The sequence below is a fragment of the Ischnura elegans genome, chromosome 10 (assembly GCF_921293095.1).
Source record: "Ischnura elegans chromosome 10, ioIscEleg1.1, whole genome shotgun sequence".
Taxonomy (NCBI): domain Eukaryota; kingdom Metazoa; phylum Arthropoda; class Insecta; order Odonata; family Coenagrionidae; genus Ischnura; species Ischnura elegans.
In genome coordinates this window covers 97,754,020-97,898,198 of record NC_060255.1, presented here as the reverse complement: position 1 = coordinate 97,898,198, position 144,179 = coordinate 97,754,020, and the positions used below count along the sequence as shown (strand labels likewise).

The 144,179-nt window shown below is 41.5% G+C and overlaps 3 protein-coding genes across 3 annotated transcripts; 2 read left to right on the top strand and 1 right to left on the bottom strand.

The window, feature by feature from the left end:
- Positions 1-72,116: 72,116 nt before the first annotated feature.
- LOC124166486 lies at positions 72,117-82,075 on the top strand. The gene is made up of 4 exons (XM_046544016.1): positions 72,117-73,102; positions 73,190-74,002; positions 81,410-81,529; positions 81,906-82,075. The coding sequence occupies exons 1-4, from the start codon at positions 72,712-72,714 to the stop codon at positions 82,073-82,075; spliced, it is 1,494 nt and encodes a 497-aa protein (XP_046399972.1). The 5' UTR covers positions 72,117-72,711.
- A 6,412-nt stretch (positions 82,076-88,487) lies between these two features.
- On the top strand, positions 88,488-90,240 carry LOC124167257 (E3 SUMO-protein ligase ZBED1-like). Its single transcript, XM_046545142.1, has 2 exons — positions 88,488-88,930; positions 89,698-90,240. Exons 1-2 carry the CDS (start codon positions 88,546-88,548, stop codon positions 89,964-89,966), a joined length of 654 nt encoding a protein of 217 aa, XP_046401098.1. The 5' UTR covers positions 88,488-88,545; the 3' UTR covers positions 89,967-90,240.
- Positions 90,241-96,144: 5,904 nt separating this feature from the next.
- LOC124167374 (regulator of nonsense transcripts 1) lies at positions 96,145-138,264 on the bottom strand. The gene is made up of 18 exons (XM_046545392.1): positions 137,914-138,264; positions 137,624-137,734; positions 136,680-136,829; positions 129,654-129,826; positions 127,182-127,394; positions 120,720-120,892; positions 120,247-120,454; positions 119,558-119,717; positions 115,908-116,194; positions 113,617-113,875; positions 111,644-111,857; positions 111,172-111,398; positions 109,401-109,634; positions 108,648-108,933; positions 108,059-108,226; positions 102,472-102,632; positions 100,114-100,323; positions 96,145-98,241 (listed from the first exon to the last, which is right to left on the bottom strand). The coding sequence occupies exons 1-18, from the start codon at positions 138,097-138,099 to the stop codon at positions 98,233-98,235; spliced, it is 3,429 nt and encodes a 1,142-aa protein (XP_046401348.1). The 5' UTR covers positions 138,100-138,264; the 3' UTR covers positions 96,145-98,232.
- Between the last annotated feature and the right edge of the window lie 5,915 nt (positions 138,265-144,179).

The following is a 144,179-nucleotide window of genomic DNA, read 5'->3' as shown; positions in this document are numbered from 1 at the left end:
TTTAATACAATATCTACGACATATGATACGAGGCAGCTTTGAAATTCCCAGTGTTTCATCATATAAATATCTGAGCAAACACGTTAAATATGAATTAGTTAAGCTGGTCGGCATAAATCGTTGCGTAAGTAACAACAGATTTCTCCGACGTCCGTCAATCGGTAAAGATGTATTCATTTCCACGTATTCAAATTATGACGAGGAAAACTTTATTCCAGCTAAAAGTCCCATTTTTAATGATTGTCGGATTTCAACAGGTATTGTTTGGTAATATTTTCTACTGCTGAATTAGTGTGAATGTGAATAATAACTCTACGCTGCTATGTCGTTGATGATTAAGTTATCATATTTAGCTGCAATCATTTACGTATACACTGATGAATTCGGGATTATGTAGGATACTTCCTTAGCATCATTAATTAAATTCTCTACTTGCATTAAGTAGGTTACATTGTATTAGAAAATGTGTTTTTTGGCAAAATGTTTAATGTTTAAGGCATCAGTGGAACTGCAGCTCATTTCATAAAACCTTTCAAGTCGAGTAAGAAGGACGTAAGCAAATCCTAACAGAATTTCTCTTTGAAATTAATGTATACACTTGCTTCATTAGAAATACAAATGCCGAGTTAGAAGCATAATAACAAATAATAATAACTTATAAGAACGATACCATACCGAAGTCGCAGGCGACAACATCATAATATTCCTATTGTATATACTAACCAGCCGAAACATAAAGTATGCGAATGCCTCCGTGTTCAAGTTATAAACGAATAAAAGACCAAGATACCGAGACAGTGATTATTTTGATCAAAATTCGTTTTATTGAGTAGCACATGAAAGCAGCTCAGTGTTACAATAACAACAAATAATCAAAATTATCGCATATCGACCAAGAGCTAGGAATAGCTCAGTGGATGAATACTATACAAAGAACAAAGTGAGACATTAAATTTCTACAGAGAGGTCTTAGACGACCTGTTAAAAACAGCAACACAAAGCAAAGAAAAAGAAAGGAAGGTAAAAGAACTAAAAATACTTATCAGAAAGCGAGAAATAGACAAATATGCCCCAAGGAATTGGCAGAGAGAAATACACGGGGAGACAATGGGGCCGGTCTCCTTGGCAACACTAAAAACACTTATTGAAAGGAAAAACATACATGGCTCAGAAGATGACACAAATCATGACACGGAAAACTTCATGAAAGAAGCTTTATATCATTTCAGAAGCCAATACAACAAATACACCCCGTGGGACGAATCTTGCGCACCCACCATAGTAAATGGCCCCAAATTAGATGAAGAAGACAAAAGAAACTACATACATCAGATTACGGAACACGACATAGACGCAATAAAAGACAAACTAAATAAGGGAAAGGCACCCGGGCCGGACGGACTACCTTATGAATTCTACATTGCTTTTTGGAACGAATTAAAACCAGCCTTATTAAGACTCTACAATGAAATTAAAGATACAGGACCCACACAAGAAATGAAACAAGCCACAATAACATTAATACCAAAAATCAAAACACCGAAACAGATACATGACTACAGGCCAATATCCTTACTAAATGCAGATTATAAAATATACACTCACATTCTCAAAGAAAAACTGGAACCTCTCATAGCCAAGACCCTACACCCAAATCAACATGCAGGTACAAGAAACAAAAACTCCATAGACGCAATTCTAACGATCAGAGATATAGTAATGACAGCACCCGGCCCAAAAGATCTTCAACCTACACTAACTGCCATCGACCTTGAGAGAGCATTCGACAATATCAGGATTGAGTGGATAATGGCAATTATGAAAAAAATGAACCTCCCACACAGATTAATACTCTCCATCAAACAAATATACCAGGACATATATGCCAAGATAAAAATTCATAACCAGCTCTCCCAAAGATTCCAAATCACGAACTCCGTCAGGCAAGGGTGCCCTCTTTCCATGACCCTGTTCGCGATTGCAAAGGACCCACTCATTAGGGACATACATGCCCAAAAAATAGGCACATACAGACGAGGGGTTCTCTATTCAACGATAGTCTATGCAGATGATATTACAGCATTCCCTAAAAATAATCAAGAACAAACTGACTTAGAACACATACTACAAAAATATGAACCAGTGGGTATAGTGGTAAATTAAAAAAATCCTACTATATGAATCTCACAAATAAAACTGTGCCACAAGAAAACACTCCTTGGAAAGAATGCGATGAGATAAAAATACTCGGCTTAATATGGAAAAAAACACAGCGGAAACAATAGCAAAAAATTGGGAAAAAGCATATAATCTCATCAAATGGAACTGCACAAATTTTAATCAGATTAACATCCCAATAACTGCCAAAATAGAGGTAATAAACACACACATGTACCCCATCCTATGGTACGTTGCGCATGTTTGGCCTCCTACCATCGAAAACGCATGCCCAACTAATTAAAACCACAAATAACCTCATTTGGAGAGGACTAATTCAGAAGGTGGAAAGGAAGCAATTATATGTAAGCCCGGAAAGAGGAGGGCTAGGCCTTCAAAATGTCGAATAAAAAGCCCGAATGATACTTTTGAAAGGCTACGCAAACACATATGTTAAAGCAGACAGGGATAGAATCAACCTGTTGGAAGCGGGAATAGAACAGGGAAAAAAACTACAATCTTTAAAACATATTAAAACGGAAATACAACAACTGAGGAGAAAAGTCAAGTATCAAACAGTACATGTAAAAAAATGGTACGAGGAAGAAATGGGGGCGGTAGGGGAAGCTCTTGGATTCCCCCCACCCAGTAAGCTGGCATGGGAAAACTTTGCTCGCCTCAGAGGCGATCATTTTTGCAGGAGTATAACATACTTGGTAATACGCAGAATCCTCCCCACGAAAGAGATGAAGGCCCGATTTGGTATGGCTGACTCCCCGAACTGTGAAAGATGTATGAATGTGGAAGATGTTGAACACACAATACTTGGATGCGATCAAAACAACAAAACCTGGAAAAGAATCTGTAGGTTATACAGGTCGTGGGATCTCTTCGGGGGAGGATCTGCAAAAGAAAAAGACCTACTAGCTCTCAACTTTAAAGTATTTCCATTAAAAAAACTAGAAATTCTAATTACCCTAATCACAAAATTCATTAAACACACAGTAGACGATAAAACAGAAGATTTCCAATGGGAAAAATACACGGAAAAAAACATGTCTAGGCCCAAATGGAAAAAACCTCAAATAACAGATTAAAAAAATTTTCACAAATTAAGGTAAACTCCACATTAACACGTTAAAATATCTTTGGTTTATCAAAAGAAAAAATTTTAATCATGTCGTGGTTTGTAATGTTGGTATTTTATCATTTGTTTGTAAACAAAAACAACCTCCGCCAATTGCGGACTGTATGTTTTCTTCTTTTTTATGCATTGTTATTGTATGTATTTTATGCTTTACGTGTTGTTCCTCGTCAAGGGACATAAAATATCTTTGACAATGTTTTAACAAAAAATTTGAGGTATCCAGCATGATGTGATCGGTGGCCTGGTGGATCGGCGCCCGGCTCACGAGCAGAACGGCCGAGTGGGCCGAGTCGGGCCGAGCAGTCGGGCCGGGTCGAGTCCCCAGGCCCCCGAGAAGTAGAGAAAAACTTTTTTTATCTTTTGGAACCTCACGAGAAAAAAAAATGAATGATGTATGTAACCTAATTGTAAATGTTTCAGAATTTATTTATGTACAAATGGTTTGTTAAATACATATATATTTTGAAAAAAAAAATACTCGGCTGGCGAAGGGAGGGGCTCGCATTCAAATCCCAACCATGCCCGAAAATTTTTTATCCTCCGCACAACCGTATTTTATTTCTAAGGTTTTTTTTATTTTTTTAAATGCGTGTTAAGAGGGTACCAGCTGTTGAATTAGAGCATTTTTTACAACAATTTCTAATTCAAATGATCGTGCGACGGGAATCCTGCGTTGTTAGCGCAGTCGGAAGAATCTTTGCGTTTCCCTTGAGGGAAAAGTTGCTGGTTAATATGATTCCTAGTGTTATATGGTTTCCTTCACAAGTTCGTAACTTGTCATCATTATTAACCTTTAGGATGAGAACTATACTAGTAATTTGTAGAAGGTTCCTTAAACCTTATAAGGTTCCATAAGTGATTTCTTAAAAGATAATAGATTAATTATAGCTAATTAAAAATAAAATTATTAGTGATATTTTGCTGCGACTATGCTCCCCAAGTGTGCCGTCTAGTTGTCATAAACTTTTCGCCATTTACTATCAAGTCCATTTTTCCAGTATTTTTTTTTAGATTAATTTTCCACTTTTTCATTTCGTAAGTGAGCAGTGACAGAAACTTTTCTGTATAAATTTTCAAGAAAAATTCCTTCGATAAAAAACGATATAAATTAAATTTAACATTATACTTTTCAACTTTAGGCCTTAATATTATCTGTTCCATGTTTTTTAAAATACAAGAATTTTGATGGAAAGGAACAGAATGAGAGTTCAACTGATCTACTAAGCAGAATCCTTGTAAAAACCTATTTAATGGTAATTCTTGTGTGCGATCCTCAGCGCTTATTTTTAAATATAGGAAAGGCTTTTCTTGAGGTATTTATAAACTAGTGTTGCCTACTCCAAGGGGACTGAGGGTGCCCAAGCTACCTCAAAAATTCCTTATGAGGAGGAGGAAAAGATGTGTTGGGCTTGTCGATTTTCCTTGGAGGGTCGAGTTTTTGAGTCGATTTTGCAGGGTTCTAATGTTGATCATATGATTCTTCTAAAAATGATTTAAAAAATCAAAACTCACTATTTTTAAATTCCCCGGGGCAAGACCCCAAGTATGAGCCCCCCAATATTTTTTATTGGACGGCATCTCTATTATCAACTATTCTTCTTGTTCTTACTTTCCATAAGCTAATTATGGCATCAACATGTATATGATAGAGCGACAAATTGGCCTTATTTACACTTTCTTGGAAGTTTGTGAGAATCAATAATGCCCTGCTAGTTTTATCCCAGATAAAATGCTTCCTCGTCTCTGACTGTTACAGTCGTGTTAAAGACGTAGGGCAAGACGAGATGCAGGACCTATCAGCTAACCAAAACTACGGCCTGGGAGCACGCGATACAGCATTAAGAGCTGAGGGAGCGGCCAAATTCTGCAAAAAATATTTTACTTCTAAATCGACAGTCTGAAATTAAGAAAAGGTTGGAATATTGGTTGAAATTGACTTTCAATTTTATAGCTGTCTGTGTTTTATAACAACTTACTAATGGAGGCATACATGGATATGGAAAAGCTGTGATATTAAGTCACTATTTAAGTTGGCTATCCTCAATGTAATCCGGACTCAAACATTTGCCATTTCAGGTGAAGGCAGGTAAGCCATTGGGTGGAATGCAATAAATGCCAATCAGATGAGATATTACTATCTTTTCAAATCTAACTACATCCCCTGTATATGGTTACCAATTCCATTTAAAGCATTCATCGTGGTGTTCACAGAAATATTTCTTGACTCCAGATAGGCATAGACAGATCTAGGGGGCACGTGGTACCCCCAGACCCTACAAAATGAAAGATTTTCAATAGTCCCATTATCATTGCATTTGTTTTGTATTACGAGGTTACCCATATCTACACTGCTCAGTTGAACTTCCTATAATTTAAATAACGGTTATCGGTTTTCATCTACTATCCATGGAGGTGATTGTAGGTCTCTTGGTATGAAAAATATATTGAATCTAAGTCTAAGAAATTAGTCGAATCACTTAATAATATTTTTACGTGTTAACTGCGTCCTATTTCCTTACAACATATGGGAAATCATATTTTTAGATTTAAGTTGTATATGATAGCATTCATTATGCGAAAACATAAACCCTATAAAACCAATTCAACTTACTAAGAAGTATTGAATAGTGTTTACAGAGTAGAAAAAATGGTTATTGAGTGCCTGATAACTAATGAATTGCACATTATTTCGAAAATTAAGGATACCTGTACTGCTTAACGTGATTTTTTGACCCTTGATTGACTTCTTGGATTTTGGATTTGGAACTTTGGATTATAACTGGATTTTTTGATTGATTTACGACCCCGGACTTATTGGATTTACGATTTTGGCTTATAATTGGCCTTGTTGCAATGGATCGACGCCCTCATGGGCCCCTCACAACAACTGAGAGGGGAAAAATTATTGGCATGGTAGAAGCTGGAATTCCAGTTGCCAAGTTGCCAATGCTATAGGATCAGACAAAGCAACGGTTTATAGATGGGTGAAAAGATACCGTGAAGGAGACGGAGATTTAAAAAATAAAAATCGCACAGGTCGTCCCAGGTGCACTGATGAGAATCAGGACGCTCAAATATGCCAATCGGTGCTGGAGAGTCCATTGACAGTCGGCGGAATGTCATCAATTGCCCGAAGACTCGATATTTCGTGTAGTTATCACACGGCTCGCCGGCGCCTTCTGGATAATGGTGTCCGGCATTACAGACCTGCCAGAAAACCGCAGCTATCCGATGAACAGAAGGCTGCACGGCTTCGATTTTCTAATTCGTACATTAACCTCGGCGAGGATTATTGGAATTTAGCCATTTAGCCATGGGTGAAACCAAGGGTATTGATAGAGGGTCATAGTCACCTTGATAATAAAAGAATAGACACTGTCTTTACAGAATTCGATTAATATGACTAAATTGTTTAATTAGCCTGTTTGAAATTAGATGGAAGCCATTTTTTCAGATGAAAAAACATTTAAAAGCAGTGAAGTTGGAAAATTTGAACTTTGGAGAGAGCGCCGTACCAGGTATATTCACAGGCAGTAGCTTATTTATTACAATAAGAACTCTTATTAAAGAATAAAATTTTACGAAATAATAATATTTTTCGAAACAGGTACAACGCCAATCACATTTTAAAAACGAAAAACTCCGGCCGTATCACCCTCAGTTTTTGAGGTGCTATTTCGGCCGCAGGCCCCGGACCATTGGTGCGAACACCGCCAAGAATGACGGGAATTGACTATGTCAATGCACTAAATGACCATCTTATGCCTTATATGAAACAGATTGTGCCTGAAGGGGAAGAGGTGGTGTTCATACAAGATAATTGCCCCATCCACAACTGCCACACAGCAAGGCGGTTTTTCAGTGAACATCCACAAATCGTTCAAGCACCTAGGCCTTCAAACTCCCCCGACTTGAACCCCATTGAAAATATATGGGGACTTATTGTTATGGAGTGGGAGTCGAGAAGGGAAAGGACCGCAGTGGCTTTGGAGGAGCATGTTCGGGAGGTGTGGCAGTCCTTAGCCCTAAGACCTCTCTTATTTGAAAGGTTAATTACATCAATGCCAACAAGACTCTCAGCAGTCATCCGGGCTGATGGAAATAGTAGTAAATACTAAAAAATTATGTAATCTCTTTTATTCCTGCCCCCTACGTTACTACGGAAATAGTAGTTTAGTTTTACGCGAATAGTGCCTACATGGTGTTTGCGCTCATAGGTAACGCCTTCTTTATACCACACTGAAAACTTCATGGTGGTTCTAAAAAATTCATTAATGGTTGCCTAAGAAGCGTTTCCTATTGCAACCACGTATAATTCACCTCGTTTTTACTTGACGGGATCACCATTAATTCTTTTTCCCATACTAGTCCTGCCCCTACCATGCGGGTAGGGTAAAATGGCTCATCATTTAAGCACAAGTAAGATAGGAAGTTTCATCTTTGCTGGGCTCTACCAAAAGAAATAAATCTGATCAGTGTCTATAAAGGAAGTTGCCTGCCTTGCGTTTATATTTATATAATTTCATTTGAAAATAATCAAAAAAATTTAAATTTGACATCACGTCGTCTCAGGGTAAACGGGTAAATATTTTCAATTCTCTACTCCAGTCAATTACGAGTATAAAATTCATTGTCCTTATATAAGGACCATTATGAAAATATTCTCAAACGCCGCGACTGCGCAACAAATCATACGGTGGATTAGAACACCGCCTCTAGATAATCGACGCTCGTTTACTCGACTGAGCATCGTAATGATTTCCCTCCTCCCGTGTCACGATGACCCGTTCGTGAGTCGTTCCCGAGCTACCACGAAGATTCATACCCAGATAGTGATCATTCAAATTTCATAGCGGCCAGAAATCGACAATGGAGCGAAAGTGGCGCCGCTCGATTTGTTGCAAAACTTTTGCAAATGATAGTACATAGTTACCGAAGCTCCGCCAGTTAGTTCGTAAGAGCAGGGCGCGTGTGGTGCGCACTTTCAACCTGTCTCGTTCACTTCCACTTCGTTTCTCGCAGCCGGCGGACTTCCTCAAGTAATGGACTCAGAAGTTGAAGACATTCTGAAGAAATGGGGATTTTCTCACCTCATCGCACTTTTCAAAGGTTAGTGTCGCATCATCTCTTTAAATCGCGACGTTTCTTGTGGTGTGGTTCTACTTACGTAAGATTGCACAGCGTACACGGAAAAAAAGATTTGATTGAAACGAACAAACGTGTTATAGGAAGTATGTTTGTTAAATATACTTATACTTTGGAGTAAATTATTAAGAACTTGATTTATTTTATCAAACGCTTTTGATAGATTTCATCGAACTTTTAGATATTTCATAATTTAGTCAATTGTTACAGTCAACCCATATTGATAGAAAAAAAGCCTGCAAATTAAGTTTTCTTGCGCATCTACGTTTGGTATTGATATTAACTACGTAATGTAATTGTGTGCATAAAGTATTCCTCTTAAACTTACAAAGGGAAACAGAAGTCACATTTTATTCATATTTCAAAACAAAGATTGATTATTTACAATAATAATATATTGCGGCGTTTTTGGAAATATTTATTATGGTAACCGATTTTGACTAGTTGTTAGAGACCGTTGTTACAACGCGGGGGGGCCACGTTCCATCCTTCCTGCAGGCGTATTTTTCTCCTCTTTTTTGTATTTCTTTTGCAGAAACTTACATTAAACACCTAATTTATGGTTTAAATTTTAGTTTAATTTGATTTAAATTTAATTATCATGTTTTAACTATTGCACTTCTTTGAAGGAGCAGAAATCGACAAAGTAGACTTTCAGCTACTAGATGAGATACTCTACAAAGATTACTGACGCCAGGCCAGTTTCTAAAAGTTTGCAAGGTGTTCCGTGCGGGACGAGCCTCCTTTGATCAAGAAGCCAAGGAAAGACTTTTAGTCCTAATTAGTTATGTTTGGTAATCGTCGTATTTTTATTTCTTGATGATCTTGAAATTGGCAATGTTTTAGGCTCTCATGGTGGACTATACAAACTAGGAGCAGTTTATCTGTGTTGTCCATGTCTCCCCCTGAATTTATGTCTAGTTTACAGTTCTGACTATGCTTTTCCATTCTGATGGCTGGAAGCCCGATAATCCTTCTTTTGATTCTTCAAGCAACCACCTTATTTCTGGTAAGTTTATTGAAAGGTTAAATTTTCTTAGTTATCAAGGTATTTTTATTGTGACAGAGCATGGAAATGTTCAAGTGTATTTTGCATTGGGATCGATTATAAGTGACAATCTTGGTTTTAATTGTCTTCTTGGATTTATAGAGAGCTTTAGTGCTACTTATATCTATCAAATATGTAAACTTACTAAATCCGAGTCCTGCTCATGCACTGATAAAAAAGGAACTATTGAGAACTGTTGAATCCTACAATGCTGATGTTGAAGTGCGTAACTGTTCTCTTACTGGAATGATGGAAAAATGTGTATGGAATAAGGTAGAAGGGTTCAACGTACTAGAAGGGGGAAGCCTCAACTTGATGCATGATATCTTAGAAGTCGTCATATTCATAGTTTTAGTTAGTTATGTTAGTCATAGTTTGTAGTCAAATATGACCTTATAAATATTTTTTCATACTTAATTTCCAAGAAATATTGCACCTTAGATCAGCTTGGCTTTAGAATTATTATTTTTTTAAATGGAGATACGGTTTCTAATAAACCTGTCCCTACTGCTGAAGAAGAACTATGTAGTGGGCCTATTAGAATATCAGCCAGTGAAATGCTCAATTTCGTTTTATATCTTGCCTCTGTGAGAGGAAATTTAGTGCCTGAAGATGACCCATCTAGGAGACTTTTCTTAATGTTACGTGATATTGTTGAAATCCTGTGTTGAACATCAATTCAAATTGAGTTAATCGATCAGTTTCATTACCTTATTGTTATTTCATTATTTTTTGAGAATTTGGAGAAAGTAATGGTGAGATATAGGTTCCCTCCATGCAAGATTTATAACATGGATGAAACAGGGCTTACAGTTGTTCATGAAACAATGAAAGTAATAGGGCCAAAAGGACAAAAGAGAATTGGTGCAGTGACATCAGGGGAAAGAGGAAAAACAACCACTGTCATTTGTTGTATGAATGCAGCTGGGGGATATATCCCACCTATTTATGCTCGGCAGCGGATGACCCCAAACCTTGAAGCCAATGGACCCACTGGAGCATTGTATGCTTGTTCTGTGAATGGCTGGACCAATGAAGAGGTTTTTTGATGTGGCTTAAGCATTATCAAAAACATGCGAAAGCAAGTAAAGATGAACCATCTCTTCTTATCCTCGATAATCATGGGAGCCACATCAGTTTAGAGGGATACAAATTCTGCCGCGAGAACAACATTGTGATGCTCTCTCTGCCTCCGCACACTTCACACCGTCTACAACCATTAGATGTTGTGTTTTATGGACCACTTAAACGTGCATTCTACAAAGAGTGTGACTTCCAAATGAAGAGTAGACCTTGTGAACCCATCACTGTGTATAATATTGCTGAGTTATTTAATAGAGCATACTCCAATGTAGCCACAATTGCAAAAGGAGTGTCTGAATTTGCTTGTACCGGCATCTATCCTATGAACCCTAACATATTCTCTGATGAAGACTTCCCATTTGATGCTAACAATCGAATTCAACCGCAGGTAAATCATCAGATTCCCATTCGGTCCAACAAACCAACAACTACAGACATTTCATTTGAAGATGTTTCACCAATTCCAGGAACAAGTGGGACTTACAAACCAACGGTAAGAAAGCAACATTCCGTTATACTGACTGAGTCACCTCAAAAAGTGGTACTTGAGGAAAAGAGAGACAGGCGTTTCTCATGTCAGTCTAAGTCTACCGCAACTGCAAAAAGAAAAGTCTCACCTTTATTTGTGACTGCCAATAAAAGACAAAAGAGGGTTAAAGATTCTTCTTCTGAGTCCAATGTGGAGCTGAGTGACCTCTGCAATGACTCCTCTGATGGTGACTGGGTGGAATTTTGTGATGTTGAAGAAGTCTACAGCAGCGTTTTACCATTGATAGGAAACCAGTTCTACAAAAGAATGACTTTATTCTTGTTACGGTATCAAATGAGAAATCAAAGAAGGAATTCGTGGCACAGGTAATGAATTTAAGAAAAAAGGGGATAGAAATAAAATTTATGCGATGCTATCGAGGCCATAAGGACATATTTGTGTTCCCAGATGTGCAGCATATTGGGGTGGTTAAAGAAGAGGAAATAGTTGGTAAATTGACCAGTATCGAGTACCTAAGATATGGGAAAATTAAATTCAGTTAGTTATTTCATAATTGATCAATATTGAGTTAAAAACAAGAGTAAATAAACATATACCTAATAGCAAAAAATGTCTTCTGTTTATTTAAGTCTCATGACCGTCATTACCCAGCATGTGGGGTAATGGTGGTCATTTCTGCATTTATAAATATCCTTTTATTTGTTGGGAATGAACTGACTTAAAGTGGTAAGAATCTCGGGAGTCAAAGGCTAATAAATATGCTTTAATTTAATTGCAAAAGCATTCAAATACGATAAAATTGAAGGAAGTTATAACCAAAGTTTCTTAAGTGACCGCCATTCCCCCGTTCTCCCCTAACGAAAACGAAAGAACCACATCTATCCAGGCTAAAAACGAAATTAAAAGTTTCGCAGAAATTACCCAAAGACAACTTAATCAGTCGCAAAGCTCCTCGTCTCTACGCCCAAAGGTAACAGGGCTAAAGGCCAATTTAAGACCGGCTCCGCAAATAATTATAATAAAACACACGAACAAGGACAAAAATGGAAAAGAAATCTCGGAGATGCTGAAGAGCACTGTAACACCGGCCGAACTAGGAGTCAACGTAAAACGAAGCCGCAATGTGGAGAAGGGAGTGCTTGTGGTGTATAGAAAAGGAGGTCCAAATTACAAAAATGCTTAACGTTGAAATACTTCAGGAGAAAGGGTTTATCGTAGAAAAAATAGAAAAAAGAAGGCCACAAGTTCTACTATACGACGTACCCAAACATCTAAATGTGGAAACCGTCATCGAGAGGATCTACACTCAAAATGTGGGGATTAGGATGAACGAGCAGGAATTCAAAAATAACTTCAAAAAAGTGTATCAGCTGAAAGCAAATGAAACGGAGAAAGAACACTGGATTTTTGAAACGAATATGGAAATACGACATTTATTAATAGAAAAGGAGAAAATCTACCTGGAATGGAATTGCTGCAAGATTAAAGATCACATCTCGGTTCTCAGATGTTTCAAATGCCAGGCTTATGGTCACAAAACTTCGATGTGCAAAAAGGACGAGGACATCTGCACGCACTGCTCGGGCAAACACAAGTTCGAGGATTGTAAAAGGAAAGGGGAAACACCAAAATGTTTTCACTGCTCCTCAGCGGATAAGCCACATACACATCGTTCCGGAGATAGGAATTGCCCATTTATTAAGAAGGCTAGGGAGCAAGAGTGTGAAAGACTCGGCTATGGCGGTACACCCGTATAAAGTTACGATTAGACAAATCAATACAGGAAGGAGTTTTGCAGCAATGGGAAACTTGGAGAAACTCAGCAACGACCTCAAAAAAGGCATACTGATGATACAAGAACCATATTCCGTCAACGGTAAAATTCCCTTCTCAACGGGAGTAGCGTATGGGGAAGCAAATACGAAAACAATATGGGCAACCACTATCTGCAGAAACAAAAACCTCAAAGTGACAACATTAACTCAATTCACAAACGACAAAACGGTAACCGTAAAAATAACCACTCCAGGCTCAATAGACATAATCCTAATAAACAGTTATTTTAAGTTCGCCGACGCAATTGACCCGTTTCTGACTCAAATAGAAACGGCCCTCAGAACTTTCACAGACTGCAAAATCATCGTCTCAACGGATGCAAATGCAAAATCAACGCTGTGGTTCAACCGGGAAAACGAAGAGCGCGGGGATAAGCTCGAGGGCTTCATTCTGTTTAACCCATTGGCTTAAAGAGACGGCGATTCGCCGGCCTACGGGACTTAGCCGTAAACTAAAGAGCCGGCGATTCGCCGGTTGAATGCAGCACTGTCTTTCAACACGCCTAATTAATTAACGGAATAAAATATTTGGATGAAATCTTAACATTTGTATCACAGAAACATTGTTCTTTAGGTAAAATGCATTTGCAGCTATCATTTCACAGTATTTTTACTCTTTACCTCGAAATGTATAACTGCCATTTTTTAGGGGTGCGTCTTTCCGCCAGTTATCTTTACTTACAGATGAAGGCCTACCCGTTGCCTTTCATAGGCACTTATTATTTACTGTTTATGCAATTGTTTTCTAAGTGATTACCTTTAGTATTTATCGGAGGCGATTTTTTGACTGTCCATTCATCTCTGCTGACAATAAGAAGGACGCATAAACGAGACGACTTCGTTTTCGTGGAATCAGACGCACCCATTGAAATGACTGAAATTTTGCTTCGTGCGTTTATGACAAGACTGACAGACGGCTGTAATGATATTACTTTGTAATGTCTATTTATCAATTTCACGATTGACTTAGTATTATTGCCTTGCAAGTGAGCAGTTCATTTCGGATTATGAACCTCTCTTTCTCCCGCAGATGGCCGCAGAGGCGCGTCTCCCTTTCAAAATCACCTATCGGTTTACAATCAATGCTGACGTAGGGTTGTGTTTCACTTCCACTGCAGGTGCCTAACCTGATTCTTATACAGGTGTTCTATTTCTTTATACTTTGCTCACAATTGTGTTTTGATATCGGATTCATGTGTCTGGCAATATAATACGCAGTTCTTTGAGAACCTTCTTTTCTGGGTTGAAAATTGGTGAGAACCAATTACTTTGTTATCGTTCACTTTTTCTATCAATTTGCTTCTTACTCAGACCTTTGTTGCTCACGTTACATTATCAGAACTAATCACATTGTAAGACATTCTTCTTTTCTCAACGGCTATATAAACCCTGGGTTTGGCATTCAGATGGTCAGTTCGGAAGCACATAAGGCTTTATTTCGTCGGTGTTTGTGCTCCTTGCGAAAATGGCAAGCAGAAAAATGGATTACTGTGAGAGTACCGATATCGAGAATGCTCTGGTAGTAGTAGTATTTGTGTTTAGGGTGACTCGACAACTAAGGTAGTAGTAGTAGTGTTTATTTTATAGGGTGCGTCGGCGGCTAAGGCCATTTTGCACCACTCACTGACTGGTATTGATAAAGGGGATTAGGCCCGTTCTGAAATTAACGTGTCAATAATTTACAAGAGGTATCATTTATATTTTATTGAAAAGTCGAGTTGAGTGTAGGAATGCTATCAGTCGGGAAATGTTTTCGGGAGTGTCTCCTAGTACCTCAGCTAGGTTGTATCCGAGGTTGTGATTCACCCGTGCAGTACGATATCTTGCACAGTCCGTCAGGATATGTCGCACTGTTAGTGGACAATCGCAATTTAAGCATTGGGGCTGTATTCTCTCTTCGGTGAAGAGGTATGAATGGGTTAATAAGCAGTGACCAATTCTTAAGCGTGTTAAAACCACTTCCTCCCTGCGGACATTTCTTATAGAGGTCTGCCACGCAGTTATTACGGGCTTTATTTCCCGAAGTTTGTTATTTTGGATTTCGAGCCATTGCGTCTTCCAATTTTGTCTAATCATACCCCTCATGGCATTCCCTAAATCTTCCGCTGGCATTAACTGAAAATCTGTATCCGGAGACCTGAGCGCATCTTTGGCTGCAGAGTCTGCTTTCTCATTCCCTGGTATGCCCACATGTCCAGGGACCCAAGCGAAGCTTATGGACGAAACAAGTAGTAGTAGTAGTTTATGTGTTTAGGGTGCGTCGACAACTAAGGTCATTTGCAAACAGACAATCTATAAAAACAAAAAATTTTAAAAGATGCATTAAAAAAAACATTTAAACATTCATAAAAGTTTTGAAATAAAAGGGGTTGTCAAATTATAAGAAGGTTGGAATTTAAACACTGTTAATTAGCCCGGTCTCTATTAAAAACTTTATCACTCGGCTGACACTATCAGGGTCGTCTCCTAGGATGTGCCCTAGGTCTCCTCTGATGTTCAGCCGATAGCGCACAGAGCGGTATTTCTCACATTCAGTCAGGAGATGTCTCACAGTAATGGGAGAGTCGCAAACATCACATAGGGGTGGAATTCTCTCTTCGGTGAAGAGGTACGAGCGGGTCAGAGCGCAGTGCCCAATTCTCAATCGTGCGATTGCGACCTCCTCCCTGCGGTTCCTCCTGACAGACGTGGGCCACGCTGAAATTACCGACTTGATTGCGCGCAGTTTATTTCCGGTAAGAGAGCGCCAAGTCTCTTTCCACTTTTCTAAGGCTATCTTTTTTGTGCTAGCCTTCAAATCTTCATATGGTACTGTGACGGTCCATTCCACCTCGCCGCTATCTGTGGTGGCCGCGGCGAAGGCGGGGGAACCGACAACACTTGTGGAGGGTCCTCGGCAACAGGGTGGGACGTTTCGTCCCCACGGCGACCTACCACCCGCCCCTATATTGACAAACCCCGAAGAATTCCTCCTTTTTGGTAGGTCGTTTTCTCATTTATCGAAGGATTTGAGATCGGAAAGTGGGTTAGGAACGATTCAAGGGGGAGGTAATCAGGAACAACGCAGCCCCAGCTCCCCAGCTGACGCCCCAAATAACCACACGTACTCGAGTTTAGTTCAATTTCACATATATATATTGCACTGGTTAAATTTACAATTCAAATAAAAATAACCCTTGGCACAAAAATACAAGAATAATCCTAGTGAGGGATGTGATGGATGATCAATATTACGGATGACGGATGATTTTTAGTGAACTGACCACCTGTGAAGGACCAAATGGATTTAGCAACATCGACGTGACCCTCTCCAAAAATTTTAACGACAAGATCTATGGATGGAAAATCAACGACGAGGAAACACTAAGTGACCACCGTCTGATAACTTTAACAATCACTAAAGTGCCTACGCAGAGTCAAAAAACCATGCAAAGCAAATACAACATCGCAAAGGCGAACTGGAAAGAATTTAAGCAGGAAGTAGAAAACAATGAATCAAAAGTGAACAACGTCGAATCCTTAACTCACCTTATACAGAGTGCATGTGAAAAGTCCATTCCCAGAATAAGGCCACGCCAGAAAAATGTCAGAACAGTTTTTAAAAGGACACGGCAACTTCAAAGCTAAGCTAAAATATTTTAACCTATGTGAGAATGATGTGTGTACCTTCTGTGAAAACAAAATGGAAGACGGATGGCATTTGCTAAGGGAATGCAGAAGCTTGGAACATCTGAGAACTGAACTAAAAGGTGAACTAGCAAAGAACAATTTAAATTTTAACAAAAATGACCTAATAAAAGATAATGTTTTTAAAGCCACCAGGAAACTCATGAGAAAAATAATGGAATTAAAATAACATGAACCAAGACTGCAAATTAATCCAAGGCCTGAGAAACCGATTCCCAATGATCCTACCGCATTGCGGGAGGTGAGGGGGACACTCGTCCGGCGCAAGCCGGGGCAAATTAAATACGGCAAAACCCAAACGCCAAATCAATTATATCGGTGACTCAAATAAGGCTAATAAAAGCAGCCCCCGGGAAATAAGTCCCAACTTGAAACCCGGGGGGGTGGAGGAGGGTTTATGGGGGTTTTTCCCCCAACGAGTGTCCACTCGTATCGTCCAATCTAAAAATCTTAAAATCATTTAAAACACCCTTGTCTGTTGATTTAAAATGCGTTTCTTGCAGACAAATACACGATGGATGAAAATCACGCAATAAAATGGCCAGCTCCTCCTTGTGCTGATAAAAACCATTGCAATTCCATTGCAAAATAAAAGCTATGATTAAAAATAAATAAATTATTAATAGGTATATAAAAACTTAAGACTCCGTTAAGGGCGCACAGCGCCGAAGTCTATTCTTCTTTGTTTTTTCTTTGCTTGGAGGATTTGTCTCTGAGACTTTCGTCTTCCTCCATTGACTCCGGTTGGATTATGTTACATTTATTGATGCCGGAGGTATTTGGGGGTGGCGTTACTTCACGCTTCTTTTGCGTGACGCCGGTGTTGTGGTTTGGTGGGTTACTTTAGGGGAGCCCAAAGCGGTGGAACTGTTTTTAATAGCCGGTTCAGACGCCTTATCCGGTTTGGCAGGTTCTCTTGTATTGTTTTCATTCTTGGAAGTGTTTTCCGTTTGTATACCAATTGAAGCCTTCGCGACAGTTGATTCGACTATCTTAGCGGATGATTTCGAGAAGGTCGGGGCAGTCATTGATCTGTATTTATTTCTTTTTTCGAAGTATGTGCTTTTCTCCGTGATCTTAATTTCCATTATTTTCTTTTCTTCTATCATTTTTGGGCACTTGCGGGAGTATACAGGGTGATGCTCCGTCACAATTCACGCATTGTGGGTCCTTGGAGCAGCTTGAGTCACCGTGCGTATCCAGGCCGCAGCGTGGGCAGGCGGCCTTGCCCTCACATCGCGTTGCGATGTGGCCGAAGCGTTGACACTGGAAACAGCGCATCGGGGAATGAATGAATCGTCGCACGGGCAAGGGGCGACAGAACTGCGATATATCGTATAGAAAAACTCTTTTGTTTCGATTTTTCCGGAGCCCCAGTGGTCCAACGGCCTACCCAACATAGAGGCGCTGGTGTAGCCTGTTTTTCTGGGCAGTCTGCTGAACTGGGGGCTGCCATATTGAATCCCGATGTAAACAAAGGTGGTATCGAGTGTGTGTACAGGGAATAATTTAGGTGGTTTCACTCCCAATAGTCACCAGCGACGGCGAAAAGAAATGGCAGAAGACAGTGTGCGGCATTGTGGTGCGAGAGCGCCTCTTACCTGCGGCTTGATAGAAATAATTCAATTCAATAATGCATCTCCTTCCGAGTGAAATAAGTAACGCCCCTTTTCGTTGAGTTTTGTGGTACAATTTTACTACTAAGGAGCTACAATTTTATGAAGACAAATGTTACAGTGTTCATAAGTTCTCTTTAGCTCATACCTTACTTTCTCTTCTCAAATATATCGCAATGCAGCAGAAGAGTTAATGTGTTCAGAGCCTGATGACGAGCACGTCTGCACTCCAGTGGCTGGTACGTACCTTAATTTTTAATGCTTTTTGTTCTCCCATCCTCTCAATGTTCAGGTATAACAATTTAAAAATAAGAGCTACTGCAATAGTTGTATATATTGTGTTGTGTAACTGTCGTTTCTTTTTGTAAGTAGTTTTCCTAATGAATATATCTTTGAACCAGTTGCAGCTTCTCCTGCTGCTGAAGGGAACGCATCTCCCATAACACCAATGGTTGGTGAGTAGATATTCCTTTCTTTATATGATTGGATTGTTGCTTAATAAACCTTGAAATAACGCATCCAAATCCACCATATTGTGCTTTGGTAATTCTGATATACAGCTCAACTGCAGGCTCACCTGATGACAACTCCAAAGAGAGGTAGAAGGTCACAGGCCAACATACAAAAAGAACTCAACACTATAAAACTAATAGCCGCCAACAACGGATGCTCCACTAATCTAGTTGAAAACCTCTATAAAAAGAAACGCCGTAAATTAACAATTAAAAACATCTTCCTATCCCTCCTTCCAGAAGAAAATAGCAAAAAATGGCGTAGTATCCAATTTTTGGGGAACATTTCCCATAAAATAACCTCTTTATTTCCCAAAGACAGAATAAATCCGGCCTTCTATAACAAAAATTCACTAAGTTACTTCATTAGTCACACAAAAGACAAGACAAATCCACTACTTAAGAGCGGAGTGTATAAACTCAGTGCAATACTTGCCAAAAATTTTACATTGGGCAAACAGGGAGGAAATTCCAAACACGCATCAGTGAACATAAAGCATGTTTCAAAAATAACAACCCCACCTCGCTGTTCGCCAAACATTTACTTGAGACCAATCATGCCAGTACATTTGAGCCGGAAATCCTCCATGTGGAGAGAAAAGGACCCAAGCTGGACGCCTTAGAGTCCATGGAAATTTTAAAAACGGTACGTCATGACAAAGAGTTGCTACTTAACGATGTAATTTTCCTTTCCCACTCCCCATTACTCAACCTACCTCTTACACCCGTCATTACTGACCACAATCCTAACCCTTACACCACCCCCCCACCTAACGACTTAGTGTGACACACCGCACCGCCTTTCCCAGCCTTCCTCTTCCTGGGTTTTTCCCCCCACCTTCCCTCGCCCTCACTCAACCACCCCCTCTTGTCTAGCACCCGCCCCCATGTATCCCAGGGTATTTAAGACCGCCATTTCCTGTATATGCACCTGATGATGTCGGGCAAAGATGAAACTGGTCGTGTTAATAAAATTAGTGTGAAATTTACAAACTTTTTTCATTCTAATAATAAGAGGTAGAGGTATCTTTCATTTCCTCATAATGCTTGATCCCTTTTTATGATTCAAAATGTATATTATTGCACTTCTATCCTCATTACAGTTTCCACATCCAGTTACAGCAGTGGCAGGAGTCAACCAACTCCAAGGACTGCTCGGAAGCTATTGGGCTACCATTGCCAAATCGTTGTACTGAGATCTAAGGCTCATCGGCTAAAAGCCCCTCGGAGGTTGACCTGCAGAACAGAGGTAAAAGGCATAATTGAAACTTCTGAGAAGTAGTAGTAGTAGTATTTGGATTTAGGGTGCGTCGACGGCAAGGTCATTTTGCACCACTACTGTGCTATTTAATTACAAAAGTTATGTATAAAGTAATCTACTGCATCTGATGTCTTCGTTGAAAGTGTACATAATTAGACTTTATTAAAAATGTTTATTTCTCTGAGAAACCGAAATGTACAGATTAAGTTGGTAGGGTGGTCTCCTAAAAGGGTTTTTAGGTCTCCCCCTAGATTATTTCGTCTTCGCGCTTCGCGGTACTTAACACAATCTAGCATGATGTGTCTAATACTTAATGGACATTTACAATCCCCACATTGGGGAGGTTCCTTCTCTTCAGTAAAGAGATACGCATGGGTCAGGGGGCTGTGCCCTATCCTCAATCGTGTAAGTACTACTTCCTCTCTCCGATTACTACGAGCTGAGGAGGGCCACGCTGCTACCATGACCTTGATGCCACGGAGCTTGTTGTTATTTAGAATCCTCCATGACTCCCTCCATTTTTCAAATACCACGTTTCTTAGAGATGCTCGTAAGTCCTCGTGGGGAACCAGCGTTGAGACAAGAACTTCGTTATTCAGAGCTTCCTTGGCCATAGCGTCTGCTATCTCATTCCCGGCTATCCCCTCATGTCCCGGTACCCACAGAAAATGGATATTCAAACCCTTTCTCGAAAGGGTCAGCAGGAGAGAGTGTATTTCTTGCACGATCGGGTGCACGGGTGAGAAGCCAGAGATGGCTTGTAGCGAGCTCCTGGAGTCAGTGCATATGACAAAGGAGCCGCCGTGGTCACCTAGGGTTTCTAGAGCTGTCCTTATGGCATAAAGCTCCGCCGTGTACACACTGCACATCGGGTGAAGCTTTGCTCTGATGTTCCCGTGGATAGGGGAGAACACTGCACATGCACAAGCAGAGTTATCTTTCGAACCGTCAGTGTAAACGGGGGTAAGGTTGGGGTGATTCCATCGGAACATGGCAAACAAACGCTGGTACTCCGAGGGAGTTGTGGAAGACTTCGGTCGAGATCGTGAAAGAATATTCACCACCGGAGTGGGAGTGATCCAAGGGGGGTGTTCCGAGAATGAAACAGGATACACTTCAGGTAGCGTGAATTCGCATCCGCGAATAAAATCGTTAAAACGAACGCTTACTGGTCTGGTTGCTTTAGTCCTTCGGTTAAAAACAGTAATAAAACGGGGTTTAAAAAGTAAACTATAACATGGGTGACTCGTCATTGCTAAAATTTTGGAAACGTAGCTACAAAGAAGCCAGGTCCTTCGGTAGCATAGAGGAGGCTCGCCTGCGTCGGTATATATACTGGGAATCGGGCTGGTCCTAAACGCCCCAGTGCATAGTCGCAGACCTGCGTTGTGCACTGAATTAAGTGCTTTCAAATACGTCTCGCGAGCGGACGCATACACGAATGAGCCGTAGTCTAATTTCGACCGCACCAGTGTGCGGTAAAGTAAAATTAAGGTGGTGCGGTCTGCTCCCCAAGATGCGTGGCTTAAAAACTTTAAAATGTTCAAAGACTTCAAACAGTTTACCTTGACAGAATTAATGTGCTCCTTCCAGTTGAGTTTGTGGTCGAGGGTCATCCCCAGAAAACGGACTGATTCCACAAATGGGAGGTTTCTACCACCTAGGTGTAACGTGGGATTTACATGGACGCCCCGAGTGCGAGAAAAGTGAACGCACTTTGTTTTCTCCAAAGAGAAAAGGAAGCCGTTATTTTGGGTCCATTTGTGAAGTTTATTGATGGTGAGTTGCGCCATACGCGATGCATTCACGACCCTAGATGATCTGCAGAAAATCGCGAGATCATCCACAAACAGTGACCCTAACACTGGCTCCTTGATGCAGTGAGCTATGTCGTTGATCGCAATAGCGAACAACGTCACGCTCAGAACGGAGCCTTGGGGAACTCCGTTGTCAAGAGGGTAAAAATTTGACAACAACTGTCCCGTCCTTACTTTAAAAACACGGTTGGTTAAAAATTTTTGTATAAAAATGGGCAAACAGCCTCTAAAACCCCACTAGCGTAATACGCGTAGAATCTTACGTCGCCAGACCCGGTCGTAAGCCTTCTCTAAGTCGAAAAATACACCGACTACGTGTTGGCGGAGAAGGAAGGCTTCTTGGATGAAATTTTCAATTCTAACCAAGTGGTCCATTGTGGAACGGTTCCGTCTGAATCCGCATTGTATCCTAGAGAGGAGTTTTCGACGCTCCAGCCACCAAATGAGACGTCGATTTACCATTCGCTCCATTAACTTGCACAGGCAGCTGGTGAGAGAGATCGGCCGGTAAGAGTTCGGATCAGCTCGGTCTTTTCCATGTTTTGGGATGGGAACAATGACGGACTCCCGCCAGGACGGAGGAAAATCCCCATTGGCCCACAGCTGATTAAAAGTTTCAAGGATTTCCAGCAACGCCGATTCCGATAGATTTCGGAGGAAGGCATTGTGGATCTCGTCGGGTCCTGGGGACGTGTCGTGGGAGTCATGGATGGCAGATTTCAGCTCCCAAATGGTAAATGGCATATTGTAGTCTGCCGTTGTTTTAGGCTCCATAAAGGATATAGGGACGTTCTCGAGCCTTTTCTTGAGGATCGCAAAAGAAGGTTCATAGCATTCGTCGCTGCTCACTTTGGCGAGTAATTGGGCGAATACGTTCCCTATCGCAGCTGGAGAAGTGATAACCTTTCCTTCGACTTCTAGGAAGGATATACCTAGATGCTGGCTGCTGGCTGCTACCCGATATGCTCCTCACCTTACGCCATACCTGTGCAAGTGGAGTCCTGTGGTTGACACCGGAGACTAAATTCATCCAAGAAATCCTCTTTGCGTCCTTTATTACCTGACGCGCTTTCGCTCTTAGTCGCCGAAAAGCGGAGAGATTATTTGCTGTAGGATACTTGTTGAAAATTCGGAGAGCTTTCTTACGTTTTTTAATGGCTTCTGCGCAGGTTTCATTCCACCATGGCACAGCATTTCTTGGAAGGATGCTTCGAGATCGTGGTATGCTAATTTCGGCGGCTTGAATGATGCTGGATGTCAAAAGATTTACGTTTGTTACACAGTCGTTGTTTTTATCCCACACGTAGTTAAAATTTGAGTTAAAAAGATGCCAATCAGCTTTCCGGACAATCCAACAGCCTAGTCTAATAAAATCGGGGTTTAAATTTTGCTCCCTTTTGATTAAAAGGGGAAAGTGATCGCTCCCACTAAGATCCTTATGCACAGAGAGTTTGAGTTTATTGACCAAACTAGTCGATAAAATACCCAAGTCAATGGAGGAAGAATCGCCGCTATAAGAGTTAAAACGGGTTTTCTCGCCGTTATTGAGCAAAATTAGGTTAAAATCACTAATAAAACTTGATAAAATACGTCCCCTACGGTTGCACTGTTCCGGGGTGCTTCCCCATAGACGATCGTGAGCATTGAAATCTCCGAGTAAAATAAAAGGCTGAGGTAGCTGATGAACAAGGGATTCTAGATTAAAACGGGTGACGGGTGCACCCTCCGGCAGGTAAACGTTGCACACCGTTATCGCCTCGGGAGCGTGCACCGTCACCGCTACCGCTTGGAACGGCGTGTTAAGATTTATTCTGGAGGTGTAAAGAGCCTCCCGGACAAAAACCGAAACTCCACCATGGGCTCGTTGGCCGCTGGTATCGTCCAATCTAAAAGCGTTAAAATGTTTTAAAAATCCCTTGTCCGTGTCCTTAAAACGTGTTTCCTGCAGACATATACAGGACGGGTTAAAATCTCTGATTAAAATGTCTAGCTCCTCCTTATGCCGATAAAAACCGTTACAGTTCCACTGTATGATAAAAGCCATTAAAAATTGATAAAAATTAAATAAATAAATAAATAGATTAATAAATTTAAAACTGACAGAGGGAGAGTCAACGCTTGATGCGTCTTCTCTCCTTAGCCTTCGCCCGGATGATTTCTGACTCGGAAATATATTCGTCTTCTTCCATAGACTCTGGTTGGCTACGCGTAGGCGAACCAGATGGACCCGGGGACTGAGATTTTCCACGCCTGCTTTGCGTGGCCACGGTGGGTGTTGTGGTTGGGTTCTTCTTTGAAGAGCCCTGACTAGCATCGTTTTTTTCCGGCGGTGTGCCCTTCTTCGTTGCCGGCTTGGTAGCCTTATCCGGCTTGGCTTGCTTTGCATTCTTAATAGTATGTTCTTCCTTATTTTTCTCTTGCGTGTCTGTATTGTTAGTTTTCTCACTGTCTACTACGGCAGCATACGAACGGGAGAACGTAGGCGCGATGAGTGTTGTAGTAGTAGTGTTTGGATTTAGGGTGCGTCGACGGCAAGGTCATTTTGCACCACTACTGTGCTATTTAATTACAATTGTTATGTATAAAGTAATCTAATGCATCTGATGTCTTCGTTGAAAGTGTACATAATTAGACTTTATTAAAAATGTTTATTTCTCTGAGAAACCGAAATGTACAGATTAAGTTGGTAGGGTGGTCTCCTAAAAGGGTTTTTAGGTCTCCCCCTAGATTATTTCGCCTTCGCGCTTCGCGGTACTTAACACAATCTAGCATGATGTGTCTAATACTTAATGGACATTTACAATCCCCACATTGGGGAGGTTCCTTCTCTTCAGTAAAGAGATACGCATGGGTCAGGGGGCTGTGCCCTATCCTCAATCGTGTAAGTACTACTTCCTCTCTCCGATTACTACGAGCTGAGGAGGGCCACGCTGCTACCGTGTCCTTGATGCCACGGAGCTTGTTATTATTTAGAATCCTCCATGACTCCCTCCATTTTCCAAATACCACGTTTCTTAGAGATGCTCGTAAGTCCTCGTGGGGAACCAGCGTTGAGACAAGAACTTCGTTATTCAGAGCTTCCTTGGCCATAGCGTCTGCTATCTCATTCCCGGCTATCCCCTCATGTCCAGGTACCCACAGAAAATGGATATTCAAACCCTTTCTCGAAAGGGTCAGCAGGAGAGAGTGTATTTCTTGCACGATCGGGTGCACGGGTGAGAAGCCAGAGATGGCTTGTAGCGAGCTCCTGGAGTCAGTGCATATCACAAAGGAGCCGCCGTGGTCATCTAGGGCTTCTAGAGCTGTCCTTATGGCATAAAGCTCCGCCGTGTACACACTGCACATCGGGTGAAGCTTTGCTCTGATGTTCCCGTGGATAGGGGAGACCACTGCACATGCACAAGCAGAGTTATCTTTCGAACCGTCAGTGTAAACGGGGGTTAGGTTGGGGTGATTCCATCGGAACATGGCAAACAAACGCTGGTACTCCGAGGGAGTTGTGGAAGACTTCGGTCGAGATCGTGAAAGAACATTCACCACCGGAGTGGGAGTGATCCAAGGGGGGTGTTCCGAGAATGAAACAGGATACACTTCAGGTAGCGTGAATTCGCATCCGCGAATAAAATCGTTAAAACGAACGCTTACTGGTCTGGTTGCTTTAGTCCTTCGGTTAAAAACATTAATAAAACGGGGTTTAAAAAGTAAACTATAACATGGGTGACTCGTCATTGCTAAAATTTTGGAAACGTAGCTACAAAGAAGCCAGGTCCTTCGGTAGCATAGAGGAGGCTCGCCTGCGTCGGTATATATACTGGGAATCGGGCTGGTCCTAAACGCCCCAGTGCATAGTCGCAGACCTGCGTTGTGCACTGAGTTAAGTGCTTTCAAATACGTCTCGCGTGCGGACGCATACACGAATGAGCCGTAGTCTAATTTCGACCGCACCAGTGTGCGGTAAAGTAAAATTAAGGTGGTGCGGTCTGCTCCCCAAGATGCGTGGCTTAAAAACTTTAAAATGTTTAAAGACTTCAAACAGTTTACCTTGACAGAATTAATGTGCTCCTTCCAGTTGAGTTTGTGGTCGAGGGTCATCCCCAGAAAACGGACTGATTCCACAAATGGGAGGTTTCTACCACCTAGGTGTAACGTGGGATTTACATGGACGCCCCGAGTGCGAGAAAAGTGAACGCACTTTGTTTTCTCCAAAGAGAAAAGGAAGCCGTTATTTTGGGTCCATTTGTGAAGTTTATTGATGGTGAGTTGCGCCATACGCGATGCATTCACGACCCTAGATGATCTGCAGAAAATCGCGAGATCATCCACAAATAGTGACCCTAACACTGGCTCCTTGATGCAGTGAGCTATGTCGTTGATAGCAATAGCGAACAACGTCACGCTCAGAACGGAGCCTTGGGGAACTCCGTTGTCAAGAGGGTAAAAATTTGACAACAACTGTCCCGTCCTTACTTTAAAAACACGGTTGGTTAAAAAATTTTGTATAAAAATGGGCAAACAGCCTCTAAAACCCCACTCGCGTAATACGCGTAGAATCTTACGTCGCCAGACCCGGTCGTAAGCCTTCTCTAAGTCGAAAAATACACCGACTACGTGTTGGCGGAGGAGGAAGGCTTCTTGGATGAAATTTTCAATTCTGACCAAGTGGTCCATTGTGGAACGGTTCCGTCTGAATCCGCATTGTATCCTAGAGAGGAGTTTTCGACGCTCCAGCCACCAAATGAGACGTCGATTTACCATTCGCTCCATTAACTTGCACAGGCAGCTGGTGAGAGAAATCGGCCGGTAAGAATTCGGGTCAGCTCGGTCTTTTCCATGTTTTGGGATGGGAACAATGACGGACTCCCGCCAGGACGGAGGAAAATCCCCATTGGCCCAGAGCTGATTAAAAGTTTCAAGGATTCCCAGCAACGCCGATTCCGATAGATTTCGGAGGAAGGCATTGTGGATCTCGTCGGGTCCTGGGGACGTGTCGTGGGAGTCATGGATGGCAGATTTCAGCTCCCAAATGGTAAATGGCATATTGTAGTCTGCCGTTGTTTTAGGCTCCATAAAGGATATAGGGACGTTCTCGAGCCTTTTCTTGAGGATCGCAAAAGAAGGGTCATAGCATTCGTCGCTGCTCGCTTTGGCGAGTAATTGGGCGAATACGTTCCCTATCGCAGCTGGAGAAGTGATAACCTTTCCTTCGACTTCTAGGAAGGATATACCTAGATGCTGGCTGCTACCCGATATGCTCCTCACCTTACGCCATACCTGTGCAAGTGGAGTCCTGTGGTTGACACCGGAGACAAAATTCATCCAAGAAATCCTCTTTGCGTCCTTTATTACCTGACGCGCTTTCGCTCTTAGTCGCCGAAAAGCGGAGAGATTATTTGCTGTAGGATACTTGTTGAAAATTCGGAGAGCTTTCTTACGTTTTTTAATGGCTTCTGCGCAGGTTTCATTCCACCATGGCACCGCATTTCTTGGAAGGATGCTTCGAGATCGTGGTATGCTAATTTCGGCGGCTTGAATGATGCTGGATGTCAAAAGATTTACGTTTGTTACACAGTCGTTGTTTTTATCCCACACGTAGTTAAAATTTGAGTTAAAAAGATGCCAATCAGCTTTCCGGACAATCCAACAGCCTGGTCTAATAAAATCGGGGTTTATATTTTGCTCCCTTTTGATTAAAAGGGGAAAGTGATCGCTCCCACTAAGATCCTTATGCACAGAGAGTTTGAGTTTATTGACCAAACTAGTCGATAAAATACTCAAGTCAATGGAGGAAGAATCGCCGCTATAAGAGTTAAAACGGGTTTTCTCGCCGTTATTGAGTAAAAAAAGGTTAAAATCACTAATAAAACTTGATAAAATACGTCCCCTGCGGTTGCACTGTTCCGGGGTGCTTCCCCATAGACGATCGTGAGCATTAAAATCTCCGAGTAAAATAAAAGGCTGAGGTAGCTGGTGAACAAGGGATTCTAGATTAAAACGGGTGACGGGTGCACCCTCCGGCAGGTAAACGTTGCACACCGTTACCGCCTCGGGAGCGTGCACCGTCACCGCTACCGCTTGGAACGGAGTGTTAAGATTTATTCGGGAGGTGTAAAGAGCCTCCCGGACAAAAACCGAAACTCCACCATGGGCTCGTTGGCCACTAGTATCGTCCAGTCTAAAAGTGTTAAAATGTTTTAAATATCCCTTGTCTGTATCTTTAAAACGCGTTTCCTGCAAACATATACAGAAAGGGTTAAAATCATTTATTAAAACAGCCAGCTCCTCCTTATGCCGATAAAATCCATTACAATTCCATTGTAATATAAAATTCATAAAAAGGGTTTAAAAAGGGTAAAAGATAAATAAAAACAGAAAAAAAAGGATGTCAATATTGAAACTTGGAGCAGCATTAGCCCGGAAGTCTGTGGAATCATCGCTTTAAGCGACTTTTCCTTCCCTTATTCCTGACTTTTTCGATCTCTGTGTCCGAAATACAGAGATCTTCGTCTATGTCCTCCTGCATCGGTTCCATACCTTTGCCGGAGGGACCAGGAGAGGGAGTTTTCTCTCGCTGGTCAGGTTTTCTGGTGGTTTTCTTTGTTGTATTTTTGGGAGACACTACGGAGGAGTTAGGGGTGTTTTTTTTAGTATTGCTATTGTTACTCGCATTTGTTTTTTTTAATAAATCTATCTGCTTTTCAGGTTCCGTCTGTGTAGAAATGGTGCACTTCTTAACTGGAGCAGAGGCGATTGCGGCAAAGGAACGCGAGAAAGAGGGGGCACTAAGGGCTTTGAACTTTTTCCTTGCCTCCAGGTAAGATATTTTTTCCATAGTTTTTATTTCCATAATCTTCCGTTCCTCTTTCATTTTCGGGCAATCGCGAGAGTAAGCCGCGTGGGTACCCTCGCAATTCACGCAGCAGGCCGCTTCCGCACATTTGTCCCCATCGTGCTTGTCCTTGCCGCAGCGCGGGCAGGTGGCCTTGCCCTCACATCGCGGTGCGATGTGGCCGAATTTTTGGCATTGGAAGCAGCGCATCGGTTGAGGGAAGAATGGTCGCACAGTTACAGATTCGTATCCTAAGAAGACTTTAACGGGCAGTTTGTCTAGAGCGAACGTGAGAATTACTGACGTGGTATTTATCACTTCACCGTTTCGCTTCGTAGTCAGTCTGCGGCAGTCGATGACGCCCTGGGGGGCCATCTCTCTCTTGATCTCTTCTGGTTCCACGTAAAGAAGGTCGTAGTGACTTATTACTCCCTTAGAGGTATTTAGAGTGCGGTGGATCTCGACTTTAACTGGGATGTCGTGTAATTTTTCAGTTTTAATCAATTTTTCAGCTTGGATGTTGTTCGCAGTCTCTATTAGTAGGGTACCATCTCTTAGTTTTTTCACCGAATTTGGCTCTCCAGTAATTATCGATTGCATAGCTTTTTTAATGAAAAAGGGAGACACCTTTTTCAGAGTGTCACCTTCTTTGGCGCATTTCATAGACAAAAAACGCTTCGAGCTTTCAAAAGACTTTTCTCCTCCGCCCGTGTCCGGGCGGGATCTTTTTGGTGGAGGAAGAGTAATCGTCTCCATGAAAGTAAGAACATAATTCGTCCCCTGGGCTCCCCACCCACCACGGAGCCACACATTTGGGACGCCACCCGCAAGCCGGAATGGACGTCAGGGCTACCCAAGGGATATAGGAACCTTCGATAGGGGGTCTCTTTTGGGTTAGAACCTCCGGCGCGGGGGCCCTCCGAACCCACACGCCTTCGGCCGCCCTACGGAGACCCCCATATCTCCAGCACTAACCCGTCCTGGCGTACGCTCGGAAGGAGCCGCCAAGCTCCCCAGCCGCCAGGAGCCGATTGACCGAGCTGGGCTCTTCTCGGCCGCCCGTTTTCGGGGAATCCAGGGCCGAAGTGGGGTATTGAACTCCGGCCCATACCGGGTTTCCGACGCCCGGCTGGGTGCCGGAGAACTCACCCACCAGGATCCCTTTCTCCCCCATGTACGGGTCTCCACGCACGGCAAACACGTGGGTGATTCTGGACGCCAGATGTTACGGCTACTCAGAACAGCAGAGTCACATGCTGTCTGGACACTATCCGAGCGAGCGACGGGGTTTTTTTACGAGCTTGTCTCCTCGGTGGGCTCGGGTCCGTGGGGGCGCGACTCCCCAAAGGAAGAGATAACTCCCCTCCCCCCGTGCGGGGGCGATGAGTGTTCTGTATTTCTTTCGTGCTTCTTGATATGGCAGCTTTTCCACGGTCTTTATCTTCATTATTTTTTTCTCTTCTCTCATCTTGGGGCAATCTCGAGAATAAACCGGATGTGATCCCTCGCAATTCACACAGGTTGGTGCAGAGGTGCACGCGTCACCTTCGTGTTTATCTTTGCCACAGCGCGGGCAGGTGGCCTTGCCCTCACATCTGGTAGCGATGTGGCCGAAACGCTGGCATTGAAAACACCGCATGGGGCTAGGAATGAATGGCCTTACGGAAACAGATTCGTATCCCACATAGACCTTGTCAGGAAGTTTGTCACGACAGAAAGTGAGGATGACGGACGTGCTGTTGGTCAGCTCACCGTTCCTCTTTGTCTTTAGACGGCGGCAGTCTATTACACCCTGAGACGCCATCTCACTCTTTATCTCATCTTCAGAGACGTAGAGTAGGTCGTAATGCGAAATGACTCCCCGACATGTATTGAGTGTTTGGTGCACCTGGACCTTAACGGGTATTTCGTTAAATTTTGTCATTTTCAATAACTTTTCGCTTTGTGTTTCGTTGCTGGTTTTAATTAACAGTGATCCATCCCTTAATTTTTTGGCCGATTCTAAGTCACCGGGTATCGCTGCCGACAGAACTCGTCTTATTAGAAAGGGAGATACCTTTGTCAGGGTCTCACCATCATTAGCACATCTCATAACAAGGAATTTCCGACATGCGGTAGACTTACTTTCTCCCCCGCCCACTTCCGGACGGGATCTTTTCGTTGGAGGAAGAAAGTTGTTATCCATGGACTCAAAACAGAAATTCATCCCCTGGGCTCCCCACCTACCACGGAGCCACACATTCGGGACGCCACACCGAGATCCGGTGTGGTCGCCAGGGCTACCCGAGGGATATAGGAACCTTTGATAGGGGATCTCTTTTGGGTTAGAACCTCCAGCGCGGGGGCCCTCCGAACCCACGCACCTTCGGCCGCCCTACGGAGACCCCCATATCTCCAGCACTAACCCGTCCTGGCGTACGCTCGGAAGGAGCCGCCAAGCTCCCCAGCCGCCAGGAGCCGATTGACCGAGCTGGGCTCTTCTCGGCCGCCCGTTTTTCGGGGAATCCAGGGCCGAAGTGGGGTGTTGAACTCCGGCCCATACCGGGTTTCCGACGCCCAGCTGGGTGCCGGAGAACTCACCCACCAGGATCCCCTTCTCCCCCTTGTACGGGTCTCCACGCACGGCAAACACGTGGGTGAATCTGGACGCCAGATGTTTCGGCTACTCAGCACAGCAGAGTCACATGCTGTCTGGACGCTATCCTAGCGTACGAAGGGTTTTTTGACGAGGTTGTCTCCCCGGTGGGCTCGGGTCCGTGGGGGCGCGACTCCCCAAAGGAAGAGATTACTCTCTTCCCCCCGTGCGGGGTTCTGAGAAGTACCTGTCACCACAAAGCCATATGCTGTTTTCTGTGCAGCTGCAGCTGCCACAGATGAAAAGGTTTAGGAAGAGGTGGCCCGCTAAGTTGAAGGACTTCGCTTTGTCCTTATACTATCATGGGCCAAAGGCATACCGCTTCCTCCAAAAGGTGCTTCTGCTGCCTTCCATCAGGACATTGCAACGTTGGCAACGGGAAGTTGAGGTTCAGCATGGCTTCAATCAGTGTGTCCTTGATGTTATGGCTAGCAAGGCAGGCAGCTTATGTGACAAAGACAAAGCAGTCGCTCTACTCTTTGATGAAATTTCAATTAGAAGTAGAGTTGAGTGCGATGAAGGGGTGGATAGTGGTTTAGTTTTGTCATTCCAGATACCACACAAAATCTATTGTTGGGACACATTGTCTTGCCCTTATGGTGAGAGGTCTTTTCCAACCATGGAAGCAGTGCATTGGTTACTGGGTGACCCACAGCAGCACCTCAGTGCTAAGAGACATCATTGAAGGTGGAATCCGGCGTGTATATGCCACTGGCTTCCATATTCTGACTGTGGTGTGTGACCAGGGTCCACACAACCAGAGCATCTGCCGGGAATTGGGAGTTTCTGCTGAAGCTCCATACTTATTTGTGGACGATAATTGTGTCACATTTTTTATAACCCACCCCATTTCTTGAAGAGCATGAGGAATAACCTCATGAATCATGACTTTCTGTTTGATGGAAACCTTGTGAAATGGGAGCATTTTAGGGATCTTTTTGAGCTTCAGAATCCTCTGAAGCACAAGTTGATACCTAAAATTTCATCAACTCATGTGAGGATGAATTCATTTCAGAAGATGAGGGTGCACTACGCTGCTGAGACTTTTAGTGAGTCTGTCAGTGTTGCCATGCAGGTATTTGTGGCAATGGGTAACCTGCCTAGTTCCTCTCTGCACACTGCCTCATTTTTTTAATTCATGGACACACTTTTTGACTGTTTTAACAGAAGAAGAGAAGAACCCGTCACAAGTTCCACTTCGCCATATCTCCTGGTAGTAAGCATATTACTTTGTTGAGGGATGCCATTGGGAAGCTGGAGACTTATCATTTCATAAGCATCAATGAGGAAGAAATAAGGAAACCACCCTGTGTGCGTGGGTGGATAATAAACATCCATGCACTGCTGCATATCCTTGGTGTCTTGGAGAGGTATGGAGTTCGTCCCTTGTGCACCCGGACACTAAACCAAGATGCCTTGGAAAATATGTTTGCGGTAGTGAGGCAGCAGCATGGATGCAATGAACACCCAACTGTGTTGCAATTTGAAAGAGGACTACGGCACATAATGCTTCTCTCCCTTGCCAAATTATCTGGTAAGAACAATTGTGAGGTAGGCATACATGATGCTCTGGTTCGCGTGAACGACTTTGTGAAAAAACACAAAAGAGCTGAATCTTCTAAGGTGAATAAGATGGATGCCTTCCCGATCAATAGAGCCATAGTAAATAATGAGGTCATTCCATTGTAGGGAAGATGTGCATTGTACCACAACTGTCGTGAAATAATTCACACTCCTTTCCAATCATAAATGTGCTGAATGTCATGCTGCAATGGTTAACAGCGATGGGCAATTGGGCCACGATTATGAGTTACTATCATACCTAATGCAGCATGGAAACAGTGGTTTAATCTGCCCACAGAGTGAAGTGTTTGAGATGATGGAGGAGTGGGAGATATTTTTCCGTCTCGTGTTCAATGAACACAGACTCCTCAAACATCTGTGCTAGGTTAGTAGAAACAGCAAAATTGGGAGTGAAAACCAGTGAGCACACTTTTCCCTGTGAAGACAGCAAATCTAATTTACTTAGGCAGTATATGAGAACTCGTATCACCATTGCGTTGAAAGAATTCAATTCTGACAACATGATGGTGGTTGATGTGGGTGGAGCTCCACAGTCCCGGAAATTAAAGAAATTGCGACACATGTGAGTTGCCTGTATATGACTGGCAATATTTCCAATTGCCATTATTTTTGTTCATATTTTTTTACTTTTTCATATACATGTTCTCTTTACTTCCTTGCTATTTTGTATGATGAGTGTAATGTCAGCAAAGCTTGCTGTCGCCATTGCTATTGCTTTTTTTATATTTTTATACGTTTTCATGTGCATGTTTTCTTTGCTGCCTTGCTGGTGTGTACATATGTTATAGTAGTAGTAGTATTTGTGTTTAGGGTGCCTCGACAACTAAGGTCATTTGCACCATTGACAATCTATAAAAACAAAAATTTTAAAAGATGCATTTAAAAAAACATTTAAACATTTGGGTACGAGTGGGTCAGAGCGCAGTGCCCAATTCTCAATCGTGCGATTGCGACCTCCTCCCTGCGGTTCCTCCTGACAGACGTGGGCCACGCTGAAACTACCGGCTTGATTACGCGCAGTTTATTTCCGGTAAGAGAGCGCCAAGTCTCTTTCAACTTTTCTAAGGCTATCTTTTTCGTGGTCGCCTTCAAATCTTCATATGGTACCAGCACAGAATCAGCAACGTCGTCCTCGCTGGCTGACTTCGCGGCCGAGTCGGCCTTCTCATTTCCAGCAATACCCACATGTCCAGGAACCCACAGAAAACGGATTTTCACTTTTTTTCCGAGCAAGGGAAAGTAGTCTATTTTGAATTTCCTGGACGATTGGGTGACTGGGAGAAAAACTGGAAATGGACTGCAGGGCGCTCATGGAGTCGCTGCAGACCATATAGGACGCGTTGCTACACTTAATACCATACAGAGCCATCTTTATGGCGAACAGTTCTGCCGTATAGCCGCTACATAGCGGACTGAGCTTGGCCTTGAGGATTCCATGGTGAGACGAGATCACTGCACACCCTCACGCACGCTCCGACTTCGATCCGTCCGTGTAAACGGGAATGAAGTCGGGGTGGCGGTGCATTACTTCCTTGAAGCTATGCTGGTATTCCACGGCAGTTGTCAAAGATTTTTGATTTTTGTGGAGGACAATGCTGACTTGTGGAAAAGGTACCTGCCAAGGTGCATTTTACGAATTTCCAATGGGGTACACTTCTGGGAGTATAAACTCACTGTCTAGGATAAATTTATTTAAAGTAATACTTAGCGGTCTAGTTGCCCTAGGTCGCCTGTTAAAAATATTTATAAAGCGTGGGTTAAAAATAATATTAAAACTAGGGTGCCCTCTCATTGTTAGAATTTTAGCAACATAGTTGCACATGAGGATGTTTCGGCGTGCAGTCAACGGGGGCTCCCCAGAATCTGAGTAAACACTCAAGACCGGAGAAGTCCTGAAAGCTCCAGTTGCCAATCGAAGCCCCGCATTGTGAACCGTGTTCAAAGGTCTCAAATAGCTTTCACGGGCAGAGGAGTAGACAAAACATCCATAGTCTAATTTAGAGTGCACCAATGCTTTATACAATAAAGGCATCGTGGAGCGATCGGCACCCCACGAGTAATTACATAGATATCGCAGGATATTTAAAACTTTCAAACATTTGTTTTTTAAAAACTCAATGTGCTCACGCCAATTAAGGCGGCGGTCAAAAATCAAACCCAGAAAGCGGGCTGAATCCGTATAAGGTAGAATTCGGCCGCTCAGGCGAAGTTCTGGTGGAGGAACTTGTGTCCGCTTACGATGGAAGTGGACACATTTCGTTTTTTCAACGGAAAAACGAAATCCACTTCGATTCGACCATTCCCCAAGTCTGTTCAGGGTCAGCTGGATGACCCGTGCGGCACTGGCAATTGTGGATGATCGACAGAAAATGGCTAAGTCGTCCACGAATAAGGAGCCCATCACTGGTGTTCTGACGCATTCTGTAACGTCATTTATCGCAATGGCGAAGAGTGTGACGCTGAGTACAGAGCCTTGTGGTACCCCATAATGTTGTGTAAAAGGTCCGGATAAATGATTACCTATTCTTACTTTAAAAACACGGTCTGCTAAAAAAATTTTGATAAAAATTGGGAGATTTCCTCTTAGGCCCCACTCATGTAACGTATTCAGAATCTTCTGGCGCCAAACTCGGTCATACGCCTTCTCCAGATCGAAGAACACGGCTATGACATGCTGGCCCAGAAGGAAAGCCTCCTGGATAAAATTTTCGGTTCTCACGAGGTGGTCTGTGGTGGATCTACCTCGCCTGAAACCGCACTGGATATTGGAAAGAAGGTTCCGACGCTCCAACCACCAAACGAGCCGACGGTTCACCATTCTTTCCATGGTCTTGCATAGACAACTGGTCAAGAATATTGGCCTATAATTATTTGGGTCTGTTTTAACCTTTCCTTGTTTGGGGATAGGGACAACTACGGATTCCCGCCACGCTGTAGGGAAGCTTCCCTCGACCCAAATTTGATTGAGGGTATGGAGAATATCCATCAACGCGTTCTCCGGTATATTCCGAAAAAATATGTTTAGGACACCGTCCACTCCTGGCGCGGTGTCTTTGGAATCCGCTATGGCGGACTTCAGTTCCCATAACGAAAAAAGATCATTGTATCCGGCTGCTGCGTGCGATTCGGTGAAGTTCTAGTGTGGGGAGCGTTCCCTAATAGACAGGAAGGTTGCTGAGTAGTTCTCGTCGCTGCTGGTCTTGGCAAACGCTTCCCAGAGAACGTCGCATATCTCCTTCGGTGTGTGAAATGTCACACCTTGAAATACAAGGTACGAAACGCCGTGAACATGCCGTGCTCCCGACATAGCCCTCACCTTGTTCCAGACCTGAGTTAGTGGAGTCCTGTTGGTGATGGAGGATACATAATTTATCCAGGAGGCCTTCTTTGACTCCTTTATAATTAGTGAGCCTTTGCTCTTAGTCGTCGAAATGAGCCAAGATTAGAGGCAGTTGGAAACTTATTAAAAATACGGAGGGCACGTTTCCGTTTCTTAATAGTTTCGGCGCATTCCTCATTCCACCATGGTACCGCTGGTCGACGGATTGCGCCCTTAGATAAGGGGACACTACGTTTCGCTGCGTCCACTATGCTAGCGGTTAGCACCTCAACGTTCTTTGTTCCGCCCCGAAGAGCATCGTACGTGAAATTTAAAGAATTTTGAAATACAGACCAGTCGGCTTTGTGGACAATCCAGTTGCCCTCGCGGATAAAATTCGTATTGTTAATCTCGTCAGATTTGATTAAAATCGGGAAGTGGTCACTACCACAGAGATCCGTATGGACAGACAGTTTCAGTCTTGCAAAAATGCTGCTCGTGCATAAGCACAAATCAATGGAGGAATATTCTCCGTTAAAGGAGTTAAAGCGTGTCCTCTCGCCATTGTTCAATAAAAAGAGGTTAAAATCTCGGAAAAGGCTGCTTAAAATCCGTCCCCTTCTGTTGCGTTGGGCAGAAGGGCCGCCCCACAGAGGATCATGAGCGTTAAAGTCACCCAATAAAATATAGGGTCGCGGCAATTGACGTATGAGGGCTTGAATGTTATTGTCATTTACCGGAGCATCTTCCGGGAGGTACACGTTGCACAGCGTTACCTCCATGGGTGCATGGACGGTGACGGCCACAGCCTGGAATGGGGTGGTTAGCCGCACACGGGAGGTGTGTAGGGTATCCCGGACCGCTATTGCTACACCACCTTGGGCTCTTCGCCCACTCAAGTCATCCAACCTAGTCACACTATATCCCTTTAAAATTCCCTTGTCTGTCGGTTTAAAATGAGTTTCTTGTAGACATATACATAATGGGTTAAAATCATTTATTAAAACAGCCAGCTCCTCCTAATGCCGATAAAATCCATTACAATTCCATTGTAATATAAAAGTCATAAAAAGGTTTCAAAAGGGTGAAAGATAAAAACAGAAAAAAAAAGTGATGTAAATATTGAAACTTGGAGCAGCATTAGCCCGGAAATCTGTGGAATCATCGCTTCAAGCGACTTTTCCTTCCCTTATTCCTGACTTTTTCGATCTCTGTGTCCGAAATACAGCGATCTTCGTCTATGTCCTCCTGCATCGGTTCCATACCTTTGCCGGAGGGACCAGGAGAGGGAGTTTTCTCTCGCTGGTAAGGTTTTCTGGTGGTTTTCTTTGCTGTATTTTTGGGAGACACTACGGAGGTGTTAGGGGTGTTTTTTTTATTGTTGCTACTGTTACTCGCATTTGTTTTTTTTAATACATCTGCTTTTCAGGTTCCGTCTGTGTAGAAATGGTGCACTTCTTAACTGGGGCGGAGGCGATTGCGGCAAAGGAACGCGAGAAAGAGGGGGCACTAAGGGCTTTGAACTTTTTCCTTGCCTCTAGGTAAGATATTTTATCCACAGTTTTAATTTCCATAATCTTCCGTTCCTCTTTCATTTTCGGGCAATCGCGAGAATAAGCCGCGTGCGTACCCTCGCAATTCACGCAGCAGGCCGCTTCAGCACATTTGTCCCCATCGTGCTTGTCCTTGCCGCAGCGCGGGCAGGTGGCCTTGCCCTCACATCGCGGTGCGATGTGGCCGAATTTTTGGCACTGGAAACAGCGCATCGGGGCTGGTATGAATGGTCGCACGGGCACTGATTCATACCCTATGAGCACTTTGTGAGGGAGCCGGTCACACGTAAATGTAAGCACTACAGATGTGGTGTTTACTATTTCTCCATTCCGTTTCGTTGTCAGCCGACTAGAGTCGCACACTCCCTGGGATGCCATCTCTTGTTTGATTTCGTCAACGTCCACATATAGTAGGTCGAAATGGCTTATAACTCCCCGACAAGTGTTCAGGGTTCGGTGAACCTCCACTGTCACTGGGATGTCGTGCATCAGTTTCATGTTGAGAACCTTCTCACTTTGCGCCTAGTTTGCCGTTTCGATCAAAAGGGATCCATCCCGTAACTTTTTGGCCGATTTTATATCACCTGGGACCGTAGCAGAGAGGACTTTACGAATTAAGAAAGGGGACATTTTTTTAGTGTTTCCCCTTCCTTCTGACATTTCATTATAAGAAATTTTTTGTTTCTCATTTCTCCCCCATTCGTTTCCGGACGGGATCTTTTTGTTGGAGGTAAGAAGTTATTATCCATACGCTCGTACAAAATTCGTCCCCTGGGCTCCCCACCCACCACGGAGCCACACATTCGGGACACCACACCGAGATCCGGTGTGGTCGCCAGGGCTACCCAAGGGATATAGGAACCTTCGATAGGAGGCCTCTTTCGGGTTAGAACCTCCAGCGCGGGGGCCCTCCGATCCCACACGCCTTCGGCCGCCCTACGGAGACCCCCATATCTCCAGCACTAACCCGTCCTGGCGTACGCTTGGAAGGAGCCGCCAAGCTCCCCAGCCGCCAGGAGCCGATTGACCGAGCTGGGCTCTTCTCGGCCGCCCGTTTTGCGGGGAATCCAGGGCCGAAGTGGGGTATTGAACTCCGGCCCATACCGGGTTTCCGACGCCCAGCTGGGTGCCGGAGAACTCACCCACCAGGATCCCTTTCTCCCCCATGTACGGGTCTCCACGCACGGCAAACACGTGGGTGATTCTGGACGCCAGATGTTACGGCTACTCAGAACAGCAGAGTCACATGCTGTCTGGACACTATCCGAGCGAGCGACGGGGTTTTTTAACGAGCTTGTCTCCTCGGTGGGCTCGGGTCCGTGGGGGCGCGACTCCCCAAAGGAAGAGATTACTCTCTTCCCCCCGTGCGGGGCAACGCATCGGGTTGAGAAAGAAAGGTCTCACGGGTACCAATTCATAGCCTAGGTAGACTTTGTTTGGGAGTTTATCCAAAGCGAACGTAAGGATTACCGAGGTGGTATTAATCACTTCACCGTTACGCTTTGTTGTAAGTCGTCGACAATCGATGACACCCTGGGAAGCCATCTCCTTAATTTCATCTGGTCCTACGTAGAGAAGGTCGTAGTGGCTGATCACACCCCGAGAAGTATTTAAAGTACGGTGGATGTCGACAGTGATAGGTTTATCGTGCAACTTTTCTGTTTTTAACAATTTTTCGGCTTGGACGCTAGCAGATGTTTCCATTAATAAGTAACTATCTCTGAGTTTCATGACTCAGTTTGGTTCTCCTAGAATAATGGCTTGTAGTGCTTTTTTAATGAAGAAGGGAGATACCCTTTTCAAATTTTCACCGGTGCCTTTCACTGACAAAAACCAATTTGCTTTAACAAATATTTTTTCTCCTCCGTCCGTGTCCGGGCGGGATCTCTTTGGTGGAGGAAGAATTTCAGACTCCATACAATGATATATTTCATCCCCTGGGCTTCCCACCCACCACGGAGCTACACATTCGAGACGCCACACTGAGATCCGGTGTGGTCGCCAGGGCTACCCAAGAGACATAGGAACCTTTGATAAGGGAGTCTCTATCGGGTTAGAACCTCCGGCGCGAGGGCCCTCCAAACCCACACGTTTTTCGGCCGCCCTACGATGACCCCCTTACCTCCAGCACTAAGCCGTCCTGGCGTGCGCTCGAAAGGAGCCGCCAAGCTCCCCAGCAGCCAGGAGCCGATTGACCGGGACTGGGCTACTTCCCGGCCACCCGTCTAGGATAGTAAGGGGCCAAAGAGGAGTGTTGGGGATTCTCCCCTCCCACAGAGGTGGTCCCCTCAGCCACCAGGATCCCCGTTCCCTGCGACACGGGTCGCCACGCACGGCAAACACGCGGATGGGCTAAGGCAAGATGTTATGGCCTCTCACAGACATTCAGGCCCACAAGACTGTCCGGACGCTACCCTAGTCGTATCAGCACGCATATTCTGGAACCCGCTAACGATTCGTACTTTCCACTAATGGACACGTTAACCGCGCTTTAAGGCACTCACTTTACAGGCATATTCCAAAACTCACTAACGTGAGGAAAGCCGTTACCGATACCGTTATTGGCGCTTTAAGCGAAAAATTGCATTCTAGAACTGACATTAGCAAATAGTCTTAAAGCAGGGAACTTTAAGGGGCTAGTTATCATATAGCGCATATCTTCCTCGCTTCAAGTGCAAAATCGTACGCGTTATTGGAGCTAATTATCACCAAAAAACTGATTACAGGTACGTGGAACTTTAGAATTTACTCTGTATATATACTGTGACTTGCATGTTATCTCTTAAGGCCTATAAACCAATGGGGAACATGCACGCTTTTTAAAAGTACTAGAATAAGAAGATTCCTACCTCAATTGTGCTCGCCGAAATTTTCGCGGATGAATTATGTTTTTAACTGAGTTTTGAGTCTATAAAAAATAATCTTCATCGACTGCTTGAAAACACGTGACGGAGCGTGGGCGCGTTATATCACGGCATGGTATCCACTGATGACAGACTGAGGAAGTGGATAGAAAAACTGTCAATGTAGGGGCTCAAACGCAAATTTGGCGAATATAATTGCTGTTTTAACGTCAAACTTCAGATTGTGAATATATTGGGTTGCCAAGGCATTGTTGAAATAAATAAAGGAGATTGTTTTGGGAGATTTGGAAAGCTTACATTGATATAAGTTGATTGCAGATTGTGATCTACGTTACACACCTACATCATTTGCTGAATGCAGTGAGTGTATTACAGCATAGATATTCAATAGAAAAACGTGTGAAAACCTTATAAATCGTGTATACCGTGTATCCTACAAAACCATATAAAGTGTCCCGTCGTCTCGTACCTCTGATTACTCGCTGGAGAATTGCTTGTGTTCCAAAGAACAAAAATAAGAGGAATAAGTGGTCGATGATCCACAGAATGGAGTTAAATACATTATCTATATTGTCAATGGGATATTCTCAACGTAAGTACACTTTTAAATAAGGGTTACCGTAGGGTTTTATCGAGTCGCCAGTTTTTCTCGGATGACCACCAAATTTTGGATGAATCACTTATTTCATTTTGTAAACAACCCTATAAATATACCTATTACTCTGTCTATTATAGGATCAAATTATACGGAAAGTGGCTGATTACGAGAACAAATACTGATTATGATTAAACCACGCGGAAAAATAAGGAATGTAACGGGTGGCCGACCTCTCGTCGCAAGGAGCCCCTAACAAGGAACATTCACGAAGTGTCTTTCGCCGATATCGTTCAAATTTTGTAGGGTAGTAGTGTTCCATAATAAAAGCACATTTTCAAAATTTCTCGTGCCCATAAGCCTCGTGACATAATAAACTGGATATAATAAAGGCAGTTGAGTCTTAGACCTGAAAGCGAGTGTGTCGTGATTTCTCTCCATCCTTCCCCTGTGAATCGGCGCACGCTTTAGGAATACACGAGAAATATGGCAAGGTAAATTCAATATTTATTACTGCGATACCCAAAGCGTTCGCTGCATGTCAAAGCAGAACCTAAAATTTCAACTCGTTTTTGCTGTCGGTCTCGGTTCAAAAACAGGAACTCGAGTAAATACAGCGTAAATAGTATTTGAAACTTATTTCTTTGTATATCAAATGCTTTTTTATTTCTTTTTAACGATCATTTGGATCTCAATCTTGGACGATTCTCGCGCTTCATGCATTCGGCGCCTTTCCATCTAATCCTTCCATTTACCCATCCCCTTTTCTTCTGTTTCATCCTTTCGCTACCCATATCCAGTGAAAAATCCAAGACAAGCAAGACGTCAAAATCAAAATAACTATCGGAGCCATACGTAAACAAAGAAGTCGCCAATACATGCCAGATAAACTAAATAATTTGTCACCTATTTCTTCCGTATCTGTAAAAGTAATTGAAAATTTTACCTTCCATCACACAATATAAGTTATTTCTCCTTAGGTAAATATATTTCATGGTCTAGTTATCATTAGTCATAATAATAACATATATTAAAGATGGACACATGCACGTCTCACATTTCAGAATATTTAAATCGATATTTTAATTTAAGATAAAGTTAGTACGCATAAGTAATAGTTTTCAAAATAAAAGTATGATAACTATAGCAGCAGTTACATTAGCGACTTTATAGCGCTTATTTTTTCTGGATCTTGCGTATTTCACCCTTCACTCGTTTTCTTCTTATTTTCCTATTGGTCGCAACGATCTACGCCACCAACATCAGTGACGTCTATGGCTTGGCCATTAGAGAGACGGATTCACGGACTTTCACTTAACCGCCCGGTCACCAGAATACGATGGCAAAGTGACTGCCGTTAGCTTTAAACCCTTCGCGCTTTAAGTAGCTCGCGTCCACCCGAGTTCTGGAATAAGGGTGCAGGGGGTTTTTAAGGGAGGTTGTCTCCTCGGTGATCAAAGGAAGAGATCACCCTCTTCCCCCCGTGCGGGGCATATGTTATTGTCTCACCATTAAAATGTCTTGAGCCTTGATTGACTTTGAAATTATTGCTCGACTGACGCTTCTCATGCTTAAATGTAATACCTGTATTATTGTAAATCGGTAATGCTGATTCTGAAACGCTGATTTTTCTTTCTGATACTCTATTTTCATTTCTTTTTGCCTGTGAAACTTTTTGAATTTACCCCTTTATTTTTCAACCCACAATTATATCTACACTCTGCCCTACTCTCTACACTAAAAAAGACCTACTCAAATATGATACTCGCTACACGACTAGCGTACTCGGCCGTGTAATGGACTCCCGAACGGTTCAGAGGGATCCGACACGATCGGATTGCCGGCCTAAGGTCTACGAAGGAGGCTCCGATGTCCGTGCAGAAAAGGTTTATGCCTTCGTCTCGGCTCCTGTTATCTCTACTGTTATTTCATGATGTAAATATATTTCAGTACTCAAAATTTGCATTTAGATTATTGCAAGATCACTTCCTCATCTTAAATTATTTCTCTTGGCTACCATTAAAGTAAATATTTTAAGAATTGTGACTGTGGCATGTTGCACAACAGTGGATGGAAAGAGTGAATGAGTTTTGAGAAAACTGATTGTGCTGAATGGTTTACTCATATTTGCTGTTAGTATGTATGTATCACTAATATGTGTACAATTGAAAGTGTCTTTTTATCTTTTTCTAGATTATTCAATTATCATGTGGACCATTATTTTAAAACATGATGTGAAGGAGAATGACTGTGTTCCAAATGTGTCATTAGTGACAGCTAACAAATGCCTTTATCCTGACAAGAGTAAGGCCACGATAAAAAAAATGGCAAAAGAGTGTGCTCCTCCCGAAGATGATTGGGATAAATTTTGCCATATCTATTGTTAAACGCGATTTTGGTAAGTCATTCACAGCAAAAGTTGGTAAACTTTGTTACTGCAGCTTCAGTTATGTAAATTTTGTCTCTCAGTAATGCATACTATTAATGAGATAATAACATTTTTGGAACTTGACATGCTATTTTCATTGTTTTACAGATGTTTTTGAGAGGGCATTCTCTGATGTGGTGCGGTTGGAAACTGGAAAACGGTCCATATCCAGTTCCGGGAATGAGGAAAGGGGGAAAGGGGGTAAGGGGAAAGGGAAAAGTGGGAAAAGGGAGAAAAGTTGGAGAGTCCACTCTGATGAGCTCTCATCAGATAGTGAGATATGCGAAGAGGCAGCCTTTCCATGGATGCCAGTCCTGCAGAGAAAAACAATAGACATAAAAGTGCCGAGTCCCTAAATTCCAAGAGACAATCCTCTTCCCTTAATCAATTGAATGAAGTGACACTTAAGGCAGCTAGGCACCTATGTCCCTTACCTAAGAGCAGGCATCATGTCTGCACTTTCAAACGCGGGGAATCGATTAATATTTCCATAGCCAAGCAGTTATGCTCTGTGTCTAGTAACTTAAATTCATGATGTCACATTCAAAAAAATTTACAAGCTCCTACCTTTTCACTAAGCATTTTTCTCAGATTTTGCAAACTACTTTTATAATGCATGTTTTCGCTTTCAGGAACCTTATTAGCGTCGCAAAGTGCAGTGAGGGATGTTCAGGAGCAGCTAAACGAGCTGAGGAAATCAAGAGAAATTGAGCTGAAGGAAGACGTTACCACGGAAGGGAGTGATGTTGATTTGCTCGATGATAAGATCGTTGAGATAGTAAACCATTTTCCATTCAAAACTATGGAAGACTTCAATAAATTTGAAGAACGTTTGAAGAGTGAAAGTGAATTAGGAAACTCCACTTAGTATTTTCCAAACGTAATTCAACTTTTACTATTACCAATCCAAACAAAAATTATACAACTAAAACTCTTAAATACAAATCTTGAACATTGTGAGTCTTGTACCAGCACAGCTTGCACATTAATAGCTAGTAAGTGCTAATGTGCTAAAAAGATTTAAAAATGACATGTGGTCTTATTGCAATTGTCATTGTTGTTCTTTAAACTCTGCTCATAAAGTTAAATATAGAATAAATTGGTAACATTGTTGCAATCATTCAAGTAGTAAAGAGAAGAGCTAAGATGAGGATAATTTTCATGAGGAGGATAAAACCGGCATATTAAAATTATTTTGATGGGCCAATTTATCTTTATCTTGAACTATGTTTATCTATTGAAAATCTAATAGTATGGCATTTGTTACAGGTTTTAGCTCTCCTCTCTAAGTCACAGAAGACGAGTTAAACGGGGACTACTACGAGTATCCTTAGATAAATTATTTCCAATGAAATAATTTTCAACTTTACTTTGAAGGGCAGAACCGCAAAGATCACACAACATCGAAAATGGCATTCCATAATTTGGCCATCTGCTCGGCTGTGATGAGTAAGCAAATAATCAGTACTTTCTGTTAACATATATACTCTTCATTTATTCTGATATCCACATTTCTGGACTTTCATACATGAGTCATTTACTGAACTTGTAAATTTGCATTGGATTTAAAATGTAATAGTAAATCATGGCTTATTTGGGTTGCTTCCAGGTGCGGTTAAAAATAAGTGGAGGGTTGTGGTACCTGACTTGAGCAGTAAATTGGAAATATGTATTTCTGGCTAGTTTGTCCAGACTCAAAGCAAACTATTATTTTGGTAGTAGTAGGTTTGGGGTTAAGGGTGCGTCGACAGCTAAGGTCATTAGCACCACGCGCAATCAAATTACGTCGTAAGCATATACTATAATTTCAGTTCAGTGCGGCACTGTTGACATTATTGATGTAAACTTCGAGCCAATAAAATCGAATTCACAAGACCAGTTTTCTTAACGAATTCTATGACGCGGCATAGGCGGCCAGACTCATCGCCCAGAATACATTCTAGGTTGCCCCTGACGCCTGTCCGGTCTCGCGTAAGCTGATGCTCATCACACTCCATCAAGAGGTGTCTCACAGTCAGGGGACAGCCACAGTAGTCACATCGAGGTGGGATCCTCTCTTCGATGAAGAGATAAGAATGTTTCAGGGCGCAATGGCCGATTCTTAGTCTAGTAATGATGACTTCCTTCCTACGATTCCTCCCAACAGAAGAGGGTCACATTGACGTAATCGGTTTGATCATTCTCAGTTTGTTATGAGAGCTCCGCTGTGTATATGCTACACAACGGGCTGAGTCTCGTCTGCATGATGCCGTGGTATGCCGAGGACACTGCGCAGGCACAGGCGGCTTCCGACTTGGATCCGTCTGTATACACGAGTCGACTGCCCTTATGGCGACTGACGAGTTCATTAAAATGATACTGATACTCTGAAGTATTCTTTCTGGAGTCCTTTAAAAGCATCATATATTTCTGGATGTGGAATCATCCATGGCGGGATGTCGGGGTAAACGATTGGAGCTACATCCGGAAGTTGTATTCCGGATGCTTCGATGAACTCTTTCAACCGTATGCATAGTGGCTCTCGTTCTTATAATAAAAATTCTTAAAAACTTTGGATTAAAAACAATGTTAAAACACGGGTGACCTCTTGAGGCTAAGATTTTCGTAGTTCCGCGTAGTTCAACATCAGGATGTTTCTTCGGCTCTGCAAAGGCGGCTCTCCAGCGTCTGCATAAGTGCTGAGCACCGGGCTGGAGCGGAAGGCACCAGTTGAGAGCCGCAATCCTGTGTTGTGCAGCGTCGTCAAGGTTCTTAAAATTGACTCGCGGCCAGACGAGTAAATATAACTCCAATAGTCCAGCTTGGACCGAACAAGTGCGCGATATAGTAAAAGCATCATGCTGCGGTCGGCGCCCCATGAGGAGTGGATTAAAAACTTTAAAATATTTAGGGTCCTAAGACAATTATTTCTTAATGACTGAATATGTTCCCGTCAATTTAATCGGTGGTCTAGGGTCATACCTAGGAACCGAGCCGACTCCACGTACGGAAGGGGTCTGCCATCCAGTTTTAAATCTGGAGGGGCAAAGTAACCTCTCTTCCGGTGAAAATGCACGCATTTGGTCTTTTCCGCTGAAAATTTAAACCATTTATACCATTTATATCAGTTGCCTAGGTTATTTAATGCTAGCTGTAGTTGTCTGGCTACCGATACAAGTTTGGACGACCGGCAAAAGATTGCCAGGTCATCCACGAACAGCGAGCTCATCGTTGGGGCTTTGACACAATCCGCCACGTCATTTACGGCTATCGCAAAAAGTGTCTCGCTCAATACGGAGCCCTGTGGTACCCCATTTTCCAGGGAATAAGATTGCGATACGTCTCGGCCTATTCTGACCTTTAAAGTGCGGTTCTTTAAAAATTTTCAATGAATATTGACGGATGGCCTCTAAATCCCTATTTGTGGAGCGTCAAAGAGTATTTTTCGGCGCCAGACACGGTCGTAAGCCTTCTCTAGATCAAAGAAAATACCAACAACGTGCTGACGAAGGACAAAGGCCTCCTGGATGTAGTTCTCTGTCCTGACAAGGTGGTCAACTGTCGATCGGCCGCGTCGGAAGCCACATTGGACAGTGGAAAGACGGTTTCGACGCTCCAGCCACCAAACGAGTGGTCGATTCACCATTCTTTCCATTACCTTACACAGACAGCTGGTGAGGGATATTGGACGATAGTTGTTCGGATCGGATTTATCCTTGCCCTGTTTTAAAATTGGAATAACTATATTCGCGCCAGGACGGTGGAAAGCTTCTCTCTGCCCAAAGTTGATTGAAACAACTTCCAATAACGCTCTCTCTGGAAGATTCCGGAGAAAGGCATCATGGATCTCATCCATCCCTGGAGACGTGTCGCGGGAAGCTGCGATTGCTGATTTTAGTTCCCAAAGGGAAAATGGGACATTGTAGTCCGCCAGTGTCCACCTATCAGCAAAAGTGTGTGCGATTCGCAGCGTCTCTTCAAGGATAGGAAGGAGTCCTCATAATTGGAGTTGCCGCTTATGTTAGCTAACAGCCGCCTAAATATCTCGCTGATGGCGGCCGATGAGGTTACGATGTCGTCATTGTTTTTAATGCATGTGACTCCATACTGAGGGTGGCCACCACAGATACTCCTCACCTTTTTCCACACCTGCGACACTGGTGTCCGGCAGTTTATCCCGGATACAAATGACATCCAGGAGTCTTTCTTCGCCTCTTTGACCACCTTTCGGGCTTTGGCTCGAAGACGGCGAAAGGAAGCCAAATTTATGGCTGTTGGGTATTTATTAAAAATTCTTAGCGCTCTCTTGCGTGCCTGAATAGCCTTGGCGCAATCGTCGTTCCACCATGGAACGGAAGGCCTTATACGGGCGTGTCCTGACCTTGGCACACTACTATTTGCACATTCGACGATACTGTTTATCAAAAAATCAATATTCTGGATACCACAGTGGCCTTCGTCAAATGTAAAATGGAATGATTCTTTTAAAAGAGCCCAGTCGGCTCTCCGGATACTCCAACTGCTAGGACGTAAATTCTTGACTTTAAAGTCTTCCTCTCTATTAACAGTAATAGGGAAGTGATCACTCCCACATAGATCGTCGTGGACATTCATTTGAACTTTGTCCAATAATGTACTCGAAGTGAAACAAAGGTCATAAGTCGAATAGTTGCCGTTAAAAGTATTAAACCTAGTTTTCTTTCCGTCATTTAATAAAACCAGGTTAGAAACTGTTAAAAACTGCGATAAAATGCGTCCTCTACGATTGCACTGTGCCCTGGAACTACCCCATAGTGTATCATGCGCATTAAAATCACCTACTATAATAAAGGGTTTGGGCAGTTGGCAGATAAGAGCGTGTAAGTAAAAAAGGGTCGCCGGTGCCCCCTCTGGAAGGTAGACGTTACATAGGGTCACCGACTGGGGGCCGTGCAGCGTTACCGATACCGCCTGAAAAGGCGTGTTAAGCGCCATCCGGGAGGCATGTAAGGTCTCCCTAGCGGCGATCATAACACCTCCGTGAGCCCGTTGGCCACTCGTGTCGTCAAATCTAAAAACGTTAAAACCACTTAAAACACCCTTGTCCGTTGCTTTAAAATGCGTTTCTTGTAGACAAATGCACGTTGGATTAAAATCACGCAGTAAAATGGCCAGCTCCTCCTTGTGCCGATAAAAACCATTGCAATTCCATTGCAAAATAAAAGCCATGATTAAAAATAACTAAATAAATAAAAGGTATATAAAAACTAACTGCGTGAAGGGTGTTCAGCGCCGAAGTCTATTCTTCTTTGTCTTTTCCTTGGCTTGGAGGATCTCTGTCTCTGAGAGACTTTCGTCTTCCTCCATTGACTCCGGATGGTTCAGTTTACTTTTTGAAACGCCGGAGGTAGTTGGGGTGGCGTAACCTCACGCTTCTTTTGCATGTCGGGGAGCCGGTCACACGTAAATGTAAGCACTACGGAGGTGGTGTTTACTATTTCTCCATTTCGTTTCGTTGTCAGCCGACGAACGTCGCCGCCAATCATGTCGCGCCCATACCCGATAGAGAATTCGAAATAAGTCGCAACAAACGCCGCCGCCATATGGCTTCAGGTAGCCTTTCTTCATCACCGCCAATTAAAATTAGCAATAGGCACACATTAATTTCAACCCCCGCTACAGCCCCTGCCGTCAATCAGTCGCCGTCTTTCACTCCCGAGGACATGGAAACTTCCGCGCCCTCCCGTCGGGTACGTCTTCCGCCCTTCAGGCTCGCCAGCACCGACAACTGGCCGACTTTGTACCGTCGTATTAAGAACGCATGCACATTCCCTCCATCTGCCCACTCTACCGATCCCAATTCCGCAATCATTAAATGCACCACGCTTAATGACTTCCATACCATTGACAGAATTTTAAAAGAATTGACAATTCTCTTCGTCACTTAGCGTATTTACTCTACGCGACCAAGCGACTACGAAAGACAATTCGGTCAACGATCAGTGCCAAATACGCCACCAGAACCTGCCGGGTCTCACTTGCCCCTCATGCCGATATTCCACCTTTCGTTTCACTCACGCTAATCGCCGGACTCTTACGTCCGAATATTCCCATACGGAAAGTCACTTCAACCCGCTCAATGCCATCGATGCCAGCGCCTTGGGCATATAAAAAACCATTGCTCCTTGCCTCCGAACTGCGTCCGGTGTGGTGCCGACCACGACCACATTTCAAAATTCCCGCACGCATGCCGCAGCAACCTCAAATCCAACCCGCCAATCACAGCCCAGCAATACCCACCGTACTCCGAAATGGTACGATACCCAGAAGATAGTCAAAATCCAGATTTCCCTCCGCTAAATGTCAGCCTGCCGATTCAACGCCGGATTATGCTGCACAAGACGATTCTTCGGCCAATTATCACCTACGCCGCCCCAGCGTGGATTGGACTTACCTCGAAGACTGCTCAGCAGGTGCTTCAAGTCGCTGATCGGAAATGCCTCCGAACAGCTTTGCGTCTTGGATGGATGCCGCCAAATGAAGCGCTTTGGGAGATTGCGAAGATGCCGCCGCTTGAAGAACTTTTCCAGTCTCGCGCGCAAGCTTTCTTCGAACATCTGAAAGATTCATCCCACGGCGAAATTCGACACATTGACGAATTTCTCGTCATGCCGTGGGATAAATTTCGCCGCCCGCGCGCCGGGACTGGAAAAGAAGAAGATCAGCCGCCACCACCAGCATCCGAGCGGCGGTGACGATGAATTTCTCGCGATTTCTTTCCCCGGGGCATTCTCATAATCGAGAATGGGAACGGGGAAAGAAAATTCGTTGAGAAATTCTTTTCATCGACCAAAGCGCAACTTTCAAAGTTGGCGCTCGAACGCGTAAAGCGTTTGCAAAGCTGTTTTGAGGCATCAGCGACTGAAGAGCCCGCGTGAGCTGAGCAGTCATCAAAGGCGGCAAGTAATTGATCTTGCCGCCGGTAACAGAGCGTCGTCCGCTAAAGGCTCATACAGTTGCGCTCCAACTCTCGCAGAGAACGGACGTGTTTTGCTTTTGCTCCGGTAGTATTCTTAAATAAACGACATACGCTCTCCTTGGTTTCCCCACTCTCCCGTCCCCGACCTACGCCTGCTTGGACCTTTTCCTCTCGGCCTCTTTGGCGGCTTCCCTTCACAGGGTTGCCGACAAAGGCCATTATGCCACACGAAGGGAGCGAAGCTCCACCCATGCCTCCCGTCCCCTCGCAAGAGGCGGCGGATAACCATGCACCCCGCCCTTCCTTACCCACCGAGGAAGGCTTCAAAGTCGTTCGTCCGCAACGCGCGCGCGTGATCGGCACGATTTTCAATGACAACGGCACCCTAAAAAAGCGCCCTTTCACAACCGCCGACGAGGCGATAGTTAAAAAAGTAAAGTCGAGCAGTGAACCGTTCTTCTCGGAGAACCGCTTTACGCCGCTCTCCGACGAGGAAGAAAACCAATCGTCGCCGCCCGCGGCAACATCAAAAGAACTAGGCGAGAAGAAGCCAGGATCCGGGAGAAACTCTCCCTCTCCTATGGAAACCTCCCCTTCCACTTAGCCAGATGCAGCTGCGACGGCCAACGCCCCGCCCGCGCCCAAACCTTTAGGGAAGAAATCGCCGCCACAAATAACAGTGTACGACGTTATTCATCCAACTGAGTTTAGACAGCTTATCAAGTCCACTTATAAGGAAGATTTTAAGATCCGCTATTCAGACGCGGAAGCCCGCATTACGCTCTCCGCGGCCGCGGATTTCAACAACCTAAAACGAGTGCTCAATGATAATGGCGCTCAAATCTCCACCTTTGCTCACGGGGAAGAAAAAACGACTTCGTTCGTAATCAGGGTCCTCTCCTCGCGTCAAGAAACGGACGATCTATTGGATGATCTCATTGATATGGGCATGCTTGCTCGCCGCGTGCGGCAAATGAAGGCAGGCGAAGAAAGGAAAATTGGCGTCTTCGTTTCTGCCATCACGCCAACCACGGAGTGGCCTACGCAATCAATCCTTAAGCTACGCAGCATATTCGGCAACGCGGTCAAGGTATCACTACACAAGAGTGACAACCCGCAGCTTTGCTACCGCTGCGCCCGCTTCGGCCACAGCTCGTTTCATTGCACGGCTGCGCCGAAATGCCTGAGATGCGCTGGACCACACGCGCTCGCGGATTGCGAATCCACCAAACAATCATGCCCTCATTGCCGCGGCAATCATCCCGGCTTCACCCGAGAATGCCCGGTTAATATCGCGGAGAAAGAAAAGAAGGAGGCACTGCGCAACGACCGCTTTCAACGCAACGCGGAACGAAAGGAAGCAATCCGTGAAAAGAAGCAGCAGAAAAAATCTTCATCCAAGAAGTCTGCGAAACAGCCGCGCCCGGACACCTCAGATTCCTACTCCGCATCGGAATCCGACGCGGAATCCACAGCGGCAGCCGCACCCAGGCGGAAGCAGCAGCCACGGCAGAAAATTCCAACGCTTGGAAAACAAAACGCATGGTTTTCCGCTGACGCTTCCCGCCCGCCCGCGCCGCAGCGACCGACGCCGAGATTGCGCCTCGAGATGCCGTATCCTCCCTTGTCGCAGCCCCGTGCCGCACCACCTGCTGAGACGGCTGAATCAATCAAGATTCCGCTATCGAAAGTGCAAAGGCAACAGCGCCTCCAAGCTGCCGCTGCCTCGCGAGAGGCAACCCAAGCATTTGCCGCGCCCACGGCGAACTCTAATGATTTCACAATCTCTCACTTTTTAGAAACAATGACCGCGATTGCTGCCAACTTGCAGGCCAATCTCCAGCTTCTGACGGCGACCATGGAGCAGTTGCCGCGCCTTTTCCACTCCCTCAGTCATGGCCAATAAACCCACATCCAAACACCTGTCCATCGTCTCCTGGAATGCGGGAGGCGCCGTGGCGCGGAAAACAGCGGAATTGATTGCATTTCTGGATCGCCAAAAATACGATGTTGCTCTGCTGCAGGAGACTCACCTCAACCCAGCCTGCCGGTGGAATATGGCCCCAGGCCCAGCAGGAATTGTTGTATTCCTGTTGTTTTGCGTTTAGTGCGGAAACCGTATTTTGAACTTACTTACTGAACTATTTAGTCAGTTGGAGGGAGTGTTTTTGTGTCAAACTGTGAACCGAAACGAGCATATAGTCGAGAGCTCAATAACAGCTGGGCAGTCCCGCCTCCACGAGGCTGGGGCCGGGCAACGCGCACAGGCAATCAGTCGGGGCCTTTGCCTCGCAATAAGCACCTGTTGCCGGCTAAGAGGACTAGCGCGCTTCGGACAGTAGGACAGTGGGATAGAGACCCTAAAACCCTTGTGTGTGAGCGAGTGAGTGAGAGTGAACTGTGTGAATGTCTTTGGACTGCCTTAGCAGCAGAAGTGTATGACTGCAAGTGTGCGAGTGTGACTGTGCTTTGTCCATAGGTACGAGGACTCCAACGTTGGAGAAAGCAAAAGGCGACGTAGCGGTCGTCCCAGGTCCCCCTGGGACTCATCGTCCCAGGTCCCCCCCAGTGTTCAACGTCCCAGGTCCGGAATCATCGCCCGAGCACTGCTCAGTGCCCGGGATTCTCCCAGGATCAACCAGGATCGCCGCCCTCCCCAGTGAAACCCTCATCGCCAAGCCCGGGATCCCAGACCCCCCAGGAGTCCCATCGCCTTTGCCCGGGAACCCGCTTCCCTGAAATACCCCCAAGGTGCATACAGTGCTTCGATCCCCGGCTGGCCAGCCAAATCCCCCCAGACTAGGAAAAATCCCCGGGAGCTCCCGTCGTTCCCCCTCGGTGGGGAACCCCATGCATTGAAACTTTAACTATATTGAGAAATGGATACTAATGACCGGAAGATGGAGGATTCCGATGCAGAAAAGGCATTCGGGAGGTCTTCACTTCTCATGAGGACCCCCCCAAACGAAAATGTGGAGACGCCCAGTAATGAGAAAAGAGGTAGGCAGGGTAGTGAGGAACCAGATGGAAACACGCCCAAGCGAAGGGAAGTAACCACCGAGGACAACTCTGAAATGGCAGTAAGTGAAGAGATCCTGGAGAGTTATGGAAAGATTAGAAGCCTGCTGGAGCAGATCCAAAATTCATTGAAAAGTCAGCACAAGAATGGAAAGTTGAATAAAACTAACTTGGAGGAGCACTTTAAAAGGATCAGAGAAATAGACAACATTACCCTCAAGATGGCCTTAAATAATGCAAAATTAGAAGGTAGGACTGAAGAGAGGAAAGAAATTGTGAATCTAATTAACGAAAATAAAATCGCAATGCCGGCTATGAAGCCCAAATCCTTCTCTGAAATTACTCAATCACAGGTTACGGTGCAGAGACCTAAAGTTTCTGGAGTAACGGTGCCACTGAAACCTGCTCCGCAACTCGTAATTATTAAACACTCGAATAAAGAAAAATCAAGTAAGGAACTTCAGGAACTCTTGAAGAAGACGGTGACGCCAGCAGAGTTAGGTGTAAACGTGAAGAGAAGCAGAAATGTCGAAAGAGGAATTTTAGTGGAGTTAGAAAAAGAAACACACATCGATAGAATGTTAAATAGTGAAATACTAAAATCTAAAGGTTTCATAGTTGAGAGAATAGAAAAAAGAAGACCGCAGGTGATGCTCTACGACGTTCCGAAACACCTCTCACCCGACGTTGTAATAGACAAGCTTTACAAACAAAACATAGGATTGATGATGCTAGAACCAGAATTCAAGAATAACTTCAAGAAGGTGCACCAGTTAAAATCCAACGACGCAGAGAAGGAGCATTGGATCTTTGAGTGCTCTATGGAAATAAGACACATTCTTATAGAGAAGGAGAAATTATACCTCGAATGGCATTGCTGCAAAATAAAAGACTATATTACAGTCTTAAGGTGCTACAAATGCCAGGCATACGGCCATAAGACCTCTGCTTGCAGGAAACCAGAAGATGTGTGTGCACATTGTGCAGGAAACCATAAGCTTGAAGACTGTACCGGCAAAGAGAAGCCACCGAAATGCCACCACTGCTCTTCGGCAGAGAAACAAGCAGAGCATCGATCTGGGGACAGAAACTGTCCGTTCTTTAAAATGGCTAGAGACAAGGAGTGTGAACGGCTTGGATATGGAGGCACGCCCCCATAAACTAAAAATAGGACAAATCAACGCTGGTAGGAGTCATGCAGCTACAGCTAACCTCGAAACATTATCTAAAGATCTGAACATCGATGTATTGATGGTGCAGGAACCATACGCAGTACACGGTAACGTCCCATTCTCCAGCGGCGTAGTACTAAAATCGCCAAACGCCGAGTGCATATGGGCCTGCATCATAAACAACAATGCCAGCGTTAAAACAACATTAATTTCACAATTCAGCAATTCAAACACAGTGACTGCAATCATAAAAATTGAGGATAAAGAAATCCTACTAATAAACAGCTACTTTCAATTCAGTGAGGAAATTGAACCATATCTAAACGAAATTGAAAGAGCACTTCGAGCTTATCCCAATCACAAGGTGATTCTAGCATGTGATGCGAATGCTAAATCGACAATGTGGTTTGACGTAAAAAGTGACGACCGCGGAATTAAGCTCGAAGATTTTATTGTTTTTAATAATTTGACAATTGAAAATGAATTAACTGAATTAACGACCTACGAGAGTCCGAATGGTTTCACGACCAACATTGATGTAACCTTATCTAAAGGCTTAAATAATTACATCAATAATTGGAACGTTCTAGACGAGGAAACGTTGAGTGATCACCGACTCATCACCTTCGAACTTCTCTACGAAAAACAGCAATCCAGTGTCCAATTAAACAATAACAGTTACAACGTCAGGAAAGCAAACTGGGCAGAATTTGAAGAGATAATAACAAGCAGTGGTAACGATTTAAAAAGCAATCTTAATGTGTCAACGTTGACAAAGTTAATACTAGATGCGAGTAATAAGTCGATTCCTCAAAAAAGGGCTAATAACAGAAACGTACCCTGGTGGAGCAAAAAGCTCACTAATTTGAGAATAAATTGCAAAAAGTTAAGGAAGAAGTATAGAGAAAAACAGAGAATTGAAGCTCATAATTTAGAGATCTGGAAGAGTGAGTATACGAATGCAAGAACCAAATACACAAACGAAATTAAAAAGGCAAAAAAAGAAAGCTGGGAAAGATTAGTTACTAAAGGAAACGATGACCCCTGGGGATGTGCCTATAAGGTTTTAAGAAAGAGAAAAACGACACCCGTGCCAAGTACTCTGATGAAGCCAGATGGTGAATTTACAAAAAGTGTGCAAGAAACCTCCAAGCTGTTGCTGGAAACGCTCCTACCTTCCGACTATAACACTCACGAAACCATAGAACAAAGAAGAATACGGAAAATCACCGAAAAGAAACTAACAGCAGGCAAAGAGGCAACGCCCTTCAGACAAAGTGACCTTAACGAAATGATTAAAGGCCTAAGTAATAAAAAAGCCCCGGGGCACGACGGTATTAAGTGTGAAATGATAAAACACGCGTATCCACATCTAAGAAACGAAATGTTAACCTTATTCAACAACTTATTAGAAAATGAAACTTTCCCGGCTGAATGGAAAAAAGGGATCCTAAAAATCTTCCCAAAGCCTAATAAAAATCCCCAGAACCCCAAGGCATATAGACCAATTACTCTACTGCCAGTACTAGGAAAGGTGTTTGAAAAATTACTAGCAGGAAAAATAAACGAAGAGCTGGGCATGCAGGAATATTTTAATCCACATCAATACGGATTCAGAAGAGGAAAAGGAACGGTCAACGCAATTGAAAAAGCCATATCTATTACCAGAAACTCCTCCCAGAAATACGTACTTGGTATTTTCTTAGATATTTCAGGGGCTTTTGACAACGCCTGGTGGCCCATGATTTTAAATGAACTACGGACGCAGGAATGTACGAAGAATGTTTTTAACATAACCATTGATTATTTTACAAATAGGTGGACGGAGCTAACCATGAACGGAGTAACTGCTGGGAAAACACTATCAAAAGGCTGCCCACAGGGATCCGTTCTTGGTCCCCTATTTTGGTTAATTTTATTCAATGACTTTTTTAAGATAGAACTCCCTCCAGATACAGAAATTGTAGCTTACGCAGACGACGCGCTGGTGGTAATTAAAGGGGAAAACCGCAGAGAAATTGAAGAAAAAGGAACACTTGCACTTGAAAAAATTACTCTGTGGGGTAAAAACAAAAAACTGAGTTTTTCACAAGAAAAGAGTGAATGTACTCTGTTGAAAGGAAAACTAAAACGTAAACCTATAGTCAAAATGAACGGACTAACGCTAAAATATAATACCAAAGTTAAGTACTTGGGAGTAATTATAACCGAAGGATTGAAATTCAGTGACCACTGCGAGTACATAACCAATAAAATTAAAGACATTTTTACAAAACTAAGAAGACTCGCCAAGGAAAATAACGGCTACACTTGCGCATCACTTAGAAAACTGTACAAAGGAATCGCAGAACCGATCATACTATACGCATGTGAGGCATGGGGGGATGAAATCCAAATAAGAGGTAAAAGCAGAGAACAAATCATGAGAGCGCAAAGATTTGCACTTCTCACTGTCACCAAAGCTTATCGTACAGTCTCCACAGAAGCCCTATGTGTTCTTGCAGGCTGCATACCAATCGATCTAATGATTGAAGAAAGAATGTTAATCTTCAAAGATAAAAAGACAAACACTGATAGCGCCCTTCAAAGAAGAAATCACAGGAAAGCAATAACAACCAAATGGCAGAGTCGCTGGGAGAACTCCACTGTTGGGAGGGACACTTACTCATTCTTTGATAATGTCCAGGAAAGAGCCCAAAGAAAAGGGACGGATCTGACTCACGTGACCGTACAATTCTTCACTGGTCATGGTGATTTCAATATGAAGTTGCACCAATTTAAACTTGTAGAAAATGAGAAATGCACTTTCTGCAAAGAAGAAAATGAAACCGCTTGGCACCTGCTGGCAAATTGCAGAAAATTAACGGAAATAAGAAATGCATTGACTCTAAAATTACATGAAAATAATCTCAACATGAACAAAAAAGCAATACTTCAGCCATGCATTTATAAAACAACGAAAATGACAATGAATCAAATACTCGCCGCAAAGAAAAATTATGAAAATGAAAGTAAAACTCACACAAGCCTAAGCCGATCCCAATGATCCTTTTTTAAGGTGAGGGGGACACTCACCCGGCGAAAGCCGGGGCAAACAAATCTTGCTTTAAACGCAAAAACAACAATAAAAATCGGCAAAATAATGAAAAGGCTTAGAAAAGCGGCCCCTGGGAGATAAGTAAATTACTTGAAACCCAGGGGGGTGGAGGAGGGTCCGCGGGGGCTTTGCCCCCACTGAGTGCCGGTGGAATATCCCGCGCTTCAAGGTGTTCCGCGACGACCGCATCAAAGGCGGCGGCGGCGGAACGACAATAATCATCGCGGAACACCTCGAAGCGCAGCGCTTCACTCTAGATATTCAGCCTACAGCCATCGAATGCACTGCCATTTCCCTTCAGCTGGAAGACGGCCCGCTGCGACTCATCAGCGCATATTCTCCGCCGAATAAAACTATTCGCGCGGACGATATCGACGCATTATTTCCATCTGCTGCCCAGACGATCGCAGCGGGCGACTACAACGCAAAGCATTCCGCTTGGCACTCTCAACATGAAAATCAGAAAGGACGGCGCCTGCTTCAATTCATCAATCAACGAAATATCCACGTCAGCGGGCCGCGAACTCCCACGCGATACGGCGAGCAAGGGGAAGGAGATGTACTTTACATCGCGCTGCATAATCTCTCGTCGGCGCTGTCAGCGAAATCCATCCACGCTTTGGACAGCGATCACATCCCGGTCGTCTTACATCTAAACCGGCGTCCAGTGACAATTCCACCTAAGATCATCAAAGATTACCGCAGCGCCGATTGGGAGATTTATCGCGGCGAGGTGACGAAGGGCATCGAACAACACCTGCCACTCACCCCGCTCAATTCACCGGAAGACATCGACCGGCAAGTCTCGACGCTGACGAATATCATCACAAAGGCGATTGATATTTCCGTGCCGTCAAAATCCATCAGAAGTTGGAATCATTTAGCTCTTCCGTTGCCTGTTCGCTGTCTCATCAGAACGAAAAATCATCTTCGCCGCGTTTTTCACCGCACCCGCGGTGACGCTGACAAAGCAAGGATGAACGACGCCAGGCGCCGCGTGCGTGACGCCATCACGGACTTCAGAATGAAATCATGGGATTCGAAGATTCAATCTTTAGATCTCAATGATGGCTCGCTCTGGAAAATGGCTCGCGCATTACGAAATACTTCGACGAAAGAAGCTCCACTTCGGACGGAAAACGGCATGATTTTCAGCCATCAATTGAAAGCAGACGCCATGGCGGAATATCTTGAGAACGTCTTCACGCCCATTTCACCGAAAGCAGGCATTCCTTGCCCGCTGCAAAGCCCCGTGCCTCTTCCAATACACCGCAGAGAGGGGAGAGGACTTGGCGGTATTTCAGCGGAAGAAAGCGAGGAAAACTCCAACAAAGAGGCAGATCTTCCCGCCCAGGCAGCTGCGGACGAACCAGCGCGGCTGACTTCAAAGGGTCGGCCCGAGCGACCGGTCTTTGTGACGCCGACACCGCCACCGCCTCCCACAGCCCTCCCACTTCTCCCCCCGGCACGTGCCTATTACATCATCTGGCACACGACTCGCAAGCGGCATTGCTCGCTAGATCGTCGCGGCAGTTCAAAGCTGTCGAATATTTACAACGGGCGACCGACGATCTCGTGGAGTGGTACGAGCGTTGGCGTATGGCAGTCAACGAGGCGAAAACTCAAGCGATCGTCTTTTCCAGAGCGCGGAAGGAGCCCGGCGAACTTCTCGTCGGCGCTTCGGAAGTGTTATGGAAAGCCGTCATTCCATACATCGGCGTCTTCTTGGATAGACGCCTCACGATGCTGCTTCACGCCCGCCGCAAAGCCGCCATCATGCTCGCACGAAGAAACCAACTCGCTTCCATGCTTGGGAACATCAGCCTACCGCTCCGTCGCCGGATCCTGCTGCATCAGATGATTCTCAGGCCCATCGTAGAATACGCCGCTCCAGCGTGGATTGGACTCGCCTCCAAAGCTGCTCAGCACATCCTCAGCGTCGCGGACCGCAAGTGCCTTCGGACAGCACTCAGCCTTGGTATCATGCCACACAACAATGCCCTCTGGACTATCTCCAAGCTACTTCCTCTCGAAGAACTCCTCCAGCTCCGCGCGCAAGAATTCTTCGAATCCGCTGCAAATTCGACCCACGGCGAGATCAGACATGTTGCTGCATTTCGAGTGATGCCGTGGGACAAATTTCGCCGCACCCGCGCCGGAACGGGACGGGATGAAGATCAACCGCTGCCGCCCTCCGAGCGGCAGTGAATACAAAGCAGGCGCCTCCGCCCGAGCACTCTCCGAAATGGTACGATAGTCCAGAGTCGGAGTAACGCGAAAAAATTTTTTAAATTATTTTTGTCGGCGCTTCTGAAGTGCTCTGGAAAGACGTAGTCGAATATCTCGGCGTTTTCCTCGATAGACGCCTTACCATGCTGCCACACGCTCGCCGCAAAGCCGCCGTCATGATTTCGCGAAGAAATCAAATCTCTTCGCTGCTCGGAAATGTCAGCCTGCCGATTCAACGCCGGATTATGCTGCACAAGACGATTCTTCGGCCAATTATCACCTACGCCGCCCCAGCGTGGATTGGACTTGCCTCGAAGACTGCTCAGCGGATGCTTCAAGTCGCCGACCGGAAATGCCTCCGAACAGCTTTGCGTCTTGGATGGATGCCGCCAAATGAAGCGCTTTGGGAGATTGCGAAGATGCCGCCGCTTGAAGAACTTTTCCAGTCTCGCGCGCAGGATTTCTTCGAACAGCTGAGAGATTCATCCCACGGCGAAATTCGACACATTGACGAATTTCTCGTCATGCCATGGGATAAATTTCGCCGCCCGCGCGCCGGGACTGGAAAAGAAGAAGATCAGCCACCACCAGCATCTGAGCGGCGGTGACGATGAATTTCTCGCGATTTATTTCCCCGGGGCATTCTCATAATCGAGAATGGGAACGGGGAAAGAAAATTCGTTGAGAAATTCTTTTCGTCGACCAAAGCGCAACTTTCAAAGTTAGCGCTCGAACGCGTAAAGCGTTTGCAAAGCTGTTTTGAGGCATCAGCGACTGAAGAGCCCGCGTGAGCTGAGCAGTCATCAAAGGCGGCAAGTAATTGATCTTGCCGCCGGTAACAGAGCGTCAGAGCTTAAAAAATTTTCGCGTTTTTTTGCTGTCCGAAGAGCCCAACGACTGAAGAGCCCGATGGTGTGCTGAGCAGTCGAGAGAAGGCGGCAAGTTTCTTGCCGTCAAACCGTCAAACACAGCGGGTGCTTTCCATTCATCGACACACGTCAACACAAGTCGACTTGTGTCACGGTTTCCATGTTCCATTCAATGTGTGTCACAGATTGTTGTGACACAAGTCGACTCCTGCTTGACTCGCAGGAAATTGAGAGTTATGGCGTTTGCAGCGCCATCTTTACGGATAAATATATAAGTATTTGAATCAAATCGCCGTTTGCATGGCGCAATATTTTAAGTCATTCGAAAACTCGCTTCTCATAAACATAAGCAAGAACCCTACAGAACATGAGTCAACAATACATGTTTGAAGAAATTTGAACGAAATTGTTATTTTTGAGTCCTCAGAAATCCTTTATAATGTTTAAAGTAAGTTTATTTAATTCCAATGACATATTTTTGGCACTTTGTTACGGTTTATTATTATATGGTATATAATGTTAAAGATAAATGGTTTACATGTAGTATTATGTGGATATTATTTGCTTTTCGCTGAAAATAGGTATGTTTCTCGAATATTTTATTACTAAAACATTAAGTGAATGCAGCATATATCGTGAAAAACTCATTTTATAAATTTAATACAATACAAGCCATAAAATGTTTAGAGAATTATAAAGGCCTCATTGCCAGGAATGCCACATTAGCTTGAGGTATTTGATGCTTTACTTCAGTGATGCTTCTTCCATCCGGAGTTATGGTGCTTCAAATTTAAGTGAATGATTCAAATCACTAACATCTCTCTCCATTGAGGGAGAATTTGGCTTATACTGTATTTCTTCCCACACAATTATATAATTAATGGTTTTCTAATGAATTTCAATCTTTATTCTTTGAAAAAATGTGCAGTTGTGTTCAGTTAGTTCTATGGGGTATTTCTTATTGCCTGAAGTGATAGCATTGTCATCTGCATAGCCTATAGTGTGTTTATGTTTTCTCTATTCAAATCGACTTCCTAGTTTTTCTATTTCTTTCAATGCTCACAAACAAGCTGAAAAGAACTAGTGATAGGTTATCATCTTTTTGTAGATTATATACTTCCCTATTTCTTCATCCTTGCGTATGTATTGTGTCTACTTGGCCCCAGTGGAGTTTGCAGATGAGTATCTTGGAAATCCAATCCAAGTTTCCTCATAGTATTGAATGTTTTATTCCTTTCAATGTGCCTTATCCAAATCCACAAATACTGTAAAATCATTTGCTTGTATGGATCATTTTCTGTAACAGTAGTCTCAGCAATAGAAATGCCTTCCTTGACCTCTTATTATCCCTACACCCTAACGCGTTTTCTGGCAAGTTTTCTTTAATTATTCCTTTGATCTATCTTGACAAACTTTGTGGTGATGCTGACTGCAACATAACCAATGCAAGTACAAAGAAACTATTATTATTTCAATAAATTTACATGTCTAAACCAAACCATAAGAAGTATTCCATTACAGTGGTAAAATTTTAAACAATGCCAGAATAATTCATACTTGTAAAAATAAGGGATAGTGGGAAAATAAAGTCTTCACTCTTTGCTTTCATGGGTTGGAATTAAGTAAGGCTATAAACCATAGATTATTGAGCAAAATTAATGTCGGTATCCTAATCTTGTTTGTGATAATAATAATAATCTTGAGCATGAAATTGAACTCCATTTTAAAGGTTATTTCTACTGATGAATTTGAGGAGATGAAAACATCCGGTAAAATATTATTCAAGCCTTGTGCCGGACAAAAAATAAAAATTATTGGGCATACAGAATCTCTAGGCAATCCACCTCAACTAGAGCAAGAGAATGACACACCAACTAGAATGAATCAGCACGCAACCACCACCGTTCAAACCATTGACCTAACTTCCTCTCCCAAGTCAGCCCCTTCAACTTCAGGAACCTCAGTTTCAAATTCAATAACTTACAATAGCAATCCTCCAACTGATAACCCTAGTACTAATTTAGAGAATACCAAAATTTCATGGACCCGAGAAGCCACACTAGCACTTATGGCAGCATACGAAAGCAGGGATATCAGTCATGACAAAACGCAGAGGAACAAATATTTTTGGCAAAAGGTGGCAGAGGATGTAAATTCTTCATGCACCTTAAACTTTGAGGTAAGCTATTCCTCAATAATTTTATTTGAGTAATATGAAAAGTCCTTATGTGAAAGATTTGATAGATAATTGCTATCTATCAAGAAGAGAATTCACTCTTTTATTAAGAGAGCAATGTTGAAATACCTTTCTGAGTTGAATTGTAACTTATTATTTGCAGTTGAATAGTGATCAGGTGAGATGGAAGTTTGGTGCCATTAAAAAAGGTTACAATAAAAAGAAAGATCACAATAGGAGAAGTGGCAATGATCGAAGGGATTATTGTGAATTCGAACAAAGGATAGCCAATTTATTGGGGGATAAGGCCGCTGGAAATACAGACTGTTTTACATACAATTCCCAGATAAATATTTCCACCAATTCAGATAATACAGCAAAATTTACAGAAAATGATGAAAACACTCCAGGTTGTTCCAATGAAAATCAAGAAATAATCCCCTCAGCAATTGCCCCTAAAAAACCAGAAGAATCCCTAAGACAAAGAGTAAGGGCTCTGAATGCAGGCAATCCATCAAAAACAGCGAAAACCAAGTTGGAGCTGGAAAAACAATGGTTGCTGCACCTGAAGAAGCAAAGTGATATGGCTGATGCAAGGAGGGAGCATGAAGAAAAAATTATCAGGCAGAGGGAAGAGATGATGGTGATAATGAAAGAAAGGAATGAGCTTAAGAAAAAAGAAATACTAAACAAAAGTTTGAGTATAAAAATGAAGACGGAGAGGAGTAACGCTAGGATTGCCATAGAAAGAGAGAAGTGTGACTTATTAAAACAGTTGTTACTTCAAAAAAACACTATTTCCTTTCAATAACTTTTTTATATTTGTATTTTTAAATTGTTATCTACCTTGCATTGTTTCAAGTACTGCTATTCATATTATAATATCAGCATTTCCAATTATAAATTTCTTTTTAAAATATAAAAATTTCAACATTTAAAAACTAAAAGTTGACATGTAAAAGTTAATTGATTTTCATAAAACTGTTCTCCCTTTCCAATCAAAATCCTCCATCTCCACCTTACAAAAACATTTCTCTGAATAGAACGTCTCTTCTATTTTCAATGTTTCTCCCCTGATCTTCGACATCTAATTCTTCACCCATGTCAATCTCTTCATTCGCCACATGTACATCTTCTCCATCATCTCCATTTTCAAGGCAAATATTATGCAGAACACAACATGCTACTACAATTTTGACAGAAAATTCAATGCTCCTCATCTGTATTTTCTGCAACCTCCTAAAACGACCTTTTAAAACCCCAAATGCCCTTTCAACTATCACCCTTGTCCTTGCCAATCTCGTGTTGAACTCATTTTGGTCAACTGTCAGCTGACCATTATCCCTGAATGGGCATACAACCCATTTCCTTCCCACCCCATTATAACCTTTGTCCCCTATAATAAAAGAATTATTGGGAAAGAGGATGTCAAGATTATGCTCTGCAGAGTTAAAAAGATCTGAGCGGCGTAGTACTCTAATGTCATGGTATGATCCTGGGTCACCACAGTATATATTTGTAAATTTCATTTGTGAGTCCACCACACCTTGTAAATTAATGGAATAGCTTTGTTTCCTATTAAAATATTCTCTGCCATTGAATTCCGGCTGATCAATACATATGTGGCAACCATCTATTGCCCCTATGCATCCTCGAACACCAGCTAACATCTCAAAGTCATTGGAGGTTTTTAGAATTCTATCCCTCTCAGGCCATCTTATAAACTCTGGCTCCAGGGTCACCATCCAATTGATAACTCGTCTCAAAATACGAGAGACTGATGAAAAAGAAACATTGAACAGGTTTGCCAGGTTACGATGGGGGTCTTTGTTAGCAAGAAACCATAGGGTTATAAGCAAACTCCATTCAGCTGAAATCTTCTCCTTGCCATCTCTATGGGTGGGTATATACCCACTAACTTCTAGGGATTCTGCAATGAATGAAATCAGTGGTTCACGAAGCATTCTAATAAAAATTAATGAAATAATGTAGTACAGTTAATATGTATTCCATATAGCACTTTGAAGTAAGTATTCAGATTGGCCACAGCTATAAGGCTAGGTATGATCAATTACATATACCAACAAGAGGGAAGAGAAGGATATCTGCCCCAGACTCTACTTTCTCTACTGACCCCTTAATTTTACCTATTCCTGTTCTTATGCTGACAATGTAATGTTATGAAAATCAGGGAGAGCCCAAACCCCAAAAATTATTGGTACCCTGCTGGATGTGAAGGGCACTTGCATGGAAAAAGTTTGGATAAATGACTTTGAAATGGGCACTAAACTGACAAAAAATCAATATCTTTAACTTCTGAGAATCAACAACCGATAATGTCAACATACTTTACTTTTGGCATAAACATTTAAGAGTGTGAATCAATAAAATTATTTAAGCTGGATGAATTTATCTGGTATGTCAGTATATCTTTCATGCTTCCACATCTTGAGCATTGCGAGGAGAGGGCAGAATTGAAATTAAATTGAAGACTTTTATCACAAGTCACACTTTTCGAAAGCATTATGCATTATGGGTTTTATTATTTAATACCAAAATTGGAATTTAGATAGGACATTTTTAGGAGGAAAATGTCTGACCACACTGTCCTCACTTCTCTAAAACAGCTATCTAATGCTGGGCAATAGGTACCTACTTCAATTCTTGACAACATCATTTTAAGTTTATCTGAAGATAATATTATCACCAAAAATTCAGGTTATATTTTATTTATAAGTTAATGAGAGTGAAAAGACGTTAAAAGTAATTAGTGACCCCTCCAATATAATTTTTAAACTTGAATATGAGACAGTGGCTCTATTTGATATTAGTTGTATCAATTTTGAGAAGGTTTACAAATGCATGAAGTTTTAAAAATTTTGCCTCATACATATTGAATGCCCAATTACTAACGTACATATAGTATCAATGTTTACCAATAGCACCAACTTACGTAATAAAATATATGCAACACGCCGATGAATACGGAAGTCTTCTCTGAATTCCTTGTCGCTTTTTGCATGCACGGTTGCAAGAAAATTCTGCACTCTTTGTAACCTTCGCCCATGTAAGATCATGTGGTAGAGAGGGAACAAAAGTTCTTCCTCTCGTACATTATTCATATCTTCTTGCAGGTGAATTTCAAGTATTTCATGCTCATTTTCCGAATCGCTTCGATTGATATCCCCGTCACTACTACTGCTGCTGCTTGAAATCCCGTCCATCAAAGCAACGGCTTCCTCTTCCTCCATCGACACAGCTATCAAAGTTGGGACAAAATCATAACCATTTATTCTTCTATTTCAGAAAAATTACATTTACTGCGACCTACGAACCAATTACTTTCGAGAAACTCCAAAATATCAATAGTGTCATCGACTAAAATCCCCGCATAAAATAACAAAATTTTAGAATTGTAACGCAATACACATGCCATGTTTTACCTTTTAAATATTATTTTTGTAAATAACACACCAATATTAGAGGACGAGATTGGTTTTTTTAAAATATAAATGAACTTTAAAGATTGCCACGAAAGGAACGCCAGAAAATCTTCGATTCAATTGTCGTATCAAAAACACGAACCAATCACGAGTCGCCGTACTAATCCTCTGCGCATCAGCTACTGCGCATGAAAAATAGCGTTCCATTCGAAGTGTCATGAGTTTCCGTGAGTCGCATGAATGGAAAGCACCCAGCGTCGTCGCCGCTAAAGTCAGTTGCTCTCTGACTCTCGTGCGAGACAGACGTGTTTTCCTTGCACTCCGTTTTTGAGAAAAAAAAAAGACATACGCTCCTCCTGAGTTCCCCTACTCTCCCGAACCCGACCCACGCCCGCTTGGACCTCTCTCTCCTCGGCCTCTTTGGGGGCTTCCCTGAAAGGGGTTGCCGACAAAGAGAACAGTGACCACCCTCGAGGGCGAAGCTCTCGGAGCTTCCGAACCCGCCTTGCAAGAGGCGAAAGACCAACCAAAATTACCTAACAACGCACCTACGGCCACACAAAGCCGTTGTGGTAGGCGCGATTTTCTCTGAAAACGGCACGCTCAAGCGGCGCCCTTTCATGACGGCCGACGAAGCCGCCGTCAAAAGAATCAAGGCATCCGCCGAGCCTTTTCTCTCTCCGAATAGATTCGCGGTCCTCTCTGAGGACGAAACCGAACTCTCAAAGAATACAGCCGGCAAGAATAAACGGCGTAACTCCACTTCGGCAAACCTGTCTTCGGGTAGGTCTTCTACCTCCACAATGGAGGTCGCCCCGCCTCAAGACTCTTCCGCGAGCAAGCCAGCTGACGGCGCCGCTGCTAAGTCTACAACCACCGCGCCCCCAGCATCCGCTGGACCAGCGCGCTCAGCAACGCAGCCTCTATCGAAACGGAAATTACCGGCTCTCATTGTCTATGACGTGGAAGACACCACGCTCTTCCGCAATTTTGTGCGTGCCACAGTCACCGGAAAAGATTTCAAAATACAAGGACGCGAAAGTATTACTGACAAGACAGGCAGATTACGCGACACTCCACAAAGCGCTCGCGGAAAATAACGCCCAAATGGCCACCTGACCTCGGCAGATGAACGGCTCATCTCGTTCACGATCCGTGGCTTTCCGGCTCACCAGAACGCGACCGACATCCTGGAGGATCTGGTCGAGATGGGGATCCAAGCGCGCCGCATCCGCCAAATTCGACGCGATAACCGCCCTATGCCAGTTTTCATTGTCTCAGTCATTCCCTCGGATACTTGGCCAACGGATCGCATCCTCAAAATCAGGGAGATCGGCTATCAAGACTGTCGCCTTTCGTGATTCATCCATAAAGATCCGCAGATCTGCTACCGCTGTGCGCGATTCGGTCACGGATCGGATCGCTGCACAGCGGCTGCGAGATGCCTTCAGTGCTCTGGCCCGCACGCTTTTCCCGACTGCCCGCAAGGCAGGCCCCCGGGCCCAGCAGGTTTTAGGATTCGTTAAACCTGTTGCTGCGAGTGCGCTGTGTTAGTGAAGTGAACTAAACATAATAGTCAATTAAGGAGGTGAAGATACTTGAACTGAAAATTGTGCATCAAATAAAAACAAATTAGAGTGCTAAAAGTGAATTCTGGGCGGCCCCACCTCCAAGAGGTCGGGGGCCGGGCAACGAGCTGCGGGCGATCAGTCGAGGACCGGTCCTCGCAATAAGCTCCCCAGCCGGCAAAGAGGGTCACGCGCTACGGTGGACAGTGGGACAGTTACTGTGCCGTAAAGAACTAGCGTGTTCTAAAGTGTGCGTGTAAGTGTGAGTGAAACAGAGCGTGAGAGTGAGTTTGGACTGTACGTGCCGATAGAATGTCCGACGTGGAAGAAAGTGTGGAGGGGCGAGAAAGGGTATTTCGCCGATCAAAAATGCTGGCTAGAACTCCCCCTCCTGAGGGAGATAACACCGAAAATCGAGGTCGAGGGTCCGAGGAGATAGAGGGAGTGACCCCCAAGAGAATTAAAGAAGGTGAAGGAAATTATGAGGGAAATGCATTTAAATACTACGACAACATAAGACACTTACTTGAGGAAATGGATAAAAACATCCGGTCACAATACAAAAGTGGAAAACTTACTAAAAGCCACATGGACGAACATCAAAAAGGAATTAAAGAAATAGACAAAATAGCACTCCAGATGGGAATGGAGATAGCTAAACTTGAAGGTAAAGAAAGTGAGAGAAAGGAAATAATTAAAATACTAAACGAAACGGAAAAAAACTCCCTGTGTCCCAGAAATATCCTATTCTGCAATGGGCTAAATAAAAAACTCAAACCTCCCCCACAGTTTATCACAGTGAAACATTCCAATAAAGAATTTGATGGTAAAAAGATTAAACAAATTCTTGAGACTACTATGACACCCACAGAACTGGTAGTAGTAGTATTTGTGTTTAGGGTGCCTCGACAACTAAGGTCATTTGCACCACAGACAATCTACAAAAACAAAAATTTTAAAAGATGCATAAAACAAACATTTAAACATTCATAAAAGTTTTGAAATAAAAGGGGTTGTCAAATTATAAGAAGGTTGGAATTTAAACACTGTTAATTATCACGGTCTCTATTAAAAACTTTATCACTCGGCTGACACTATCAGGGTCGTCTCCTAGGATGTGCCCTAGGTCTCCTCCGATGTTCAGCCGATGGCGCACAGAGCGGTATTTCTCACATTCAGTCAGATGTCTCACAGTAATGGGAGAGTCGCAAACATCACATAGGGGTGGAATTCTCTCTTCGGTGAAGAGGTACGAGTGGGTCAGAGCGCAGTGCCCAATTCTCAATCGTGCGATTGCGACCTCCTCCCTGCGGTTCCTCCTGACAGACGTGGGCCACGCTGAAATAACCGGCTTGATTGCGCGCAGTTTATTTCCGGTAAGAGAGCGCCAAGTCTCTTTCCACTTTTCTAAGGCTATCTTTTTTGTGGTCGCCTTCAAATCTTCAAATGGTACCAGCACAGAATCGGCAACGTCGCCCTCGCTGGCTGCCTTCGCGGCCGAGTCGGCCTTCTCATTTCCAGCAATACCCACATGTCCAGGAACCCACAGAAAACGGATTTTCACTTTTTTCCGAGCAAGGGAAAGTAGTCTATTTTGAATTTCCTGGACGATTGGGTGACTGGGAGAAAAACTGGAAATGGACTGCAGGGCGCTCATGGAGTCGCTGCAGACCATAAAGGACGCGTTGCTACACTTAATACCATCCAGAGCCATCTTTATGGCGAACAGTTCTGCCGTATAGCCGCTACACAGCGGACTGAGCATGGCCTTGAGGGTTCCATGGTGAGACGAGATCACTGCACACCCGCACGCACGCTCCGACTTCGATCCGTCCGTGTAAACGGGAATGAAGTCGGGGTGGCGGTGCATTACTTCCTTGAAGCTATGCTGGTATTCCGCGGCAGTTGTCAAAGATTTTTGATTTTTGTGAAGGACAAAGCTGACTTGTGGAAAAGGTATCCATCCCATCACTGGTGTTCTGACGCATTCTGTAACGTCATTTATCGCGATGGCGAAGAGTTTGACGCTGAGTACAGAGCCTTGTGGTACCCCATTATGTTGTGTAAAAGGTCCGGATAAATGATTACCTATTCTTACTTTAAAAACACGGTCTGCTAAAAAATTTTTGATAAAAATTGGGAGATTTCCTCTTAGGCCCCACTCGTGTAACGTATTCAGAATCTTCTGGCGCCAGACTCGGTCATACGCCTTCTCCAGATCGAAGAACACGGCTATGACATGCTGGCGGCCAGAAGGAAAGCCTCCTGGATAAAATTTTCGGTTCTCACGAGGTGGTCTGTGGTGGATCTACCTCGCCTGAAACCGCACTGGATATTGGAAAGAAGGTTCCGACGCTCCAACCACCAAACGAGCCGACGGTTCACCATTCTTTCCATGGTCTTGCATAGACAACTGGTCAAGGATATTGGCCTATAATTATTTGGGTCTGTTTTATCCTTTCCTTGTTTGGGGATAGGGACAACTACGGATTCCCGCCACGCTGTAGGGAAGCTTCCCTCCACCCAAATTTGATTGAGGGTATGGAGAATATCCATCAACGTGTTCTCCGGTATATTCCGAAGAAATATGTTTAGGACACCGTCCACTCCTGGCGCGGTGTCTTTGGAATCCGCTATGGCGGACTTCAGTTCCCATAACGAAAAAAGATCATTGTATCCGGCTGCTGCGTGCGATTCGGTGAAGTTCAAGTGTGGGGAGCGTTCCCTAATAGACAGGAAGGTTGCTGAGTAGTTCTCGTCGCTGCTGGTCTTGGCAAACGCTTCCCCGAGAACGTCTCATATCTCCTTCGGTGTGTGAAATGTCACACCTTGAAATACAAGGCACGAAACGCCGTGAACATGCCGTGCTCCCGATATAGCCCTCACCTTGTTCCAGACCTGAGTTAGTGGAGTCCTGTTGTTGATGGAGGATACATAATTTATCCAGGAGGCCTTCTTTGACTCCTTTATAATTAGTCGAGCCTTTGCTCTGAGTCGTCGAAATGAGGCAAGATTAGAGGCAGTTGGGAACTTACTAAAAATACGGAGGGCACGTTTCCGTTTCTTAATAGCTTCGGCGCATTCCTCATTCCACCATGGTACCGCTGGTCGACGGATTGCGCCCTTAGATAAGGGGACACTAAGTTTCGCTGCGTCCACTATGCTAGCGGTTAGCACCTCAACGTTCTTTGTTCCGCCCCGAAGAGCATCGTACGTGAAATTAAAAGAATTTTTAAAAACAGACCAGTCGGCTTTGTGGACAATCCAGTTGCCCTCGCGGATGAAATTCGTATTGTTAATCTCGTCAGATTTGATTAAAATCGGGAAGTGGTCACTACCACAGAGATCCGTATGGACAGACAGTTTCAGTCTTGTAAAAATGCTGCTCGTGCATAAGCACAAATCAATGGAGGAATATTCTCCGTTAAAGGAGTTAAAGCGTGTCCTCTCGCAATTGTTCAATAAAAAGAGGTTAAAATCTCGGAAAAAGCTGCTTAAAATCTGTCCCCTTCTGTTGCGTTTGGCAGAAGGGCCGCCCCACAGAGGATCATGAGCGTTAAAGTCACCCAATAAAATATAGGGTCGCGGCAATTGACGTATGAGGGCTTGAAGGTTATTGTCATTTACCGGAGTATCTTCCGGGAGGTACACGTTGCACAGCGTTACCTCCATGGGTGCATGGACGGTGACGGCCACAGCCTGGAATGGGGTGGATAGCCGCACACGGGAGGTGTGTAGGGTATCCCGGACCGCTATTGCTACACCACCTTGGGCTCTTCGCCCACTCAAGTCATCCTACCTAGTCACACTATATCCCTTTAAAATTCCCTTGTCTGTCGATTTAAAATGCGTTTCTTGTAGACATATACATAAAGGGTTAAAATCATTTATTAAAACAGCCAGCTCCTCCTTATGCCGATAAAATCCATTACAATTCCATTGTATTATAAAAGTCATAAAAAGGGTTTAACACTAGAAGGCCGAAGGGGTCAAATTTGACCCCTCGGCGTTTTTAAATTGCTGACGATTTCTTAATTTTTTTCTGATTGAATTGAATTTTTGTGACTTTTCATCTTTTATGACAAGACGTGAACACGGTGAATTTCATAAAAAACGGTTGAACGGTTAATTTGGAAATTTAACTTTTACCTTCGAGCCCGGAGGGGTCAAATTTGACCCCCTCCCTGTGATAGAGTTTTCAACGTTCCCATTTCTTTGCATCATAGCTATTATACTATAAATGTGTTTTTGAACTGTTTGAAAATACTCTAATGAAACACGATCTCATCTCTCTATACCTTCTAAGTCGTAAAAGTCCATATTTTACTCCTTAGCCACATCAACATGCTTGTTTTGCATTTCCTCTCTGATGTTTACTTGAAATATCAGTCACCGTGGTGTTTGAATTGAAACTTGATATTCGTTGAGTGTGTTCATACTTTCAATGTGTCTATTCCTTCAATTTGAAGCTTACTCATTCACAAGTCCGCGTCGTTGATTTTGAAATCTGATAGTTTTTTACTTGGCAGGCGGAGTGTTGACTGGCGAAGTTTTTTGATGCTTAGTGAGCGTCGATTTGAAACTTTGTCTCTGCGTGGTGATGGTGATTACATTTTCTCACATCATTTGTTCTCATATTTCTACTACCTACCATTCAGTGTTTGTTTCAAAAGCCAGTCGAAGACGAGCACTGTTGGAAGGTGGACTTGTCGACAGCGAACTTCACTCGTTGTCCGTGTTCTTAGCTATGGCTCGGAAAGGATTATCCCACGAGGAGCTTCTCGCAGCCTTACAGGACATAAGTGGAAATGAATCGGGTTCTGATTGTGGTTTAGGGGAAGATAGTGATTCGAGTAGCGACGAAGAACCTTTTTTGCTGACAAACCATTCCATCCCATCTTCCGAATCGGATTCAGATGTCCCCGATACAAGGTTGGAAGACAGCAGTGCACCCCCTCAGCAAGATCTAAGGAAAAATACTATTGAGCATGGTAAGTAATTTGAAATAACATGAGAATGTGATGTACTAAAAATAGTACTGGTAGATATTTATTTCTTTCCTTGAAATTATTTTTCAGAGAAAAGGAAGCTTTTAGAAGGAAGCAGGGGCCGTGCGGTTCGAGGAAGTAGGGGCCGCCGAGGGATCGGAGCTGTTCGGAGAGCAACGAGCCTACGAGGACATCTAAAAAGTCGTGGGAGTCGTGGAGGTTATGTCATGACGACAGCTTTAGATACCACGGATTCGCAAATGTGTCTCCCAAGAGGTAAAGAATCGGAGGGAGAAAATGGCATAGGTACTATTCTATATGCCGCAGATGGTAGTGAGTGGAGAGTAGTGCCCCCAAATGAAGGTCTTCCTGGGAGGCTTGCGAGACAAAATGTGTTCGTGGATAGGGCAGGACCCACAGCGCATGCCAAGCGCTTTATAAATGAAACTTGCTCGAGCGCCTGGAGGCTGATTATAGACGAAAAAATTCTCAGGATAATAAAAAATTGTACCGAAACAGAAGCTCGAATGAAGCTTGGAGATCAAAATTGGTCTGTGACATTAGAGGAGCTAGATGCTTTTTTAGGAATTTTCTATTTGAGAGGAGTCCTCGGGGCCAAATCTCTTCCCATAAAATCATTATGGTCAGTGAAGTGGGGTTTGCCCTTATGCAAAGCCGCAATGTCTAGAGACCGTTTTCAAGAAATTTTGCGTTTTCTTAGATTTGACATAAAATCAACAAGGCCAAGTAGACTGGCTACAGACAAATTTGCGCTTATATCCGAGGTGTGGAGCAATTTCATTGGAAATAGTCAGGCATGCTACATTCCAGGGCCCTACGTAACAATAGATGAACAACTTTTCCCCACAAAAGCCCGTTGTCCATTTTTGCAATTTATGTCAAGTAAGCCGGATAAGTACGGGCAAAAATTTTGGCTAGCTGTGGATAAGGATAAAAAGTATATCATAAATGCTTTTCCCTATCTAGGAAAAGATGATTCCAGGCCAAATGATATGCGTCTCGGAGATCACGTGGTGCTACAGTTGATTTCCCCCTACTTAGGAAAAGGAAGGAATATAACTTGTGATAGTTTCTTTACTTCTCTTTACCTCGCAGAGACTCTGAGGAGTAAGAACACTAGTGTAGTTGGAACTATCAACAGATCTCGAAGGGAGATCCCTTCTGAAATCAAAACCTGTCGCATGCAGCTGCACGAAACTAGAGTTCTGAAAAAGGATAATGTCACACTCACCGTATATCAAGGCAAGAAAAATAAAAATGTTCTTATAGTAAGTACTATGCACCCAAATGTGACCGTTAATTTAGGTTCTAAACATAAACCAGAGACAGTTTTATTTTATAATGAAAACAAATACGGCGTAGATATAGTAGACCAAATGGCGAGGCTTTATTCAGTAAAGCCTGCAGCTCGACGTTGGCCTCTTCACACTTTTAGCAACATTCTGGATCTCGCTGGGATAAATGCTTGGATTCTCTTTAGAGAGGTAAACAATTGTAAGATCTCTCGCCGTAAGTTCCTTCTTACTCTCGTAGAGGAGCTAACAGCTGCTAACACCCTCGCACGTCAGGGGCCATCGCAGATCGAGGACGATGATAATCTGTGTGAAGCAAGCGCGAAGCGCAAGAAATGTCAAGTGCGTTTGAAATGTAAAAAGGATGCTAAGGGATTCCTAATTTGTAAAACTTGTAGGAAACATGTGTGCAACAAATGTATTATTTTAGAGCGAAAGGTTGTTACATGTGTGGGCTGTCAAAGTAATTGATTCTCTTCTAAGGATGCACAGCAGCTGAATTTAGTTCCGTGATGTATGGTTCCCCTTGAATGTAATCATGGCTTATAAAAATAAAAAATTGTAAAAAAGTATGATTTTTATTGTCATTTGAAATAATACTCAGTTAACCAATATAAAATATGTTTTTCTGTACTTGTAGTCTAAAAAGCGGTTAATAGTCTTGACAAATAACTGAAAAAAAAATTAAAATGAGGACCTGCTGGCATTCATGAGAAATAGGTTCTCACAAGAATAGTTTAAAAAAGAGAAAATGTTATAATAATACATCTGATTGGAGAATAAAGTCGTTATTTACAAGTATTATGTAATCCCTAATGAATAGCATAGCATAAATCCCATGAAATAAATGGATGAGTCAGAAAAAAATAAGGGGGTCAAATTTGACCCCTCCGGCCACCAAGGTTGAGCGAAATTGCCGTCCTCCTAGTGTTAAAAAGAGTAAAAGATTAAAAAAAAAAAAAAACAGAAAAAAAATCGATGTCAATATTGAAACTTGGAGCAGCATTAGCCCGGAAATCTGTGGAATCATCGCTTGAAGCGACTTTTCCTTCCCTTATTCCTGACTTTTTCGATCTCTGTGTCCGAAATACAGCGATCTTCGTCTATGTCCTCCTGCATCGGTTCCATACCTTTGCCTGAGGGACCAGGAGAGGGAGTTTTCTCTCGCTGGTCAGGTTTTCTGGTGGTTTTCTTTGTTGTATTTTTGGGAGACACTACGGAGGAGTTAGGGGTGTTTTTTTTAGTATTGCTATTGTTACTCGCATTTGTTTTTTTTTATAAATCTATCTGCTTTTCAGGTTCCGTCTGTGTAGAAATGGTGCACTTCTTAACCGGAGCAGAGGCGATTGCGGCAAAGGAACGCGAGAAAGAGGGGGCACTAAGGGCTTTGAACTTTTTCCTTGCCTCCAGGTAAGATATTTTTTCCATAGTTTTTATTTCCATAATCTTCCGTTCCTCTTTCATTTTCGGGCAATCGCGAGAGTAAGCCGCGTGGGTACCCTCGCAATTCACGCAGCAGGCCGCTTCCGCACATTTGTCCCCATCGTGCTTGTCCTTGCCGCAGCGCGGGCAGGTGGCCTTGCCCTCACATCGCGGTGCGATGTGGCCGAATTTTTGGCATTGGAAGCAGCGCATCGGTTGAGGGAAGAATGGTCGCACAGTTACAGATTCGTATCCTAAGAAGACTTTAACGGGCAGTTTGTCTAGAGCGAACGTGAGAATTACTGACGTGGTATTAATCACTTCACCGTTTCGCTTCGTAGTCAGTCTGCGGCAGTCGATGACACCCTGGGGGGCCATCTCTCTCTTGATCTCTTCTGGTTCCACGTTAAGAAGGTCGTAGTGACTTATTACTCCCTTAGAGGTATTTAGAGTGCGGTGGATCTCGACTTTAACTGGGATGTCGTGTAATTTTTCAGTTTTAAGCAATTTTTCAGTTTTAAGCAATTTTTCAGCTTGGATGTTGTTCGCAGTCTCTATTAGTAGGGTACCATCTCTTAGTTTTTTCACCGAATTTGGCTCTCCAGTAATTACCGATTGCATAGCTTTTTTATGAAAAAGGGAGACACCTTTTTCAGAGTGTCACCTTCTCTGGCGCATTTCATAGACAAAAAACGCTTCGAGCTTTCAAAAGACTTTTCTCCTCCGCCCGTGTCCGGCCGGGATCTTTTTGGTGGAGGAAGAGTAATCGTCTCCATGAAAGTAAGAACATAATTCATCCCCTGGGCTCCCCACCCACCACGGAGCCACACATTTGGGACGCCACCCGCAAGCCGGAATGGACGTCAGGGCTACCCAAGGGATAAAGGAACCTTCGATAGGGGGTCTCTTTTGGGTTAGAACCTCCAGCGCGGGGGCCCTCCGATCCCACACGCCTTCGGCGGCCCTACGGAGACCCCCATATCTCCAGCACTAACCCGTCCTGGCGTACGCTCGGAAGGAGCCGCCAAGCTCCCCAGCCGCCAGGAGCCGATTGACCGAGCTGGGCTCTTCTCGGCTGCCCGTTTTTCGGGGAATCCAGGGCTGAAGTTTATTCAAAGGGCAGTGTACGATATACCTCGTGATTGGAAATTTGAGCCTCATTTTAGTTTTGTAGAGACTCTGCTGCAAGATTTTAGTGCAGCAAGGGATTAAATTCCCTAATTATATTTATTTGTGTACATATTTGTCATTAAGATTTTATTTTCTGCTAGTGACTTGGTCTTTTTCTCTAATTCAGAATGCCTGTATGTGATAAGTGTGGAGCAGAAATATCCACTATTCGTGGTCTGTATGCTCACTATACGTTTGCTCATCCCATTGCTGAAGCGGATACATCGAGGGAGGTGCTAATCTCAACACCTATCCAAGAGCATCATTTCGCGGAACACCGCGGTCGCCCAAGAAGCTGGAAATGGATGAAGACGCTAGCCTTATTACTGTGCCAAATAACTTTGTAAGTACGGACAATAGTTTCCAAGAAGACAGTGACGTGGATTCACAAGCAGAGACTGTAATATTAAACCACGAGCAACTCGTTTATTCAGATATTTCAGAAGGCAGCATTGCTCCGAGTTTGCGTGAAGAATGGCCTTCTTTCGATGTGTGGCCACACGCATTGGAAGATATGCTTTGCCTATGTAGCCGCTGCTCAGCTATCTTGTTTAATAATTTAATCCAAATTGAACTGTGTTATTCATCCACTCAGGAAATAAAATAATTTTTAAAATTTACATGCATTCTTTATATTTAACCATTGTCGTCGGTCCTTAATTAGAGAAATATTTTATGCTTCATGCCTCCATAAAGGCGCAGACTTTCTTCGCAGGCTTTAAATCCAGCATCACGGATGTAATGCCGGTTGCTGTCGGCTGGCTGAATCGCTATTCGGCTGATGTCATTGCGAGGGAAGTACGGCTGGAACGGCACACTGTGGTAAGTATAGTTTCCAGCTTGAGGGAGCTCATTCTTGTATGGCTACAGGAGTCGGCAGATTGGGGTCCCGGGGCACATCGTAGAGATTGACGAGAGCGCCTTTGGTCGTCGGTAGTACGATCGTGGCACGATGGCCAGGAACAAGTGGGTATTGGGAGGAATTGACAAAGGAACCCGAGAAACGTTTCTTTGCTACGTTGATCAACGAGGCGCTTCCACACTCAACGAGGCGATCCAAAAGTTCGTCAGGAAGGGGTCGATCATTAAGACTGATAGGTGGAGGGGCTATAGTGGGGTAGCTGACTTAGAATATCACCACGAGGATGTAAACCACTCCATCAACTTTGTGAAGCCAGGAGAAAAGTTAACTCACACCCAGACTATAGAAAATGTATTTATATGGATTCCTTCGAGACACATCAGGGGGATATGTGTGGAGAAGTAGGCACCATGCAAAGGGGAATGATACGCTGAATCTTTTAGAGTGCTGAAATACTTTTATACAAATTATAATACTAATATACATAAATAGAATATAATATAGAATCCGAAGTGTTGGCAGACAAAGCCAGAGATATGAACGGCAGGAGGTCGAAGAAGTAAATAGATTAGGTTAGCAAAGATGATGCTGGGGCTATTTATCTCCTTGTTCACCCCTTGTCTGGTGAAGTTAAAAAATCTGTTTTAATTTATAAGCTTCAGGGAAAGCCTCAGAATTGAAAACTCGATAGTTCATCCCACAACACATCTATTTGCCCTAGGAATTCAACTGGAAAATCAACTAAATGAAATGTTGCTAGATTGCAAACGTATCATGCTCATAGACTCAACTCATGGAACTAATCAATATAGGTTTCATTTCTAGGGAAGAGTTAAGAGTTGTATCTCCACCTACTATTCGCAGTCAAGAACGTTCCTACAACGAAACCAAACTCTTCCTCTTCGAAGTAGTGAGTGTTGAGTGGATCGCTGAAATTCTCATATCCACGTCATGCTTCGATGACGTTTCGTGTGACGTTTGCTGTCCACAGTTCATTGCGCCAGGAAGCCGCAAGACGGGAGTATTCATGAATCAAAATGGAGGACCAACGAAAGATACGCCTCACAAGGGAAGAGACGAAGTTGCTGGTTGACATTATAGTTAAGCGTCAGGAGGTATTGGAGAGCAAGAAGACGGATGCATTATGAAATGCGAAGGCGAAAGCCTGGTTGAATGTGCAGGACGAATTTAATTCCAATGGATTTGTCCGGAAGGTAAGCAACTTTGGAAGTATAATGGTGATATAGTATTTCCTTAATTTTATTGTTCCGGATAAGTATGGCGTAGGATAACCTTTAGCCAATTTTATCACCAATTACTTAGATGGAGATACTCTAGTTACTTTCCTGCAGAGTATTAGGGATGCAAGCCTTGATTTGCAAGTGAATGCTTTCATGACAGATGGTGTTGAGGCCCTTCGAAATGCGTAAAAAAAAACTTTTTTGGGACAACATTAGGCGTCTTCTTTGCAATTGGCATGTCAAAAGAAACTGGCATAAAAATCTTCATAGATAAGTTAAAGACATTGAATTGTTAACTGAAATAAATGAAAATTTAGAAGCGATAACAGAAGAGAAAAATGAGCATAGTTTTAACATTTTGTTAGAATCATTTCTTCTAAAATATTCTGAAACTGCCAGTGAATTCATTTCCTATTTTCAGGTTCATTATATACCTAAAAAAAGGAGAGAATGCCCATGTGCTATCGAAATTTCCCACATGCTACCACAGAGACAAATAGGTATGCCGAATGTTTCCATAATAAACTTAAAACATTATTTGAAACGGATATTTAACAGAAGATTGTATGACTTGACTCACACCCCTTTCAAAATAAATAAAACCACCAATTTAGCATTAACATATAAGAGAAAGACCGAAGGTCGCCCTTGGGTTTCCTTGGCCTCAAAGGTAGTCGAAATGCACGGGCTATGCAAGTTCCAGATGCTAATATAATACAGATTGATGTATTATCGTGGAAGGTAAAAGCCAGTATGGCCAAACTTTCCAAACTCCCCCCCCCCCCCCGGAACACATGCCGTTCCCAAATTATTGCCTTCTGTTTTCTCTCCCTTTGAATTTTCCCCAATCACGGAACGTGAAGTGGACAAGGCCGTGACTAGGCTGAAAACGGGCACCCCAGGTTCGGACGGTATATCCTCTCATATTCTAAAACTAGTCAGACCCGTGATAACAAAGGCATTGACCCGAATTTTTAACGCCAGCCTTTCGCAAGGCTCCTATCCCAGTGGATGGAAAAAGGCCTGGATCGTACCCCTCCCGAAGATATCCTCTCCGAAGTCCTTTCGGGATTATAGGCTAATCTCCGTGGGTAACTGTTTGGGTAAAATTTTGGATGGACTTGTCCTGGATCAGTTATCTGCCCACGTGTTCCAACATGACTTACTCTGTCACACTCAGTAAGCCTTCCGTCCTCACCATTCCACCCAACGTGCCATTGTCGGGTTATAGGACTCCATTAGGGAGGCCATGGATGGTAGAGGCGCCTCTCTGTCCTTGCCGCTCTGGATGTTGCCAGAGCGTATGATTCTGTAAATCACTCCATCCTGCTTGAGGTGCTGCGCAGCCTTAACATCGGGCAGCACGAGGTGGATTGGGTCGCCGACTACCTTGGTGACCGATTGGCCACCGCTCGTGTCCGTTAAGGCTCAATTACACTGGGCTAGTTTACACGCTACACGCCGGCGACTAAACAAGCTGGCTTGTTGGCGAGTGAGCTTGTTCCCGAGTACACTGGGTTTTTTCCACTCGCTCAGTAGCCAATAGGCTAGCGTGTGGACACCACCTGTTTTTGCCTTCATCCGTACGGTTGAGTGTTTACTAGTGGTTTGTGTTCTGTAGTGTGCAAGCAGTGCCCATCATGAAGTGGAATGTGAGTAATATTTCTTTGTTTTTACAAGTTTATGAACCGTATGCTGCATTGTGGAACGTAAAACATAAAGACTACTGCAATAAATCGTTGAGAGATACGTTGTTTCAACAACTCATGTCTGATTTGGAAAAACATAAGTTGTTAGGGTCAATGGATATGAAGCAGGTTAAGGCTAAAATAAAGGCCCTCAAAGATGTCTATAGAGGAGAATTGGCTAAAATTGAGAAAAGCAGGAAGAGTGGCTGTGGGACGGATGATTTGTATGTACCTAAGCTACAGTGGTTCAACGAAGCAAGTTACTGGAGTGAGGTTTTGGCAACTAGAAGCAGTACATCAAATTTGGTAAGTAAATTTATTAACACATCAATGTAGCATAGTACAAATGATTTTTTGGTGCTCAGATACATTGTTTAAGGTTTCTTTAGTCCAAGTTTCTCCCATTGCCAGGGTAGAGGATTAACTTCCGTGAAGTATTTCATGATTATATTATGGCGCGAGTCCTGCCTGGCGTCGAGTTACATCCGGAGTCCCCCAGGGTTCGTGCTTGTCGCCGCTGCTGTTCAGCCTGTTCGTGGACGGATTGGGAAGGCTCCACACTCAGAGCCGGATAATGCTGTATGCGGACGATGTGCTCTTATTGTCCGACACAGATGGTCCATCTCTGAATGAATGTGTGCAGGATGTGAATGCTGATTTGGAGTGCGTGAGTGAGTGGCTGCAAGGGATGGGCCTGTCAATCAATGCCGGCAAATCTAAGTCCATCATCATTGGTAATAAAAGATTGAGAGATAACTTTTGTAGTCCCGGTACACCCCCAAAAATATGTAGTGGTACTCCAATTCCTTATGTGTCTTGTTTAAAATACTTAGGCATATCTAGTGATTTCTCCTGGGATAAACAGGTTTCCAGTACGGTGACCAGGGTCAATTGGGGCATCCGTAGGCTGAAGGGAATGCATTTCAGGCCCCGGAAAGCCACGAGATTGGTTCTCGTGAAAACGCTGCACTTTCCTATCCTTGACTAAACCCTGATTCCATGCAGTGATCTCACCGGTTCGGACATAAACCGATTACAGGTGGCCCAAAATGCTTGCCTTAGATACGCCCTGCATATATGGATCATATGTCTCCCTATTATGTCCCGGAGGATATCCTCCGAATGGTGGAGAGAAGGAACTACTATGTATTGCTCGCCGGATACAAGGTGTAGGCGACGCAGTCTCCCCGATACGTTTTCCTGGGGATGACACTCATGAGGTGTCTCCACGGTCTTGGGACCAGGAACGCTTCACTGCTGTTCCAGATGCCGGTACATAAGAGCGCGACGATGGCGGGGTCGTTCATAGCGACCTTTGTTCGCAATTTTAACAACTTGCCCGTTGATATAAGGCTGAAATTTACCTGGAGTAGGGTGTTTAAATACTTTTTAGAGTGTCAGAAAGCTCGTCTCTAATCCATATTGTTCCCATTTTAACCTCGCTCTCATTTGGTTTTAAGATAATATTTAAATAATTATTGCAGTTCTTTATTTAAGGCTTAATTTTGTAATTAAGATGTTATTTATAATGTTTTGCCTAGATTTTTTTATGTCACATGTATGCATGCTTTTACGTTCACTAAATTTTTATACTGTTTTAAATTCAACTTTTATTTTTGAGAAGAATGGGTTTTATCCGCTTTTTAATTATAGAAGTTTATCTTGATTTAAACCCATGCCATAATTTCAGGTTTTTTAATTGAGGATCTTATCTTATATCAAGTTTTTATGCTATTTATTCATTTTACTCAGTACTTGGAAGTTCCAAACTTTTAGTAATTTTACATTTTCTGCCTATTTATTTATCTATTTATTGATACATGTTTTAAATCTTTTATTTGTTTATTTATTTACTAATTTATCTTTACATTTATTCATTATCATGATACATATATATGGCCAAGGTTCCTGCCGAGTTTAACGGTGGTGAATCACTGGAGGATGTTTGAAAAACATCGGTGGATGGAATACCTGACACCAACAGCCTCCTGACTTGACTTCAGACAGAATGAAATAATTGGGCTGTGTGCAAATCAATTTGAATAATGAACTATATATCTAATGGAATATCTGAAATGAACTCTGTAAAAGAGTCCTGGCCCTGGGGAAGAGGGGTCCGGATTGTGGCCTCACCCGGCTCAGGTTAAATAAAACGTAAAGTCAAGTCCGTTCAAAATTGGCCCTTGGTTACAAAGACGGCGATTCGCTGGTCTCCAATAATACTATTTTTCCCACCTTTTTTAGTCCATAATTGTCAATTATATTCAATATTTAGGTTCCCTATTGCTGTTATGTTCTTCTAATGCATACTTCTATGCTCTTATGATATTGTATACTTTATTTTATCTTTGTATATACTCAGTGGTTTAGTAGATATTTTCATCGCGCCGTCTTCGTTTACCTTATCCACATTCGGCAACGGTACGACTTATTTCACTTTCCTGCCAACCTTCTATTTGATAAAATATCGATGAGGAACCACAGTTTTAGTCATTGTTAGATGAGGAAATCATTGTTTTACTTTGTGGCCATGGTGATTGCCATCCGCCGAATGTAACTTACTCTTTGTCTTCGTCATTGTTGAAATTGCTACTATGCAAAAAATACTGCAATGTTTTCCGCTGCCCAATGAAAGCTACTCTTTATCTTCCTTATGCTATATGCTGCAGTATCAACGAAGTCGATAAATTGCAGGTTTAAGTCCTAGCCTTTAGATAATACGCATTAGTTCGCAGCCATCCTTCCACCACAGACAGACTATCGGGCTTCCCCAGGAGCAATGGCTGGCAAAAAGGACAAGATTTTTACGGACGATGAATTGCAAAAGTATCTCTTTGATAGTGACATAAGTGATGGTGATATAAGTGAAGCGAGTGACATCGATACCACTGAATACTCGGGAAATGGGAGTAGTGAAGACAGTGAAGAATTTTCCAGTGAAGACGAAAGTCGTCCGTCAGATCCAAAAAAGGTGAATGTAGAAAACAGGTGGGATTGGTGCTCAGAAAACAAGTGTGAAAGAATTTAGATTCTCAGGTAAACCTGGATGAATCAAAGTGTTCTCATGAGCTTAGGAAACAATCCTAGCGAAAGAGACTTCTTCTTTCAGTTTCTTGAAAATGATTTTTGGGAGATCATCGTAACAGAAACTAAAAAATACGCAGATGCCTTTTTGAAATCTGAAAAAAGAAAAGTGAAATCGCCAGGCGCACAAGGAATACCTTCTGGTGCAGCGATAGTGTTAGAACTTTGGCATCCCTCTTTTCGCAAGGGTTACACTGTGGCATTAGATAATTAGTAAACAACGACTGATCTTTTTCTAAAATTGATTGATGAGAAAACCCTTAGGCACAGTGAACAAAGCTGCCGACTGTTAGGACAACCCAAAACCTAACTTTCAACACACACATGGAATTATGACACATCAATTCCAATCGACATACAAACTGCCTCAACAAATAACTCGTCTATGAGTCTTTCCTTTGTCTTTTCTTTCTGTAATGCTAGTTTATTTTTCACTGTGCAATTTCCTCAAAATTTTGTGTAAAAAAATAATTTAAAAATCTTATAAAAAAATAAAAAACATTGCAACTTGCAAAATAGAAAAAAGAACATAATACTACAAATCAATCAAAAAATATATAATTAATAATAAAAAAGCAAGTATTGGAAAAAATAACAATATCTTAAAAATAAATTTGAAAAAATTAAGTGCATGCTAAATAGAATTGTATTAGATGTAAGTATCTGTTCACACAAACAACACTACACACACAACACGCTGGTGATTGATCACCCCCTGCCAAACACCCTAGAGGTGGCTCGCAGGGTATTATGTAGATGTGTAGACAACATATTCATTGGCGCAAAGTAACTATTCTTAAGTGAACCGGCTGGTTAAGGTGAATATGGTTCATCGGTACATCTGTATCGCGCCTGCGACGCGTCAAGTAATGAGGTCCGGCAAGGCGCACAAGGAATACCTTCTAGACTAGCGATAGTATTACAAATTTTGCATTCCTACTTTCGCAAGGGTGACACTGTGGCATGGGCACACATCACCTGATCTTTTTCTAAAATTGATTGATGAGAAAAATAATGCCTTAGGCACAGTTAGGGTAAATCCAAGAAATATGCCGGCAGAGTTCAAAAATGTAAAGTTGAGGAAAGGGGAGGCAAAGATAGTGTACAGCAATGGAATTGCTGCAGTGAAATCTAAGGACAAAAAAGACGTGCATGCACTGACAACATACCACAAGGCCTTGGAAATGACTGATACAGGAAAGAAATCAGTAAAAACTAAAGAAGCCGCAATAAAATCAAAAGCAATTCTTGATTACAATTTACAAATGAATGGAGTTGACAGGCAAAATCAGCAATTAGCTTCGTTTCCAGTTATGCGCCGTTATGAAAAAGGCTACAAAAATATTTTTTGTCAACGATATGGTTTTATACTGACGTATTGTATAAGGAAAAAAACAGGCAAGAATGTTTTATTTGATGACTTTAGAGAGAACTTAGCCGAGAAAATCCTAGAAGCGGATGTAGCATCCAGCAGCTATTGCTGCTTGTGAGCCTGCACGTAGGCATACTAGTCCAAAGTGCAAGTCTACGAGATAACCCCCACTGATCGGCGGATGTCGGTCCAGGGGTAGTAGATGAGAGGGTTTTTTTGGGCCTTCCCTGGGGGAAGATTAAAAGGGTATGCCTAGCTTGGCTCGCGGCTGAGTTGTGGCGTGGCGACTCGCTGGGCTGGATCGGCCAAGTGGCTGGGGACATATTTGCTCATTCTTAAAGGGAATAAAGTCACTGCTTTTTTTTATTCAGAGTGACTGTTCTAATTATTTTTGTGTCTAATTTCAATAGTACAGATGATGAGGCGCTCCGGAACAGGCTGGAATTCGTATACGCGGAGGCGCCGTACTGGTTACAGGAAGTTTGCCTTATTCCAAAGGAGGAAGCGACCGTCGATGATGTATCGTATGAAGAAGTTACGCTTTCGTCGTCGAATGAGGAGGATGAAGTTACGTCGTAATACTTGTTTTGTCCGACCATCTAAGGTTCTTCGTATAAAGCATTTGGGTCACGACTTTGTACAGGATAACTTTTATTTTTATTTACGAAATGATACTTGGCAAACTGAGTTGCGTAGATTAGATTGGAGTCAGCTGTTTATCGGACCGTCTCATGCTCTTAAGGGTTTCTGTGAGCAATACTCACGTTTCATGATTAGGAATATTAAAGTTTATGTTAAAAAGTTGAATTCCTCAGTTGAAGAGTTTGATTATTATGGTACCAAAGCTGACCAAGTCGCTAAAAAGTATGTCAATGATCTTGCCTCGGGTACGTCTCTTCCAACTCCAACGACTGAAGCCGTTACTGCTGCGCTTGTGGAAAAGGAAGCTAATGCGGTATTCACCAAGTTCGTTAGCCGTGATTATTGTGCTGAAGATCATAAAGGCAATACTGTTCTGGCTGCTATTCCTGTTGGTGACTATACAGATATAGACAATTCAAAATATTCGAGACGTGTTAATGCTAAATTGTTTATTTATCCAGGTTGTAAAAAATATTTGAAATGCAAGGATTACTTATTGAAAAATGATGATAATGCATATAAAGACATATGGGGTATGCTAAAGGATAGAGGAAGTGTTCGCTCTTTGCCGAGTTTATATATTGGATGCATACCTCCTGATTCAGTGGATGCACTTCACCTTTGTAATTTTTTTGAAAGTTTCTGTAAGATACAAGGTAACATAGGTAATTAATTTTAGTTTTTGTGGAAGAAATATAGAGAACCATTTGTGAATTTACAGGTGTGTTTTATTGGTCTAAGTCGAGACATACCCTTCCAACATGTCGGCGACCCAAGGACGAGCAGTATCAACGCAGGAGGAACAACCCGATGTCGGTGCGTTGGTTTTCTTACAACTCTGCACCATGCCTGCTGCGATACAGATGCAATTGGAGAGAGTGCTTGGTGTGCGAACGGCACGAGTGGCTAGATACATTCAAATGCCTAGGAAATCCCTCCTTAGACTTATTGGCAAAAAATCTGGAAGACCTATCCATTTGTGGCCTACCTACTACCATGATCTCCTCTGTTGCAAGCCTTTCAATCTCAGATGGACCGATCGAGTCTATCTTTTTTTCGGGGAAATGGACTAAGTATTGACTTACTTTTGGCCTATCTGTTCAGGATGAGAAAAGCCCTTTATTTCCGGCACCAGATCCTTCCATTCGAGAGACGTTCGTATTGTCGCTAATATCTCGTTCGAAGACGAGCGGGATACGACACGGTGAATATGCCGGACTATAAAAGACGCGGGCGACCAGCATCAGGCCCATGCGATTCCAAGCAGCAAACTGGGGTCATTTCCCGATTCATATCCCGCCAAATCCATTAAAGAAAAATCCATCACGTAAATGTGAATGGTGCAAATCCAAAGGAATAAAGAGGTAAACCAGGTGGGAGTTTGAAGAATGCCGTGTAGCCCTTCACCTACCAGACTGCTTCAAACTTTATCGTACGAAATCAGCGTAAAGGTAAATTTTACTATGTTTTCATAAATTATTTGCCACTATAATATATTTCCAGATATTTTCGGATGATAATAATAATAATAGACGTCAAAAGAAATATAAGGCAAATGAAAAAATTGAAAGAAAATCTTCGTTTGGAATAAATGGCAATGACATAAAAAAAAACTTTTTTCAAATGTGACAGATACACAATGGGATATCTCCAGAAACAATCGGTGGATTTCTAAAAGAATTTCAAGAGTTGCAGAAGATACCATTTAAAATGACTATACAATAAAAAAAGTAACAATATTTCTTAAACCACCCTAAAGTAGTGGCAATGAAAAATGCAGTCACTAAATGGATGATAGAGAGTCTCCATCCATTTACTTTGGTATAAGAGCCAGGGTTATTAAAGGTCTTAGAAATTGCTGACAGTAGAATCAGTCTGCCTTCCGCAAAAACCTTCTCAAGAACACTAGTTCCGGAACTATTCGAAAAGACAGTGGCTAAAATGAAATGCATACTAGAAAGTGAAAAACCTACGCTACAGGCACTATCGATCACTACTGACATGTGGACATCGGTCAATACTACATCCTCCCTGGCAGTTACTGTGCATTATGTAACGAAAGATTTCGCACTCACGTGTTATTGCTTGGGATGCAAAGCTGTGATGGAGTCCCATACAGGTGAAGTAATCCGACGGGAATTGCGGAATATATTGACAGAATGGGGTTTGTTGGGCACTAAAGTACTTTACTGTGTTACGGATAATGCTGCAAATATGCGTTCAGCTGTAACTTTAATGCCAGATATCACTCAGCTCTTTTGCTTTGCACACACTCTTAATCTGATGATTAAGGATACAAAGAAGGAGTATAGCGGATTTGATAAAATGCGCCACAAATGCAAGAGCATTGTAGAGCATTTTCGCCACAGTGCAATTGCTAGAACAAATTTGCAAAAGCGGTTGAAGCAGCTTGGGATGAGAGAATTGGAATTGGTACAAAATGTAGAAACCCGTTGGAACTCTGAGTACCTCATGATGGAAAGACTCTGTGAATTGAAAGATGCGCTTGTGATAGAACTGAGTCAGCCTGGTTGCCGTATAGACAACCTGACTTCCATGGAATGGGGTTTAGTTGACTCCTACGTCAAGGTTTTAAAACCAATATATGAGGCAACTTTACAGGTTTCATCAGACAAAAAGCCAACAAGAAGCATGATCATTCCAATTCTTTTTGGCATAGAAAGTAGGATCAAGACAGTCATCGAGAATAAGCAACAGGGGTCCACATTGGCAAAGACTTTGTTGAAGTCATTGAGGAGTAGATTTCCGATGTACATGGAAGACCAGCTAAATTTAATCTGTATGTTTTCAGATCCTCGATTTAAATTCCATATTTTAGAAGAGCCACAGAAGAAAATCATTCTACAAAAATTGGAAACAGAAATATTTGCCAGCATAAAAGAAGTGCCTGTAGGTAGGTTGGAAGTAAGTGCAATCAAAAACATCACTACAAGCGCAACATCACAACTGTTCTCTATTTTTGAGAATTCATCATGTCAAAGAATCCAAACAAATAAAAGAACGCTTGAGCTCCAAGGTAGGTACCAATATATTTTTATAATATAATGTAAGCTACCAAACCCTTCATTAAAAGAACTAAAGTCAAATAATGTTACTATGGCAAAATTAACTTTGTAAATGGAAATAATTTCGCATTTATTTATTTGAGGGAATCCAAAAATCATGTGATGCATTTTAATGCACTTTGTGACCCCTCCCTAGTCTTGTGATATTGATTAATGCTTGAATTTCCAGCATCCCCCCCCCCAACCCTCCAGGCTGGATTCTTTTGTAAATTTTTTCAGGTTACTAATTACTATGCAGGGTGTAGTAAAACACTTGTGCTTTCGAAAAAGGAATGGTGGGAGCATAAATATTTTTCCGTCATTCAGTATTTGTTAAATTAAGGTTTTGTGATTTTTCACCAACCTCTTCATCACCTCACATGAGTTATGGATGCCCCCCTTTTTGTTCACTGTCTAAAAAAATTGTAATCAGGTTCTAAGTAAGTAGTACTGAAGCATAAAATGGTGAAATACTACCCAAAGCATCATTTAAAACCTTAGAAGGCTCCTACAGGGTGTTTGGTAGAGCTTAATACAGCAAAATGTTTATGCTGATTAAATACACTTTCTTAAGTATGCATACATGCTTCCTTACATTAAATTTAAATATTTTTTAGGAACCTGTAATTTTTAAGATTCAATTTGACTTCACTTGACACTATTTTATGTTCCAAAAGCTTAAAAGTTGCCCTAGAAAAATTAATATGTATAGACTTAATACATGGATGGTGTTTTACAGGTAAACTTCAGCTAGAGGCTTACACAAATGAGCCACGAATAACAATAAATGATGACCCATTTCAGTGGTGGCAAGATAATAGGTTCAAGTATGAACTTATTTCACCACTGGCTCAAAAATACTTGGGCATCCCAGCCACAGAAGTTGCATCCGAAAGAGTGTTTTCTTCAGCAGGGAATGTCATCACCAGCAGAAGAACCAGGCTTTTGCCAGAAAATGCAGAAACATTAGTGTTCTTACACCAAAATTTAAAAAGTTTGGCTGTATAATAAACTTTTAGAAGACAGGAATGCTGTTGTTTTTGAAGTGTTAAAACTCAAATTTTTATTTCCAGATTATATTTACACGAAGGACTACTTCATTTGTTCATGTTACTTTCATCCTTTGTATTATTAGTGTAAAAAAAATAGGTTTAATATTTTTCACTTCTGGCAAAAAACTAATAATTTATAGATTGTGTAATTAATAGTAAATAACTAGACATAAGTCATTATTATAAGGCAAATATTAATGGATAGTGATAATTGTTATTAGCTTTCATCAGTTATCACACTATTTTTTTAAGACTGAGTTTTTTGTTTCTTTAACTTTTGTAATTAAAGAGTAACACATTTATGGAAACAAAATATGACTTGTGTATATTTGTCATTGATTTTAAACATTTGTAATATGGGCCATTGAGTTTAATAATAGCCTATCTGAAATTGAGTGCACTGGAAGAACTGACTTTGGGATATATTTACAGGAAATACAGGAAGATGTTTGTTTTACCTTGACCTCATTATCCAACTTAGTATTGTATTTATTTGTGTTATTTTTGTAGTAGTCTGTTTCAGATATGCATTTGCATTTCTGTTTTGAGTGAATACACTTAAACTAATCTACCATTTAGGTATAGATTGTTTATTTTTATTTCCTTTTATTGGCCTTCATAAACATATTTTTTGACATTTCTGCTTCAAGAAAAAAATTATGATCAAATTATTGGATACGACCCGACCCGAACCTTAAAATTTTGACCCGTCCACCCCTAGTTCCCACTCTGCCTAAATAATGAAATTAACAGTTTTTTCCAGGTTTTCACGATTTTTATAAAGTTTTCACGGTTTTTTTCAAGTTTTCACGGTTTCTTCAGGTTTTCACGGTCTCAATGTCGTCAAATTCACGGTCCGTTAATAAAACAACAATAAGACAATCACCGGCCGTATATCAAGTAAAAATTTACGTACGCGACAGACGTCGTGAATGTCAACGCAGCAATGAAACGTGATATCGGAAATGACGTCCCCTGTCGTTTACAAAATTCAGGTGCGACCAAAGGCCCAACCCAACCGCGCTCTTGCCCGGACGCCGAATACAATGGCCTTATTCCATATGCTTATGCCCTTAGGACCTTCTTCCGTCTGGACACCGGAAGTCCTGTTTTAATTCCTCGCCGAGAAATTGTTTTTGCGCACATTGTTATTCCCGCACAGTGACCAAATTTCCCTTACCCAATCTTTTTGAGATCGCGGAAAATATTTATTGAAATTGTTTATAGAATGTAATAAATCAATTTCATATAATTATAATGCAATTGGTTCGAAATATATAAAGACAAAATAAATACCTGCTGAAACACGTTATTTTCACTTTCACTTTATCATTCACATAAACTAAAACGAGGTGAGCGCAGTCTATTGAGAGCTATTGCCATAAATTGAAAGCCTATTTGCCATAGAAATGTTTCCTAAAGTAAAATTCCAATGGCAAACTCATATTTTGAAGCATATGGCATGTGCCCTCATTTTGTGTGGGAACTGAACTACGAGTTACAAATGAGATAATTTTCGTAAATGGTTCATTATGGGTCTATTAGAAATGCAAGCTTTTTCATTTGCCCTTTTTCGAATACAAATCCATCCCAAGCTATCACTGAAATTGAAACGCTCAAACAAAATAACACACTTTCACCATTAAATTCATGTTCTAATGTGGACGTAGACTTCTCAGATCACAGAGCTCAGTTTTCCATGTACCATGTCCGTGGCGACCCCAATTGTAATCACAATGTGATTCAATATAAAAGGTGCTATTCACATCAAGCTCAAATTGAATTTCAAAATTTACTCAAGGAGCAATCCTGGGACTGTGTTTTTACTGATGTCGCTTTTGATGTAAAATTTAGTAATTTTCTTGACACATTTTTGTACTGTTTTAATGTCTGCTTCCCTAAGAAAGCTATGAAATCCCCTGGGCCTCAAAAAACAAAGTGCAAGTGGGTTACTCATGAAATCAGGACTTCATCTGAAAAATTGAAACGAGTATTCCATGAGCTAAAAGCAAACAACTCGGAGTCCCAAAGGAAATACTATAAATCCATTAAGAAGATGCATATTGACCTAATTAGTGAGACCAAAAGAAAGTACAATATATCCATTATCAATTCGTCTAATCAGAAAAGTAGATCTGCTTGGGCACTAATTAAGAATGCCACCTCTTGCACAGACAGTGATAGGTCTAAAATCAAGGCCATTCATCATGACGACGCCATGGTCTCTGATTATAATGATATTGCAAATCTATTTAATCATAACTTCCTGACTTCCATCTGTGAACTTTTTAAGAATGTTAGCCAACAACAGACCAACAAGTCTTCATCATTGCATCGGTCACATTATGACCATACAATTTTTCTTCAGCCCACTGATGTAAAAGAAATTGATACCATAATAGAAAAGATAAATAAAAAACACTCCGCAGGTTATGATGATATTCCATGCTCCTTATTAAAAGGCAATGCCAAATTGTCTGTGATCCATCCACTTGTGCATCTAATTAATGAATCTCTGTCACTTGGAATATTTCCCAATAGATTGAAAGTTGCTAAAGTCATCCCAGTATTGAAGGGTGGTGACCCACACAACATGAACAATTATAGACCTATATCTGTTCCCTCCCTGTTTTCTAAAATATTTGAACAAGTGATGTACAATAGATTACTCTCTTTCTTTAATAAATTTAAGATTCTAACGGATTCCCAGTTAGGTTTTATAAAAAATAGATCTACTGAAACAGCAATATATAAACTCCTGTATGATATCATCTTAGAACTTGATAAGCAGAATCATATAACAGGGGTGTTCTTTGACTTAAGGAAAGCATTTGATTCTGTTGATCATGAAATACTGCTGAGGAAACTTGAGATGTATGGAGTCTCTGGAATTGCCAATCAGTGGTTACAATCCTTTTTAAGTGAAAGATCACAAGTGGTACAGATTTACTCTGCTGAGTCATATACTAATATAACTTCTACTCCCTTAGCAATTTTCAGAGGTGTTCCCCAAGGATCTATTTTGGGCCCCCTCCTTTTTCTCATCTACATAAATGACCTTCCAAAGTACTTCGACTGTGGTTCAGTGTACATGTATGCTGATGACACAACCCCCCTTACCTCTAATAAGCACTTAGACTCTACGGTAGTCCAAAGAAACAAATTCTATGAGTGACTGGTGCAATGATAATAGGGTATTTATAAATAATGATAAATCAACTTTCATTCAATTTCATACCTATCAAAGAAAGATCACTTCTTCTCCTCTCCTAAGGTTAAATGGATCCTCCCTTATTTCCTCTTCTGTGACTAAATTTTTAGGTTTATATATTCATGAGTCACTATCTTGGGAATTTCATGTTGATAAACTGTCTACAAAGGTGTCCAGTGGCTGTTACCTACTTAGAAGAATTGTCCCTCTGGTTGATACTGCTACTGCACTCTCAGTCTATTATGCATATATCCATAGTCGATTGATGTATGGGATTGCAGTATGGGGCCATTCCCACCATTCTACTCGTTTTTTTAGGCTCCAGAAATGGGCCATTAGAATAATAAAAAACATTCCTAGGCGAAGCAGCTGCAAGCCCTATTTCAAATCCTTAAGGATTCTTACGCTACCTTGCCTATACATTTTTTCTGCAATTACCTTTGTTCGACAAAATAAGCAGTTTTACAGTCTCAAAACCAATGCTGATATCCACAACTATAACACAAGGGGTTGTAGTGATTTAAGAGTTACTGTACATAAATCAACCATGTTCAGCAAAAACCCCATATATGCTGGGTCAAAATATTTCAAATGTTTACCTCTAAAGATTAAACAGCTAGATTCATTCTCCAAATTCAAAGGTCAACTTTATCAGTATTTATGTGACAATCCCTGTTATTCAGTGGATGAATTTATGTCTTTATAACCTGTCTTTTGAAAATGTTACTTTTATGTTTATGTCTGTACCTATCCTTCTCGCCTTAAATATTATTTTTTAATACCTCATGTATGTACTATTCTTGTGACTTGTTCCATACGTGGCTTAGACACGTCTCTAGGAACCAATAAAAATATTATTATTATTATTATTATTAAAATGGAAAATATCAGTCAATGTGCCGTCATATAGTACGGACCAATTACTTCGAATATTCGTGTGCAGATAAATGTGTCGACTATTGCACTGCGTGTGCCTCACCATGAAACATGATTAACATATCAAATTTGATCAGTCAATCATTGTATTATTATCAAGATTGAGATATTTTTAAGGTTTCATGGCGTAATTCACAGCTTATTCACGGTTTTATGGTTTTCACGGTTGACTGGGAACCCTGACAGCGCACATGACGAAAGAGCCACCGTTGTCGCTTAGGGCTTCGACAGCTATCTTTGTAGCACGGAGCTCTGCTGCGCACGCACTACACGCCGGATATAGCTTTGCTCTGACATCCCCATGGAGAGGGGAGAATGCTGCGCATGCACAAGTATACAGAGAGGCCTTTAAATTTGGTCAGCGGGAGGCCATACCTCTTCGACCACAAGAACTCTCTACTAGAGTCAGGGTAAGTGACTTATCGGGTTCAAAGAGATTGCAGAGGGGATGGTTCCGGCGAGATGAATATCAAAAGCCAGGTCTACTTTTGTACCGTAACTCATGATGAAACATATAAATTTGATGAACCATTGAAAATATACCACAGATCTTCCATTGTCAATTAATTGTAATCCGGTTTCACAGGCAATGAATATTGACAGTATGATACATTCTGTATTTTACATTACTTCCAGACCTAGAACAACTTCAGATGAGAGCAAGAAGAAGTGGTATTCATTAAGAACCATACATAGAAGTTTTCAATTTAATAAATTCCAACAGGCTGACATGAAAAGAGAAACTGATTGTTGTACGTTATGGGTTAACTGAACATTTCACTTCATTTTATGACACTCCGAAGTACGTGATTACACATCTTCTGCATGAAATTAATTCAAAATTATTCCCGTCAAGTATTTCCTCTGAGGCACGACCCTTTTAGTCGCCTTTTACGACAAGCAGGGATACTGTGGGGGTATTCTATCACACAACGCCCCCTTCCCACAGGGCAATAACACACGATTCTTCATGAACCTCCAAATTCTTTTACACAGAGACTTAAGTTGTTAAGAAATACATTTAAGGTCCTGCAGTAACGTAGAAAACTGTTAGGCATAGATGAACAACCAAACCTGTATAAATGCAAATGACGTAAGTAAAGAAGTATCAAGCAGTTGTATTTGAAAGACATGGAACTGATTAAAATCGCACATTTATGAAATGAATCAATTGCACATTTATGAAATGAATCAATTGCAGATTTATGAAAGGCCATAACTGAAGAAGTGCTAAATGCTATGGGATTAACACACTGACAGGAAAGACGAAAGAATGCACCATACAGTGGCAAAAATTGCCATTATCAGTAAACAGACTCCCAAGTTTTGTATGCCGAAGAGAGAAATTGAAAAGGGTTTTCAATGGGTGTTTGAGATGCACAGAGAAGAAGTCCAAGGAGATGGAAAGAGGCAAAAAAATTAATGAAACTCTGGAAATGAAATTACAGTGAGAAGAGGAGGACATATGTATTCTAAGGAAGCAATAAATACGGTTTGGCTACATCTAATGCACTGCATGTAAGCAAGCATTTTCTTCGAGAGAAGGTACACTTTGAAATCAACAGGTCAATCTAGCATAAGAATTTCATACACTGACGTCACTGCCTATGATGCATGTCATTCCTTCACGTTAGGGCAAACTGTGTGGGAACAAGTTAGAACCATCATGTCCAGCCACCTAAGAAAAGCAAAAACATATCTTTTAAAACTCGAGGAATCAAGCGAGATGGAGTGGAACTGGTTCATAATGAAAGATGATTTGCAATTTCCCACAAAAATAAATTTAATCCGACCAGAGTTTCGGTGTCACGACCTTGAAAACGATGTAGTAACATCGAAACTCGGGTTGGATTAAATTTATTTTTGTGGAAATTTGCGAATCATCTTACATTATCATATCTTTTAAGTTGCATACAAAGTGAGAGAACCACATGAACCACCAGAATAATAATAATACATATCGACACAATAAATGAAAGGCAATTCATTTTGGGTGCTTTACATTTATTTGCTTTACCATACAATAAAAGTGGGCTGGAAAATGAGGAAGAAACATCAAACGAAGGATTACAATTCCAAACATAACAATACTTGAAAGTTCACTAATTGAAATTGAAGATTTGGAGAAGCCCAGAGCTTAGGCATTTTTATTAGTGCAGTCCAAATTAACATTGTCATAGTGGTGGAACTACATATCAAAATGTTCAAAGGCTTTCGCTATTTTGAAAAATAAATAAGTATACATTCACTCAATTTCAAGTCATCATAATTTTGACAAATAGATTTCATCAATCATCATTTCATCACTCATTTTTCGCAGTATCTCACCATCTTCATTTATAACAATGCTTCAAAAAGATGTAACCCCAATATTCAGGCATACCAGCTCTGTTAAGCAGAAGAATACAGTGAGCTTTCTCATAAGTGTTTCCCAAACCAGCTCTTCTCAAGTCGAGTTTTAATGAAATTACAAGCCACAGACTTGCTTAAAATAAATTTAATCAAGATATCCCAGTCCAGAGTGTAAATCTCTTCACTATAATACGGATTAAATAAGCCCTAGTGGCCAACAAACTGATACCACAAACAACGGTTGTGACAACACCCTTAAAAATTATCTAACAACATGAATAGGCTCACGCAATTAACTAATTATTATCCTCTCTTTGGAGCCATTGACCTCAGTGAAACGTCATTAATAGATTTGCTTGGCAAAGCTTTGAAAGGAAAGATCATTGGTATTCAATCAGATGATGAATTTTGATTACCTCTCAACTTCCAGTAATCTTAAAACCATAGCAGCAATGCTATTCATTAGAATTCAATTTACAATTCACTGTTATTGAGTCAATTATTAAAATATTAACAAAATCACCCATTTTTATGAAGAATTGACATCAAGATGAAAGATATACATTAAAATGAAAGCAAAAGCATATATTCCTTTCGATTATGCTTAGATATATGGTATAATATGCCCCTTGATATGGTGAACAGATAACGCACCTATAAAACTGAAATTAAGACTTCCACATTTCATCGGAATCAGAAATAAATTTAATGGAAGTACCTTGTCAGTCAAACTTTTGTGTTCACCACAGAAATATACTCAACAAAATAGACAACAGAAAGATTAACTAATGCTCTTTGCTTTCAGTAACCAAAAATTAGAAATGTACCTCACCGATGGAAGCCTAAATACAATTATTACCAATGTTCTTAGCTCATGACTTGGCATTACCATGCTTTATATTCAAGAGGCCAAACAAGTAGATGTTACTTTGAACACCGTTTAATTATTGGTAGTCAAGCCTGATTGATCAATTAGACACAGACCATGCGACCACATCCAATTAACGATCCGAGACCACTTTTCCCACGTCTTCCCTTCCAAATTACCTCTCGCGCTTACTGCTAACCCCAAACTGAACCCCTTCCACAGGACATAGTGACCTTAGGCATTTGTCAATGCAAGAGCTGTACTCCTATCGCACGCTCCCAAATGGAGAACCCCACCGACATGATGTCAACATTCCCAACCTCATTGCCCACGTCTCCGGCATCACCCTCCATCTGTTCTCCCTCCAAAAAATGTGACCTCACCTCCCGAGGACAGATCAATGTAAAACAGACGTGCCCCTATACGTGCATCCCCATATAAGGTGCCGTTGAATACGAGAGCACGCCCTTCTCCCCAGCAACGAATTCCCAGCCTCACCACCGCCCCTCCATTTCTCAAACGTTACGTGTGTTTCCCATCCTGCATGCTCCGTTCGTAAGGCATCACTTCAAGACCTGGGTGCGTGAATTTGCGAGTGTGTGCTGTTTGCTGTTCGGGTTGGCAACAGTGAAGTGTCGCAGCTGACAGCAGCCGCTGCTGCGCCTCAGGGAGTGTGCCAGACACACGCACACACACGTGTAAACCACCAATTGCGCGCGCCTCCTCGTCGTGCGGTCCCCTCCTCTCGATTCGTCTCGGCTTGCTCTGGTTGTCGCATCTCATGCTGCTGTCCTTGTACCTTGGCAACTACTCGCTGGGCTGGCGAGTCTCAGCTTAATTCTACCATCCCCAGGCTCAGTATGGCTGCAAAGAGAACACACGTCTTCCTCAAAAAAACACTCAAACAAACATCAAGACTGCTGCACAATAGTGAGACCCAAATGCAATGGAGCAGTTCAAGTTATTAACACGAGAGAAGGGAGGGGAAATAGGTTTCTAAACGAAAAAATAAAAGTGGATTCTTCCATTTCCAAAAAATTTATACATACAAGGTATCACTTAAGTTACTACTTAAAGGAAAGTAGGCGATGCCACCCACAGAGTGAATAGAGAGTCCTGGAGAGTTTAAGGCTAAGAGGCCCAGAGTTGGACACCTAACTGGATAGATAATTAACCGCCATTTTTATGGCCTTATTTGAATCGGTTCCACAGTGCAGTAATTGAAAATTCCTATTGATTTCTATAATTTTCTGGAGTCAATTTGTATGCTGGGTCGTATCTACTCCTAAACATAAGCGTGCATCATCGTCTCAACAACACTATTGCGTAGAAATAAATGACTAGTTTATATATGAACACATGAGGAAAAAATAGCACTGAATCATTATACATACTATACTGATCTTTCCAAATGCAGTAAAACCTCACTTTTACGCCCCTGAAATTTGTGTTTCCTCACAATTTCGTGAGGTTCTGATGATTTGCATCTCTCCATAGTGTTATGTCTTCCCCATATTCATGCTCATGGAATTTTAAAAAGTCCACCATTTATGCTACGATGCCAAAAGGAACATGGCAAATAACGTATCACAACCATACCAGAAACATAATGTATGGTATGCACCAAACGACTTACTATTTAGATGAGACAGGCTTTTTTTCAATATGCTTCCCCATAAGACTTAAAAGGTGAATTATTCCAACGGGGAAATCGTAGTAAAGCTCACATGACATTATTGTTAGGTGCTAATGGTAAATGTAGTGAAAAGTTAAGGCCAACCAAGGAAAAATTAGGCAAAATTTTGTTGTTGTCATGATTATACGCTTTATACTTACTATTTGTTTAAGACACGATTCACTAGAAATTAAAACATTTAGCCATACTTTAAGGGGTTACTTTCATTCAATTGTGAATACCCTGAATTTACACTTTCCCGTGATTTACATGTTTCCTTATCCCCCTCAAAAGTGTAAATAGAGGTTTTACAGTTTTGACCACGATGTGCACACTTAACTACCTCCTCTAAAAGATGTCCACCTCAAGTTTTATCAACATTACAGGAAATTGAACAGCAGGAAATGAACCTGATAGAAACTGCAGTGCCCTAGAGCCGAGGGCAATCAAACCATTCTGCTAACTACCGTTTCCAAAATAAAGTTGTAAGCATAAGTTCAAGTGAAGTATATTATGCAAGATATACTTCTATACTCTAAAATGTACCAGATTATTTTAACAGAAAATTATTAGAAGTTTTTTCACAAAACTTTTTCTTACTTATGGGAAAAATACAACAAAAGTCAAATAAAAATTATTTTATTTTTAGCATTGCTTTTGGTGCGCAGCCACCATTAAACCTCATCCACTTGGAAGTAAGGAAATAAAACTTTGTAAGGTTCACTGTTATTTAATTATGGGCACGACCCGGGTTTCGTAACTTGGTTGATGTTGATAATTAAATAACAGTGAACCTTACAAAGTTTTATTTCCTTACTTCCAATATGGAGAGGATTCACAAAATAAAGCCTGAGGTTATTAGTTATACTTATCCACTTGTTTTCACTTGCCCCAGAATGTTATAAACAGATTTTTCTGGGGTACTCGTCAAAATCCCTATGTTTTTCCACAATGCTAATATTCCCTGCATATTCCACGTTTCCCTTATTGGTGGACACCCTGGCAAAAGCATTCAGCAGAGGGGCGGGAACCAAGCAGTGCCACATCCAGTGGTCTCTCACCTGGGAGAACTGCCCACCCTGCGATGTGGTCGGGTAGAAGGCAGTGTTGGAGCGGTCCCCTTGGTAGGTGGAGTCCTGCGACAGGAGGCCGTCCATTTGCGACTGGAACTCACCCACCATGTAGCTGTCCTGCGAGAGCTCAGCCTGCGACAGGCCAGGCTGCGACAAGCTGAAGGCGGCCGTCGCCCCGCCAACAGGCTGTGACATGCCCTACACAAAACAACAAAAAAAAAGGAATAATCAAATAAACTTATTTCTATTGCAATAATCGCCAACTGTCACCTTAAATTCTCACAGATATATGAACAAACATTTAAAAATCTGAAATTGGCCAGCCACTAAATGCCAGTTATGGACGAACACCGAAACCAAAGATTGACATGAGAGAGAAAAAATATATTTTCTAGAAGATTTCACCAAAAAAAACATCTTATACCATCCACAATATACTCTGCGGCACAAGGTCAATAAAATTCTCTCTCGGTATTAACCCATAAGCATAGGTAGATTATAGAGCACAAACATTACATAATAAGTCAATTACCCTTTTAACAGGGAAGTTATTTTTAAAGGATGAATTATAATTCATACCATTTACAGACACCCTCTGTCCATGATAGTCTTTTCACCTTAATTTTTCAAATAATTATAATATTGTTTTCTTTACAGACTAACTCAATGTTTAAAAGCCTCAAAAATATTTAGTGATCTTCTATGACACAAAAACCAAATCCAATGCTAGGGAACATTAAAAAAAAAAAAAAAATCAAACCAGTGGTAGGCAAAAGTTATTTAAATAATATTCTAATAAATTCAGCAAGAAAATCGCCAACATGAAAAAATCCTGTTACAGTAGACTCTCGTTAATACGAACAATGTTATTACGAAGTTCCCATTATTACAAAGCAAATCGTTGGTCCCGACAAAATGGCCTATCCAAGCTATAGGAAAAGAAACGTTATTACGAAATTTTTGTTTTTACACAGTAATGAACCTCAGCCCCAGTCCCAGCGGTTATAAAATGAACTTTATTATGAAGTCCCATGAATAAGCAATGGCATTTAGGTGGATATACACTACGCCTAGTTTTAATAATCGTGCCTCGTTTAAGTTCTTCTTGCATACTATGAAGAGCATCAATCATGGTTCTTTCTTCAGTGTACGAAACATCATATAATAAGTTTGATTCCTGTGGAGTCATACTGATAACCACTCGTAAATTGGACGTACAGTTTGTCATCTTCCTACGCACATTCGATTTACGAACTTTCAGAGATACCATCATTCAAAAATTTCAAATTTTGAATTTGGCGCCTTTTGATTTGGCCATTGCTACGTGGTGTGGCATAGAGGAAATCGTGCTCTGGGCATAATCTGAACAAAGCATCATTGAATCTGGTGTGAAGTTAGGAACTGTTCAGCGTTTCGCCCTTTGATCCTTGCTGCGGAGAGCAATTTTTTTCCGTTCCGGCTGCATTGCACGCCCAGCTAGATCAGTTTACCACAATCGTGAGTTAGCGCACAACTGTTATGAAGAGATGCATTCTGCAGGATAACGATACTTCTCGATGTTTTGCATACAGTCCGGCCAGCGAGAGTTGTCTGATGATGGCACAATAGGAGGGGCAGATAAGCCCAGCACCAGCACAGTTTACAGCCAATCACTGTCCCCCAAACGCACCTCATACAATCACCTTGTCATATCACAAATGCAATGTTTTCAAATGCATAAAGAGCACCGAAATAAGCCTGATCCACCAAAACAAGCCCTTTCTTCGCATCCCCAAAACAAGTTATTCTCCCTCTGGGTCCTTCACGCTCATCATCCCTTCCGGCTGCTTTCTTCACGGAGCCCTATAAAGGCATTTACCTTTCTTACCTGGCAACGCTGCCCCGACCTAGACCATTCTGCCTGTCATAGGACAACTCTCGGCGGCCAGTCCGTGGGTTTATCAACTTAGGAACAAGGTCATGTAATGCATCTAGTGTGTACATTCAACTTACTGTATTCGGGGAGATATCAACTCTCAATTACGTCATGCCGCATTCTTCTACTGAGAAACTGAAACGAATTCTCCTGTTAATATATATTTCCGCGTAATTTAATCGCGTTTATCATGTACGGTTTTTTTTTTCGACGATTCCTAAAAGGAACGTTCATACGGACTTTGTTATTACGAACCTCCTGTTTTTCGGTCCCGTGAACTTCGTAATAACGAGAGTCTACTGTATCTAGTCATGCTCTTTAATTTAACCCAATATCGATAACAACCGATTTTGAAGAAGTGGTTGAATAATTTTTCTCCTCCTCAACATGATTCACTTGTAGATGGCCGGGAGTTAATAACAGAAACGTACCTGTGACATCCCCTGAGTGAGAGGCACACCTTGGCTGTAGGGCTGCGTGGCGTCCTGGCTATTTAGTCCTTGATTCAGCTGGCCAGCACCACTCTTGGCAGCCGTGCGGATGTTCTTCGTTTTGCTGCGATTGGCTGCCTTGTTCCTCTGATTCTGTCGTGCTGCAAACCAATCCAAACAGAAAATTATATCACCAAACAACTATGACAGCAATTAATAAGGGAAGGTCACAGCATTTAGACATCATGCCTTTCTTAACAAGGGGGCATCCGTATATTACGCGAGGCATTTAGGGGAGGGGGTTCAAGCCAATTCTCAACCAATCTCACTTGGAGGAATGGGACCTGGGTCCTGGCTCGTATCACCTAATTTTTTACCAAAAGAAACGGTGAAAAATTGATTTCTTAGTAATGTAAGTACTAGTCTTAACCAATCTTCCAATCCAACACAATGAAGGATAGATCAACATATTTACACTAAAAATATGCATTTTGAACTATATCACGTGAGATTAGAGGAAGGAGGGGAGGAGGTGGAGCAATATCACACGATCTCACTAAGGGGAGAAACGGGGATACAAAAATTGTCAAAAATCACCGCACTAAATTAATGGACCATAAGAAATACACATTTCTAAGAATAAGACTCAATTGCACTCCGAAAACTACTCAACAAATACTGAAGCTGGATCTTGGGAGGAGAAGGGGAATTTCTGAGGATCTTCAGCAGCACACACACATGAACAATTAATGGAAAAACAAGAAATTAAATTATTTGGAATGGGCCGATGCAACTGGTGGTGCATCACGGAAAAACTCACACTATGAAACTACTCAATTCCTTTTAAATATGTGCATAAAGCAGTTCACGATTAGTTCTTAAGAATGATAGATGATGTCCAATACGCATCAATTTTTTAATGAACACCCTAGAGCCACGGTAATTTTTCATAACTGTGTCTTATAACTATAATTCTTCTTTTACTTACTCTTCCTTGAGCTACGGACAGAATTGAAGGGAAGGGAGCTGGTAAAGTATGACCCCGCTTTGCTAATGAGGAACTTGCATGGGTCGTAGATTGCTCTGAAAACTATTTTGAATAGGTCAAATGGATACATTAGCTCGCAAAAATACCTTCAGTTTCTCCATTCAACATCAAAAGAAATAAAAAAATTGCATTTAAAATCGAGAAAAATTTCTCTGAGCCGACCACTGCGCGAAGACACCCGAGCGTTGCCGAGGCCAGGCGTGACGTCATAGGTGCCTAAACAACCGCAGGGAGTTGGAAAATACGCTGAGCGCTTGGTGTAAAATTTGTTTTGAGGGAGTATTTAGCCGCTCATCATCACTTTATTTTGTTCTGTTATTCCTGGGCAAGTTTTCCTATTGCTATTGTGCCTAGATTATTACTTGGGATATTAATAACGCGGCATCGGGATGATGAAGTACAAGCGTTTCACTTCGTGTGTTTTAGTTATCAGAAAAATGGATGATAACGTTGCCACTCGTTCGAATAGTACACCTGAAATTCATCTACGTCTACATAATGCCCCGCAAGCCGCCTATAAGGCGTGTGGCATGGGATGTTAGGACACCAGCCTTTTTTTAGGACACCAAAAATTGATGCCATGACCCTCATGGAATTTGCTAAGACAAATTATTGCTATACGTTGGCGGCAAATCGAGTTGTAAAAGAAACTTGTAATACTGGAGGATAACGATCGTAAGCTGTGCTGTTGAATTTGGCAACGCCCGATTAGCGGAGAAGGTAGTCCTATCCGTCCTACGGTACGAATTCACAGCAAAACAGTCTGCACACAATCCACATGTGATATCGCGATCGGTTCCGCTGCCAACAGACACACAAGCTACAACCTATTTCAATAATATAGGTAAATCCATAAACAATATACTAGCATATACCATAAAAATATAGCGGGAAATAGGCAAATACTCTTATCAAAAACTGGATGTCACTGTCACATTCTTATATTCATCACATACAACTTACAATAACAGAACTCGTTATGATGAATACAACTATTTATTCACTGATTCACCCTTAAATTAGCCCACACAAGTGACACAGGTGACATTTCTCACTACTATTCGTTGAAATAATGGAATAACAAACTTCACACACAGTTTTTATTTCAATAGCGTGATCGTGAAATGTCATATCTACGGTGACAACGGAGATTAGCACGCCACTGACAACTTTTACACTACTGTTAGACATTTATCGATAGCGTAATAGCACTTTTTACAATTCAATCACGATGGAACACTGATAACTCTTGGCCAATATTTTTCAACCTTGTCAAACTTTGTGCATTTCAACCACTGGCACTGTGATTATTAGCAGTAGCTTAACGGGAGATGTCACGTTGAAAATAACACTATTTTGGCACAAAAATGTTCCTAGAGATCTCCAATCAGCGAGCAAAAGTTGCATTGACTGGAATTCACCCCATAATACAAGCACAGACAGTCCTAAACGACGAATTCTCCGGTACCTACGAATAAACGGATGAAGTTATTGTATATAAAAGCTAAGCGGACATCAGTAAACATCAAAATCGTTCTAATTGCATACTTAAATGAATGATATACCGTCGATAACATCAACTTACAACTAACGTATCCCCCTTCCAAGGCCGTGGCTCAGACTCCTACAACGATGTTATTTAGGTATTATATAATTTTTGGTTTAACTGCACCAGTTTTATATTTTATGCCCGTACTCAGATATTAATATTATAAATAATGCAAAATATGAGGGCTTCCAAGCCTCTATCGTCGGATATTTATCTTTAAATATAAAATAATCAACACGTCTAACAAACGAAGCTCTCACAACTGCTGGCAACTACAGTAAAACCTCACCTTAACGAACTCCCGCTAAACGAAGAACTCCGTTCAACGAACAAATGCTATTGGTCCGGCCAATTGCCTATGTAAACACATTAGTGAAAAACCCCGATGAACGAACTCCTCTTTTACGAAAACTCCCGATCAACGAAATGAAATTTCGGCGCGATCGAGTGAAATTCACCTCCTAATAACCAATTTTTCCGGTTAAATTTTTATTTTCATATGAATAATTTAATATTCGTAGCGTTGGAGGGCAAATCAGAGACTTCCCCTGAATAAGCCAATCAGAATCGTCATTATTAACCGTAACCATAGCCTTCCGTCGTGTGTTTCCGCCGACCCCAACTCGCGGCGAATTGCGAAAAATGTTAATGCTGACTTTCGTAAATAACTCAATGTCCCAATATTTACACGCTCAAAGATATGATATCTAGAGCTATGTACTTCGATCGCATTCTTTTGACGGTTGTTTAAGATACTTTACAGAATTACAAAGCGTAAATTCCGAGAAGCATTTTTTTTCACTCGCCGCCATCTTGGATAACTTCTTTAAAATTTAACTAAATTACGGAAGATACAATGTGCGCGCGCTAGAAGATGAAAGCCAAAATTTGCATCTCTTAACTATCTTTAATATATGACTCAGTAGTTACTCTTGTTTCATTCACATTGTTTATTTCAACATCATCTAAAAAATAGGAGAAACTTTTGCATTTGCCGCAATCTTGGATAAAAAATATTCGCACTTAAGACACGAAAGCCAACATTTCCCATTGATCTAGACGTTACTTGAATTGAGTGCTTTATACTAAAGGTCAGTCTCTGTCTGTCGGCGATTGTAGCGATGTCCTAACGTGATGTGAAGCGGTGTTGATTTTCTCCTGAGAAAAAGGTTTGCGACGCCCGTCAATTGTTGCATGAAGAAGACGACACAGTCTAAACATGCCATATTTAGACTGGGCCAATGGTGATGCCTCACCCCTGTGGTAGCAGCAAAAATCCATGAATGACAGCGGGATTAATTCAGCGGGAGTTGATGCACTCATGGGGAAAGTAGATTTCTTCCTCGATCGCTGCACGGGCCCAAACATAGGACTAACAATAAAAAATGTGCGTGTTATTTTCTTCCCCCCAACTGCAATAGCTAAGTTGCGACCTCTCGACCGAGGGGTCATTTCTGCGGCATTACCGTCGGATTTTAGTGGAGTTTTTGGTTTGTCGAATGGATGTAAGGGATCGGCGAAATTGATGAGGACCATTTTGCAGGTAATGCAAGGGCTTTGCAAAGCTTGGAAGCGTGTCGCACCTGCCACCATATTTAGTTATTTTGCAAAAACCGGGTTTGCAGTCAACAGCATCATTATCGTGACTTATTTTACTTCAAGAACTCCTGCATGAGGCCTTCCAAGCTGTTTTCTTATCGGGAGTTGTCAATCCGGTTTGCAGTCAACTGCGACCACGCGATGGAGAGTGATGACGAAAGCCGTGAATCCTGGCAGGGTCTCTCAAAAGTCATGAATATTGAAGGGTCGTTTGATGAGTTCACTAGAATAGACTCAGATTTCGTAATCCGCGAAGCCAGCGAACTGAGGGTTGCAGAATTTAATTTCTCGAAAACTCATTTTTTAATTTCTCGAAAACTCATTTTTCAAAATCGTGACGTATTTTACTTCGAGAACTCCTGCATAGGGCCTTTCAAGATGTTTTCTTATCGGCAGTTGTCTATCCGGAATGCGATGGAAATGATGCTAGTACAATGAATTATTTACGAAGCCCGCGACCGCAAATATTGCTATGGAGTATTCTGGATTCGACTACTATAAAGAAATGCTGCCACCCACTGAGCTTTAATGGGTCGACGAAAGTCGCACTCGCGCCGTTATGGTAGAGCGATCTTAATTTCATGATGAAGCTATAATTGGCGCTGTTACTTTAACTTTATATTAGTAATGGTCAAATCTATCGAATTCTTAATTTTTCAGTGTAAACTTCGCGAATACATGTACTCTATTTCAAATATTGAGAATAAAGGGATGGCCTCGCACTCACCGCTACGTTGCATACATTTTTGAAAACCGATGAAAAAGCACGCGAAACGATTGAATAATACGAACTGAGGCTTCCTAAATGTGGTCTATTGCCCGCGATTTGCATTGCAGCTGAAAAAATAAGCACTGTTTTGAAGTATGCGAAGGTAGAATGAAGATAACGCATGCAGACTTGCTTCAATTTCCGAGCCCCTAGAATGATGCAACGTGCGCATCGCCTCCGGGGAACGAACTCCCGATCAACGAAACGGCAAAATTTCGGTCCCTTGAGTTTCGTTTAAGAGAGGTTTTACTGTATTACAAACAATCACAACAATAGCTTCGCGTGGTGTTTAGGCACCTTTGACGTCATCGAGGCTTCGTCGGCAGTGGCTTGGGGGGTGAGGTAGTTTTTCCCGCGCTTTAAAATTCGTAATATTTATCATTAAATATCTCGCGAAGGAAAACTCAGATAAACATGCGGTTTTCTTTGTTGTATTCAGAAAATAATTTTCTGTCCGCCTGTGAAATAAAAAAAATTCATGCAAGTTCCCCATTCTTTCATCACTGTTAGATTCATCCAATATTGACTACTCACACACCCTAAAACCCTCATGAAAAAATGGTGGCAAACATCTAAGGAGTAGCATGAGGTGGACAGAATGAACAATAAAATTCCTAAGTACCTTGCAGAGCTTGTTGGTGCTGGTTGTAGAACCTTGGAGGAACATGAGCCATGTTCATGAACATTCCAACTGGAACAGGAATGTTGGTCATAGCTGCTTGAGCCCTCTCCGGTGATATGTAGCTGATTGGATCATGCGTTCTGCTATATGGGTCCAAGGGATTCGCACCTGTAAACATTCACATGGATAAGGATCAAATGAAATTCCTTAGACTCTTTTGCGACAAAAAGATTCCACCTCAGAAGATGATGAAGAATGCTAAAATCTTGTAGTTGATATAATTAAAATGGGTTGGCATTAATTGCAAAAATCTAACTCCACAATCAGACTTGTGGAGAAAAATGAAAGAGTTTTACAATCGGAAGCAAAGTTTTGCGATAATGCTGTAACTGCATCATTTATAAGTTTAATTCCACAATCATGAATTTTGAACACAACTTTCTGGGCTGGAATGGGTATCCAGATGCTTTCCAATTAATAAACATAATCTTCAGACCTTACTGTTCCAACTCATATCAGCAGGGGAAAAATAAATTTTATCAAGCAAGCCCACTGTTTGAACAATGCAGAATTGGCAGCAGCATTTTACCTTGACGAGGGAAGTAGGGGCTGGCAGAGGCGGTGAGGGACACTCCGCCTCCACTGTTGTTGCCCCCGTTCATGTGGCCCGTTCGGTCATACACGCTGCCCGGAACCATCGCCTCCCGCGCGTCAAACACAGTCGTCGACATGAAATGCGTGCCTGGATTGGCTGCATTCACCAGCTTCTTGGGCTTGGCAAATTGGATGACTGATTCCTTCAGGTTAGTCAAGGGACCCTCAACAAGCACCTTCTGCTCCTTGTAGAAGTTGAGCAGGTGGTTCCAAAGAGGTTGCTGCAAACACCAACTAATTAGAACTTACTTGGCGATGGAACGACTCAAAGATATGATCAAGTTGTTAGAAGCATGTCATACAAGAATGAATTACTACAGCTACTACTCCTCCACATTGGAGATGGGAAATTTTAAAAGGAGGGCCAGAATAAAAAGATCTATCGCAATGGGATATACTTAAATCAAGGGGGAAGAAAGCATGATCTAAGGGAATTTTAAAAGCCTATAATGGTGATCCCGGGAGGAGAGAGGGTACAAATGGATTTTTTTTAAGCCCATAATTTATTAAAGAAAGATTATATCCACAAAATGACCCTCTGAAAAACACCAAGGCAGTTACTTCAAAGACATTTGTTTGAAAATGAAGAAGAAAAATATATATTCACATGCCACTTAACAAAATTTACTAAACTGCTGCAATTCCAGCAGGTATTCAAGGATCATGAGCAACCAAGTAGCATCCTTACCTTAGACAGGACTTTTGGGTTTCCCACAATGATTATTCCATACTTTGCCCTGGTCAGGGCGACGTTGAGTCGCCTTGGGTCATTCAGGAAACCAATGCCTTGGTGCTCGTTCGACCTCACACAAGACATAATGATGATGTCCTTCTCCCGCCCCTGAAATGCATCCACACTGGCTACTTCAATCTCTTGGTAGAGCTTTGCATGTAACGACCCTTGGTACTGCATGTACTGGACCTGAACATGGATAAAATATTGACCATTAACAGTGAGAATGAAAGATTACCATGGATACCATTGCCAAGATAAAAAATACGATATTTAAGTCCATTACTTGAACAACTTTAATTGAATATTAAACAGCATGAACTCATCTTTATTAATATTTCTGGATACAAGCCATATCACCAAGGTATACAATGCCAATTACATTTAAAATAATGTTAGCGGTGTAACCAAAAACCTGATGGATTTACACCGTAGCTTAATATTTTCAAATATTGAATACATTTCTTTTGATTCTGGAATATAGTTACCCTGGTTAACCCAGGATAACTGAAGGCTGGAAAAAAAACAAGGTTGTCTGTCAATTGAGAAAATTTAATATTTGACATTTTTACATGAGATAAAACTTGAATCCAAAGCCTAAACATGTACTTTAAAAAACACAAGGTAAAAAACACCAACACAAACCTTAGAACAATAGCCAAAAACATGTGATAATAACAAGGGTGATGAAATTACGAACATAAAATTAGGAGGCAAACTCCTCACCAAAAAAGTTATCGTTAAAATTTTATCATTCTGAGGTCAAATACAATAGACCAATCAGGTAACCATTTCAAGAGGAATGAATGCAACACTGCCCATCAGTGTACAGTCATCCTGGTATCTTCACAACTGTTGCACTTTGAATGGATGGCAAGTACAGCTCATGAAACTATGCTGACAGGACAAATTAAGAAGCCAGGCTACGTTCAATTAGGCAAAAGTATTATTCATCTTAGAATTACACTAAGGAATATTTGATGAGCAGAAGTGCTGAATTTTTAAAAATTTGGGTGCAAGTGAATGAATTGTTTGGCTAGGCTGGAATGTAGATTAGAGTTCTGACAATTATGTTACAGAGGGCAGTGACTAAAGAGGATAGCAATGATGAAATTTATAAGGTAGGATGAAATTTAAAATCTAATCATTTATGCATTTTAACTACACTGCATAGATTCTAAATCTTTTGTTAATATCATACTACTCCAGTGAATGCATGAAACAATTCATTGTCGCCAAATAATGACAAAATTCTTTTTCTCTCTGACAGTGGCTTAGTAAGCACCACCACCTTCACATGTGTGCCACAAAGTGGACCTGTGACATCAACACTTTGTTCAGTAAAAACCCATCTTGAAGTTCCTATAACTCACCCTACCAGCTTTCGGGTAATCGGGGTTCGAATCCTAGCTAAGCCAGATATTTGTTTAGTGGCAAACTTCATCCTTTGTGGATATCATTAATTCAAACTGAATTCCTTACCTAAATATGCTTAAATTATAGTCTTATTTCATTTGACGAACCACTAATGTGAGCTTTACTCCAAATCTCGAAACAAATAATATTTCTGCATTAATTTTTCTACCCATTTAAAGAATTCAAGCATTCATAGATTCGTGAATAGGTAAATAAATAGAGGAAGGCATCCAGTCACCTATCAAGAAACATTCTCCCTAACGGCAAATACAAGAAAAAGAGAACAAACATTCCTCAATAGGAGACATACCAAGTAGGCTCGCTGCCCTTCGTATGGCGTGATGATGCCTATTTGCTCTGGTTTGACTCCACATCTCAGAAAACGAGTGGTCAGCTTCTCCACATTTGCAGCCTCTGTACGATTCAAATATGAAGTACCAGAGCCAGCAATTTCTTCCTGCCCCTGTGTCACGTAGAAAAACATGGGTTTCTCCGGCTGGGGCCACGGGAAGTCGATTCCCTTCAACCTCCTCTCGTCTGCAGAAAAATAAATTAATTCACAGTTAACATCCAACAACATTGCCACCACACAGGCGAAAGTTCTTTCCCCTTTTGAAATGCTAACAAATACAATAAAATTAATAACAACAAAAAAGATTCATTTCTAAAGGGGATTGACATGGCTTGGAGTAAACAAATAATTAGCTTAATTATTTTCGAGTTAAGACATCGAAAACAAGATTACCATCAAGAAATCTCAAAAGATGAAATTGCATCCTTACCAGAACAGACTCCATTTTGCAGAGAACCCTCATAAAAGAAGTTCGAGGGGAAGCGAGAGAGTTCAGGGTGCATGCGGTACTGCACCTCAAGACGGAACGGCCTGATGCCGAGCACAACCAGACGCTCAAACAGAGACTGCGAGAGACCAGCCCTGGCAGCCTTCTTGCACATGACAACAGGACCCAGCTGGCAGTGGTCACCAACCAGAATGAGCTGCAGAGAGAAATCAGAGAAGAATTAAAGATACATCCCCTCATCGAATGTCATTTTACTGCACCCGAAAATGAGATGCATTCGTACATAGCACCATGAACAAAATCCATAGAAAACAATAAAAACATGACGTAGAGGTGCAAGAATTCTTCTCAGGTCCCCAACCAGTCCATGGCCAACATTTTGATGCTTGAACCACACATTGTCATCAAGGAATATGAGCAAACCTCAGCCACGGGAAACCGGACACTGAGGAGAACCCGAGAAGAATTATTGCAATGAGTTTGCCTGAAAATCTATGACCCTATTGCATGCAGTAGAGGAAAAACATCCAAGATTGGAGAAGATGAGTCCAGAATGGCTGTTTAAATGATAAACTAGAATTTCCTAAATTACCACTGTCAGCGCTTTCAAAATCATCCTAACATTTTGATAGTATTCATTTTTCATAATAATACACAACCCCAAAAAAAGATTCACCATTTAGCAAAAATCTCATAAATCAATTCATGAAATAGATATCCACAATTACAAAGAATCAACTGGTTAAAAGAACACTGACAATAGAGGCAAATATATTGCATGAAATTTAAGGAGGAAGCAGCATTTCAGAGCAAGTGAGGCTTGAAATTGGACTACGTTAACTCAGTGATTGCATGACCATGTAAAGAAATGGCTATCAGTGAAGTATCAATATGATCAAATATCACCGTCCGACTTTTGCAACAAATACAATTTTAAGACTTATCTTTCATCTAGCCTGATAATCTACGACTTCCAGTAGGACGGCCACCTTGACATAGCAAGCAAAAAGAAAGGGTCCAAGTTTAATGTCATTTACTAAGACTCATAATATTTCTATTCAGCGTTATGAATTAAGTGACATACTAAAACGATAAAAAAACTTCCAATATCTCAGCAACCAATTCATGGATTTTGCATAGTGAAATTATTGCATCTGATTCCCTTCCTGTCTGCACCTGATGATGCAGACAAGTAACATCAAAACCTAGATTGCACTCACAAAATTGAGGCTTAGAATGGGATGAACATTATCCCAACCTATCCACACCAACATTCGGGCTTAAGCAGTGAGTGAGTAAGATATAATGCATTCAAAAATGTCTTCTATCATTTAAAATAAATACACAATCATTCCACCATTTTTACAAGGCTAAGTTACAACTCCTCATGCCATCTGATTCACCTACTATAGTCTATTCACACTATAACTGCAGGTGAGCTTTCGTGAGAGCCCGGACACTCTCAGATGGCTTCTCTGATAGGAGAGGGGTAGTACCAAGAGAGAGGAGCAAACATAACATTGCCAAATGTACATAGCCGCCTTACTCTGTCACTGAAAATGTGCGAGTCATAGGTGGCCACAGGTATTTTGGCCCCGGCACCGAGACAATATACCTACTCATTTGGAAGCCATTGGGGATAATCCTTTTGCAGAAGCCCATGACACTGTCAGCTACCGCGCTGAATGAAGCACCGTTGGTAGAAGGAATACTTAGTCACATGCAAGGAGAACGCGTGAGGTTTGGCAACACTGCTCCACGAGCAGATTCACGATGTTCACTCGGCGGAGGTCTGAGAGCGACTCACTGAGGCCATGCCTACTGTTTGCTGATTGGCCGAGGGAAAGTCACATGTCGAGAAACTTTCCCTCCCCTCATCTCCACTTGCTTTGGCCACACCAGCTCACCCGCAGAGATAAAATGAACAGAGTATATATAGCAAGTGGCTCTCTTACCTGCTTGGCACCTAGCACCACAGGCACCATACACTCCGGCTCCGTCGACTGCATGCTCTCGTCAATGAGAATCGATGAGAACTTGAGGCGAGCGAGGCGAGGGTCGCCAGCACCCACGCAAGTGCAGCAGATCACGTCTGCCGCTTCCAACAGCTCTTTCTCGGCCGCCTTCTTCAGCAGCCGATAGCGCTTCTCATCCACAGACGAAAGCTCGCCTGTTTCGTCCTTCAGTTGCTGCAGCTTCTGGAGCTCAGTATTGCTGGAATAATGAAGATTGGCTGCATAAATCACACAAACAATTTACTAGAAGCATGTCCAACTAGCAACTGTAAAGCTGAATAGGGATCTCTAAATCCTAATGCAGTAAAACCTCTTTACATCATAATGGAAGGGACCAAAATTTGGACAATTTGATGTATGGAGGTTCATTGAGGTTTCAATGATAGGCACCATTTTTTCATATCCTTCGAAAATGAAAGGCACTAATCTTTTAAACCATTATATTAATGTGTTTCAACGAACATGCATGCATTAGTGAACATGTATTTATTATTAAATAATTACACAAAGCGAGTGCTATCGCATAATTTTTACCATGATTCGAGAGAAAACGATGTGATCTCTCTTAATTCAACAGTCACTTAAAATGATTAGGAGAGTTGGACACCTTTTTTTCTTATCTACTGTTAGGTATGCTCTCATGTGGAACAAAATGGCCATAACTAATGGTTAACGTGAAAATTACAGCATATTAAAGGAGTATAAGAAAAAAAAATAAGGGAGAAACATTTATCACTGAAAATTTCATTCCATGTACGTAATCACAGCTGCATTAATGGTCTCTAGTTGTCTCGGTACAATTTGCGGAGGTAGTATGGCCGTCTCCGGGGTGTCTCCTTCGTATGATAAGTGGAGGTTTTACGAGATAAAGAGGTTCACTACAAAGAGGTTTGCCTATAAATTTACATGTAAATCTGACTGGACCGAAGGGGTGGTATGAAGTATGGAGGTTTATTATGTAAAGAGGTTTTACTTTAATTCCCTAGGGATGTAAGTAGAAATATACGAAGAATACAATGATGATGGCACAAGAGCACTGCTGTCCTCACCCACCTATAAAGAGTAGTGGGTAAAGTTATAGCTTCCTCGTCCAAAACTCAAAAAATTGCATCGACTGAAAAATTAAACATAACCTTTGTGCAAATGTCATACTACTTTAGCATTCAAGTACGTTAAAATCAATCTGATCAATGAAAGTGTTGACTGAAAATTATTTCCTTAATTCAACCCTAAGAGTGCAGGAATGTTTTTATACGTTTTGCACGCTGACTGCGGCATTTACCCAAAATTTTAATTGTTACCCAGGTACCTTACACCTGGGCACTCTCCCTCACAAAAAGGATCACTATCTATAATGTTTAAGGCTACACAGGTATTGGCAAAGACAGAAGAATATCATCCGCATCTTATGTACGCGAATCCGTCGAGATAGCGAAAAGGCCAAACAACTTCACTAGGGAGGATGGATATAACCTCAGCCGCATATGGAGAGGGTTCCTGGCCCAATATAATGACCAAAGGCTATCACCTTCCGTGAAAATTCAAAATCGGGTCAACAATGGGTTAACGAAACCTATATAAGCTCGGGACGAGAACGGTTTCCCTCCCACTCTCTTGAAAACGCTCCCAGTAGGAGGAGAGAAACGTTGAGTAAGAAAATGTTACCTATGCAGCAATTCCCGATAACAACCACCAACATTGATCACTAAGGGGCTTAACTCTAACAGACCAGCCCTCGTGGCGGGGGGTGCCTCATGCAAAGGAAGTATCTACTGAACTGGCTTGCAGCAAAAATCGAGAACTGCCGCAGCCCTAGGGTTAAAGCCAAGATGTCAAAAAAATAAATTAGAGCCAAAAATTTTTTACTGATAACATTTTGGCAGTGTTAGCTCATGAAGTTAAAACTTTCGTGGTCCATATGTTGTCCATTAATAAAACTTTTGCATTAACTTGCTTCTACTGGCTCACAAGTCAAAATTTCTTGTTGACTATAGTGTCCTGAAGTTTGCATTGCATGAGTCCTGAAGAGGTCCCCTGCAGAGGGGAAGGCACATTGGCTTTTAAGCCACAAGATGGAGGTTAAGCCAAAAGTTTTATTAATGGACAAAAGTCCAGTTCTTAAGTGGTTGAAAAAACATTTCAAGAGCAGGAGGAAAATCTACACCACAGTATCATTTTCAACAATGGAGCATTCACATGATGTATAGGTTTTCTCAAAATACTGTACTCACCTATCAATGCTACGGATTTGATTGTGAAGAGCCAAAAATGAGACTGGAGAATCGATGGCTTCCCGAGACTTTGCACACAGGCGGACCACCTTCAACCCGGTTCTGTGTATCTTCTCAGTGAGCTGGTCAACAGCAATGTTTGACGGGGCGCAAACGAGTACGGGACCACCTCCAGTTTGTTTCACAAGCTGATACACTATCGTGGCTGACGTCACAGTTTTCCCAGTTCCAGGAGGACCTTGGATGAGCGAAAGTGGCCTCTGCAAAGCGTGCTTCACCGCATACACCTGAATGACAAATCGCTCTGATTAGAAAACTGATCCTCAGGCCAACATACAGCTCAGACAGGGTGTCCAGCCAATCAAACCAGAAAAAAATCATGCATAATTCCATGATATCTAGGGAAATTTTACAAAATTCCAGGTTAATTACTGTGATAAATAAGGATTTAAAACCTAAAATTACATCGATACTTTTAAATAATATTACATTCATGAATTATTTTACATCTCTAATTGAATGACCTACAACTTTTAGTAAACATTTTACACTTAACTTATGAACTTCTCACTCGGCACCTCAAGACATGTTTTGTATTTTTGGGATGGTTAGGGAGAGCTAAGCTGAAACTGTGATCCCTACAGTGTAGAAAAGTGCATTTGGGCTCTAACCAGGTAGAAATAAAAGTGCTGGGAAACTGGAGAAGGTAGTCGAGCGATGGTCAAACGTTTAAAAACATTTTTCTGCAGTCAGCATACAATACGTATAAAACTGTTCCCACAGTTTAAGGGTTAAACAAAATGGATGTTGAACGGGCAAAATTTTATTTGAAATAAAAGATTTTGAAATTCCAGGTTGGAGCATAAATTCATGAAATATTCATGCATAAATTCAGGGACTAAAAGTTCACGCATGATTTTTATTACTCACAGTTTTCCCGGTCACCAGACACCCTACAAGATTGACAGCATTTGTTTCCCCACCACATTCATAAAAGCCACGAGACGCGATATAACACGAAATCGGTAAATAAAAACGAAATTTTGCGTTTTTTGCGATTTTAGGTGGATTAGCGAAAAAATCACGTCTAATGACTCATAATCTATTAAAGCCTTCATTGTTTAACGCTGCCGACGCTCATTTTCTCTATTTCATTACCATTCCAAGGTCAATTGGCTCGTTTAGTCTCGCACATAACGCACCCGCTTAATATCGCGCACTATAGTGATTTCTCCTCCAGAATTTGCCGTGTAATTTATCACAGTCTCTCTCCTCGATTCCCAAGTATCAGTCCTGAAATATTTAGAATGAGGCGCTTTCTCACCTGAAGAATTAGATATTATGAATTAAAAATCTGCGGAAAGAAATTTAACGCGGCCGCGAAATAGGTGAAAATTAAGCTCACACACCCGGTACGCGTCAATGCCGAGCAGTAATTCTGGTGACTCACCGCGACGCATTAGACAGCGTTATTGGATAACTTGTTGCAGGAAAACCTTGAGTGTAGGTCTAATGTAACAATTTCATTGACTTAAACACGGCCACTGGCTGGGACCAGGCCCCCGTTCACGGAACGGCCCACAGCGTGGCAGAGGGTCATCTCATCTGAAAGCGGCCTGAATTTCACGGCGTCGTGACGTGAACAGCAGCCAGCAAAAAGTCGTTTCGTCAGAAAGCGGCCTAAATGTAGCACTGCCTGTATTTCACGCCGTAGACGGTGCACCGCCGTGCCGGATTGAAATGGAGGCCATGGTGACCACGACGGCCGTCAACGGCACCGTGCTGTCAACTGCGAGATTCGATTCGTTTAAAGACATCCATAGACGCGTATGGTTATTTGAAAGCACGAAGCGCTAGCAGCTGGGGGAAGAGAGGGAAGGAACAGAAAGGATAGGAGGAGAGGGGGTTCTCCTTATTAGCAGACGTCGGATCTTCGGTTCTCCACTGAGCTATAATGCAAAAAAAATCATTTCGACATTGGCCAAATCTAATATCTAATTCTTTAGGTGAGGAAGCGTCTCATTCTAGATGTTTCAGGATCGATAAATGGGAAATCATTTTTAAAGTTTCTTTGAATCCGATTTTGTTTTGTTATGTGTGCTTCTTTCACTGCCATTCCTGACCGATTGGCAACAGCTGTAATCAAAACTAAGCGATTGTGTTGTATCTAGCTGCTGTCCTACCTTCCCTCAACACCTGAGTGAGGTGCATCGAAAGGGAACCCACAACATGAAACATTTCAGCCAATTTGTAAGTTATACAGTACTATGGTTATATCGTAGCTACCCAGAACTTGGTTAGAAAACACCATTGTGATAGGTGTGTTTTGCGGTTGGACTGTTTTTTTTATAGTGGCTTTTTAAAGTGGAAGTTTAAAGCTGGAGCTTTAAATATCAAACGAAGGATACGAATTTTAAAATGCCAAAAGCTAGAGATACTGTTCATACCAGGGCAAGTGAATTCAGCTGAGAAGGATTTTATGTGAAAGACAGAGTTTTAATGTGCAAAGTTTGTGATAAAAGATTTTAATTTGAAAGATATGACAATTTGTTAAAGCACATCAGTAGCTATACACACAAACGTGCGAAAGAAAGGGGACCCACAAAACGACAGCTATCATTTGAACACACAGTCACTCAGTCAAAGAAAGCAAAGGAGGAGCTTGTTTTTGCTACTACAGAAGCATTTTTAAAGGCTTTATTTAGTGTAGAGAAACTTGACAATCCAAAAATTCTGGAATGGCTCTCAAAGTACATATGAGGTAGCGGGAATTTGCCATTTGCCAATTGTATTCACCAAGACTACATACTTGAACCATTTGTATACCTTGAACCAATATAAGTTGAACCATTTCTATCACTTAAGTTTTATCAGAAATTTTGTACGATTGAAATTGGGTTCAGTGTTATGTAAAATGCTTAATAAAAGTATAAGTATCATGAAATGTGTACCATAAAATAATAAAACGCCTATAAATGTGGGGAAAATTATAATAACACCGCCAAGATTTTCTATAACACCGAAATCACATGGTTTTAAAACGAATTTTAGCAAAAAATAAAACCACTTTCATGGACCTCTAGCCATAAGACAATTAACCAGCATCATATAGCAAGGCTGTGCATACAAATTCACAGCTTTGGTCCTCCCTGACTTTTTCTCAACTCCTCACACAACTTAATCCCTGACTTTTGATTGCCTTCATACTTGAAGAGACACATCACTATCACGATCCTGATAGTCTATTCAACTACCTTTTTCATGCAAAAACCAAGGAGCCATAAGTAGCAGTAATAAAGCCATGTATCACCAAGTTGTGACAACCCCAAGTTGCCCAGCCAAGACAGCAACAAAATGGCCACTTTGCCACCCAAATGCAAAAATGCTCCACAGGTTCAACCACAATTTCTCTTTTCTTCTGCATCTCTTGAGTTCCTCCCTGATCATGATCTAATGTCAATGACATTTCTGTTACTTCCCTGAATGGTATGAACCCTGGTATCTTCATCACATGTTCAGAATGATTGAAGTAACATATTTTATGTGACTTTGACATTAAGTCCCAAAAGAAAAACAAAAATGAGCTAGAATAGCCATATAGATCGCCTTTTGGCTGGTACCCAGACTGGTAACGGAAGAAGAATATTCACCTGCGAGCGGTTGAGATCCGGGAGGTTGGGAGCCGAGAAGTGCTTGGGCAAGTGACACCTGAACAGCACCTCCTCCACTTCATGTCCGAGGAGACGGTGGTAGATGTATCCCGAGACGGATGTGTCATCAACAGCAAACTTCTTCAGTGCCAGCTGCATCCTGCACAAGAAGATGAAAACAATGGTCAGCTTTAATAAGACAAGACCACTAATGGCTTAAGTGAGAATGAGGAAACATGCTAATTGAATGATAACATATGTTGAGTGGTTGCTTTTACACAAAAGGCTATGATTATTGTCATTTTCTGAACTGATGTTGGCTTTATGAAACAATCATCGAATGACAAGTGGACAGAAAGAAGGGCAAAGGGCAGCCCGAAATGAGTTATATAGGAGGGGTAGTTAAGGATGTAAAAGAGAATAAATATGTCACTATGAAAAGGCTAACAGGAGATCTGCATCAAACTAAAGTTCCGATTGTCGACTCATGATGACAAATGTATGTAAAAATCCTTCCTTTTTCCAAATTTGAAGCTTCCTCATGCTCTGATGTGCACATATTTTGATGAAAAATGCTGGCTACAATGGCACAATAAATGATTTTAATCCAAGGCCAATTCCATAAAGGTTGAAATTAACTCCACAGTTACTCAATTAACAGGGCTACTAAGAGTGGAACAAAATTGTACCTGTCAAATGAGGTGCTCTTCCAGATGAAATCCAAAACAAAGTTGGATGTGCACTCTGTAGGGGCTCCACAGTTGTTCTTAAGCTCAATGCCGACTTCCTCACCAAAGTTGTCTGGAATCTTAATCACGTGTCCAACACCAGACCACGGCTTGTGCATTTCACCTAAATACCGCAGCCTTAATTCATCTCCATGCATTAGCTTCATATCTGCAAAACAAGCCAGGTAAAAGTTCAGCTTAAGGCTATTAAAAATTAAAAATTATTCCAATGATAAATATGATTAAGCCAGTGAACAATATTATTATACCCTATGGCTGATATATTACCCGAAGGAATTCCAGTAGTTATAGAGTTGATCTTTCCAAGCAGGGCAAACTTTGATCCAAAATGGAATATGTTGAGTGCATATCTAACTGATGGAATACCCAAATCAGAAAAATTTTAAGCTACGGATCAAATGGTATTAACCTACCTCCATCAGTTTTGGCAAGGGTGAAGTAAGAAATAGTCTTCTTGTTCAATCCAACATCCCACCGGACTTCAATGTTGTCCTGCGTCTGCGACTCCTTCAGCTTCTTGTCATAATCAGCCTCCAGTTTGACCAATGGCCCAAAGATATTCTGGTATTGATAACCATCCTCATACCTGAAAATAAAGTGAAAATACCCACAAATAAGTCGGCTGCAATGCTTCTCAAAGCAACTCAAGGTTAGATGGTGACACTTTGTAGGACTTTTTGAGGGTAATATTGTTATTTGTCGATGACATAGAAGTCTTAGGAGAGACAGAGAACAGAAGAAAATTCTTTTAATAATGGAAAACATAATGACTAGATTAAAACTGAAAATCAAAGCAATGAAAACAAAAGCATTGGTTGATAGTAGTAGAGAATAGGCAAAGACAAATCTGACACTAGGAAACCACACATACACATGAAGGAGTTCAGCTAATTGGGTTGCCCAGTGACCAACGATAGATGAAACAGGAAGGTAATAGCCCAAACAAAGAGGGTAGTCCTCAAAAAGAGGTGTCTGTTGAAAATATAAGCCTTGAAGTAAAAAGCAATTTATTAAGACTTATACTTGGAGCATGCTTCTTAATGGTCGGAAAGCTTGGGTGATGACAGCAGCGGAGATATCAAGGTTGAAAAATGCTTTCTAAATTTGGTGATATAGAAGAATGAAGAAGATGCAATGGATAAATAGTGTGAGTACAGGCAGTCCTCGACTTTCGTGCACTCGACTTTCATACGTTCAAAAGTGACACCTTTTACTTGACTTCCGTACGCTAAATTCTGACTTTCGGGCGTTGGTCTGTAGTTTTTTAAAATTCCCCCGATGTTTACTGCGCATCCCAACATTCAATTGATTCAAATGGTAGTATATGCAAACAATACGAACGTATACAATGAAGGGAATTGTTGGTAGTTGACTCTAATCTAGGTGATTTATTTGAGAGAGAGACTGCCAACTATAGGCTCCTTCATCAAGAGAAGAAGAAAGCCTTCATTGGAGAGGTTTACAAAAAAGTTGACTAGACAAAATCAAATAACTATCAATAAAACTCGTAAGATCTTCTTTCTAATTGTGGTTTTTTCGTTTGAGTGCTGTTTATTTCCTGTACACCTTCAGCAACGATATTGCACGAAATACCAAATTCCATTTGTCTTTTGACTTTTTTGAATAACACACGAAATATACGCGGTCATGAATGTCACCTGCCGAATGTCAAATTTTGGTGTAAAAATTAAAAGGTATCCAGAATGCGGGTTCAACAATTACATTTTGTTATGCTTCTTGATATGTCTTTTTATTTATAGTGGACATAATAAGTGGAATGTCAAATTAAACGCCAAGAGGAAGTTTCACTTGATAGCCAACGGAGTTCTTGTTTTTCTAACTTTTATTTACATTTTCTGCATATTTTCGAAAGAAATTACCGTATATCTCCGAATATAGTCCCCCCCCGAATATAGTCCCCCCCCCCCCCCAATTTTGAGACCTCAGTTTTGGGAAAAATTTTAAAATGTAAAGGAAGGCAATTTTTCTGTGGTTAGCAAGTTAAGATTCTAGATTCGATAAAAACTATTATTTTCTGTGAAGATTAAGAACAAATCTGTTCACATATTTTCCATCACAACAAAATAACTATACCTAAAACATGTTGTGATCCATTGCATGTATCAGTAATTTATAGTTCCTTAACCAGATGTAATGAAGAAATGAGAAATTTTTTTAAGTATCCAAGGCTATTGTATTTTTTAAACCTTCACAAATTATTAATATTTTTGATTTCCAAATGACTACAGACAATGTCAATATATAAGCTTTAACTTAAAGCCCATAAACAGTATTGCATTTGGCCCTGAAACTTCCTTAGATCCAGTGTAACACACCCATCAACCCATCAAGTCATCACAAATCCAAGTGACCTGAAGAATTTAGGAAATCTAAATAAAATTGTGTTAAATAAATTATAAATACAGTGGAACTTGGTTAGTACGTTCCTCCTTAGTACGTTTTCCTCCTTAGTACGGCGATTTCCCTCGGTCCCGGTACCATCCGAACAAAATACAGGTAAAAGAATTTGGTTAGTACGTTTGAAAAAATTGCGCTTTCCTGGTTAGTACGCTCAATTGCTTGCCGTGACGCAACCCGCAATTCGTTCTCTAGTGTCTTCTTAAGGGTCGCAAACGTCCGAATTCATGATTTAATTTATTATTATTAGCCATTAACATTCTTCCATTCATTCCACATCTCTTTCTTCAACCGTAATTTATCCAAATGCATTTCTGAATTCTTGTGACGTGATGAAAAATAAAATGCGGCCATTTTTCGGGAATGTCTGACTATGAAAAACTACAGCCAATAAGAAGCCCCAATTTTCCCCACCCCGAGCTCCTCACCTTCTGTTGCCTTTGGAGCGCTTGGGAGTGCCCACTGCTGCGCACAAAGTTCGTGAGTGGGCAATTGTTGCTATTGCACGAGTTATCATGATGAAGAAATGAGTCTTAACGGTATTAGACAATTCCCACATTATCTAAAGCAGTACTGCCCCATAAACTCGACGTCGTGCGTATTTACTTAACTACTGTTGCGGGAGCAGACGATCCTCTGGATCTCCACGCGAAGCTTAGCTTAAAAATACTTGATCTCGGAACGAAAGCAGACGACATTAGACAAATTTTGAAAGTAAATTTCAACTGTTTCTTGTAATTACGTCGTAATCTAATAATATTGCGTGTCATCAGTCGATATATCGATCGATTTTACAATCGAAATGGTATCATTCCAGAAGCGAATGTCTACGGCTGTTGCCGTAATTTGAAAGTCAATATAATTTTGCCCAATTTTTATGATGTTTAAAAAACCAGTTGACTTACTCCGGGTTGTTGTTATATTCTCCGAGTACGCTGTGAGAAAGAAAAATGACTTGCATTTGCTTGTCTGAGCTTCACTCGTCCTCGTTCTGTAAATATATATAGGATAAATCACGGGAGATAGACGCCGTAATCATGAAATCGTCTCCGGGATGTCCATGAAAAATTGCGATTTTTATTCACATGGTATTGTTTTTCATGGTAGCGCTCATTTTCTTGATTTTAAATGTGAAAAGAGTTCAGGAAGGCGATCCTATGAGAACTACCGATAGTAATTGTAATTATGACGACTTTTTCACTGATTGCAATAACCCCGACTGCTATTATTTACTTTCCTTGTTAGTACGTTTTCCTGGTTAGTACGTTCATTTTTCGTGGTCCCTTCAGAAACGTACTAACCAAGTTCCACTGTATTATAAAAATATTGCTATCAAATGCCTGCTAAGCAAAACAATTAAACTACAGGACTTACAAATATCAAAGTAATAAAATTAAGTAATAAACTTTTTCCAACAAACATTAAAACTGAAAAAAAATTATATCAATTTTCAATGCCTCGTCGCGAATCATTGCATAAGTTACACAAAGAGCTTCTGCTCTGCATTTGTGCACAAATTCGACGATATTTTCCTCTAATTCTTTGAATCTGCCGCATCGAGACCCCCGAAATGACTTCCGCGATGTATTAGCGCTTTGCAAGCGCTGTAAATACTATGATTTACGGCATATTCTGCAACGGCTATTTTTAAATTGGCATCGAAACTCCGTCTTTGAAGGCCTCTAATCTGCGGCAGGATTGATCCTCATCTTTCTACTTGATCCATCACCTCACTGTTGAACGTAAAATTATTTTTAATAAAGAAAATATCGCGGAAATAATTGCGAAACGTTATGCGACGTAATTTATCGATCCTATTTACCCTGACGAATTGAAGATATTCCTCAATAAATTGATTACACTTTCGATGCTGAGTCGCTGTATTTCGATCAAATGCAGTAATGCCGGCGCTTCTGGTTTAAAGTCGTCGATTACTGCGCCTTTTCAGAAACAAATGCATCACCTATTGCGCATTCTTGTCCTGCGAAGGCGGTAAAGGCAGTGGTTGTAAACACGAACCGCACGGGCACATGGACATATAGTAGCTACGGACGCAATGAAATGCTAAATCGTCACGAAAGGTTCACTTTATCTGTTTATTTTTCGCAATTATTTAAATCGTGTAGTTATTAAATGAGCGACGGGTACATATACTATTGATTCAATTCTAGTGTTCGATTAATGTAATGATAGTGTGTGTTTAGTTTTCATTTTAATTATTTACTGTTTTGCGTCATTAAGTGATCAGTGTCGATTGAATTATTCTAACAATACTTTTCCAAGAAAAATTAGCGGCTACCCGATGGATTCCGTGAAAACGCATATTCGATATGCTATTTGAATCGGAATAATCATATCTGTACAACATTTGTGGTAAAAATTGTCTTAATTTCCGGTAAAACGTGGCAGTATTTACTAATATATCCGATTATAATCCTCATAAATATACTCAAATAGAAAGACTACGAGAACATTAGCCATTATGCCGTTATTTATTACTTTATGGTCACCTTTAGTATGCTAAACTGGATTACACTCGATTATAGTCCCCCCCCCTTACTTTTCCGCGGCCATTTTTGGAAAAAAAGGGGGGACTATATTCGGAGATATACGGTAGATGATTTGAGGAATTTTATTAACTAATTATTAAAATTAAGTTAATTGAAATAAAATCCGTGAAAAAAATAAGGTTTTAGTACATATATTTCGCCTTTTGGCACATTAAACCCTAACTAGTATGGAAGTCAATGGTTCGATTTACAAGTTTTCGGGAACGCATTGCGTGCGAAAGTCGGGGACAGCCTGTAATGTGGAAGTTCTTGAAATCTTAGGCGATAAAAGAAGTCTTCTCAAAACCTTGGGTAGAAGCCAGAACAATAAAATTGGCCACATCATGATACACAAGGGCCTGATGAAAATTATCTATGAAGGAAAGATGGAAGGGAAGAACAGCAGAAGTAGTCCAAGAATGAAATGAATGGAGCAGGTGATAAAGTATGTAAAACAGAAGAATTATGTATGTGCTAAAAGATTGACCTATAGGAGAACTGAGCGGAGAGCTGTGTTAATGCAATATTTTTATATTTTCACATTTTTCAGTTTATTTTTTAACCTTCTCCCAGAAAAAAACTTTGGCCACTCCAGCAGACCCCTGCAAAGGAGGGAAGAAAAGTAAAGACAGTTTGCCTGTTCTTTTGTTATTGCATATGGACGGTTCGGATAAATTAAAACCATTTGTATTAGGGAAGTCCATGCATCCCCAATGTTTTAAGGGAGTAAAAGCACCCCAATGGGCTTTGGAAATAATCAAAAATACACGTTAATGCTGGATTTGTTTGAGAGGAGAGTGACAGGCCCATAGAAATGTCGGAGAAAGCGCAGAGAGAAAATGATGAACTTGATGATTGCGTAGACAGGGTTCCCACAGTAACTAAATTATAAAATTAACGGTTTTGTCCAGGTTTTCACAGTCTAAATTGCGTCAAATTCACGGTCTGATGATAAGCCATTTTAGGAAGAAATATTGATCACTTAACAATCATAGGCTGCATATTAACTAAAAATATACAGAAAACGTGATGAATGCCGGGAATGCAAACGCAGCCATGAAAGTGCTCTTATGACGTCGCCTATTGTTAGCAAAATTCAGGCCCGGCTGAAGGTTGTGAGTGGGAAAATGGATGGTGACGAGGAAGTGAAGAGGTGTCTGATTTCTCGCCAGGGTTAATGATCACTTTGGCAAACGGTCTTCCAAATCACAGCCGTAAGGTCTGTGTGTCATCATGACACACTGCCCAATATTTGTGTTTCGAATATCCGTGTGCAGATAAATGCATGGACAGTGTCTGCGAGTGACTGACCTTGAAATATGATCGAAAAATCGATTTTTCCTTTTATCCGTCAATCACAGATCTACAATCAAGTTTGAGAGATTTTTAAGGTTTTATGACGAAATTCACGGCTATTTCCAGGTTTTTTCACGGTAGACAGAATTCACGGGTTATTCACAGTTTTAAGGTTTTCACGGTTGAGTGGGAACCCTGGTAGACGTTCAAGAACATTTTGGCCCATGTGACATCTAAATTTATGACGACGTTGATGAATTGATTGCAGCTGAGGTAGATGAAGAAATTTCTGAAAGTAGTTCCAAATAAGAGGAGGAAACAATGTCTATGCCTTCAGTGGTTGAAATGCGACGTGCCGTTAGGATAATAATTGATGTTAACTGGGCTAGTAATCACCCTAAGGACGAATTCAATAAACTAAGTGAAGTAGAACAATTTCTGCTCAAAGCAAGAATGACCAGAAAACTGAAGCAGATGAAACTTGATTCATTTTTTTGTCAGTCAATGAATCTGTGAAAGCAAATTTTTCTTGGCAAGGTGCCAACCAAGGATGGGCAGACAATAGCCAATACAAAGTTGCTGTTCTTTTGAACAATGACAATTAGCACTCACCTGAGGAGTACCTGCTGGGGCTCCTCGTCCACACCAGGCTTCTCCAAATCTTGGAATGTTGCATCCACATTGTCCTTCCAGAGTTCTTCAAGCTTGTTTATCTGCTGAGCGGATATTTGCCTGGCACGGAGCTGCTCTTGTTCAGACGGGAGTTTGACAAGCCATGAGAGAAAGCAGCGATCGGCAATCAGGGGCTTCCACTGCTCCTGATCCCTGGTAAACAACAAGAGCAACCATCAGTGTTGTACAATATAACACAGCCTAGTCATATTTTCAATTGTATCTGAGCTGACATTATAGAATTTACTCGTGGTAAAATAAATATATTTATAACTTTGTCTATTCCACACAGGTTTTTCTTTTCCACTCACCTATATTGAATACAACCTCCATTGGTTTCAACACTCATATGTCATTATCAAGAGGAAATACTCTGGTAATCTCAATGATGACATGAGTGTGTTGAAACTGGTCAATATTGAACCTATAAAGCTGCCTATAATAGACAAAGTTATCAATGCATTTATTTAAAAGCTTAAGTAACTAATGAAAATCATAAGTAGAATAGAATAGAGCTACTTAGTACCCTTCCAAAACACATTAACTCTGGGCTTATTGAACATTTTCATAGATAGAAGATAAAAGCTTTTCACTTTGCAGAGTTTAGCTAATAGTGATTCAACATCCAACCATCCAAAGGTTCATTTAAACCCACTGAGAAATGAGGAGTCTGTTTTGATCAGCATGCCATGTAAGCAACAATTCCCCTGGCAACAATCAACCTTAAAACTTGAGGTAAGTCAACACACAACAATGCATGCTGCTGTTACCACCATGTTCAATTCTCATTAACTATCAATACATATATAATATATCAATGCATGCTTAATAAAAATAAGATTCTCCTTTGTGATGACATAGTAAGCAAAAAATTTGCATACACAAGGCTTCTTAATAGAAAATTTGTCATCATTCTGTCCAGGGGTAAGAAAACATCCAGTTGCCAAAATTTAATCATTAATATGATATTCCTTTGCTTAGAATTCCAGAATAAGGATGTTCTTCCCTAGCATATTTAGTTCATTTTCATTACCATTTGGGTTGCAGTTGGTGGTCCAATGGAATAATAAGCCAAAATCGAAATTATTTTATATCAAATCAGAGTTTCAGCATATAATATAATTTACTATTCATAACAGACTATTTCAGTCATAATGATGCACAAAAAACATGATGACACATACAGCACACTTCCGATTACCCAGGCTAACAATGGGGAAGAGGCGGCACGATTAATCGCAAAACACAGATAATCCAAACTTTACTCTTATTTCCTGTAATATTCATACCTTACGTAAATCAAACACAATATTGTTACTTACGAACATTATCTACTATTTTAGATTGCTTTCCGGAATCGTCAAGAGCTTTCTCTTCCAGACAATCTTCGCAATCTTTTTCACGGTGATAATGTGATTGTACTCGTATTCCTACTGCTACATGTAAGACCTGGTTTCCGAAAACCATATACCCGTGGCTGCGAGGTGAAGGAGTCAGAAAAGTGATTCGAACGAATGCTTCGAAACCACTGTGCAACGTCAGAAACTACACTGACAGGCACCAAGCCGAGTAGTCTTGTCTCACACAAGTTGGCCCGGATGCAACTGCTGCGGGATGCAGATCTGTAATCACCGAGCCTGATCCCGCACCGCAATGCTTGGAAAAGAGGAGCACGGAACTACCATGAAGGCAACAGGTGCACAATGACATAATAGCAGAGTAGTGGTTATAAAAAACCAAGACTTAAGGCAAATTGTCTACAAAGGCGAGTGCCTGGCAACGACTCAAGCTATCTTTACTTCCACTTCCTCCACCACTTTCACTTCTCCTATTCCCTTCCACTCCAGTTTGGCCTTGACTGGTAAAGGCGTAAGCATGCCCAAAATCTACGGTTCCCTTAGACCATATTCAACCTCACGCGAGGCCATAGCAATAATTGTGCATCTGCAACATAAAGTATACAATTAAAGATCGTAGGTAACATTTCTCTGAATTTACGAATGATTAGCCATTGAAGAATCTTCTAAAATTAATTAAGAGTTTTTTCCCACCGCTGATCGTCGTCTACAATGCTAGAGCAGAGGTCTAAGTATACTTGAAACATTCCTTGTCAGCAAGTAGATAAAATAATTCCACTTTAAGAAGGGGATTCTAATGGAAATAATTAGCCTGGTATAGCATTGCATTTAAAAATGCAAATATCACTGAGCTTTTCCTTCCGATTTTACCTTTTCATAAAGATCGCTGAAAACTTCGAAGGACTGCGAACTCTTGCACAGATAATGCGCGACCGGGATAAACCGCAGCCAGATAATCAGGAGTCTTCTCTACTACATTTTTAACCTCTATTAAGATAGATAATCATAGTACCATCTAGGAGATTATTCTTCTTACTAGATTCCCTTCTCTTACCAGTTCATATCTTTCAAGGAGTTCTGGGCTGCACATGGCTGCCTGCACAGGAGGACGACCACAGAGTCAGCCTTGGCTGGGATGAAACCCAACACAAACACGTTCCTGACACCACATGAGTAGCACTCAAGCACCGTCTCTCCCAAGGGGCCATCTTTGTGCAGCGTCACCTCCTGCCAAAACAATTCAAACTGTTATGATATGCAATAATAACACCAATAATCAAGAAGCAGCAATTAAAATCACACACTTGGCATTGATTCCAAACATCTCACAACTTCTTCATTCCCATCCTACTGATTCACCAAAATATCTTCAGACCATTCGATCCTTTCCTGTCAACCTTAAAAATAGCATTAGCTAAGTTGAAACCTGGGCCAGAGCCATAGAACATCAAAAAATGTACTGAACTAAATTACATTCAATATCGTGGTATTTCTCCAGGTAATCCCAAGACCAACATGTCTCTTATACAAGAGAGCTCCAGTTGTTCCATGAACAGTTTGAATGATTCGCACATCACTTCCATACATAGTTCTCCCAGCATGAGTTGACATGGTGGTAATTGCTTCGGTACACATCAGTGCACCAGCTGCGATCCTCCTGGTTTTCATCACTGGCCTTTAAGGTGTGTAAAAGTCTCCAGCGACTGAAAATTCAGTTTCAAGCATTTGCAGGTCCAAAAAAAATATGAACATTCAGTATATTTGACTGGGTAATTAGTGAACTTTGTTTATGAATTATCTTGAGCAGACTCTTTGGTGCAGTTTGGTGACTACTACTTATTTCAAAACCATAGATACCCATGTTTGAAGCACTGCTGTTGCAGTGTTCGGGAAAAACTAAACAAAGACAGCTGGCATTGAGACACATTCGACATATGCATCCTGGTTCACTTGAAATGGGTTGTGTGTAGCTCTTCCAAAATGTACAGTCACTTTCAAAAGTCTGTCCCCATACCTGGCGCAGCCGTCTCCGTTATTCTCCGAAGTCGACCTTTGCGTATTGCTTACACGTTCCTTGTCCACTGGGGATCGATTCGACTTGATCAGGTAGTACAAATGGTGCAACTTGACTACTTTAACCGTCGTCAAGAGCCCCACGCACGATTTCAGAGGTAGGAAGGCCGCGTGAACCTCCCCCCCCCCCCCCCCACACAGCCAAACAATTCCACCACCGAAGAAAGCGGAGAAGAATATATGGGTTTTTCCGGCAAGTAACCCATCGCACGAGGAAGAGAGGAGACATCTGTGTAGTTTGGTAAAATTATACAAAACATATTGTGCAAATAAATTTTCGGAGCATTTCGAGCATGTTACTCCAATATATTTTCTTCACATCGCCTGGTGAAAAATACGTAAATATATACGCCTATGTAAATATTGTCATTTGTGTCACGGTTACCATCCGTCATCGCGTTCATCCATGCCGGCGGTTAAAGATTTTCAGACATTTTTTCAATGTTTACAAGTTAAATAGCAGTCACTCCCCAAGTAGTAGGTTATTCGGACTACAAGTAGTGCCTACATTTTGAATAACGCAACTTATTCCCATACTGTGAATAGAAAATCAGAAGAAGTTTTTAAATTTTTACCGGTCAAAACTACCGGTACGGCGATTTTTTATGGGAGAAGATAATTTTGCATTATTTTTTCGAATAAGCAATTGGATTGTCTTTAAATTTTATTGAATTGCTTTAATGATGAACATAAATTTTCACTAAAAGAAGCAGCGAGATGTTTATTGGCATCAAGTGAAATGGCAGGCTATTAGACCATAATGCGTCGTAGGAAGTGTTGTCCTTTTGTTTATGGGAAATACTCTTACATTAATATTGTTCATTTTTTTAAGAAAAACAGTACAAGCAACATGTGCGTGGAGTTATGATGGTGAGTCAACCAGTTATGGTGGTCATAGAAAAACATCATTTACCTGCCTTTCTGAATTGAAGATTTTACGAATCACCGTGCCTGCGCCCCTCCCAACTTGAACTTACCCCTTTAATTAAAAGTGACGCCCATTCGCATTAGGCCCTTTCATTCTAACCATATCCTTACTTTCATCCTTCCCCTCCCCCCTTACCAAAAATCTCTCGACCATGGATAGCACTTCTTCGTTTTTTCCTCTCCATCCTTCTCACCTTTTCCTTTCTTTTTTATACTCACATCTCGGATGCCTTCATTCTTTTCTTGTCCCTCTTTTGTCGTCGCCTAAGTTTCCACACCGTCAAACGCTACATCCCAAGCAGTATATTTGGCAGCTCATAAGTTCAATTTGTATTAATAATGCAGAAATAGTCATTAGGTACCCAACACGGTATATTTTTATTGGATGAATATTATGTGTGCGTAGTTTAGTGTCAGTAGGAATATGATCAGTATTTGTTTGCACGTAAGACTGACTCAAGGTATTCATTACATGAGTGTAAGTTCTATTTATGATGTAAAACCACTTGGGCAAATATAAAACATATAGTATTAATGTGCCTTTAAATGGTAAGAAATAGGCACACAAGTCATGTAATTAATGCTTCCGTTGGTATTTTCATTATAGAAAATATATTTATGGTAACTATTAAGACATTCGAACTTTCGATGAACATAAAGATGTCGGTTAATTACTTCCTGATACCTCGAATGTATAAAGCATTATTTAAATATTTGTTCATATAGGATATGTTAGTAGCGACTGGAATAAATATGATACAGAATTAAACATTACAATTTAGCACACATTAATATTCTTGATTTCTCGTGTGATGAGACACGTAGAAAAATGTAGTATAAACCATGGTAAACATATGTATCCTAAGAAAATGGTTAGGAATAATGAATGCGCCAAACAGTGTGTTTGAAATACTTAAACATAGAGCAATATATATTGATGGTGTTGGTAATAACGTGTTAAAGGTATAATCTAGAAGGTTATTTTGTAGGAAACTTTTTGAATACTCTTTCAGAGGTAAATTCCAATTTTCGTTTCTTCCTCATATGTGCGTTGCGACGCAGATACGTCTCATTATTTTTTAGTGCAAGCCAGACTACTCGGAATATCCATCTCAGAATACTATCAGGGTGGGAATCCCATGACTGAGAACATATGCTTCGCCTTGTGTTGTGGCACTGGGAGTCGCGAAGACTTTAGGAATAGTGAAGAATGCCTAGGGAAGACTTGCGCGGACGGTGAGAGTAAGTCAAACTGGCCCGTTCAAGACACAGAAGGCATAGCCAATACCCGAAGTTCGACCTCCAAGAAAAACGTAGTTGCTCGCGCTGGCCATGGGGACCTACTTTTGAAAGTGACTGTACATGCAACAGCCCATTATGTTATTACATACTTCTCAATTTTACCATTAATAGTAAGTTCTTCAGCCTGAGTTTTATGGAATATTTATGCAAGAACAGCAACGCATACAGAAGAACAATGTTAATACGAGCATGCCCAACTGCAAGACCCCTCAAAAGCAAGAGATCACAGGACATCATCAATTGACCTCTGAATAGCATATAAAAGAATGGTTCCTACAAGGCCATTTTGAAGTAGACACCTACCACTGCGAGAAATTCAATCTATGGTAAAATATTCACCACTAGTCTTCAATCGTAGTAATTTGCTCGCAGTTTGTTAGAAATTAAATTAATATATTGCCTCAAGTATTCACTGCACATTATTAACTGTCGTCAGATTGTATTTAAGTCAATTTTGAGGAAAACAATGCTGTATTTTGAGTTGTAAGTAATCGATCTTTTGTTCTCTGGGCAGTAGAGAATAGACCAATGCCCACGATGTGTTTCGCTGTTTTTTTTAGACTTTCCTTGGATTTTTTAATCAAAATAGCCTAAATGTCTGCAATATTATTCATTAAATGATGTCTACATATTACAGTGCAACCTCGATAAAACGAGATCCCACAGTGCTCCAATAAACACTCGCTATAGCGAATTCTCGCTTTACCGGAGGTGGAGCAAATAATAGACAATATACCTGTTGCGAACAGTTATACAAGAACAGGAGTGGTGCGGCGACAGATAAATTATATCCGATAAATGTAAGCATAAATCCAGACCAAAGGCGAAGTTTTTTTGCATCACTAAATTTCCTTACTCAAACAACGACTAACTATTCAAACAATTTATAAGCCCCGCACTGAATAAAAATCATGCAAAGCATTGTTTTGTCAATCATTATGCCAATGCACAACCAACGAAGCCATTTTACTATGCACTTAATTAGTGCATTTACGTAATCATTCTATTATTTTGGTATTTTAAACTGAAAATTCAAAAATTAACTGATAAAACTGTATTGCGGTTATTTAATGCCTCAAATGCTTCCATTGGTGTATGTTTATTGTTCCTGTACGTTAAGCAACAGTTAAGTGAAATAACGTAATGCATTTGTTTCTGCAGTCGAAAACGGTGGAAGGTTGTATAATGTTCCTGCCTTGGAAGACTTTTTTCTATCATATATATCAATATTTTCACCAAAATGAACTACTTATTTATCAAATGACAGTTTACTACATGAATTTGAGACTGAGCACTCCATGTTAACTTCATTTCTCACAGATCGCAAGAAATTACAGAAATAAGGGACTCTTGGTGAAGGTTTTCTGGCGATCTCCCTGGCGAAACTCTTGCTATGGCGAGTGCCAACACCGAAAGGGCCTCGTAAAATCAAATTTTTTAACATGCTTATTATAGGGTCAATTGACGGTGCATCAGCTATCTCTCATAATGGCAGGGGTCTCGCAATCGCTTTAACGAGGTTCCACTGTATATTATTTAAGATACTTAATTTTTATTCCAATTATTACCGCTAAATAGCCATTACACCCTATTACTTTCCAGATCAATTTCAGATGATCATTCTTACTTTCAAAATGTAGGCACATTTCTCATTCAAATACCACTAACTTTACGTTGAAATTAATTTAAATCTATCATTTTTTCCTCATCCACTTTCTAACACTCATGTGGCCTTAAAATTTGGAAAAATATCACATGAATGAATGAAGTTCATGCATCACTGAACACACTTGCCATTTTTCTGGATGAATCGATGCTAAAAACAGCATGAAAAACTTCTATCATGGTCATCTTATTGAGCATTCATTGGATATCTTGGCTATAAATAAAGGCATACATAATTTCTAAGCAGCATTATTTCCATATCATAAGAAACCAATCCTGGCACTGATTACATCAATATAGGACTAAAAATAATTTTTAACTAGAATGTCAAGAAACAGTCATATCACTGTAACCAGCCTTATCAGCTGCTGATAAGACATTGATAAGAGCTGAAAAAAATCAAGCAGCAACTAAAATAAACAAGAAATGTCTGTCCCATAAGGAATACATTAATGAGTCCAACAAGGAATCAGAGATATAGCAATGATGAACATTGCAAAATTAACTATTTCAATAAAACTTAAAACTCAGATCTTCTAAGGAAAGCAACTAAAAATATTAAATTAACACCCAAAAAATCATTAAGCATTCCCAGAACTTTACTGTTACATGCACTTCTCAACAGAAGCCAATCTTCAAACATATTTGGATTAATAAGTAACATCTTATAACCCTAAGCTGAAGCCTAGAACTGAATCTTAGGATGGTTGACCTGAGATGACAATGCTAGCCACTATTGTTAACTCTAATTTCATATTATATGTAAATATGTACTTTGTTTCATTGATACAGCAATCTATACATATTATACCATTTGTTAAACTGCACAAAATATTTATCCATAGTTATTATCCCAAAATGGTTTTCTGACACACAGTTTTTCTGGTCTAGTTCACAGAATTATTACCACTGTTTTTTATTGTATTTTTTATTACCTACAGCTGATAAATCAATTATTCATAAACTGAAATTACCTTAATTACGACTGATGGGAATGCTCTAATTTATGAAAGTGGTTAATAGGAAGTTAATAATTCTGTTTTTAGAGTAACTACAAAGAAATCTGTATTAGACCATTAATTCAATTTCCCGCACTTAATTCGTGTATGCTGTTGTAAAAGTGAATACATAAATAAACAGTCTCCAATGAGCTCAGTCATCATTTTGTTTAATTAACTGCGATGAAGTTTGTAAAGTAGAGAGGCCCACATTTTACCATTTTTTTATGTCGCCTACTTCCAAAGCAATTCTCACAGAAATCTTGATGATCTTCACCCTTACACCGATTAGTCCATATCCTCAATAACTCACGTTGAGCAAGTGCTCACTTCTCAGCTACACCTCCCTTCCTCACATGACTTGTTGTGCTTAACATGGTTGGTCCTTCTTCAGTAAGAGGTTCTCCATGAACAAATTAAACAATCTCTAACTATGATAAAAGTCATGAAAAGTACATGGCAACTTTCTAATTCATTATGCTTTCAACTCAAGTGAGTATGGCTAAATGTTGATAATTCATTTTTCTCCATAACTTCTTTTCCAAATCCATCCATTGAATTCTTTTCAGGATTGGCAATTTTGGGGCTAAGTATAAGACTCCATAAAATTCTCTCCCCCAACACCCTACCACTTGTTCACCAAGTATTAATAAAAACATTAGGTAATTAATTTCTTATCACTAAAAATAACAAGCCAATCAAAACTGCTCCCATAACACAATTCCAGCACAAAAAGGCATTTAAGAGATTGATCCACAACCAGTTCCAGAAGTACAAACATAACAAGTAAAAAGTGCACTCTTCAATGGAGGATGAACTGAATTTCACCAATGAAAGCACAGTACCAGCAGGAGCCCATCATTCACACCACTTACACTGAACTCCACTATATCATCTTTTTGAAGTCACATTTGCTAACTTACACCAACTCATGGTAAGTCCCTTTTTTCAACAAAGATTTCAGCATGACCACTACGCAAATTTCGCTTCAGGGGTCATACATGTTCAGCAAAATATTATACTGATCACAGGAATTAATGAAAGCTATTTGGATGGACAAGAAGGGATTACTCTGTCAACTGAGTTCTCAAAAGCGCAAATAACAGTCTTCTTACCTTATGCTTAGCTCGGACTAAATGATTGATTATGTGCGATCCAGACGTATTTCCCCGCCCATTGCAGAACCATTTCTTGCATATGTTGCACATCACCACGCAACTGGGGTCATGTATCCCACAGTACTTGCAGGCGAACTCGGGCAAATCCTGTATAAAAACGTGACAGATCAAAGATCACATCCAACATTTGAATTTAAAAAAGAATTGCAATGAATTTCGAGGCTATGCACATTATGAAAAATAAGCGTACGAAGAATCAGATGTGGCAAAATATAGGCAAATTGTATGGCGGTGACATATAATGAGAACTAATTGTAATGCAGCAATTTGAAGGAACTATACAACTGCGTAAGAACAATCAGAGCCACTGAAAGGGTTAATATATTCCTCAACATACACCACTTCAATAACAAATTATGAAACAAATGAAAAAATACATTGGCAACCACGACCTCAAATCAGTTACATGAAGTAATGAGTTTCAACAGAATACTACTAAGTATGAGAGATATAATGAAGCACTAAACCCCTTTCGCAGGAGTTCAGTGTGTGGACTTAAATCGGGACAATAAATGTCCGTCGAAGTTCTACGTGTAAGTGAGCCGACTTAACAGTAAGTACATCCTAAGTGTTACAGAGAAAATATCAACTGATTTACTATGATGGGAAGCCTTCGAAAAGGTTATTTTAGTCACAAGCACCATACGAATCTATTGCCTTATTTTCGCCTACCAAAGAACAACGATATTAAACTAATATAGCTTGACTAGTGACGCTAAGTAGTAAGCATTAAAACTACAAGGGCAATAACATAGAAACGTGGGCCCACTGGGAGGAACAAGGGTCAAAGGTTTACTTCTAGGAATGAATAAGAATCCACAAATTTCACTCTTAACTAGCAAGCATAAACAAAATTGATGTAAAGCACCCTAAAAATTTACCTTCGTGTAGTATGCTTCTTCCTCATCTTCCTCAAACTGCAACTCGCGCAATGTTTGCGTCGTAGCGGCAACATCAGCATCCAAACCGTTTTTGCCAATATCGCCATTTACCTGCAAAACAAGATAACAATTTGAAGTAACCATCTAACTATAGTTAATCTCATACAAGGAATAATTTTCAAGGATGTATTTAACCGGCATAAATTTGTCATAATGATGGTGCATTCAACGAAGAGTAACCACGTTGACGCATTATCTTCCGGATTAAAACCAAGTCATTCATAGCTTACCTGAACCTGAGGAGGATGGCTTTGTCCAACATCTAACTGAGATGCCTGTGTTTGACTTTGTGAAGGCAGAGTAAAATCTGTGAAGTCAAACTCAGATCCTTGAGTATCAGCGCCGATTAAATCTCCTTCCTCCGTATCCAGAAAAGTTAGCGTTTGAGAACTCGGACCATACGCATCAACACTCATCTTGACATAGAGGCTTTTTCTACCAATGCGTGAAAGAATGCTATACAAAAATACACGGTAGATAATAATAAATCCCAAAACAGGATTGTCTGAACACAAAGTAAACTTCAATGAATGAACTGCTATTCTTGCGCCATGTTCTCTCCTTCTGACTAGTTACGTCAGCAGGTGTGGTAAAATATAATTTGAAACTAAGGAACTAAATGATAAATAATAAGTAATGAAATACATTTAATGTTTTCTTAATTTTTTATATCCCTCAAAATAGGAATATTAGTTTTATCGAAAGTAAAAGATATATTCTCTTATCTATTTATTTCGATTGGCTCTTTAAAAAATGACGAAAGAAAATGGAAGGCGCAGGATATGAATCTCCAAAATCTTATCGTGCCTTCAGTTAATATGCTGTCCTGTGTTCAATAATAAGATAAATGTTTACAGAATTATATAGTTGTTGTTCATTAGGACCATATGCCTCTTAATTCATAAATTCATTGGAATTTATTTTGCATCCAATCTTCGATATTGCGCTGCATGAGCAAAGTCAAGAAGAGGATTATCATATTTAAATTGCGGGCAAGCAAGTACGAAAACAGAAAGAACTCGTAATATCTTAAAATTTTAAGATGCTTTTAGTTTTTCATGGAAAATAAAATGCTTGTGGTGATGAGCATAAGCTTATAATAGCAGAAGAAGGCAATGTCATTTTACTTGGTTTTTTTAAGTTTCAGGGATCAAAATGTGTCATAGGTCGGTGTTCTTCCGTAAATTCGTTATTTGTATTTTTGGCTAGTAACTGGTTAATAAAAGTAATGGAAGCATTACTTTTTAGTCTCCTCCTATCATCACTGATGAAGGAACTGTATTTTTACACAGAGAATGTGAGAAAAAATAGGTAGGTACAGAAAAAAATAATTCCTCAAGCCTTGACCGCGAGTGTGCCTGAGGGTGAGTTGCGGCACAAAAGGCTGGGATGTATGATCTCCAGCAGCATGTCCATTTTGCCCAAAAGTGTTGTCGTTGGCTTTAGTTCCAAAAGGTGTGCACGAGAGCTAGGCTAAAATGATCATTTTTTCCCAAGGGCTATTCCATAGCCATGCTCAGAGCAAATGAGGTTATGGGCACGGGCGTCGCCGCCATAGGGGACATGGGGGATGCGTCCACCCCAATATTTGAAAAGTCAGTTTTGTCCCCCCTAAATTGTATTAAAAAATTTAATATAAATCGTAATATTTTTGTTTAATTGCATATATAACACAGTAGGCACGCAAGCCCACCCGATCGGCCGCTATCAGCAAGCACAGTGCTGGGCTTTCTCCTCGCCGCTCCACACTACCCCTACCTCCCCTCTCACCTTTAGCGAAAAAACTGTTGAAATTTCAACAGTTAATAGAGACCACTGTTGAATCCAATTGTAACTGTTGAATCCAACAGTAACTGTTGAATTTAACAGTAAATTGGGACCACTGTTAAAACTAAAAGTAACTATTAAAACTAACAGTAACTGTAAAAACTAGCAGTAACTGTTACAACTAACCAAAACTGTAAACTCTGACAGTAACTAAGAGTCCAAAAGTTATTGATGAATTCAGAAGTTACTGTTGGATTCAGCAGTGGTCCCAATTAACTGTTGAAATTTCAACAGTTTTTTCGCTAAGGTGCACCGCCACCCTACCACCCCTAATGCTCATGCGTTGGTTATTTTTGTCTCAGAGACACGAGTCATCGGTCACTGCACCTGCAGTCCCAGGGGCCACATGGATCGGTCTTTTTGTGCGTGTTTAGTCGACAATGGTTCTATACTATTTAGATATATGTTAACTGTTTTTCATTATGTGTTGTAGTTGTTTTAATTGATACTTATTGGAAGTACGTTGAAGTGTTTCTTGACAAAATTAAGCGAGCAGAGGGACAACGAAACTTGTTGTCATTTTTAAAAACAAAAAAAGGACAATGGTAATTAAAGTTTATATATTTTTAGTTTATATAGCACTTTATATAGTAGTTTATATATACATAGTTTAGTCTCCAGCCGGATCTCAAGAAGCCATTGAGATCCGGCTGGAGAAGAATAAAGTAAATCGCGATTCTGGGTACACGATAAGCACGGAATGGAAACCGCTAATCAAAAAGATAACGGACAGAAGGCGACAACAATGCCCCCCGGTTTGAACGGCTATATAAGCACAGGAAGGCAGGCCTGCGGCACATTAATTCTCTGAGGACGATGGAAGAGTGTTCCGTCGAAACGTTAGACCAAAAAAAATTCTCACTCGGCTAGAAACCCGAGAAATATTTATAAGAAATATTCGCCGAGAAAAAACAAGATCATATGTTTATAGTTTGTTTGTTGAACGATTGGACTTGGAATCAAGCGTGCGGTATAGGGCATTCCATTGTTGTCAAGTCCAATTGTTCAAAAAAACGAACTATAGGCATGCTTTCAGTTTAAATACAAATTGTTTCAATGAAAAACCTGCTTGTACAAATATAAGATTTTGGGTTTAAATAAGTGTTCAAACTTCATTTCAAGGTCACAATTTTTCTAAAATTTTCTGGGGGAGGACCCCCGTCCTGTCCCGGGGGGTGCACCCGGAACCCCCATTTCTCCCCCCCAAAGTGTTGATGCTGACGATACCAATGGTTATTGGTATAATTCATTCTGATTTCAGATAATCAGCCATCGTATGAGGTGGGCATAGATATCTTCCCATATCTATTGTTGATAAAACTATAGTTCACATATAGGGTGCACTTATGTTGCTTAAAAAGATGAAAGATGAAGTTTTTGATGGATTCAAAAATCTTGTTTTGAAGCATATACTGATCACAAAATAAAGTACTCCGAGAGTAATACTGGAATAATGGTGAGGATCATTGTTCTTATGTAATTATTGTTTTTTTCCAATTTTCCTCCGAGGGAAAGAGCACGCAAAGGCAGCTAGGCAGGCAAGGTCACAATTTTTCTAAAATTTTCTGTCATTTGCACCATGAGGGAAGGGTAGGTAAGGAAGGGAGGAGAGAAACCCGGCATCGGTACTAGCCTGCTCTTAACGAAAGGTGCCAAGGGGACCACGGCTTAACGTCCCATCCGACGGACGCAGTGTTGTGCTTGAAATGTCCTCGACACAACATTCAAGCAGGGATAGGGCAGTCTCTGAAAATTCTCTGCCACTGCCGGGATTTGAACCCGAGCCCGCCGGGTGGGAAGCCAACACTCTAGCCACCACACCAACCCGATCCCCTTTTCGTCTCCTGGGTCAAGAAAAGTCCTGCCGCATAATTTCATCATTCGTAGGGAAAGTGTTAAAATAGTGTAATACATTCAGAGTTGTTGGCAGCTATTCCTAGGTGCACAGAACTCCTTAAATTCTCGTACATATTCGATATTTTTCAATTAAATTACTCCTATTTTCATAGTGGTGATTTATTTAATTGTCAGCTCCACAACTGAATATCGATTTCAATCTCCTCACTCGTTGAAAAAAAATGATGCATTAGTCTCCAATTCCTCAGATATGCTAGAAAATGATACACAGTGATTGTTTAGGTACTTAAACCTACAGTGTGCGAATGCTTATTGCTAACTAGCAGCCTGTACATGCAAGAATGCTTTGAGTGTGATGTTAAACAAATGATTATTCAAAATATGATACTGTTAAGCCACTTTTAGTCATATAATGTCTTTGCATACATGTTCTTAATTGAAACAAGGGAATTGCTTCCATTTATTGTCACCTATAGGTGCAGGAGTAAACCCTCACCACAATGTTGTTTGCTACAGCCAGGGCCGGCCTCAGAATTCTTATGGCCTGGGGTAGAGTTAGGGTGTGAGGCTCCCCTCCCCTGAAGAAAAATAGCTCCCTAACCTCCAGGGGCGGATCCAGGATTTCTTTCTGGGAGGGGCACAAGCAAGGCCGTATCCAGGATTTTGTTCAGGGGGGGGCACAAGGATACCTTGTTATACAAAACGAACGAAATTATAATGGGACCATATTAAAAATCTATCATATTTTTGAGGATCTGGGGGGGGCACGTGCCCCCGTGCCCCCCCCCCCCTGGATCCGCCTATGCTTACCTCTGTGGCCCAGGGAATTCTGCCCTAGGTGGTCCTGGATAGCAGGGGTGCAGCTAGGAATTAAGGCTAGGGGGGGCTTCAGGCGTAACTAGATAATACTGAGGTGCCTGGGGGTGTGGTATACCCACCAGGGTAAGCGGTAGGTGCGGGGGCCCTCCGCCAGAAAAAAATTTAAGATAAATGGTTCAAAATGTTGAGTTTTACGGCCTTATGAGGGATATTTTGCCACTATTCTATAAGCAATATTAATCCAATGAAGTAAAATAGATTTAACTTAAAAATTTCTCTGAGCTCTGGGGAAGTTTTATCCCCCAAAACCCCCCCTCGCTGCACCACTGCTGGCTAGAGCCAGGAAATAAATATTTTGCTGCTTCTTTCATCATCATTATAAAGGGTCAAAAACAGTCATAATATGTATTGATTTGATTCACCTCCAACATCAGTTACCTTAGGAAAAAATCTGTGCATTCTTTTTGGCTTGTGTTCATTACCTGGGGCCAAACCACAGTCAGTCCCTTGCCATCCAACTCCCTCCTATAACCCCTTCTGTTCCTCAACCTGTTACTCCACTATGAAGACCCTAAGAATGCTCCTTGCAAGCAAGGGTAGGACCCAGGAAATCAGACCACATTCAGGACAGTTTCTACTTTCTAAGACATACATGTGGTGGAAAATAGTGGGCGTTGTAATTACCCCCCCCCCCCAACCCCCAAAGAAATGGTTTTCTGAGTGAATTTAGGAATATGGGATGTTAGGACAATGGTGAGGGGTGGTAAGCTAGAAAACATCAAAAGGAGAAAGGGAGAATAGATATGTTTGGACTGCGTGAGAATTTAAGAAAGTACATAGTACATTGGGGACTTCTGGAGTACATTAGCTCTTTTAATGGGATCCTTATACAACAGGAATGCAATAAGATTCTGGATGTAGGTGCACTCATGCTAAAATTTCAACATTCGTTGCACCTGGAGTCAGTGGTGGCTTGCCCATAAGGACTCTCGGATGTCGCACCTCCCAAAGATTTGAAAAAGGAAAAAATAAATAAATACCCTTCCAATTACATATAATTATACCTCTAATCAACAAAAGTGTTTTTTCAATCCCATACATCGAAAATGTAGGAAAAACTCGCAAAAATAGAGCGAGAAGTTTGCATTTGTAGCCGCGGGGCGCTGGCCAGAACGTCCTAATGCATTAGCATGCAGATATATGGAGAGTAGTAGTGGTGGCGGCTTCTGGTGCTATGACGCGTCTAAGCATGTGCCTTATGGAAGTCTTGGGACGCCGTCCGAATATGCGCAGAGCGACGTACCTAGGGAGTTGACTCTGCCGCAACAGCTGGCGGCATTATAATATGGCGTCTACTTGGTGCTGCATTGTTGCAGAATACCTTGCTTTGGTTTAAATTTTACTATCATTAATATTTAAGTTATAATATTTTAAATTAAACAAATATAATACCTAGATAGACTTAAAAACTCACTAAAATATACAAAATTTAAAAAAAATGTCAATCCCCCGGTGAAGTGTGCCACCCCGAGCATTTGACTCACGAGCCGCCACTGCATCAGCCATTATGTTATCATTTTAGTATTCTACCGATTGAGGTAGGTTAAGTTGGAGTGTTTTATGAGTTAGCTGAGCCAGTCCAGATTGGACCTATATTCATTTTAGAATAAGTCCTTCAAGCTTTCAATCTATGTATCAATGAATCCTAATCTCTTCCTTTCCATCCCTTGCTTACCCAACCTTCTTCTTTCTCACATGGATTTAAACATATCATCCCTGCTCAAAACTCACTCCATCCAAAATTGTCGTCTCTTCTGAATCTCGTCTCGAAGTTTCCTCTCCTCGCCCACCATGTTTAGCACTTCATCATTCAGTGACATAGCCAGGAATTTTGTTTGGGGGGGTCCCAAACCAAGGGGGAAAAGTTTTGAAAAATAGGGTACTAAGTAATGGGTAAACTAATTAATTTTAACACTTTTCACAATTGAAAAAA

Bases quoted from the DNA above. Each gene is read 5' to 3' on its own strand.
- LOC124166486 (XM_046544016.1), top strand. From the start codon at position 72,712: ATGGTGATTACATTTTCTCACATCATTTGTTCTCATATTTCTACTACC. The intron at 73,103-73,189 runs GTAAGTAATTTG...ATTATTTTTCAG, and splicing joins GAAAAATACTATTGAGCATG to AGAAAAGGAAGCTTTTAGAA. The intron at 74,003-81,409 runs GTAAGCCGGATA...TGTCCGACACAG, and splicing joins ATTTTTGCAATTTATGTCAA to ATGGTCCATCTCTGAATGAA.
- LOC124167257 (XM_046545142.1), top strand. From the start codon at position 88,546: ATGATCATTCCAATTCTTTTTGGCATAGAAAGTAGGATCAAGACAGTC. The intron at 88,931-89,697 runs GTAGGTACCAAT...GGTGTTTTACAG, and splicing joins AAGAACGCTTGAGCTCCAAG to GTAAACTTCAGCTAGAGGCT.
- LOC124167374 (XM_046545392.1), bottom strand. From the start codon at position 138,099: ATGAGTGTTGATGCGTATGGTCCGAGTTCTCAAACGCTAACTTTTCTG. The intron at 137,735-137,913 runs GTAAGCTATGAA...CTTGTTTTGCAG, and splicing joins GCCATCCTCCTCAGGTTCAG to GTAAATGGCGATATTGGCAA. The intron at 127,395-129,653 runs GTAAGAGAAGGG...GTTGTTTACCAG, and splicing joins TCCTTGAAAGATATGAACTG to GGATCAGGAGCAGTGGAAGC.